This window comes from Triturus cristatus, chromosome 6 (genome assembly GCF_964204655.1).
Source record: "Triturus cristatus chromosome 6, aTriCri1.1, whole genome shotgun sequence".
NCBI classification, from domain to species: Eukaryota; Metazoa; Chordata; class Amphibia; order Caudata; family Salamandridae; genus Triturus; species Triturus cristatus.
The window spans coordinates 1,284,018,023-1,284,162,201 of NC_140589.1; positions in this window are offsets into that span (position 1 = coordinate 1,284,018,023).

A 144,179-nucleotide genomic window follows, 5' to 3' on the forward strand; every position below is an offset into this window, starting at 1 on the left:
TGAGCTTAGAGACTTGTGTAGGGCTAAAGGTTTATCAGCACCCTTCAATTCCTGGAAGGCAGTACTGATAAAAGCACTTATAACCTAGGCTGAGGCCCAGCTAGAGTTTCAGGCCTTTGATACAGAGAAAGCTCCAGAGATAGAAGGACGGGGGCGGAAGACGCCCGTGGACCTCAGTAATGAAGAAGAGCTAGTGGGGGTAGAGGATCCACCCAAGGAGAGCCAGGACTGACCCCTTAGGTAAAGAGAGCTTGAGGCACAACTGGCTTGTATACCCCTATAAGCAGAGCAGTTGGCCCCGGCCCAGAAGAAGTGGGTACAGGAGGAGAGGAGAACCACATGACGGGATAGAGAAGAAGATGGTGGCAGCAAATAAGAGACAGAAGTGCCCAGAGGTAGTGAGTTTGACCCAAGGCTATCTAAGGGGATTGTCCCTAAGTACCAGGAGGGGGGTGACATTGACAAATGTCTGACAGATTTTAAGAGGGCCCTCAAGATGAGGAGGGTGAGTCCCCAATACTGGGGTTCACTCTTGTGGTAATTGATTCCAGTAGCAGGGAGAGATAGGCTCTTTACCTTAAAGGGAGACAAGGCAGAATCATATCCCCATAGGAAGCAGAGCTTGATCAGAAGGTTTGGTCTAACACCAAATCAGTACAGGCTGAAGTTTAGGGACACCCAGAAAGTCAGTACCCAGTGCTGGATTGACGTTGTATACGTATCTGTCAAGGCACTAGGGGGCTGTATATAAGATAAAAAGTTAAATACCTATGAGGAACTATATAATTTGATAATGAAAGAGCACATATTGGCCAGTTGCCTCACAGAGAACTTATGCAAAAAGAACAATTGATGGACAGAATGCAGAACAATGTCATACATTCACCCCAGTACAAAGGTCTGGGCCTAAATACATTGTTTTTTTGCTCACCATGCCATTCCAGTTTGGACCCAGCCATATGCAAATCAGTCTTGACCCTGTGCCCAATGGGAACCGTCCAGCCCGAACTGCCAGGCCAGGTTCTCCCTGAACTGAAAACAAGCATCCTAGGACCAGTTTCGGACTTTTAGCCCTCATTAGCCAGGATAGCTTGACTCCAGTAGAGCACGGGACCCACGTCTGGGCATTCCCGTCCCACTCAGGGTGACATATGCAAAAAGAACAATTGATGGATAGAATGCAGAACAATGTCATACATTCACCCCAGTACAGAGCTCTGGGCCTAAATCCATCGTTGATTTGCTCACCATGCCATTCCAGTTTGGACCCAGCCTTATGCAAATCACTCTTGACCCTGTGCCCAATGCAAACAGTCCAGCGCGAACTGCCAGGCCAGGTTCTCCCTGAACTGAAAACAAGCATCCTAGGACCAGTTTCGGACTTTTAGCCCTCATTAGCCAGGATAGCTTGACTCCAGTAGAGCACGGGACCCACGTCTGGGCATTCCCGTCCCACTCAGGGTGACAAATGCAAAAAGAACAATTGATGGATAGAATGCAGAACAATGTCATACATTCACCCCAGTACAGAGCTCTGGGCCTAAATCCATCGTTGATTTGCTCACCATGCCATTCCAGTTTGGACCCAGCCTTATGCAAATCACTCTTGACCCTGTGCCCAATGCAAACAGTCCAGCCCGAACTGCCAGGCCAGGTCCTCCCTGGACTGGAAACAAGCATCCTAGGACCATTTTTGAGCTTTCAGTCCTCATCAGCCAGGATAGCTTGACTCCAGTAGCAAGGAGGGCACGGGACCCACGTCTGGGCATAGCCATCCCACTCAGGGTGACAAATGTAGAGAACCCACAGCAGTATCTAGTTGACTCTAAGCTTCCTACTCCGTAGGAACTGGGTGTGACAGCAGATGAGTGGATTTGCACCAGGGTGACCATGAAGAACCAGGGAGCTGATCAGTAGAAATGAGGACAGGTCCCCTCCCACGGGAAAGTCCTGGATAGCCAGAATAAAAAACAGAAAGAGTCTTCAAAAGGTCCCCAAACACTATCCCAAGAAGGGAGTTCCCTGAGCAATTCCACAAAGGGACAAGGTATCAGGAAACATTTTTTAACCCAGAAAGACAGGGGTTGTATTTTGACTGCTTGCAGCCAGGACACATAAGCGGAGATGCAGTCTGCACAAAGAAGCCCCTCACCAGTGAGTAGTCCAAGGGGATTGCCAGTGTAGGTTTGGAAGTCTGTCCAGAGGAGAGAAAAGGGTATGCAGAGGTGACCTTAGTTTCCATAGATGGGGTAGAAGTTGCAGCCCTGGCAGGCATACCTTCAAGCATGGAGGCCAGGGACCCCAAACAAGGTTCAACCAGGAGACGGGTGATGCCCGAGAAGTACAGAGTGTTCCTATTCACATTGGCTCATGACATCCCCTTAGTCAGACATTTGGCACCTGCGTCACCTGTCAACCAGTGGCAATGCAAGGGGCAAGCTAAAGTCTCTTCTAATACAACTGCCAGTGGTAGGGACTGCCCTTGAGAGGGTAAGGATTGACATTGTTGTTCTCCTAGACCCACCAACTACTTCTGGGAACAGATATATCTTGGTGGTAGTGAACCATGCCACTAGATACACAGAAGCAATACCCCTCAAGATGGTCACTGCTCTCAAAGTTGACCGAGCCCTATTTGGCACCTTCACAAGAAAGAGCTTTCCAAAGGTGGTGGTTTTATATAGAGAGACCCATTTTATGTCTGTCTACCTGAAGGCGATGTGGGATGAATGTGGTGTTACCTAAAAGTTCACCACCCCTTATCATCTCCAGACCAATGGTGTGGTGGAGAGATTCAATAAGACCCTGAAGGGCATGATCATGGGTTTATCTGACAAACTCAGGAGGAGGTGGGATGTTCTCCTCCAATGTCTGCTGTTTACTTACAGAGAGGTGCCACAGAAAGAAGTTGATTTTAGCCGTTTTGAGTTACTGTTTGGCCATCCTGTAAGAGTGCCATTGAGTTTGGCTACAGAAGCTTGGGAGAAGCCTCTCAAACAGCCCAAACAAGATGTGCTGGATTATGTGCTAGGCCTACGGCCCCACATGGCAGAGTACATGAAGGGAGCAAGCAGCAACTTGGAGGAAAGCTGAGAGCTTATTAAGCTCTGGTATGACCAGAAGGCTACTATGTCTGAGTACCTTCCAAGACAGTTGGTGTGGGTGTTGGAGCCTGTGGCTCCCATGGTCATCCAGGAAAAGTGGAATGGGTCCCACACCTACCCCATTCAGGAAAAAAGGGTGAGGAAACTTACTTGGTGGACCTTGGCACCCTCAGGAGTCCCCACAGGGTACTACATGTCAACAGATTGAAACCCCACCAAGATAGGGCAGACATGACCATGCTGATGGTCACAGATAAAGGAGTGGAGGGGAAAAGTGAGCTCTCTACCAGAACCTCCTCTTCACCAATACACAAGATAGGTCGGTGGAGCGAGTAGTACTCTCCCCAACATTGACAGACTAGCAGCAGAAGGACTGCAGACAAGAGTTTGAGCAGCTTGCCGGCCTGTTCTCCCTGACACCTGGACTCACCACTTTTTGTGGCCATGATATTGACAGTGGTTACAGCTACCTGTCAAAAACAAATTGTACAGGCTCTCGGACTAGAACAAAGGCTGAGGTAGGCAGGATGCTGGAGCTGGGGGCTATTGAGCTCTCTGACAGTCCATTGGTCAGTGCAGTTGTACTGGTGCCAAGCCCTAATCCTGAAGGGGAAAGGAAAGGAAGAATTGAGGTTTTGTGTGTACTACAGAGGTTTGAATGCAGTCACCAAGACTGATGCTCATCCCACAACTATACCTGGTGAGCTCATTGACAGGTTGGGGGCGGCACAGTACCTGAGTACATTTGATTTGACCTCTTGTTACTGGCAGAATACCCTAAATCTAGGATCAGTGGAGAGTTCAGCATTTACCAACCCAGAGAGCCACTTTCAGATGAGGGTGAAGCCCTTTGGCTTGAAGAATACTCCTACCACCTTCCAAAGATTGGTGAACAGTGTCCTGTCTTGGTTGGAAACTTTCAGTGCAGCTTATCTTTATAATATAGCTGTTGTCAGTTCTACTAGGGAAGAGCACCTGGTCCACCTGAGGTACGTGCTTCAGGGCCTGCTGTAGGCAGGCATGACTATCAAGGCAAGCAAACGCCAGATTAAACAAGGCTCAGTGGTGTACCTGAGCCACCTTGTAGGTGAAGGCCATGTACAATCTCTCCAGCCGATTCAGACCATCCTGGATTGGGAAGTTCCTAAAACACAGACACAGGTCAGGGCCTTTCGTGGCCTGACTGTGTACTACGCAAGGTTGTGAGGAACTATGGGCCCAGTGTGGCTCCCCTGACAGAACGTACCTCAAAGAAGCAGCATAAAAAACGAATTTGGACCCCCGAGTGTTAGAAGGCCTTTATCACTCTGATGAAGGCTATGTGTTCAGAACCAGTCCTACTGGCCTTTGACTACAATAAGGAGTTTGTGATACAGACAGATGCTTCAGAGCAAGCGATTGGGGCAGTACTGACACAGGTAAATGAAGAGTGCCAAGATCAACCAGTTGCCTTAATTTGTAGGCGATTACTTCCCATTGAACAAAGGTGGGGTGCCATTTAGAGGGAAGCTTTTGCTGTGGTCTGGTCCCCGAAGAAGCTGGGACCATAACTCTTTGGTGTTTACTTCCATGTTCATTCTGACCACAGACCTCTCAGATGGCTCATGCAGATGAGGGCGGAGAACCCAAAATTGTTGAGGTGGTCCATTTCCCTACAGGGGATGGACTTCAAAGTGGAACACAGACCTGGGGCTGTCCATGCCAAGCACATGGACTTTCCAGGTTGTTCCATTTAGATGATGAGGACTACCAGTGTGTAGGTTAGTTGCCCATCACCTTTTGTCTGGGAGTGACGCCCTGTAGGAAAGTCTCACGTTTGCCCTGATCACTGTCAGGCTCTTGACAGACTTTTTTTGCATGAGTGAAATGGGAACGCCGAAAATTAAAAACTTCCCTATAGATCAAGGGGATCCTATGTCAGCACCCTACCTGACCCAAGGGGATGAAGGGACACAACCTGGCGGATGTCAGACTATCACTTCTAAGGCTTCAGTTTTGTCTTTACTTCTGGCTTCTGTAAAATAAATAACAATGTTTTAGAATTTAGTGATCACAAATGGAGGCTGACTATTTGCAAATAAAACCATGGTCTAATTACCTACTGTCACTTCCTCCTTGTCAGGTATACTGATGTTCTCAAGTGTACACTTGCTGCATCTACAATGAAAGGAACTACAGTGAATGCCCTGATTATACAATATTCTCTCTCAGCTATGTGATTCATGTTCCCAGGCATCCAGGAAATTGAAACAGGCCCTGGGAGGCACGCCTCGAGATCAGGCGGCTGTTAAAGACCTACAGAGAGCCTACAAGGCTTCTCTAGCAAACTGTAAGTCTGCTTTGAAGGAGGAGGCCTGGATCGATTTAGTGGATGTCAGTACACTGAGCAACAGTTCAAAGTTCTGGGGTATTATCAACAGTCCCTTCCTGGCTGGAGACAATGGCAACCTACTGGATGCCCATATTACAGAGGACGATTGGATAAACAATTTTGAGGGTATCTTCCAGTCGGACAACCCGCTAACTGATAAGCAGGAAAGGGTGGAAGGTAAGGCGGAACTAGTTTTCATCGCACAAGAAGTAAGAGCCGGTATCCTGGGACTGTCTAAAAACAAGGCCCCAAGGCCAGATGGGATTCTGACAGATCTTTACCTTGCACATTTGGAAATCTGGGTGCCTGTACTCACAGCTGTCATCAACACATCAGTCAGGTCGGTCTCCCAGACTCTTGGGCCTTATCGACCACAGTCCCGGTGTTTAAAACGGGACAGCACTCTTTGCTACAGGCCCATCTCCCTTTTGGATCCTGTGGTGAAGGTAGTGGGTCGTATGGTACTGGATAGACTTGTATTCTGGGTAGATGAAAATAACTTTTTAGCTGAGATACAATATGGTTTTTGCCCAAGTCACTCCACGAGCATTCATGATTGCTTTTTATTGATGATATTTCGGTTTCATATTTTTCACTATCTCCTGGCACAACCACGTGGTCTCATAGAGGTCAACGCCTCATGCCCTGTGGCTGCGACGGTCAGTCTCCTCAGGACATGATGCATGTTTTGTAGTTCTTATGCGGCTCTCAGAAAGTTATTTATTATCCCTATCCTTAAAAAGACTTGTTTTAGGAGGGTGATACCAGCTTTTATTTTTTTTTACAACTCCTCTCTAACAATACTGTTTTGTACATGCTTAACTTTTTACGAGTTGCTGCTAGACTCAGGTCAAATTGCGACTAATCTTGGCATTGGGATTCATGAACCTTTGCCATGTAATTAGACTACCCTGGATGTACTGTATTGTGTATTAGTAATCTGGTGATGTTGTATCGATGTTTGTATAACTTTTATGGTTTTATTTGTAAAATCGAATAAAGATTTTGATGATGATGATGTGATTAATGTATTGATCTAATCTCTGTATCTCATACCTATTTGTATTCTTAAATGACTTCTTCCTTAAACTATTTTATAAGATGCTCTTTTTTTTCTCATATCATAATTCTTATGAAAAATATAAAGGGACTCTGAACAAAACAAGCAGAATCAAATCAATTAACCTTTTGTGGCATTTCAAACTGAAAGCTCAAACCCATTCTTTGAATACTTTCAATGTGCAGTTAAATTATAGTCAGATTCTTTGCACATTCACGTCCATGACATTTATAAAAAATGTGTTCGTTTCTCTCTTTTTTCAAATATATTTTGGATCATTGCACTGTGAAGAAACATTAAGCAATTTTCATTTAAAGTCCACCAGGAATTTATCAGATAGGTTTACTAAAAAAATATTACTAGCGCAGAATGCATGATACCCAATTGATGAGTCGTCAGCTTCTAAATAGTTTTCTTTTTTGTTCCTTCAAGTACAGCATCTGGCTTCTGGAGAATGTGGGAAAAAATCTGAAGTACGGCGGACCTGACGCACTACGTCAAACCCAACGCTTAAAACAAGAGGGACAGGAACACGGAGGATCTGAAGAAAACAGGATGCCCGGTTAGCCGAGACGTGGACACTAACACCACAGGGGCTCTTCTTTGGCCCTTATCAAGGAGGCCGACATACTATTACTAATTAACTTTACTGATTGAAGTGGATTGTATTCATAGACCAGGTTCCGGACCAGGTTGGGCCCTCGGAAACCACGTTCCCGATACAGTAATCATTTCTCAACCTTCCAATATTTTGCCCTGACGAAGTTAATTTCTTGAACGAAATGCGTTGGCTGATTGTTTTAATAATCGTATGGAGTGTTAAGAATAAAGATTGACGCAACGAAGATACTGATTAAGCTTCTTCATTGACGCAATATTGGCTCTGGAGTGCACCGCTCCATTGTTCTTCAGGATGTGGGAGCAACTGACATTGAGATGAAAGGGTGCTGAGAAGGATGCCAACAACAGTTATGGAAAACAGGTTCTCCGTATTGACCAGCAGTCGTTCGTGGTGCAGCGCGCAGTCTTAAAGGTTGCACACTCCACCCATTAAAGAGATAGCCCCACTGTGACTGAAGCACGCCTAACAATCACACCCATTTTTGTGATTGCTGGTGGTTATTGTTAGCAACAGAGGTCTCAAGTTGGCAGCAGTTTGCACCCTGTCCAAGTAGGGACCCTGTCTCTAGTGAGGGTAAGGGAGATTGCACAGCTAAGATAACCCCTGCTCACTCTCGTGGTAGCATGGCACGAGCAGTCAGGCTTATCTCAGAGGCAATAGGTAAAGTATTTATACAGACACACAAAGTAACACAGTGAAAATACCACAAACGTACACCACAGCAGTTTAGAAAAATAACCAATAGTTATCTGAAGACCAGAACAACAAAAATGCAACATACACAAGTAAAGATATCACTTTTCAAGGGAAAAATAAATGCTGTCCAAAGATATCTATGGATGAGTTTCTGTCAAGAAATCACAGATCTGTAGTGTGTTAAGGTTCAGTAAATTGTTTCTCATAGGAAATACCTGTGTAGTTACAAGTATGCTTTGTGGAGAAAACATTGGCTCTTTTGGAACTTCAATCGAGAGTTGCACAATGAAGATTGCAAAATTTCAAGCAAAGGAAATTCCATGATGGCTACCCCATTTCTAAGGAATTGCATATAGTGATCTAGTTTACATTGTGGCTCGAGATAGTGTTCTGTCATTGCGGGGGTGCGCCCTGTGTGCTGTGCACTTCAACGGAAATTTCTGACAGGACAGGAGAGTTTCGATAATGTGCAGACAAGCGTGAATTCAGTTGAGCTCTCTGTCCCATTTCAGCGCATGAGCAATGAATCGTCGAAGAAGAAAATCAACCATTGTCCGTCAGACTTCAGCTCATGAGCAGAGATTGGTCAAAAGAGAATATCTTTACTCATGCTCCTGCTATAGTGCATGAGCAGGGAATCAGTCTTAGTTCAAAGTAAAATATCGGTCAGCGGAGTTGATTTGTGTTCAGAAGTTTGTGAGTGAAGGTGAAGACCAGAGTAATTTCAAGATTGCGGTAAGAGTGACTCCTCTTGAAGAAGAACTAATCCAAGAGTGTATATCAGAAGGAGCCATAAGTGACATTTCTGTTTTCCTTTGATTCATCAAACAAAACTCTTTTTTCCTTTTGAATTACATCTAATTAAATAGTGATTTTTCACTAAAAGATAATTCTATTGCCTTCCAACTCTTCTCAATGTAGTTCCTCTGAAAACCTAGATAATAGAAGATATCAGAAAACTAATATTCGTCAGAATGCTTTCCGTTTTTCCTAATATATGTATATGCATATATGTATGTATATATATATATATATATATATATATATATATATATATATATATATATTACCTACTGGCGGTCGCCAGTAGGTAGTTATAGTTAGGACCCCTTTTCCATAGGAAATCCGCAACATTCTATTTTGAATAACTTTGGCGCCGGTCGATGAATCCTCGCGAATTTCTCAAAATAGGTGGGGCGCTACGCTCCGCTCCTACCCTGAAAGTCTCGGGGGGATTCGTCAAGCGGGGGCTGAGATAAAAGGGGGGTCCCAAAACGCGTTTTTCCCATGCATTTTTCCATAGGACCTTTAGAACGAGCTACAGCCCGAACGGCTGAACAGAATTACTAGAAATTTGGCAGAGAGGTAGTCCGTAGGTCAAGGAAGTGCCTTTTGTAGGTTTGGTGTAAATCTGTTCAGTAGATTCTGAGAAAATAGCCTTTAAATCAATATATATATCTGAGCCCGCTTACGGTACGCTTACCGTACGCTTACCGTACGCGTACGATGGCGTGCGCGAGCGCGATTCTGATTGGCTCTTAGATCTTAGTAAACATTAGAATCGGCCGAAACCAGGAAGCGGCGTCCGCCATTTTGTCTCTCGCACTGAGTGTTATTTATCAAACATGATGCCCAAAAACATGTTACGGGGCTGTTTTGACAACTCCCTCCCACATAGTCATGTTGAGGGAGTCCCCAAACATCCCCCAAGAGCAAAAACGGTTTTATTTTTTTTTCGGCAATTTCGCCGTGTACGCTTACCGTACGCTTACCGTAAGCGTACGGTAAAAAATAGAAATAAAAAAAACACTATCCACACTTACCCCACCCCCTGTGCTTTTGGTGGCCGTAGGCCACCAAATGTACAGGGCTTATTACATCAGTAAAAAAACTATATTTTGGCAACATGAAATTATAAAATCGAAATAAAAAAAACACTATCCACATTGACCCCACCCCCTGTGCTTTTGGTGGCCGAAGGCCACCAAATGTACAGGGCTTATTAAAGTTGATAAAAACCGTGCACGGAACGCACTGCGTTAAGTGGGCGCGCACGCCTCGAATGGCGTAAAGTAACTTAGCATTTAAAAAACCGTACAAATTCACTGAAAAAACCATAGGTTTCACACACGTTATAGTTAGGAATTAGCATTTAAAAAACCTTGCAAATTCACTGAAAAAACCATAGGTTTCACACATGTTATAGTTAGCGGAAATTTTACTGATAAAAAACCAATGAAATTGCCCCGTTATAGTTAGTGCTGGCAACTATAACTCACGCGACCGCAATCTTCTGCTGATGACATATGTGTCTTTATAAAAAAAAATATTTGTAATATATGTATAGCTAAAAATGTATGGAAGAAGACATGGGCAAATAAGTGTCTAAATACAGTATTAGCATCAGCAGAGGATTGCGGTCGCGTGAGTTATAGTTGCCAGCACTAACTATAACGGGGCAATTTCATTGGTTTTTTATCAGTAAAATGTCCGCTAACTATAACATGTGTGAAACCTATGGTTTTTTCAGTGAATATATATATATACACATATATATATATACATATATATATTCACTGAAAAAACCATAGGTTTCACACATGTTATAGTTAGCGGAAATTTTACTGATAAAAAACCAATGAAATTCCCCCATTATAGTTAGTGCAGGCAACTATAACTCACGCGACCGCAATCTTCTGCTGATGCTAATACTGTATTTAGACACTTATTTACCCATGTCTTCTTCCATACATTTTTAGCTATACATATATTACAAATATTTTTTTTTCATAAAGACACATATGTCATCAGCAGAAGATTGCGGTCGCGTGAGTTATAGTTGCCTGCACTAACTATAACGGGGGAATTTCATTGGTTTTTTATCAGTAAAATTTCCGCTAACTATAACATGTGTGAAACCTATGGTTTTTTCAGTGAATTTGCAAGGTTTTTTAAATGCTAATTCCTAACTATAACGTGTGTGAAACCTATGGTTTTTTCAGTGAATTTGTACGTTTTTTTAAATGCTAAGTTACTTTACGCCATTCGTGGCGTGCGCGCCCACTTAACGCAGTTCGTTCCGTGTGCGCACGGTGCGCTTCGCGCACCGTGCGCGCACAGTGAGCACGCGGTGCGCTTCGCGCACCGCGCGCCCACTTTACGCAGTTAGTGCCATGCACGCACGGTGGGCACGCGGTGCGCTACGCGCACTGCGTGCCCACGTTACGCTAGAAGGGCCATGTACGCACGATGCGCTTCGCGCACCGTGCGCACATGGAGGACATATGATGCACTTCGTTTTTAAAGGTAATATATTAATTTTTCGCAATAGTTATAAGCCATGCACAAATGGTGCCCTTCGGGCACCATTTGCACATGGGGTGGAGAGAGTGTGGATAATTTTTTTTTTTTATATATTTTTTTTTAATATTTTCGTTTTTCACTTATGTGATAAGCCAGGCACAATTGGTGACCTTCGGTCACCAATTGCACACGGGGTGGGTTTAGTGTGGATAATTTTTTTTTTTTTATATATTTTTACCGTACGCGTACGGTAAGCGTAATCGGCGAAATTAGCGAAAAAATTAAAATTCCGTTTTTGGCCTTGGGGGATCTTTGGGGACTCCCTCTACATGGCTATGTGTGTGGGAGCTGTCATAACAGCCCCTTTAAATGTTTTTGTGCTTTGTTTGTTAATCATCTCTCTCAGTGCGAGAGAGAAAATGGCGGCCGCCGCTTCCTGGTTTCGGCCGATTCGAATGTTTACTAAGATCTAAGAGCCAATCATAATCGCGCTCGCGCACGCCACCGTACGCGTACGGTAAGCGTACCGTAAGCGCACCGTAAGCTGGCTCAGATATATATATTGATTTAAAGGCTATTTTCTCGGAATCTACTGAACAGATTTACACCAAACCTACAAAAGGCACTTCCTTGACCTGAGGACTACCTCTCTGCCAAATTTCTAGTAATTCTGTTCAGCCGTTCGGGCTGTAGCCCTGTCTAAAGGTCCTATGGAAAAATGCATGGGAAAAATGCGTTTTGGGACCCCCCTTTTATCTCAGCCCCCGCCTGACGAATCCCCCCGAGACTTTCAGGGTAGGAGCGGAGCGTCGCGCCCCACCTATTTTGAAAAATTCGCGAGGATTCGTCGACCGGCGCCAAAGTTATTCAAAATAGAATGTTGCGGATTTCCTATGGAAACGTGGTCCTAACTATAACTACCTACTGGCGACCGCCAGTAGGTAATATATATATATATATATATATATATTCACTGAAAAAACCATAGGTTTCACACCCGTTATAGTTAGGAATTAGCATTTAAAAAACCTTGCAAATTCACTTAAAAAACCATAGGTTTCACACATGTTATAGTTAGCTGGGCATTTCCTTCGAAAAAAACCAATGAAATTCCCCCGTTGTAGTTAGTGCAGGCAACTATAACTCACGCGACCGCAATCCGCTGCTGATGACGTCAGATATTACATCACTGTATTTAGACACTTATTTACCCATGTCTTCTTCCATTAATTTTTAGCTATACATATATTACAATTTTTTTTTTCAGAAAGACACATATGTCATCAGTGATGTAATATCTGACGTCATCAGCAGCGGATTGCGGTCGCGTGAGTTATAGGTCCTTCTGGGACCCCCTGACCACGGCTAGTGGGTCAGGAAGTGTCCACGCTGCCCCCTTTTCACGTTCTCCACATTAGTTTTTCACCCCCTCAGAGTGCGAGAGACAAAATGGCGGCCGACACTTCCTGGTTTCGACCGATTCGAATGTTTACTAAGATCTACCAACCAATCAGAATTGCGCTCGCGTACGGCAAGGTGCGCGCACCCAGCGCGTACGCTGTGCGTGTATAGATATATATATTGATTTAAATGCTATTTTCTCAGAAAATACTGAACAGATTTACACCAAACCTGCAAAAGGCACTTCATGGACCTTATGGCTACCTCTCTTCCAAATTTCACGTAATTCTGTTCAGCCGTTCGGGCTGTAGCTGCGACTAAAGTCCCTATGGAAAAATCCATGGGGAAAACGCATTTTGGGACCCCCCCTTTTTCTCGGCCCCCGCTTGACGAATCACCCCGAGACTTTCAGAGTAGGAGCGGAGCGGAGCGCCCCATTAGTTTTGAAAATTTCGCGAAGATTTGTCAATCGGCACCAAAGTTATTCAAAATAGAATTTTGAGATTTCCTATGGAAACTCGGTCCTAACTATAACTATCTACTGGCGACCGCCAGTAGATAATATATATATATATATATATATATATATATATATATATATATATATATATATATATATATATTGCAACAAAGTATCGACGATTCTTCAATACCAGACGGAAAGCACTCATGGGAGCAGTTCTCTAAGTATAAATACTTTATTAGTGCAGACCCCCCGCTTACTGACAGACGCGTTTCACCTTGCGGCTTTCTCGACGAAAAAAAATATATATATAGCAACTTAACTTTAAAGACAGTGCACAAGTCTTGATCAATAAGATTTGAAGCATAATAAAAAAACTGAGACTTTAAAACCTTTAAAACAAAGAAAGAAATCAACTACTGTAATCTAAAAGATTACATTGAATGAAAGAGAAGTGTCCTCTTAATTTATTGTAGGTAAATAAATAGTGATTAGACATACATGTAGTATTTATCTAGTGATTTGGTTATAGTAGAATAATAGAAGGTAGAACATAGTAATTATGTTATAATTCTTGAAGATCAACCATAACTAGAAATCCACTAGAAGAGATTCCAGTAGTGAAGAATCATCTGCAGCTGAGGTTGTCTCTCTCTCTTTACACTTCCCCTTTCCCTTCTGTTAATGTAAGAGATCTACTTCCAAGCGCCCAGGAACTGGATTTGGCACCACCCAGCAAGTCAGGGCTTTTCAGTAGAAGAGTCCAAGGCACTGGTAGGTGAAGTCGGTAATGGCTCTGAGACTCTTTAAGAGGAAGCAAGCACTCACAAGCCCTTGCAGAACCTTGGAAAGCAGGACGTGGAAAGCAAGTCCAGTCTACTAACTACCAGGAGAGAAACATCAAGCAGCAGACTAGTGCACCAAACAGCAGGCAGAGTGTCTGTCCCACCTTCAGCATCCAGCTCTTCTTCCAGGCAGAATGTCCTCTTAGTCCAGAAGTGTTCCAAAATTATGTTTTCACAGCCCCAGTACTTATACCAGTTTCTGCCTTTCAAGTAGGCAAACTTTAAAGGAAAGTCGTTGTAGTGTACAAGACCCTGCCTTTCCCTGACCTGGCTCCAGACCTACTACATCAGCTTTGTGTGAGGACAGGCACAACCCTATCCAGGTGTCAGTGACAACTCCTCCCACTACTCTAGCTTTAGAAGATCTATCAGCCTGGTAATAGGCCATCAGAATATACAGGATACACCTCAGCTCCCTCTGTGTGACTGTCTAGACTTTTAGAAAGTGGACATTTTCTTGCTTTAGTGTTCTGTGCCTCTGCCTGCCCGTGGATCAAAGTCTGAGGGAGGTTGACAGTTGGGGTGTTAACTGTCATCCACCCTCAGTCGTGGATTCTACAGCAAGGCACAGGCGCAGATTGCTAAAGCAAGAAATTGTCCACTTAAAAAAGTATATGCAAAAGAATAGATCTAGCCATGTTACTTCAAACAAACAAATTACTTTCAAACTAAGGCCCAGTAGATTAATTGGCTAGGCCCTTGGATTTATTCATGATTCCGCAAAATCATTGTAGAATGTGCAGCAACATGTATTTATGTCTTAGAAGGGCCACTTTATATTTTCCTTATATACATGACCCTATAACACAGAACTTTGCTGAACCAATCAGTGCTCCAAATGAATAAAATATAGCATAATATCCTGTGACAAATTATACAAAAATCAATGAGTCAGAAATACAAACACAATTTGACAAATTCCATTCACATTAATGTACAAGACCTGAGAAAATGCTCATACAACTTGTCACCTAACTAGGAACAGAAGTAACCGAATAACTATTATTCTGATAACTTTGATCCTCTTGTTTGATAATGACTCTTGGGGATTGTAAAATGATTTACCTATAGTGGGATGATTATTCCGTACAAATGACCACTGTGAATATCAAATTCATGCAATGTAGACCCCAAGAATTTTTTGGCGATGTTTCTTTTGTATATACTATTAAATGAGGCCCAAAGTAGGTTGTCAATAAGGGCTCTAACCCCCTTCACGTCCACTTTCAAAAAGTGGAATTTAAAAAATGCATTTTAAAAACTTTGTGGCAGATTATCAAGGACGGCGTTAATAATTATCGCCGGTTTAGCGGCAGAAAACGGCCGCTAAAGCAGCAATAATGGGCTTGATAATATGCCGCAGAGAATTCCCATAGCAGCCCATGTTCTGGTGTGAACATGGGCTTCTATTGGAATTCTCCAGGGCATATTATCAAGACCATTATCGCCGCTTTAGCTGCAGTTTTCTGCCGCTAAACTGGTGATAATTTTAACGCCGTCCTTGATAATATGCCCCCAAATTCATTAAAAGATGTATTTTTAAATTGTGATTTCAGGGACCGCAAACTCCAACTCTCTATCTCTTCCTGATTGCAAGTTAGACTGGTAAGAATTTACAAAGCAGCTTCAATGAAGACCTATGGAGTAGATAGTCCCTGCATTAGCAGAAAACAAAATTAGCATTTTTTCACTATCAGGACATGTACAACACACCAGTACATGTCCTACCTTTTAAATGCACTGCCCCCTGACCATGGGGCTACCTTGGCCCTACCTTAGGGGTGCCTGACATGGAGTGAAAGGGTACTGAAGCTGCAGGTCTAAGACATGGTTGCATGGCTACTCATGTGGGTGGATTTTTGTTGAGTTGTGTCTTTTACTTATTTAATGTTTTGGTGGTATTAAATGCTTTACACCTAATTGTATCCTAAGTTAAGCCTGACTGTCCTCATTTGCTAAGCTACCAAGAGTTTGGCAGGGATTCATTTTTAAGACTTGACTGGACCTATTAGTGATTGTAGTATTATTACTAGCTGAAGGTGAATACTCCACTGACTAGTGACTACTAATCCACTTTCCTACAGGGACATTTTTGTATTGATGGTTAGCAAACAATTTAGCAACTCCTTCCTAAACTGGCCGGGCAAAAGGGGGTACAGCTCTAACGGTTTCTGTTCATTTGACAGCCATGAAGACCAAAGTCGTTTGTCGTAACACTTGTTTTACACTTTTACACTTGACTTTATCTGATAATACTGATTTGATGCTTGCCAGAGTCTATTATATTAATCTTTGATCAATGACTTACTGGTGGTTGACTATCTTGATCATTTTGATATGGCCGGTATTTTTAAAAATGTGTTGCCAGGTATCAATTTTGTTGGGGGGTGACTTTAATATCAATGTTTGTAAATTCAGCGGGCAGTTGATTTGTGGGTTACAGAATGTGAAAAGTGAAAAGATTCACTCATTTTAGGCATACTCCTCATGGGGAAACTTTAAATAGGCTCCTGGTTAAAAATCATATGATATTTGTATCTGATATGGGGCATCTTACTAGCTTGTGAGCTCCAACTTATAATTGAAATGGTAAATGTAGTGCCTTTGATTTCATTCTGATCTCAGAAGATTTTTCTGCTATTATTACCGATTGTTGAGTTATTGATAACTGTGTGAGTGACCATAATACCCTCTTCTTGGCCCTGGATCTTTAATTAAGATAGAATTGTGAATCCAATGAGTTAGGGGGTTTATCATATTCAGTTAATAAGGGTCTGAGAATTAAATGAAATAAAATGAATCCTGAGTACTTCATTCATGAGTTAATTAAGAATAATGATGATATTTTACATGTCTGTTTATCATGTGAAGCTGACCTAAGTTAAGGCATAAACGGATTTACCTCTTAATGCTCCCATGTGTCACAAATGTTGATGTCCAGGAATCCTCGAAGATTGTGCCATTGTGTAGATAACTTGGTTCTGCATGATCTGCTGTCCATAACCACCTTCAATAAGCTTGTAAAGCTATTCTTAGAGATGCAGAACAAGTTAAAACATGCTAGAAGGGCATATAGAAAAACCCTTGAGCTTAGGAAGGATCAGATCTGGCAGCAGGCTTCGGATGACCTGGAAGACGCTGGAAGCATAAATGATTCCACTGGGTTCTGAAAAGTGGTGAACTGACCTTTTTTTTATTTTACTAATTACTCTGCCCAAAGATAGATTGCTTAATTTCAGCCAATACCTGGTCAACTCTCTTCTCTTAAGTCTTTGATTCAGATAATGATTTTATGAATTTTAGTGATGATGGAAAGTCATATATCAATGATTTAGAAGCAGCTTTACCCCTGAGCCTTACAATAGATGTTAATTATGCAGCAATGGCAAATAAAAACATCCATCGGGTAAGGCTCCAGGTAGAGATTGAGTCACAATGGACCTTTATAAGGAAAATATAGCACTGTGAGGGCCAATCATTTCCAATGTTCTGTGAGTAGCGGCCATTGGTCGTATAATAGGACCCTAGAAGGAGGCAATAATAGTACCTATTTTCAAGGAAGAGGATATGATTCAACCAAGCTATCAGCACATCATCTTATTGTATTGCACCAATAAAATTGTGGCCAGAGTCCTCCTCTCTAGGTTAGAGGCATGGGGGGAACCAATAGTGTTTTATATCCAGTCCAATATGGCTTTTCTGCCAGCAGCTATACTGTTGAGCAATGTTTGAAGCTATCACACTTAGGGGCCGATTCCGATATCGGGTGGAAGGGCTCCGAACGATGGTCGGAGCCCTTCCGACCGAATCGGAACGTGTCGGCCGGATTCCTTTCTGACCGAGCCATTCCAATGGGCTCGGTCGGAAAGGAATCCAACTCGGATTTCCAGATGGCTGACGACAGGCTCAGAGAGCCCGTCTGCCATCCGGAAATCCCTCAGTACTCCCCGGCCACCTCTTTACGACCAAGAGAGTATGATGGCAGTTTTTCACTGCCTTTTTTTGTGCCGGTCTTTCCGGCACGAAAAGGCAGTCGAAACTGTCTTTGGGGGTCCCCAGTAGGGCCCCCAAGGGTGTGAGGCTGCCAAATGGCGGTCTGGGTGGCACCTATGGTGCCCCTCTGTGGATCCCTCCACCCGGTGGCAGGCACCTTGGGGTGCCGGCCACAGGGTGCAGGGATGAACTGCACCCCTGCTTTTCACAATGCAGCATGCATTCCGCTCGGAATGCATGCTCCCATTGTGAAGTATACGAGTGCGACCGAACCCTGTTCGGTCGCATCGTACTTGCAGGGCCGTAACCGACGACAGCAGGTCAGTCGGTTACAGCTCATGACCGATGTCGGATGGACCTGAGTCCGTCCGACATCGGAATCGGCCCCATAATAGGGAAGTATGTTAAAACCAGCAGAGGTGTGCTACACGTAGCAGTTATGGAACTCTCATGTGCTTTTGACAACATAAATCTTTCCAAGTCAATGACTATGATGGAGACCATTGGTTTAGAAATGGCACTCGTAACATTGCTCTGATGACTCCAATGCAATACATCAGTCAGGATACGCTGCTGCACCAATGGGGAGTGCACAATGTCAATTAGCTCCAACAGAACGCACCATCAGGGTTGTATTTTGACTGCATTTTTTTTTTTTTTTTTTTTTTTTTTTAAAATTTTTATTGAACAATAATTCGATTACAAGCACGGGCCTACAACCACCAGGGCCGGCCGCTAAGTACAGAATGAAATATACATTTATCAAAGCTGCAGTCGGTTCCCGGGGGTCGGCCCCGTAGTGAGTCCGGATAGTTCTAGAGGCACAGGAGACTTAGATCAAACAAACACAGAACACTAAAAGAAAAACAAAAGGCGAGGCAGAAAGACAAACGGCGCAGGTCAGGCTTCCTCCGGGGAACTCCAGGTCAGACCATTAAGCAGCACACGAAAGGAAGGAGTACCGGGAGGCTGGGGACGGGGGGGGGGGGCCAAGGGAACTGAACGTCCATATGTAGTCATTCCAAAAGGTGCCCGGAACCGTCAAGGGTCAGGGGGACATGGCGATATCAGTGTCCACCAGGGGGGGCGTACAGATACCCCCGCGATAAGCATTCCACTGCCCCCAGATTCTGCCCCATGCCCCCGGCTTACCACGGGCAACATACACAGTCTTCTCCCTGAACATACACCAGTCCATATTCTCCTTCCATACTGACACGGTGGGCGGCCGCTGGGCACCCCAAAGCTGCGCTATATCTCTCTTGGCAATCATGTTCCCCAGGGCCGCCCACCGAGTCTGAGCCGCGCTATAATCATTGGGCTCCCACACATTCAGGACACAGCGACGCACCTCCGGCAGCAGCACAACCCCAGTGACCTGTCCCATAACCGTATGTACCCGGCGCCAGTAGTCCGCCACCTCGCGGCACTCCCACAGGATATGGAGAAAGGTGGCACTGAGCCCACAACCCCGCTTACAGAGCCCATCGTCGGAATATCCCATCGAGACCAAGCGAGGACCCGTCACATACACCCGGTGAAGAATCTTAAGCTGTACCAACCGGAGACGGGCTGGAATGGCGACCTCTTTGGGGGACGACAGTGCAGACTGCCAGTCCTCGTCGTCCAATTCCACCCCATCCCCCGTCCAAGCCTCCCGAAGGCGCACCAAGAGGTCAGCCCGATGATTAATCAGTTTCTTATAAATTAAAGAAATAGTGCTGTCCGGGACATGTCCGTCAAGTATGCGGTCCTCGAGGGGCGAGGAAACCGGGATCGTGGTCCCCTCTCCAAAGACCGAGAGCAGGGCGTGTCGAACCTGGGCATAGCGGAAGAACTCCCTGTCCGTAAGCTCATATTCGGCCTGAAGAGCCGCGAAAGTCTTAACCGCGCCCTTATGCCACAGGTCTCCCACTTTGCTGATACCAATCGTGTCCCACTGGTCAAACCCCTTCGTAGTCCAGAGGCTCCCCAGGCGATCGGAGGCAAACAAAGGAGTAGCGCATGTCAGTCGCTCACCCCAGCCCGTGGCCGCAGTGGCGGCCCTCCAGGTCCGCACAGCAATCTTAGTAGGACCCGTAAGGGTCCGGCCAGCCGAGCGGGAGTACAGCGCCCTGTTATAGTCCCCGCCGGGAAGCAGGAACTTGTCCATCTCATACGCCGGGTTCAGGCCAGGCGCATACGTGGCATGGTTGATGGCCGAAAGCTGCGCGGCCCAATAATACCTGCGAATGTCGGGAAGCGCGATGCCCCCGTCATACCAGGGGAGAGTAAGCTTAGCAAGAGCGATACGCGCCCGCCCGTCCCACTCCAGTCTCCTCTGCAGGCTCTCTACCTCCCGAAAGTAGGCCACTGGGATGACGTCGAAGGAATTCTGGAGTGCATAGAGGAACCTGGGAAGGGACATCATTTTGAACAGCGCGGCCCGACCCAGCGGGGACAGGGGCAGCCTGCACCACCGGGCCGTATCCTCTCGCAATCGCCGAAGCGGACGCAGGAGATTCAGCTCATAGCGAGCCACCGGGTCCAGCGAAACGTATATCCCCAGGTACTTAAAGCCGCTCAGTGATACCTGGATCGGAAGCCGAGGCGGTAGGAGTGGAGGACCACCGGAGATCGGATAGACGCAGGATTTAGACCAGTTGATCGTGAGACCCGAATTATTCCCAAAGGAAGTCAGAACGTCAAAGAGGACGTTGAGCGACTGCCGCGGTGAGGTGAGATATAGGAGAATATCGTCCGCATACAGCGAAACCCGATCTTCAAAGCCCGGGGCCCACCGGATCCCTCGAAGCGAGGGCTCCCAGCGGAGCCAAGCCGCGAGTGGCTCCAGGGCGAGAGCGAAGAGCAAAGGGGACAACGGGCATCCCTGCCTCGTGCCCCTGCCGAGGGCAAAGGGCCGAGAGACCCGCCCGTTCACCACCACCTGAGCCATGGGTCCCGTGTACAGAAGCTTCACCCAGCCAATAAATCCTTCCCCAAAGCCAAATTTAGCCAAGACAGCCCAGAGGAATGGCCACTCGATGGTGTCAAAAGCCATCGTGGCATCCAAAGAAACCAGCACGGCCGGTTCGGAGAGAAGCTCCGCCCTGGCAAGGGCGCCATGAAGACGCCGCAAGTTAAGAGCGGTGTTACGATGCGGGATGAATCCGCATTGGTCCGGATGAATCAGATCGCACACGACGCTCAACAGACGATTGGCAAGGACTTTCGCCAGGATCTTAGGCTCCGCATTTAGCAGTGAAATAGGCCGGTAAGAAGTACAGCGATCCCGCGGCTTGTCCTCCTTGGGGATAACGACTATCGTGGCCAAACGCTGATCGGCCGGGAGGGAACCCGCCGCCAGAGACTCACGGAACATGCGACTGAGGAAGGGCGCAAGCTTGTCAGGGCGCAATTTATATAGCTCAATGGGCAGACCGTTGGGACCCATAGCCTTGCCCGAGCGAAGGGAGCGGATCGCGGTCGCTATTTCATCCACCGACAGGGGGGCGTCCAGCCGCTCACGGTCCTCAACGGACAGGCAGGGCAAGGCGATATCCCTCAGTAGAAGGCGAGAGTCGTCCTCATCCCTGTCAGTCACTGGGGAGTACACAGCCCGGAGGTGGTCAGCAAAACATTCCACAATCTCGTCAGGCTCCGTCACACACACACCATCCGCAGCACGCAACTCCGGGACCACACGATTCACTCTCTCCTTCCTGTCCAGCCACGCGATCAACTTTCCCGCCTTGTCCCCGGCATCGTACAGTCGACCCTGCTGCTCCCTATACATAGTTTTGGCCGCGTCAGTGACCAGGGACCTATATTCAAACTGTTTCAGGCTGAGGGCATGGAGCCCGTCCGGAGTAACATTCGCCTCCAAGGCCAACTCCAGCCCCAAGATGTCAGTCTCCAGCCTCACCACTGCCTCACTCTTGACCCTCTTAGCCACCACTATCTGGGAAAGGGCGTGTCCGCGGATCACGGTTTTAAAGGCTTCCCACAGGGACATTGCAGAAGACACCGACCCCTCGTTATCCAGGAAGTATTGGTCAATAGCCTTAACCAGGCTGTCACGAGTCGTAGGGTCTCGCAAGTACCATGGGTTAATGGGAGCGATCCGCCCTACAGACCGCGGCCCGGTGTCAAAAACAAGCCACAGCGGAGAATGGTCGGAGATACCCCGCGCCAGGTGCCTGACCTCTCGAATCCGACCAGTCTGCGCCGCGGGCATAAGGAAGTAGTCCAACCTAGAGAGACTCCCATGCGCCCCCGAGTGAAAGGTGAATTGACATTGGGTCGGATGCATTAATCTCCAACTATCCACCAGGCCGAAGGTCTCCAGCATCCCACCCAGCCATGCCTGGGCAGCGGGGAGGGTCCTTGGTGGGTGACGATCCAGTTCACCCGAAACCACAGAATTAAAGTCCCCGCCCATGAGCAGGAGGCTGTCCGGAAGGTCAAGCAGCATTCGACCCAAGTCAGTGAAGGTGGAGTTCTGGAGGCCCGGGGGGACGTAAACTGAAACCAGGGCAAGGGGCTGCCCCTCCCACCTCCCAATCAAACACACATAGCGCCCTCTGTCATCCGAGACTATCTTAGTGATCTCCACCGGAAGTGAGGTTCGCAGCAGAATGCCCACCCCCCTGGAACCAGTTGTGAAACCAGAATGGGCCACGAGGCGGTATCCCCCCCTGTTCATTGCATGACAAACATTGCCAACCAGATGCGTCTCCTGGAGAAACACCACATCAGGAGTCAAACGACGCAAATATTGCAGTACTACACCCCGCTTGATACGGTCCCCCAACCCATTGACGTTCCATGACATAAGCCTCAACCCGTCCCCCCCATCCCCCCCAATAGATCAAGGGTCCCCCAGCCTGCAGCACAGTTCCCAAGTGTGGACAAAAATCAGTACCTCGCCCTGTAAACAAAAAACACACAGCAAAACAAACCCTCCTCCCCCCCAACCCCACCCCAGGACCAACTCCCCCCACCCTGCACCCCTGCGGGCCAAAGAACCCCCCCAACTTGCAGTGTGCCTGTCGCCCCACTAACCCCATTCTACGAAAAGAACCCAGAGGAGGTAAGGGACCCGTCCCCGCCCGCCCCCCTCACTGGTCCTAGTAAAACACAATATGCAAATGAAATAAGACCCGACTGTACAGTGCAAAAAGGCAAAATCAAGGACCAAAAGTCATTCTAAAGGGGACCCATCACCTGCGGTGCCCGCAGAGGGTCCGGGACGGCCACCTCCGTCTGGCAGAGAGTCCAGCCAGTCACTTGCAGCCACAGGAGAGTCAAAAAAGGCTGTCCGATCCCCATGTTCCACTCGGAGTTTTGCAGGGTAGAGCATCGAATACTTTAGGCCCAGCTCACGGAGACGACGCTTCACCCCTTGGAATCCCATCCGTTGTTTCTGGACCAGTTGCGTGAAGTCCGGGTAAAAATTGATGGTCGAGTTCTCATGACGAACCGGGCCGTGGGTCCGTGAGGCCTGCAGAATAGCGTCGCGGTCCCTGTAATAGAACAGTTTGGCCACGATAGGCCTCGGGGGGGCCCCCGGCCGTGGCCGACCGCCCGGAACTCGATGGGCCCGCTCCACGGCAAAGAACTTACTTAGGCCAGCCGAGGACAACTGTTTCAGGATAAGTTCCTCGACCACAAGGTCAACCGGGCGGCCGTCAGAGGACTCCGGTACACCTATGACGCGGATGTTGTTGCGTCGGGCCCGTCCCTCGAAGTCCTCAAGCCGCCGGGCCATATGGTCGTTAACCACCCTGATGTCGCCAAGCGCGGCCCGCAGATCCGACACATCCGCACCGAGGGTGGAGGTCCGTGCGTCGAGAGCCTGGACCTTCTCGTTAGTTTTGGAGAGGTCGGCCCGGATCAGGGTGACATCGATCGCGACAGTGTCAATCTTACGGGCCAGGGCCTCATATTGCGTCGCGATGGTTTCCCTGATGCCATCAATGGCGCCCATAATGTCCTGCAAGGATAGTTCCGTAGTGGCGGTCGCGCCTCCTTCCGCAGTATCCGAGGGGAGGCCAGCAGCGCCAGAGGGCCCCCTGCCCTGGGTGTAGCGGTCCATGTTATTGCTCTGGACTGCCCCCCCGCGGAGGGAAGCCTTGGTCTTGCGGCCCTCGGGACCCCCTTTGCCCCCCATATGAACACGGTCACCCGAGGGGACCTCCAATCAAGAGGTGTAAGGCACCAGCAGGAAGACCACAAAATGTCGGTATAGGGGGTCCGAGGCAATAGGCGCTCTAGTGGCAGACAAAAGAAAACCTCATGCAGAGGCCCAGGAAGCACCTCTCCACCCCGAGCGCACCTCCCTGCCGGTCTCCTGAAGTGCAAAACCGAAACCGAAAGTGGTGGATCGGCAGCTGGCACCGCGCTGAAGCCGCTGTTGTTCAATTGCAGCCCGGTCCCTCGGGTCACCTTCACCCCGGTCACCTCCGTCGGGTGGGTCCCAAAAGTTCCGACGACGACAACTCAGGATTCCCAGGTCCGATTTGAGTTTTGAAAAGAGATATACGCTCAGCTGGTCTTTATCTCCCAGATTCCATAAGCCACGTCAGGATATTCTCAGGATAAATTCCGAGGAGCAGAGAGGGTCCGGGGAGCCCTGTGCTCACGCGACCATCTTGGATGCGCGCTAGGCTCCTCCTCTTGACTGCATTTTTGTTTCTCATTTATATTAATGGTTTATATAACCATTTGTCAATTAAAGGGAAAGGAATGCTGCAGATTGGGAGACATCCTGTCCCTAGTCTCTCATATGTGTATGCCGCAGTTCTGATTACTAGGACAGCTAACGGATGCAATTATTGTGAGAGGCATTTACTTCCTTTATGCATGATTTAGATTTAATTTCAATAATCTGGGGATACTCTTAGATTCTGGTTCTACTTGGGACCACCAACTCAAAATTCAATTCCAGCACCTTCCAGGTAGCCACAGAAACAGTTTTTCGTGTCTCCTTTAGGCTGAGTTGAAAATAAGTAAGTGAGTTAACTCATATATACAAGAGCAAATTCATCCCAGTGGGACTCCATGGTGCAGGTGCTTGGGGCTACACCAATGCAGAAACGCTCTAAAATAGAGAACAATTTTGTCTGTCAAATACTATCCACCCCACAAAGTGTTACTACATTTATTGGTCATGCTAAATTGGGGTTGGATTACTTAGAGGACACCATATGCATTGCTCCTTTGATGCAATGAATTGAGATCTGGCACACACCCGAAGCAGGTTTCTCTAGACTAGTCCTTAAAGATTGCCTAGGTCTAGAGAAGATGGGTGACATTCCAACACTGAATTATGTTCAGCCAATTAACCCTGAATCAATTACTGCCACTTGAAAGAGTGAGTGAAACTCAGGGGGGGAGGGGTAATATTTTCAAATAAATTTAACATTGCCATGCTGCGCCATTTCTATAATGCAGGAATGTGCCGTATTTACAAGAATGCAGCCCATCCCCAGTACATGCTCGCGATCATAATTTATTTCAAGTTGTTCATTACTTTGGATTTGGAGCCCTATCTTGCACTAATACATAGAAAACACAGAGCCCTGGAAATGTGTTATGGGGTTCCAAATTATATTACATCAGGAATGCCTTAGCAGTTAGCAAGTCTATGGTTTTTCAACTATAGAACCATTATGATATGTTTTTAGAATGTTTTAATTGCTTTCCTGTTATCGAATATTTATTGCTGTAATGAATTGTGGCAATGTATATTTTGAGATGTGAATAGTTTTTAGAAGAGTCCTGGAGAATTGAAAATCACTTTATTGATTTTACTATCAATACTCGCAAAAGTTGTACGCAATGTATGCATTGTTGTGTGTACTTTTATGGCTACTGTAGCCGAATACATTTAAAGATGCTGATGAATGCAGCCTGTATGTTCATTTAACAGTTTGCAGAGACCAGTATTTGTGTGGACAGTGGTTCTGGCGATGAACTCTGCTGAGAAAACGTAAACAGTAAGATCACGGGGCATATCAACAACAACCGGCGATAATTATCGCTCAGCGCTCTTAGCGTGAGGATAATTATCGCCGGCTAGCGTGAATTTTTATCGCTGAGATAGCATGCTATTAGCAACGCTTATCTCAATAGCGATAAAAATCTACACGCTAACAGGCTAACGTGAGATTATCGCTGGAAACCCAGCGATAATCACACGTTACCTTGTTGATAGGGACAGGCAAACTTAGCCATGATATCCTCCTTCCATAGGATATCATGGCTAAGTCTGAAAATTAGCAGACGTAAAAAAGCAGCGTTAACCGCGGTTAGCGCTGCTTTGTTTGTCTCTAACAGGGTTAGCGACATTCTTGATAATAGGAGAAATGTCGCTTAGCGACATTTCTCCTATTATTTTACTCTGGAACGCCCCCTTTGCATCTCATTAGAGATGCAAGGGGAAGCGTAGAGTAAAAGGGTGCTAACATGCAAATTTGCGTGTTAGCACCCTGTTGTTGATAGGGTGCTAGTTTTATCTCTGCTTTTTTGGCTTTTAAAGCCAAAAAAGCAGAGATAAAGCCCTTGTTGATATGCCCCTAACTACGTCACAAACACAGAATGATGCTCACCCTCTGTTTTTCTGGCTTTCTCCTTTCCAGGTCCTGTGAAAACGTCTCTGAGGTCCCATTTACCAATCCGTCTATGCTGTGAGACCGTCATTTGTGAGTCAGACCCTGCTTTTGGACCAGCGTGGGTCCTTGCTTCTTCAAGCTCCAATCATTTCAAGCGACATTAACCCACATTTTTATTTGTTCGCCTACGCCCTACACTCTCCCCATGGAACCAAGTAGGTGTTTCCTTCCACTCTGGAAATATCCGTTCCTGCAGCCCACGCAGACCATACCCTCTCACTGTGAGATGGAGCAAAGAAGCAGAGAAGAGATGGGACAGCTGTTAGCTGGTTATTGTCACTCGGCTGGGAGCAATGGCAAAATATTCAAAATCATTAAACACAAACATGTGCTATATCTAGCACTAATGTCTCTATTGCTTGCTGAGCAAATGCTGCACAAGAGAAGAATACTTTTTTCCTCATGGTTTTAATTCCTCTAAATATTTCAGTGCAAATTTCTATCTTTTGTGGCAATTTTTAAGTTTGGCCGTATGAAAGCCACCAGCATTTTATTAAAAATCTTTGTTGAGTTTTCTTAAACATTATAAATACAACAACATGCTCTGAAGATGTGAGGCCATGCATAATACAGGAGAACAATTGCCACATGCATGTGTTGGCTCTGTCCTGAGGTAGATTCTTAAGTTCCCACATGTGCTCTTCCCCTCGCTCGCCTTTCTTAGTTATGGATGGCTTTCCATCAATGTACAAGCATATATCATAACTTTTAATCAGTTTCCCTGTTTCGCCCTCCTCCCCCAGCTTTTTATATATTTTTATCAACAGCTTCGTAATTCATATATCTGTTTTTTTTTCTGCGGCTCTGAACTAGTGCTCATTTTCGTACCCTCTCTGCTACTGTTGGTGTTTCTGGGCTTCACCCTTTCTTGGCTATGTCCTTTTTAGCCTTGCTGAAACCTTGGTTCACCAATAATTTCTGATTCCTTTTCAAGTACGACTCCTCCCATATGCCCAGGAGTGCAGTTGGTGCTGCAGCTTTTTTTTTTTTTATATATATATATATATATATATTTTTATAGAGAGCCATCAAAAATTTACAAATTCATTCATATCACACAATATAAATGTCCGCTAATAATGCACTTCCCAATGAAAAATACGGCACACATACATAAAAAGGCAAAAACAAAAGTGCATAACCAGAATAAAATCCAGAATGACATTGGACTAAGAAAAACGTTAGAGACCAGATACAGTATCATTTCATCATTGAAAAGACAACGACTAAAGTGCCCATAGTGCATTAAAATGTGAATCCGAGTAGAACTGAAAGGTATAGCCGTAGATAAGGCTACTAGTAGTTCCGCATAAAATAAAACAAAAACAAATAAAAACAAAAACAACGCCAACTGCCTGTTTTAAAAGTAGCTAAAGTATCTATAGTGCAGTAAATACAGTAGAATACACAAAAATATGGACATATGTGAATTTGGATAGTATTTCGTCATATTAACACATATTAACTGCCTGTTAAAAATTAGCTTAAGTGTCTATAGTGCAATGAAGTGCAAAAAAATATACAACTATATCAACATATAAGACATCACATAAAATTTCAGCCTATTAGCAGTACCTTTAGAATTTGAAATCTATCTGAAATTTAGTTGAAATATGCCACCAAAACCTTTTAAAACTTCTTAATTCCCCCATGTCGCAGTGGAAACAAGCACTCACTATTTTTAACTTGCTTCATTTACTGAACCCACTCATATTTGGTTGTTACCAGACCTGATCGCCATCTTTGAAGCAGGAGCAATCTGGCAACCGCCATTGCAATATATAATAGTTTAACCAGTTTATCAGATATGTGTAGTGAGGGATCGTAGCCCAGGAATTTCAGCCAATTATTTGAATCTAATTTAATTAGGCATTCGGCCTCCAGATGATGGAAAACATCATTCCAGAACCCCTGAATTAAAGGGCACTGTGATATGATATGTGTCCAGTTGGTTGACAGGTGATTTGAGCAGCGAAAACACTGACTAGTTTGACTGGGATAAACCTTGGATAGAAAATATGGAGTTCTATATAGGAGCCATTTACTAAAGAATAGCGTCCGGTGCCAATTAGTCCCCCGTAGCATACTGAAATTAAGTTTATTTACTTCGGTTCACATACTTGCTGTAACATCCAATACTTCTTGTTTGTCCCATTTTATTATTGCTTTCTGAGTGAGATCCAGACCTCTGATAGGGGCTAAAAGTTTTTTCCACTCCCCGGGTTTCCTAACTGCGCTTTCTTCGAATAGTGCATTCGCCAGATTTTTACGTTCATTAATCTGTATCAGATCCAGATTACTAAGGAATTTAATAAGGATATTATAGGAGAAAAAGAAAATCATTCGGTATTAGATCATACATTACAGACATGCTTAGCCACCTATCAATCGTTATAAAATCTGATATTTTTCAAAAACCAGCCTTGGCCCATTTTTGGGTAATTTCAGTTGATTGTCTAATCCCAAATACTGAAGTGAGTTTGGAAAAGAGAAAGAAGAAAAGCAAATCCTAGAGCAGAAGGTTCAGAGGTGCTACAATACCGTATTTAGAAGCCCCTCGGCTCCAACCAATGAAACTTGACCAGGCTAAACGGGCTCTTAGTGAGACTTATTATTTAAAATGTGAAACCTCCAATTGTAATTATAGGCAAAAGGTATATGAAGAAAGTAATTATACTGGGAGGTTCCTCACATGGCAGGCTCAGAGCAGGCTGCAAGTAACCGGATCAGCATATTGAGATGTTCCTTAACTGGTACCCGAAGTGAAGATTCGGCTAATACAGGGGACATAATACGGGAACATTGCAGGCGTATTTATGGTCAAAAACAAACAATTTATAATGCATCCCTGGAAATGTTCCTTCGGGGACAGGAAATTCCGGAACTCTACGAGTCTGATAAAATTAATGATACACCCCTTCTCTAAAGTAGAACTGGGGGAATTTTTAAAAACATTTTCGATTGCCAATTCAATCTTGGAGGAAGGACTGATACCAGTTTAATTCCAAAAAGGGGATGTAGTTAGCTTTTTAAAAAATGGGGAAAGACTGTGATCGTCCAATTACACTTGTGAATTCTGATTAGAAGATTATTACTAAACTTTTAGCCAATAGATTTAATACAATAGCCGCGAACCAGATCCATTCTGATCAAAATGGTTTTAATAAAGGGAGACAGCTTGGGACTAACATGCAATATTTAGCAGAAGCACTGGATTACTTCGAGACCAAGAAAATACCAGCCCTGGTCTATCTGTTAGAAGCCAAGAAGGAGTTCGACCTTGCAGTCTGGGAGACTTTATTCTGTATCCTTTCTAGGTTCGGTATATCCCCCAGATCACGGGGTTGATTCAGAGAATGTATCACAATGCAGAGGCCAATATTATTGTCAACGACTCAGAGGTAGGAAAAATTAGTGTTAAACGTGGGACCAGACAAGATTGTCCACTGTCTCCCATTTTATTTGCTTTTTGTATTGAGCCTTTGGCCATTTCCATCCAAGATAATGTAGATATTCATCTCCCTCTACCTACTATGGGGAATCTAAAATTATATTCTGATGATATTATGCTCATTATCGATTGTGATGAGGGGGTTCATGCAAATGTTTTTGAGATCTTCGAGCAGTTTGAATCGTACAATGGGTATAAAATTAATAAAAAGAAAACAGAAATAATTTAGTGCGGATGCAAGCCCAATGTCTTACACACTGATATTGTGTCATGTATAAATTCTAAACCAAAAAAATACTTGGGGGTTAATTTTTCGTCACAAATTTCCGACTTGTACGATTTAAACTTTGCTCCCCTTCTGTTGAAAGTACAGGAATTATTACACTGTTGGAACTTGCTCCCGTTAACTATCATGGGGAGGGTCGCACTGATCAAGATGTCTGTTCTCCAGTTGTTTAACTTTTTTATTCTCATATGTTTTAACAGCACCTTTCTTTCGTGAATTAGAGTCCATTTTTACGTCTTTTCTCTGGGGAAAGAAAACCCCTCGAATTGCACTAAGCACTTTAGACGAGGAGTAGGAGAATGGAGGGTTAGCTCTCCCTAACCTCAGGGATTATTATTTTGCATACTTTGCACAATATATGTCTAGGTTTAAGTCGGAATTGCATACAGGAGTATTTGTAAACTAATTTATGAATTTAATCTGGAAGTAATTGTCTCTGATTCCTCAGATATTTGTGCAGTTGAGGGCCCCTTCCCGGCAGAGACAGGACGGGGCTAAAAATTGTGTCCAAATTGGGTGAGGCTCCCCTGATAGTCTTTCTGAGAGAGCTGTGTAGCGGCCATTTCCGATTTTTCTGTGGGTGTTACCAGATATTTCATTGAGGATGCGGTGGGTTTTGTCCGAGCTGCTACAAATTTTTTGACCCTCTCGACCAAGACTGGAGAATCGAGATGGGTTGCAGCAGTATTTTTAGAAAAATGTAGCATGTTGAGAGTTCCAAAGGTATCTATTGCCTCCCCTGCATGGGATTACAGGAGTTTCAGGGGAAAAAACAGTACAAAAAACCAGAAAAAAAGTAAAAGGAAACAAAAAATGTGGGAGGGCACATAGGACCCCCCCAGCAACCCTCTACCAGGTAGTGAAAAAGCCCTATGCATGAGCTGGCAGCAGAGCACATGCACTTACCCCCTGGCGAGAACCCTAGTGTTCCCTGATGGCACAGAGAAACATCGGAAAATGAAGAGGGATGGGCCTGCACACCTAAATTGAATATGTAAGCGATAATCAATGTTGTATACAGTAGTTATAGTGTTTTAGTGTGCTATCACGTTAAGGGAGTTTGAGCCCTAACCCCTTATCTAAAATGCAAATAAACTGGAGGTTCGGAAAAATCCAAGCCCACGCGATGCACAACAAAGGACCGTTGGTCTCAATCAAGAGTTTACAAACAGGTTATTGAAATTAAATGAACAACAATACTATTATAAACGATAAATTGACTTATATTTACTTCAAAGTCAGTCACTTGGTTCAAAATTAAAGCATTCAAAACACAATTCTTGTTTGTATTACATTGCAGAATTGTCAGGGTAAACAAAAAACCGTCTTGCAATTTCAAATACAATGAAAACAAAGTCCCAATCTTAAACAAGATCCCAATGTATTTCCGGTTGGAAAACCCTTCTTCAGGGGTTGGTTATCATCAAGTAAAGTTGACTTTGTGGGAATCCACCAAAAGGAACTACAACGAAAAAGGTCACGACTCAATGTCAAATGTAGAAAAGTACATTCATGGTTTTAGGATTTGCACTCAATGCGTGATGTGAACCTGTATTTATCCCCACTGTGTGCATGGCTCTGCGATGTACGCAATGAAAGTGAAAAAAGTAGGCAATCAGCGGACATGCAAGTTACTTATGAGAACATGCATCCCTGAAGAAAGACTAATAGCAGTGGAGCAGAAAGAAATAAAGCATACAAAAAGTGCACAGCGAATGTACCTGACAAGTGAAATGCAATGTGGCAGTTGCAAAACAAATGGTGAAAAGAGGAAGTACGATGTCGAGTGCAATCAGGGAAGTGGATTAAAGAGAATAGGGGGGCTCCGCGATTCAGAGAACATGCGCAAGTGAAAGTCAGACAAGCGGATCGCTTACCCAACTGTAAATGTGGTATTGACAAGCCGCAATATTTGTCTGAAAGATAATTGGGGGAAGAGACACGAGGTTTAAAAGTGTACTCAATACAATTGTGAAACCGAGCGTCCCGTGTGTCACAAGAGAAGCTTACCCGAACGCCAATGTGAGAGCTGGTTATCACGATGAAAAAGGAACGCTGAACGACAAACAAAGTCAGCCATCCATCTATCACATGGTGCGTCTTATTCAAAAATAGTGATAGTTCAATAATTCCTCACCTCTGTGGGAGAGTGTAGGCGTATATACAGTTGTCTCCAACTAAGTCCGTGATAGCGTTTGTCAGGGTAACGCATATTTAAACGAATAATAGACTCTAACTATCAGCCGGTGCTATCAAGGTCAATGCGTGCGCGCGTCTGACGTACATCCAATGGGAATGGACGCAAGTGAGAGGCGTAACGTGTAAAAAAGAAGAAAGAAATTCCGTGCTTGAAAAACTTTAATTCGCCCGATTTTACCAACAAAAGTGAACAGCCAAGTGCATTAACTGAATCTAACAGTGTAATGTGGAAATAACCAAAAACTTAAGAACGGTCAATTGATGTTGAATGAAAAGATGTATGTGAGAAAGAATAGCATGTGTTAATTGACCGGATCCAAAAATCTGGTATGTGGATTATACCAACCAGACAAATTTAATGTATGCTGGGAGAATGAGTGTGTACACTAATAAAGTACACACTAAGAGAGTAAACACGCTGTCTGTCAGCCCAAGCGGCATGTCGCTATTTGAAAATCTGCCAAGAAAGTAAACAATATGGGTCAAAACACAGGAGGAGTGCAAATCCTGTACAAATAGAAAGATGAAATAACAGAGTACAAAAACATCCATTAGATGCTATAAGAAACATGCCAATTCATAATGATCATTAAGGCCACCAGGGATAATTGTCCCTAAATATTTCATCCAAAAGGTCTCTTTCCGAGCTAGAGTTGTATGTAAATCTATACCAGATGTAACATTTACATTTTCTAGAATGGTGTACCTTAGTTGAGGTATGGTATGTGTGTCCTGAATCCAATGTGCTGCTAAGCAAGATTTTAAATTGGTGTTGCGTATTGTACTTTTGTGTTCAGTTATGCGTGTTTTAACTTCTCTAGACGTCTTGCCTATGTATACTAGCCCGCAAGGGCATTTTATGGCATAAATTACGTTTTCGGTGTTACAGTCAGAAGTATGTCTGAGTGTGATCTTTCTGCCAGTTTGTGGATGAGCAAAGGTGTTCCCGAGAATGACATTGCCACATTGGCCACAATTGTGGCATTTTCTCATTCCCTTGAAGCTAAGCTTGCTGGGGCTTGATTTGAACTTGAGGAGTTCTCTGAGGTTTTTTGACCTATTGTGTGTAAACAACGGGGGATCTTGAAACAGGTCTCTGAAATACACTTCTTGTGCGATGATCTCTCAGCGTTCTCTAATGATGTATTTTATACGTGATGATTGTGTTGAGTGTTTGAGTACAAATACTTCACGTTTGTCAGACGGTTTCTTGGATTGAAGTAAAAGATCCTAACGTTTCTTCTGGGTAACTGTCATAAAAGCTTGTGAACACCTTTGCTCATCCACAAACTGGCAGAAAGATCACACTCAGACATACTTTTGACTGTAACACCGAAAACGTTATTTATGCCATAAAATGCCCTTGCGGGCTTGTATACGTAGGCAGGACGTCTAGAAATATGAAAACACGCATAATTGAACACAAAAGTACAATACACAACACCAGTTTAAAATCTTGATTAGCAGCACATTGGATTCAGTTCACACATACCATACCTCAACTAAGGTACACCATTCTAGAAAAAGTAAATGTTACATCTGGTATAGATTTACATACAACTCTAGCTCGGAAAGAGACCTTTTGGATAAAGTTTTGACCCATACTGATTACTTTCTTGGCAGATTTTCAAATAGCGACATGCCGCTTGGGCTGACAGACAGCGTGTTTACTCTATTAGTGTGTACTTTATTAGTGTACACACTCATTCTCCCAGCATACATTAAATTTGTCTGGTTGGTATTATCCACATACCAGATTTTTGGATCCGGTCAATTAACACATGCTATTCTTTCTCACACACATCTTTTCATTCAACATCAATTGACTGTTCTTAAGTTTTTGGTTATTTCCACATTACACTGTCAGATTCAGTTCATGCACTTGGCTGTTCACTTTTGTTGGTAAAATCGGGCGAATTAAAGTTTTTCAAGCACGGAATTTCTTTCTTCTTTTTTATACGTTACGCCTCTCACTTGCGTCCATTCCCATTGGATGTACGTCAGACGCGTGCACGCATTGACGTTGATAGCACCGGCTGATAGTTAGAGTCTATTATCCGTTTAAATATGCGTTACCCTGACAAACGCTATCGCGGACTTAGTTGGAGACAACTGTATATACGCCTACACTCTCCCACAGAGGTGAGGAATTATTGAACTATCACTATTTTTGAATAAGACGCTCCATGTGATAGATGGATGGCTGACTTTGTTTGTCGTTTTCAGTGTTCCTTTTTCATCGTGATAACCAGCTCTCACATTGGAGTTCGGGTAAGCTTCTTTTGTGACACACGGGACGCTCGGTTTCACAATTGTATTGAGTACACTTTTAAACCTCGTGTCTCTTCCCCCAATTATCTTTCAGACAAATATTGCGGCTTGTCAATACCACATTTACAGTTGGGTAAGCGATCCGCTTGCCTGACTTTCACTTACGCATGTTCACTGAATCACGGAGCCCCCCTTTTCTCTTCAATCCACTCCCCTGATTGCACTCGACATCGTACTTCCTCTTTTCACCATTTGTTTTGCAACCGCCACATTGCATTTCACTTGTCAGGTACATTCGCTGTGCACTTTTTGTATGCTTTATTTCTTTCTGCTCCACTGCTATTAGTCCCTCTTCAGGGATGCATGTTCTCATATAGTAACTTGCATGTCCGCTGATTGCCTACTTTTTTCACTTTCGTTGCGTACGTCGCAGAGCCATGCACACAGTGGGGATAAATACAGGTTCACATCACGCATTGAGTGCAAATCCTAAAACCATGAATGTACTTTTCTACATTTGACATTGATTCTTGACCTTTTTCGTTGTAGTTCCTTTTGGTGGATTCCCACAAAGTCAACTTTCCTTGATGATAACCGACCCCTGAAGAAGGGTTTTCCAACCCGAAATGCATTGGGATCTTGTTTAAGATTGGGACTTTGTTTTCATTGTATTTGAAATTGCAAGACGGGTTTTTGTTTACCCTGACAATTCTGCAATGTAATACAAACAAGAATTGTGTTTTGAATGCTTTAATTTTGAACCAAGTGACTGACTTTGAAGTAAATATAAGTCAATTTATCGTTTATAATAGTATTGTTGTTCATTTAATTTCAATAACTTGTTTGTAAACTCTTGATTGAGACCAACGGTCCTTTGCTGTGCATCGCGTAGGCTTGGATTTTTCCGAACCTCCAGTTTATTTGCACAGAGAAACATCGCCCATAAGCAGTTGACCTGCTGAGATTCTTGGAGGTAGCGCAGCCAATCTCAAATTTTCTCAGTGTTTCCTCAGTGTTTCTCCAGTAACAGAACAAGATGAACAGCACAGCTGGCCAAAAACGAGGAGCTGGATCAGTATTTTAAGGCTCCCTGACAGCTTCCACGCAGCGAGCCCTTTTTCCTTCTGTCTGCTGTTCTGGAGGGCACGGCAAGACTTCCTCATGCTGCAGCTCCAGGTAGGACCCCCCACATAGCGAGCACCGCAGTCTCATGAAAAACTCGATAGTCCATTCCCAGCCACACACGCAGCGTCCAGAAGTGGAGGGGAGAGTGGCCTACGTCACGCTCAGCCGACAGCCCACATCCTGAAAGACCAGCCTATTGCTGCAGCGTTCAGTGATTGGCTGACTATGTATTCCAGTGTCCTGTTCCAAGACATGATCCTTTTCACCGTGTTGCTTGAAAGGGATTGAGAGCAGACACTGCCATCTCTGCTAAGCAGTGGCGCTATTCTGAAATCTCCCTCCACTGGTGCACTTTAAGCAGCCATGCACCAATGCACACACCCTTGCTCCATAGTTCAAGTGTGTCTGCATTGTCTAAAGCATAGGTTTTATATAGAATATATTGCTTCCAGTACAAAACCTCTAGTTTAAGGTTCTTTCCACTTTGTATGTTGTTGTAGAATGTGGCACATCTGAAAAGTCAGAAAAATTAAAACATTTCTATTTTTTGTGCCTGCTTCATTTCCACAGATCCCTGTCTATAATTCTTTGTAGATAGGGATGTATGTCAGAACCCATGGCTGGTTGCATGAGAATGCACCCTTGATGCAAAGTAATACAAGGCAAAGCATAGAAAAGAAATGCAAACCAGGCGCAAAGCATTTATAAATGTGGGCCTCGGTGTTTAGGAATGTGCTCTTTTCAGCGCATCCCTGCAAGACTGCATCATCAGTATTTTAAGCTTTACCATTAAGAAGGCAGCTTTTATAGACACATCCTTGCAAAACCTAGGAGCTTCCTTGCCCCACAAGCCACTTTCTAATGTTGCTATTTTGCACTCCCATTGTAAATACTTAATGCATTCTTTTAAATCTTTTTTCTAGTTATGAATATTCCATTGTGTCTTCATGTGCCCCTATATTTGTGGACAAGGCATTGTTTAACAGTTGTTTAAAAGTTATCGGTGATTGTATGTTTTTTTGTCTAGCAATATTAATGTACCTAAGTTTCTAAAGTGTATGTATTCAACTATAAGAGGTAGGAGTGTTTTGCTCAGGTCCAGCGTCACAGCCCTGAGACTCTTTCATAGGTGTTGAATATGTATTTAAGCCTAAAGACTGAGGTCTTTGGGTCAGCTATATACATGGGGGTATCATCTGCATTGAACAATACTCTTTTATGCCTATGTGAGTCCCAGACCCACTTTTTTAATTGAGCACCCTTTAAAATCTGGTGAGCAGTCTAAATATCGAGTTTTAAATGTCGACCTACAAGTATATCGAGTTGTAAATATCGTCGGTAAAGAATATCGAAGTCAAGAATATCGATGGACAGAATATCGACCCCAAGGTAAGTATTATCGAAGTTAATAATATCGAAGTCATTAATATAGATGTAAGTAATATCGTAATCAAAAATTTCGATGTCAAGAATATCGATATTTTATTAGTGTAATGGATTTTAATATGTATTTTATTTGTATGTGAAAGATTATTGTAATGTATTTTAATACATTTAAAAATAAATGTTTAGAGATTAATAATTATTTAAAATATAATTTAGCGTTTTAGTATCAGAGCGGGTTGTGGGTTTATAGGGGAATAGGGTGGGAAGTAATTTAATTATAATTAATTAATTAATATGTATTGTTTAATTGGTATTTATGATTAATTAATTGTTAATTAATTACTAATGGTTAATTAAATATATTAATTGATTAATTAATTGTTAATTATTTATTAATTGTAAATTAATTGTATTAATTGTTTAATTATATAAGTTATAATTAGTTTAATATTAATATTTCTTTATTGGTATTGTTAATTAATTAATTGTTAATTACTAATTAATTGGTAATTTAATTTTATTAAGTGATTAATTGATGCTTAAATTAATTATGTGAATTTTTATGTGTAGTGGGTTGTGGGTTTATAGGGGAATAGGGTGGGATGTAATTAAATTCAAAAAATTACTGATAATTTTTAATTATTTGTAATTAATAATAATTATTTGTTAATTAAATATTAATTGGTAATTAATTGTTATTAGTACGTTAAATATAGTAAATATAAATATTTATTATTTCATGTTCTTTGTTGTTATTGCTAATTAATGTATTGTTAAATAATAATTAATTTGTGAATAATTGTAATTTGGTAGTTAATATGTATAAATTTGTAAATAATAGGTATATTAATTATAAAGAATGTATTATTAATTGTAAATAATAGATAAACTGATATTTAAATGTATTGTGTATTTTGTATGTGTAGTGTGTTGTGTGTTAAAGGGGGAATAGAGTGGGATGTAATTTAAAGTTAATTATATAAATATTTATTTTAAATAATTGGTATTTAATAATACATATTTTGAAAATTAGTTATTAATATGCTATTTTTTTATAACTAATTATTTAATTGGTTATTATGTTTATAGAATCCCTATGCTATCCAGTGCTTTCCCAACTGTTTTACTATCTGGAGTTGGAATAGTAATTTTTAACCCTACGCTATCCAGCGCTTTCCCTAGTGTTTCACTTACTGGAGTGGGAATAGTAATTTGTACTCCTACGCTATCCAGCATTTTCACTACTGTTGCACTCTCTGGAGTGGGAATAGTAATTTTTACTCCTACGCTATCCAACGCTTTCCCTTCTGTTGGACTCACTGGAGTGGGAATAGTAATTTTTACCCTTACGCTATCCAACGCTTTCCCTACTATTGCACTCTCTGGAGTTGGAATAGTAATTTTTACCCCTACGCTATCCAACGCTTTCCCTACTGTTGCACTCTTTGGAGTTGGAATAGTAATTTTTACCCCTACGCTATCCAGCGCTTTCCCTACTGTTTCACTTACTGGAGTGGGAATAGTAATTTGTACCCCTATGCTATCCAACGCTTTCCCTACTGTTGCACTCTCTGGAGTTGGAATAGTAATTTTTACCCCTACGCTATCCAGCGCTTTTCCTACTGTTGCACTCTCTGGAGTTGGAATAGTAATTTTTACCCCTACGCTATCCAGCGCTTTCCCTACTGTTTCACTTACTGGAGTGGGAATAGTAATTTTTACCCCTACGCTATCCTGCGCTTTTCCTACTGTTTCACTTACTGGAGTGGGAATGCTAATTTGTACCCCTATGCTATCCAACGCTTTCCCTACTGTTGCACTCTCTGGAGTTGGAATAGTAATTTTTACCCCTACGCTATCCAGCGTTTTCACTACTGTTGCACTCTCTGGAGTGGGAATAGTAAATTCTACCCCTACACTATTCAACGCTTTCCCTACTGTTGGATTCACTGGAGTGGTAATAGTAATTTTTACTCCTACGCTATCCAACGTTTTCTCTACTATTGCACTCTCTGGAGTTGGAATAGTAATTCTTTTCCCTACGCTATCCAACACTTTCCCTACTGTTGCACTCTCTGGAGTGGGAATAGTAATTTTTACCCTTACGCTATCCAACGCTTTCCCTACTATTGCACTCTCTGGAGTTGGAATAGTAATTTTTACCCCTACGCTATCCAATGCTTTCCCTACTGTTGCACTCTTTGGAGTTGGAATAGTAATTTTTACCCCTACGCTATCCAGCGCTTTCCCTACTGTTTCACTTACTGGAGTGGGAATAGTAATTTGTACCCCTACTCTATCCAACGCTTTCCCTACTGTTGCACTCTCTGGAGTTGGAATAGTAATTTTTACCCCTACGCTATCCAGCGCTTTCCCTACTGTTGCACTCTTTGGAGTTGGAGTAGTAATTTTTACCCCTACGCTATCCAACGTTTTCCCTACTGTTGCACTCTCTGGAGTGGGAATAGTAATTTTTACCTTTACGCTATCCAACGCTTTCCCTACTATTGCATTCTCTGGAGTTGGAATAGTAATTTTAACCCTACGCTATCCAACGCTTTCCCTACTGTTGCACTCTTTGGAGTTGGAATAGTAATTTTTACCCCTACGCTATCCAGCGCTTTCCCTACTGTTTCACTTACTGGAGTGGGAATAGTAATTTGTACCCCTACGCTATCCAACGCTTTCCCAACTGTTGCACTCTCTGGAGTTGGAATAGTAATTTTTACCCCTACGCTATCCAGCGCTTTCCCTACTGTTGCACTCTTTGGAGTTGGTATAGTAATTTTTACCCCTACGCTATCCAACGTTTTCCCTAATGTTGCACTCTCTGGAGTGGGAATAGTAATTTTTACCTTTACGCTATCCAACGCTTTCCCTACTATTGCACTCTCTGGAGTTGGAATAGTAATTTTAACCCTACGCTATCCAACGCTTTCCCTACTGTTGCACTCTTTGGAGTTGGAATAGTAATTTTTACCCCTACGGTATCCAACATTTTCCTTATTGTTGTTTTTGTTGGAGTTGGACTAGTAGTTTTATTGTGTCTAATATTTCATATGTTTTGTATTTTTTTTGCTATTGTAATATATCATTAATAATAAAAATTAATCACATTAAAATATTGATTATTATTTGCTATATGTAATTATTAAATATTTATTAATGTTATTATTTTATGTGTATAGATGTATTGGTAATTTTTAAAAACATGTAATAATTTATACGTTACAGACATTATTAGTAAAATTAATTATTCAGTAAGTATATATATTATATATTATATGTACATGTTTAATTAAAGTTTTATTAAATTATATATATTAATAATACATTTTAAATATTATACAATATATTTAATTATATTTTTTTAATTTCTAAGTATAATTTGGTTTATTTTACATATATTTTTAAAGTAAAAGAAAAACGATATTTTTAATAACGATATTTTTGACATCGATATTTAATTTTCGATATTTTTGTACTTACCATGTTGTAGATAGGATGTCGATATTCTTGACATCGATATGTTTGTTGCGATATATTTGTAGGTCGATATTCTGTCTGTCGAAATTATGTCATACAACCTTAAAATCTATTGCACTAATGGTTCCATCACTAGGGCCAGTGGCTTAATGAAACTTGAGCGGCTCCCTGCAAAGTGCACAGATGGAGCCCTTCAACCTCAGTTCCCCACCTACCACTTTTGCTGAGGGGGCTGTCTGCAGCGCGGGTGCCCCCCGCACCACGGGTCTGTGAGTGCTTATGTTACACCACTGACTAGGGCAAATGAGATTGTGGACTGGGTGGAACACTGTTCAGTTCCTCACTCAATTTGGAACATTCTGCATTGTGGTCTGTTAACCCTCACTTTAGCTCTCGGTTCCACATACGATAACTTCATCCAAGAAAATGAAAGCATTTATAAAACAAAATGTAGTGATATTAGCATCAACCCTTTCACTGCAATGGTGTCTTCGCACTCCTGTGGCCGACGGCTTTCAAATGTATGTGTATGAGTTTGAACACATTTGGCGGGGAACACTTCCCTGAACATTTTTGCTTTGCTCACAGGGAAGCACATCATTGGTTGCCTTCCAAGTGCATTGTGTTCACAGTAAAAATGTAACTATTGTACAGATTAACTATTGTAACCACAATAAATGTGTGGGGGGGGGGTCCCAAAAGGCGTGTTTCCCATTTATTTATCAATATGAAAATTTGACAAAACTGCAGCCAAAATGGCTGAAGGAAATGTCACCAAATTTGGCAGAAAACAAGACCGTGCTTTTTCTTTGATTGGTGTAATTCCTTTCTGCAGTTTTCCACAAACTAAGGTTAGCAATATGGATATCGCTCACTATGATGAATCCTCTGAACTGACAGATCTAGAGATAAGATATGATTGGCTCCCACCACGTAAACAAAGATGTGACAGCAGCCATTTTAGGGCTCAGGTAATGAGTTTCCTGTCTTGAAAATACATTTTAAAAAGATATATGGTGGCACGGTAGGCATATCCTCTTCTCCTAGACCTGGTGGGAGGAGCCTATTGGCCAAAAATGTAATTAAAAAAAAGAACATTAGTGCAAATATGCAGTGGAATCTCAAAATCATGGTAACTAAACAAACAAAACCAAATAGTGGGTGGGCCAGGGCCGATGGTGGGGCATAGTGATCAATAAGGGGGAGGCATGCAGTCTCCTTCTTGGGCGATTTCCAGAACCAGGAGACCTCAGGGCTAAGTCAAAAATTGAGGGATGGCGGAATGCAGGCCCATCCGTGAGCCTTCTTGAGGATCTGAGGTTCCCATCACCAGGGCCATGCACTAAATTAGGGCCCGTCCAAACCGAGCCCCTAAGAGGCCCCAGGGACTTAATCCTCCGGGGCGATAAACTTAATAGGGTAGGGGGGCTAGTGGCCTCCCTCCCTAAGCATTTCCTTGGCCCTGGGACCCCATTTCCTGGGGCTCGTAAATTTAACAGGGGAGGGGGCATGTGTTCCCCCAACTAAAGCCTTTCCTGTGCCCCAGGGACGCCAAACCCGGGACACCAACTTTTGCCTTCCTGCGAGAGTGTGGGCAGGGGAGTCTCCTGTGCTTCCACGTGACTGGAGCAGACCGGACTCCACTAGGTGGAAGCACAACTTCCCCCAGTCAGTACTCTAGCGGGCAGGGAGACACAGAACTGCTTTCACCTGGCAGAAATCAGAAAGAGAAACTACTCCTGCAGAGTAGGAGCAATGCAAGCTTCAGCTGGACTCGGGATGGACGCTGAAGAGAATTGGCTGGCCACCGGGGGCCCAGGAGATGCCCCCATGGCCCTCAATGAAAATTAAAGAATTAAAGCTGTAAATGTCCTGGGTAGGCACAAGCACACCAAAAACAAATGTTAAATAAAAAAAATAAAAAAATGAGTGGCTTCTTAATTATTCAATGCTGTTCATGGAGTCCCCCCTAGTTCTTTCTAACTAATTTATTTGAGCCTGGGAGCAGGGGCACAACCAAGGATTTTCATTACTGTTGTGGGGGGCTTCAGAGAGTGAAGCCTCCAAGCAACTTAAAACAAATAGTAAATCTCCTGGGTCATTAAATCCATGACCCCAGAAGAGCTTACCATATTTTTCAAAGCACCTCTAGCTGGAGCTCAATGCTGTTCAGCTGGAGTGCATGGCACTCTTGTGGTTGTTTTTTTTATTTTATAGGTGCATTTTGTAGACTGAAATTTTTTCAAAGAAAGACTCAAAGACGTGTTGATATTTTTTAAATAAAAATTATTGACATTTTTCAATGCACTTAATTTCATTAAACATTGCATTGTGTGAATTAATGAATTATACATTTGCTTTCAATCATTTGTGATTATATGGCAAAGACAATGGTGCCAATTACGATCCGGCAAAAAAATTCCCCGTGCGACTCGTATCCGGTCTTTTTACCGTACGAATCGTACAAGTGCCGTACGAACTGGCAATCACGATTCGCATGGTAAAAAGTCCATACGAACCGCATCGGGAATGATTTCCCACACGTCCTCGGGTCGGAAAATGTGTCCGACACGTCCTCGGACGATTTACCGTACAAATGGGAAAGGTGAAGTCCGACCGAGGAATCACGATCCATCCCGTGCGTCCGATGTTACAACCGTATGGAAAAAACACCGTCCGCACCGAACTCCCATAGCAACCATGGAGACATGTGCCCACATACGCGCCCAACACTCCCCCCGCCCCCGTACGTCCGAGACGTACCCCCGTGTATGTACACCCCCACCCGTGTATGTACACCCGAGTACGTTCGAGTCGAACCCCCACCCCTGTACGTGTCGTACCACCGTCAATGTACACCCCAGTACGTTTGAGTCGAACCCCCACCCCTGTACGTGTCTGACCCCCATGTATGTACACCCCAGTACGTTCGAGTCGTACCCCCACCCCTGTACGTGTCGTACCACCGTGTATGTACACCCCAGTACGTTCGAGTCGAACCCCCACCCCTGTATGTGTCGTACCACCGTCAATGTACACCCCAGTATGTTCGAGTCGAACCCCCACCCCTGTACGTGTCGTACCACCGTCAATGTACACCCCAGTACGTTCGAGTCGAACCCCCACCCCTGTACGTGTTCGACCCCCATGTATGTACACCCCAGTACGTTTGAGTCGTACCCCCACCCCTGTACGTGTCGTACCACCGTCTATGTACACCCCAGTATGTTCAAGTCGAACCCCCACCCCTGTACGTGTCGTACCACCGTCAATGTACACCCCAGTACGTTCGAGTCAAACCCCCACCCCTGTATGTGTCGTACCACTGTCAATGTACACCCCAGTACGTTCGAGTCGAACCCCCACCCCTGTACGTGTCGTACCACCGTCAATGTACACCCCAGTACGGTCGAGTCGAACCCCCACCCCTGTACGTGTCGTACCACCGTCAATGTACACCCCAGTACGTTCGAGTCGAACCCCCACCCCTGTACGTGTCGTACCACCGTCTATGTACACCCCAGTACGTTCGAGTCGAACCCCCACCCCTGTACGTGTCGTACCACCGTCAATGTACACCCCAGTACGTTCGAGTCGAACCCCCACCCCTGTACGTGTCGTACCACCGTCAATGTACACCCCAGTACGTTCGAGTCGAACCCCCACCCATGTACGTGTCGTACCACCTTCTATGTACACCCCAGTACGTTCGAGTCGAACCCCCACCCCTGTACGTGTCGTACCACCATGCATGTACACCCCTGTACGTCCGAGTCGAACCCCCACCCCTGTACGTGTCGTACCACCGTCAATGTACACCCCAGTACGTTCGAGTCGAACCCCCACCCCTGTACGTGTCGTACCACCGTGCATGTACACCCCTGTACGTCCGAGTCGAACCCCCACCTCTGTACGTGTCGTACCACCATCAATGTACACCCCAGTACGTTCCCGTCGCACCCCCAACACAACCTCCTAAGTACGGAGCGCACCCCAGGCCCCAACATCACAACCGCATGTACGAGTCGTACCAAGCCACACACAAGGACAGCACCGTACAACCAAATGGCCCATGTACACACCGTACACACGCTCAAAACGCACGTACACAACCAGGACAAAACAAAACAACACAAGAATACACTATACGAATGGCACAAAGCCACTAAACATGGCCAACAAACACTACAAAAACACCTTCACTGACCTGCAACTGCCAAAAACAAACAGAGGCCCAAAACACCACCACTCCTTATAACACACCCACCCAAACTTCAAACACACCCACACCCACCAATGGACCAATAAAAAGGGCCCACACACACAAACCATGAGCCTTTGCAACAGACTCACTGCTGCCAGACACCACAGAACCATACTACAAGCTTCACCACACCTTACACTTGCACACCTTCACACAACCACCTTCACAAACACCCCCTCATCACATTCACACACACACACCTGCACAACCACACCCACACACCCACAACCATCCACACACCCACCCCACCATCCTCACCCACACCCCTCACCATGCCCACTAACAAGAATCCAAAGTTCAGTAACCGAGAGTTGGAGGTCCTTGTTGATGAAATCCTCAGAGTCGAGCCACGGCTCTTTGGAACATTGGTCAGACAGACCAGCATTGCAGCAAAAACAGCCATGTGGCAGACCATCGTCGATGCTGTGAATGCTGTTGCGGACACCAGAAGGACCAGGCAGGAATGCCAAGCCAGGTGGTACGATCTGCGGAGGAGGGTCCGAGCCAAGATGCTGGAGGAACACAACCAGGCCAACGCCACTGGAGGAGGGCCCTCCCGCAGACCCGTACACTACCAGCCCTGGGAGGAGAGGGTGATGGCCATACAGCCGGTGGAGGCAGTCGAAGGATTAGGAGGACTCCGAGACCCGGGTGAGTACACAAACAACGCACCTCACATGGGGGGAACGTCATCCACAACCAAACTCACAAACAGGCACGCAACCACCCCAAGCTATCGCATGACTCACCCACACTCCATGAACACGCACATGCCACTGCCGCCACCATGCCCCATGCACCCAGCTGGACAATGTCAAGTCACAGGCCACAGCAGACACCAACACATGACACAGTAACCCGGATGGCGGGAGGGTGGGCCCCAAAAATCACATCGTGCAAATCAGAAGCAGACAACAATGCCCACTGCCCATATGGCCCAGGTCACAGCCAGACAAACAGTGTGTCCCCACACAGGAAAGACTCGCCAGCAAATGGCGGACGCCTTGCATCAACACATGGGGGTGAATGCACTGTTTTGCACATGACAGCAGCTAATGAACAGCCAACACTGTGAAAGAGTGGCAGCACACACAACCACAGCAGCAGCGCACACACAGACACTACACCCAATGGGTGCCTGGAGATCAGAAACAAACTCACAGCAACAAGCCAAGGGCCATTCAAAGGACTGGAAAAAGTGTGTGTTTAGGAAGCTGGGCTGAGGTGACAGAGGGTGACACACAGAGGGAGGGAGAGGGGGACAGAGAGGGAGGGAGAGGGGGACAGAGAGGGAGGGAGAGGGGGACAGAGAGGGAGGGAGAGGGGGACAGAGAGGGAGGGAGACACAGGGACACGGACAGAGGGAGGAGGCTGACACACGGAGGGAGGGAGAGGGGGACAGAGAGGGAAGGAGACACAGGGACACGGACAGAGGGAGGAGGCAGACACACGGAGGGAGGGAGAGGGGGACAGAGAGGGAGGGAGAGGGAGGGAGACACAGGAACACGGACAGAGGGAGGAGGCAGACACACGGAGGGAGGGAGAGGGGGACAGAGAGGGAGGGAGAGGGGGACAGAGAGGGAGGGAGACACAGGAACACGGACAGAGGGAGGAGGCTGACACACAGAGGGAGGGAGAGGGGGACAGAGAGGGAGGGAGACACAGGGAAAGCAAATCAGCCGTGTGGTGTGTGGGAATGTCTGCTCGTCAGCAGGTAGACTGCGTGCATGTAGCCAAGGGTGGCCAGTGCCAGAACCCCCCCTCTTCCCCATGGCAAAACACAGGCCCATGTCACAACCTGTTCACGAGCACAACGACAGCTACCTGCATTATATAAGTGTGTGGATCCACTCCATGTGCACATGTACAGTGCTACACGGAAGGCGCCAATGCATGGCTCGCCACACCTGCCCACTCCACTGCTGACTGCAGTCACACTTGACGCAGCAAGTAAGACTGTGCCACACATATTTAAAGGGGCCAAAGTGGTGTCCAAGGGACACACCCATGCACACGTGCACTGTGAGTGGAATGCAAGACAGATCCTAATTCCAAGAGGAAAAGTGCCAACTTTGAAACTGATGAAACATGGATGTTGCATGGACCAAAATTAACATTGTCTCTCTCACACACAGGTCAACGGCGTGGTTCACCCCCCAACACTGGGGGGGAAGACTCACAGGACCCGGATCTGCGGGAGCCCGATCCCACCGGCAGCGACGACTCCCACCACTCTGTGGATGACCCCGACCGACCTGGCACCTCTGGTGTCCAACCACCTGCAGCACCTGCGTCAGGTACAACTGTGCCAACCACCACCCCCACTCCTGCCACATCCCAGGAGACACCCAGGATCCCTGCCCCACCACCACAATGCAGCCAGGCTGGCCAGGAGGGACACGGTGTCCCGGGCACCCAGGAGGAGGCAGGCGACAACGCCAATGCCACCCCTCAGGGGTCCCGGAGACCCGATGTTCCCACAAGGGCAGGCCAGGTGCAAGTGGGCAGGGGTGGTGGGAGTGGAGGACGGCGGAGGCGCGAGCCTGACCAGTTGGCTGGGGAACCGGTATTTGCCCATGTCCGTAACATCATGGACACATACCGGCAGGACACCACGGGCATGGCCCAGGTTGTGTCCATCCTCGAGGGGATCAAGACCCAGCAGGCCCAGCAACATGCCTGTCTACTGCAACACCAACGGAGGATGGAGGACAGACAGGCTGAGCAAGTGACGGTGTTCCAGGGGATTCACAATACACTCCGTCGGATGGCCGACAACATGGCCGACCCTCCCTGTGCCAGAAGGCGGAGAACATCACCACCCACAGGGAGGGAGCAGGAGGAGGAGGAGGAAACATCCGATGGAGCATCCCAGACGTCGTCACGGCCTGCTTCTGAGGGTCCCCGCAGGAGGGCGGGTCGTCCACGTAAAAGACCGTGAGGGTCGGCGCAACATCACCATCTCCCAGGACACCTGGCCTGGCACCTGGCCCACTGGAGCAACAGCATCACAGCATCAAGAGACATTCTCTGCCACATGGCCCTGCTGGTCACTGTCTGACCAATGTTGACAAAGACTGTGGCATGGACTCTGAGGATTTCAAATGGCAAGGACACCAACTCCCCTACTGAACTTTGGATTCCAAACTCCCGGACAGCCCCTCACTTTATCCCCCCCCCCCCCAAAATAATAATTCACACCATGAAGAGAAGATGCCTGCTGGTTGCATTATTACCTTACATGTGTGTTGTAAAGTCTAAACATGCCTGAGCTCTCTTTTGACTCCAACCATCCACACCCTGGGGCCTGAGTCTGGCACAGGACACACGGGTCACAGTGTATTAGTCAAGACAGACATGGAGCACCATACACACCCGTGATGGGCCCAACCAGCTGAGGGGGTGGCCGCACAACCGTGCTGACAGACACATTGAGTACAGCAACAGTCATGCGCAGAGGTCAGGGATCCTGTCCAGTGTCCTGGGGGGCACCCAGGTATGTGTAGACAGGTAGCAGAACCATGTCCTGCAAGCTTGAGTCCGGTGGATGCAGAGAATGGGGGCCTGGCCAACGTTGGATGCATGGGGATGGCACATGTCACAATACCCACACAGTCATGGACATCATGCCCAATACACAGTCTCAGCCCACACACACAGCTTGCATCTTGCTACTCGACACATCGACACATAGCCACTATCAGGGAGAACCATGCCAGACATGCTGGATGCACCGTGGCAACACACCAGCATTGACGGAGAAGAGGCACCTTGGAGGCATAGGGACACCTTTATTAGTCATGTTTTCGGGATTGCAGAGGCAACTTGAAGTACACATGAACACATCTTGTGGAGTAACATGTGGGTCCAACACTGGCACCCCCCTTCTGCAGCACAAATGCGTGTTAGCCATGGAACTGGCACACAATTGTCAGCTAACAGCTAAACACCCACAGCTGCTCACGGAGAGCCTGCCACACACCATTGATCTGCTGATGTGGAAGTCCCACACCATGTCAAGCCAATGCTAACCGCATGTGTCCGAGGGCAGTGTTACACACATTGATGCCATCATCACAATCCACTATCCCATCACTGATGACTGTCAACAAGTCTGACCATCTATTCAGGTGTACACAGCTGCATGTCGTGTCCCATGGTGATGCTACATGGCTGAAGAGGAACCAAACATCAACAGGGGCAGTGTGCATACATCGTGAACAACTGCCACACCCAATACACCCCTGATGCATCCCTTACCCTATGGAGACTTCCAAACGTGTCCGTGCCTGTAACGCTGAGTCAGCCCACGATGACGTGTCCATGAGGAATAGCAGTGCCACAACAATGCAAGCAGCAGACGGCATGCGCAAGTACCTGGGGAAGAGAGACACACAAGAAGTCAGCCACAAAAAGCACAGCCACTTGCATGTGCATTTACTCGACACATGTATGGATGACAACATGCTAGGTCACAATTATGACTGGGGAAATACAACCATCACTGCCACCATCATTCCAGTGACACACCCACACACACCTCTGACTCACGTGCCATACATGCAGGTGGAGACACACATCACAACACATGCCACACGGGGACCAATGCGTGCACACTCAGACACTGGTACTCACCACTAAGCAAAGAAGTCGCGTATGAGCCGAGTCCGGATGTCCTCTTGCGGCTCCACATCCTCCACATCACTAGCCCCATTGCCAAGCCCTTCGTCCTCCACGGGTGGATGGTCCTCGTCATGTTGATCCAGGATGAGTGGCACAGCTCTCTCAACTGCCATGTTGTGCAGCATGCAGCAGACCATGAAGATTTTGCAGACCTTCGCAGGGGCATATGGGAGCGCGCCGCCGGTCTTGTGTAGGCACCGAAATCGGCTCTTCAGCAGGCCAAACGTCCTCTCTATCACTCGCCTTGTCCGGCCATGGGCGGTGTTGTAGCGGAGCTGGGCCGGCGTGATGGGGTTGCGGAGAGGTGTGAGCAGCCATGGCATGTTGGGATAGCCAGCGTCCCCTACATGGGAAGCACATTGACATCGTTAGAAGTGGTGCAGCGGTCGTGCTGGTAGGCTATGCAAAATACAGGACAGACAGACTGTACCCACCAACAACACATGCTCTTTCGTTGCGCAGCTGCATCATCATTTCAGGCATCCTGCTACGCCTCATGATGTAGGCATTGTGTGCTGATCCTGGAAAACGAGCACAGACATGTGAAATCACCATGTTGGACTGACACACCACAAGGGCATTGATGGAGTGGTAGTGCTTCCGATTGCGGTACGCCACCTCCCGTGCGTGTGGTGGTACCAAAGCTACATGTGTCCCATCTATGGACCCAATGACATGGGGCATCCCTCCCAGGGCATAGAATCCACGCTTGACCGCAGTCAACTGTTCAGGGGTTGGGAACTTGATGAAGTCATCCAGGTGAATCAACATGGCCTCTAAGAAATCATGCAGCACACGGCAGAACATCCTCTGGGACATGCCACCAACATGAGCTATGGTATTTTGAAAGGTACCCGTGGCAAGAAAATGTAGGGCAGCCATTACCTTCAGCTGGGGTGTCAGTGCCTTAGGATACCTGTGCTGTGGTTGCAGGTGTGGTGCCAGTCTCGCCGTCAACTCCAGAATCAACGGTTGGGGGAAGCGGTAGAGCCGGATGCTGTCATTCTCCCGCATGTCAGCCAAGTCCGGAATTGCTCGGGCAAGAGGCAGCGCTCTGCAGTAATTTGGAAGTGACAAGGAAGAGTGAGTGCACTACGACAACAATTCATATGTACTGAGCACATGTTAATCTGTCAATACACATATGCTACATAGGGAGTCAGGTATGTGCTACATGCCCAGGACACGTATGGATGCAAGGTGACACCCCTACCAAGATCCAGCTACACACGGAGATTGAGAACCTCCCCATGCCATGCCATGGGAATAGCTGTGTCCCAGTGCAAGTGAACAGCCAGACGCAAGACAGGAGTGACATACGCCCACACATCAGCAGAAGTAGGATGCCGATTGCAGAGACTGGTAGCGGAACACTAGAGCCACAGGTCACATGACATTACACTAGGACAGCCCACACACCTTGCCATGAAGGTGCACATGTCATGACTCACCACACATTCATTGTGAGGATGCAGACATGTCCTTGTCACGGTACTCCGTGTCCCATGCATACATGTGCACCTCACATCCGCTACCACATGTGGCATGGTGTGCGGAACAGTGTGCAATGTCAATCTACACACAGACACATGTTGGTTGCTGCAACGGCTGCAGCTTTTGAGGGTGCTCCAACATCAACCTGATGGGAAGCCCCCACACATACATGACATAGTCACATTGTGCACCGTGGGTAGTGACAAGTCAGGTGTGGTAACCCCTGTACCGGGCATCAGGGGACACTTCCGTGTGTTGGTGTCCGTGCCATGCCAGTGACGCTCACCCCAAGTGTGCAGTACGACATGCACACATGTCAAAGGAGTCAAGGGCATGCCTGGCACACATTGCACCATCACACAGTACATCTGTAGACATCTCATCATACATCTGGTGCCTTCTCGACTCAGGAGTAATCTTCCACATCACAGGCCGTCACACCTGTGCCCCACACATGTAGTAATGCACAGACGATGCCTTGATGTCAATTAATGGACAAGTATGTCCATTCATGGACAAGTATGTCCATCCATGGACAAGTATGTCCATCCATGGACAAGTATGTCCGCCCTATTCCTTCCTGTGTGCCGCCTGTCACCACTGTAATGTGTGAAAACCGCTGTACTGCTGCGAAGAGGGCCTGTGTACGTTCCCATATCACTATGGGAGTGCTGCCGTATGTGTACCCATCGTGATGGCAAGCGTACAGGCATGTGTACGGCCCGTACCACTACGAGTACGCATACGCAAGAACACCCATAGTGGTAGGGCCGTACGCACGCCTGTACGCTCCCTATCACTATGGGTGGCCTCGCGTATGCGTACTCATAGTGGTACGGGCCGTACACACGCCTGTACGCTCCCTATCACTATGGGTGGCCTCGCGTATGCGTACTCGTAGTGGTACGGGCCGTACACACGCCTGTACGCTCCCTATCACTATGGGTGGCCTCGCGTATGCGTACTCGTATTGGTACGGGCCGTACACACGCCTGTACGCTCCCTATCACAACGTGTACGCATACACGAGGCCACCCATAGTGATAGTGAGCGTACAGGCGTGTGTACGGTGCCTATCACTCCCAGCAGTGCCCTGAGACAGGAGGGGTGGGTGCAGAGTCCTCCCAGCAGTGCCCTGAGACAGGAGGGGTGGGTGCAGAGTCCTCCCAGCAGTGCCCTGAGACAGGAGGGTTGGGGGCCTATCACTCCCAGCAGTGCCCTGAGACAGGAGGGGTGGGGGCCTATCACTCCCAGCAGTGCCCTGAGACAGGAGGGGTGGGGGCCTATCACTCCCAGCAGTGCCCTGAGACAGGAGGGGTGTGTGCAGAGTCCTCCCAGCAGTGCCCTGAGACAGGAGGGGTGGGGGCCTATCACTCCTAGCAGTGCCCTGAGACAGGAGGGGTGGGTGCAGAGTCCTCCCAGCAGTGCCCTGAGACAGGAGGGGTGGGTGCAGAGTCCTCCCAGCAGTGCCCTGAGACAGGAGGGTTGGGGGCCTATCACTCCCAGCAGTGCCCTGAGACAGGAGGGGTGGGGGCCTATCACTCCCAGCAGTGCCCGGAGACAGGAGGAGTGGGGGCCTATCACTCCCAGCAGTGCCCTGAGACAGGAGGGGTGTGTACAGAATCCTCCCAGCAGTGCCCTGAGACAGGAGGGGTGTGTGCAGAGTCCTCCCAGCAGTGCCCTGAGACAGGAGGGGTGGGTGCCTATCACTCCCAGCAGTGCTCTGAGACAGGAGGGGTGGGTGCAGAGTCCTCCCAGCAGTGCCCTGAGACAGGAGGGGTGGGTGCAGAGTCCTCCCAGCAGTGCCCTGAGACAGGAGGGGTGGGGGCCTATCACTCCCAGCAGTGCCCTGAGACAGGAGGGGTGGGGGCCTATCACTCCCAGCAGTGCCCTGAGACAGGAGGGGTGGGGGCCTATCACTCCCAGCAGTGCCCTGAGACAGGAGGGGTGTGTGCAGAGTCCTCCCAGCAGTGCCCTGAGACAGGAGGGGTGGGGGCCTATCACTCCCAGCAGTGCCCTGAGACAGGAGGGGTGGGTGCAGAGTCCTCCCAGCAGTGCCCTGAGACAGGAGGGGTGGGTGCAGAGTCCTCCCAGCAGTGCCCTGAGACAGGAGGGTTGGGGGCCTATCACTCCCAGCAGTGCCCTGAGACAGGAGGGGTGGGGGCCTATCACTCCCAGCAGTGCCCGGAGACAGGAGGGGTGGGGGCCTATCACTCCCAGCAGTGCCCTGAGACAGGAGGGGTGTGTACAGAATCCTCCCAGCAGTGCCCTGAGACAGGAGGGGTGGGGGCCTATCACTCCCAGCAGTGCCCTGAGACAGGAGGGGTGTGTGCAGAGTCCTCCCAGCAGTGCCCTGAGACCGGAGGGGTGGGGGCCTATCACTCCCAGCAGTGCCCTGAGACAGGAGGGGTTGGGGCCTATCACTCCCAGCAGTGCCCTGAGACAGGAGGGGTGGGTGTGATGCACAGTGTGAGTCTGGATCATTGATTGTGTAGTTGCCCTCAAACCACCTGTGTCCTTTCAATGGCACGTACTGCTTTTGGCCTTCCCCCACAGGATCTTGTCCCTATGACAAAGGTGCAATGCGTTGGATGCATACTATGCCTTGTTGTAAATAGCAAATGTGTTCTAATCTGTGTCCCCGTGACATGTGGAAGGTGTATTGATGTAGTGTCACTTGTTCATCCTCACAGGTAGACGCCTCTGCCAAGGAGCAGATATGGCTGGACGCCGTCAGCGCCGTGAGGAGTGCGGATGGTCGGAGGCGGCACCTGTCCCAGGTGAGGAAATGCTGGCAGGATATCCGGTGCTGGACGCGGAGGATCGCACGGCTCCTGCTGGGGGACTCACCTGAGAGCCACAAGAACCGCGGGCGCCGCCGTCTCTCCCACATCCAGAAACGTGTGCTGGCGGTGGTCTTTCCTGACTTGGACAGGCGTCTACAGGACATGCAGCAGCCGGAAGGGGGTAGGTACATGTGTGTGTTTGTTGTGTTTCACCAGCATTTGTAAGTGCACTGTTCCATGGATACACTTCCAGGGTTTATGGTGCTGTGCAGATCCTGTTACCCACAGTGTTGCAGGCCTCTCCTGCCTCCCTTCCCCACCTTGCAATGTGTTCCCTGGTCTCTGTGTAGTCACTCTATCACAAAGTTATGTGGCCTGACACCTTCTCCAAGTGTACAATGCCTGCAGCATCATGTGTGGGGGTGGTGTGTAACAGGTTTTGTGACCTTGCCTGTGCCCTGTCCAGTTCTGGACTTGTGGGTTCCATGTCAGTTGGCACTAATGCTGATTTCAGACATGGGAGTTAATCTCTTGAGTGCGAGGCCTTCCAGCAGGCATGTCCCATGTGGTGGCCTGTGACATGATGTGCATGAGTGTGCGTTACGCATAGTGCAGGGATGTTAGCGTGTGTTGCAGTCATTTCCATTCAGGAGCATGGAGTTGTGTGGCCACTACTGTCCCCAGGGGCATATTTTCCTAGGTATCATGTGTGTAATCCGAGAATGCCGACAATCTCTGTGTCTACAGCATAGGTTGTGCTCTGTGCCATTGTCCCCTGGCACCATGTTTCTTGACGTGAGATGTATTACAAGTGTCCACTGTCCAGCCTGACCTGATTTTCAAAGTGCATACTCACGGTGGCCATTGCCTGTGTGTCTTGTAGCAATCATCTGATGATGCCCATTTGTACATGATTCTTTGGACAGGCGCACCTTGGGTATTTGGTGTGCAATCTTGAATTATTGCATCCCACGTGTATTTCACCCAGACTAAGAGATGTAAGTGATTCCTGTGTCTCCACAGATTTGTCTCATGTAGGGGGTGGGTGGGGCGGCCATGGCCTACATGTCAAGACCCGTCATCTCCTTGCTCGGACTGGCCAGTGTGTGATGTTTGTCTGGACATACACTCAAGGTGCAGCGTGCCAGTCAGGGTGGGCATGTTCTCAGTATTACCCATGCTGCATGTGCCTCTAGTTCCTGGATTTGGTCCCTGCCATCCCATTTTCCTGCCACGCTGTGTGGTGCAGATGCAGTGCTGTATTGTCCCCAGGGCCTTGCTCCTCAGTCAGAATAGCATGTCATCTCATTTGCTATTGTGTCATGCTCTCCATAGTTTTTCCATGCCATGGTGGGTCACACAACTGTGTCTTGCAGGGCCTACGTATGTACCTTGTTTTGTAGTTGTAACTCATCCTTTGTTTCAGGCTATGCACTGTAACCTACGTAGATTGTACTCATGTGACATATGTATACAGGTGTATGATTACTTTCTGTCACTTCACCCTGCCCACAGCATCGTCGGGGGACACGGAGGGAGACATGGACACAGACGACGCGGAGGGACCGAGCACCAGTGCCAGCGGTGACATCGGGGCTGGCACTTCGAGTGGGACTGATGCGGAGGAGAGTGAACCCGGGGACCTGCCGACTGGCACAACAGAGTATGAAGCTGACGGGTCCGAGGATGATCTCTCCGAGTGGGCTGTAGCTGCACCACCATCTGACAGCAGCCCTACATCTGGCACCGCCCCCTCCATTGGCATCAGCCGCCTCCCACGTGCTCGTGTCCCTTCCCAACGTGCCCGGTCACCACATGTCTCCTTCCTGCCAGGCACCGCACCCCCTGCCCCTGTCTCCACTGCTGCCGCCAATGCTGAGTCTGTGGACATCCAGCGGCAGTTGCAGATTGGTCAGACTGCGATCCTTAATGTCCTCCATGGCCACAGCCAGGTCCTCAACAACATGGATGCTTACTTGGAGGGCATTCATTCATCGCAGGCTGACCAACGCAACTTGCTGAGGTCCATAGACTCCACACTGACTGCAGCAGTGGGTCTCCTGCAGTGCTACGTCCCACCCCCTACCCCTTCCACAATTCCCACTCCCATGCCTGTCCCACATACACCCAGACGTACGCATGCACCCACCACAACAGACACAGGCACCACACCAGCAGGGAAGGTCCGCCGCACACCTCCTGACACGCACACACAGGGTGCAGTAGGCACACCCACTGGGTCGGGGGGCAAACGTGTGACACGCAGCCAGAGTGGGAGTCCGCATTCCACCCAATCCACTCCCTCCAAATCCCCTCCCCTCAGCTCTCCTGGCCACATCTCCCCCAAAGACTCCTTCATGGCCGCTCTGTCCCTGAGCCCCACAGTGACACCACCCCGCAAGCGGTCAAGGAGGTCCCCGGTCAGGGTGCTTGAGTCCCCCCCCTGTCCACACCCTCCCCCAGTGGCGTTGCGACCCATCCCTCTGACCCCCCCCTCCTTGGGGCCTGTGGTTCCTTCGGGTGCAGGGGAGTCCCTGGAGGACCTTGCCGAGGTGTGCAGCGCGCTCCTAGAATCCACCTTTGGCCCTGCCCCACCCCCTGTGGTGGAGTCCTCCATCCCTGCACCCACGACGCCTACCCTTCACCCTCCTGTCCCTGCGGTGCCTGTTTCTTCCCCCCCACATGATGCCCTGACCCCTGTGGAAGACAACGGATTGTAACTGTGCAGGCAAGCTAGGGGACACGCATCCCACTGTGTCCCCCATCCAGCTGGGACTCCTGGACTGCCCTATGGCCTTTGTTAATATTGGACTTACGTCATACTAGTTTTTTGCTCATGCGGAATAAAGCTATTTATTTTTTGCCCTTGGAACACTCCTGCATTGCTGGCATTGCTGTTGGTGGGGCTGCTACATGGTTGTGGGTGTTGGTCATGTGTTGGGTGTGTGGGTAATGTAGTGGTGTGCTGCTCATAGGGGGGACCCTGGGATCTGTGTGCCATCACACGGTGTTAGCTACCTTTCTCCATTCATTTAAGCAGTTGCTGCATGTTGCAATTGTCCCAAGGTGTATTCCTTCCTCTGTGTACCCTGACTTCTTCCCTGCAGGGTGTCCCCTGACTTTAGCACAGAGCTGTGTGTCCATTAGCTGGGTGTGTGACGAAGTCCTTCACCTTTGCACATGCATGCTGAGCGATGTCTCCACTTGCATCATTCGTGGCATCCTTGGTAGTCATTGTACTTGTGTATGTGGCCTATTGACATGACTTCATGTGTACATGTTTTCTTTTCTGCGCCACGCATGCGTATACTCCCAGCCTCGCACACATGTGGTACATGTACTGCAGGGTCTTTGTGCACCTGACTGACATTTGTGGGCATGGTATCTGTGACTACTCCACCCTTTGCGTTCCATGGGCACTGCTGGGAGTGATGGGCACCCACCCCTCCTGTCTCAGGGCACTGCTGGGAGGACTCTGCACACACCCCTCCTGCGTCTGGGCACTGCTGGGAGGACTCTGCACCCACCCCTCCTGTCTCAGGGCACTGCTGGGAGTGATAGGCCCCCACCCCTCCTGTCTCAGGGCACTGCTGGGAGTGATAGGCACCCACCCCTCCTGTGTCTGGGCACTGCTGTGAGGACTCTGCACCCACCCCTCCTGTCTCAGGGCACTGCTGGGAGTGATAGGCACCCACCCCTCCTGTGTCTGGGCACTGCTGGGAGGACTCTGCATACACCCCTCCTATGTCTGGGCACTGCTGGGAGGACTCTGCACACACCCCTCCTGCGTCTGGGCACTGCTGGGAGGACTCTGCACCCACCTCTCCTGTCTCAGGGACTGCTGGGAGTGATAGGCACCCACCCCTCCTGTCTCAGGGCACTGCTGGGAGTGATAGGCACCCACCCCTCCTGTGTCTGGGCACTGCTGGGAGGACTCTGCACACACCCCTCCTATGTCTGGGCACTGCTGGGAGGACTCTGCACACACCCCTCCTGTGTCTGGGCACTGCTGGAAGGACTCTGCACACACCCCTCCTGTGTCTGGGCACTGCTGGGAGTGATAGGCACCCACCCCTCCTGTGTCTGGGCACTGCTGGGAGGACTCTGCACACACCCCTCCTGTGTCTGGGCACTGCTGGAAGGACTCTGCACACACCCCTCCTGTGTCTGGGCACTGCTGGAAGGACTCTGCACACACCCCTCCTGTGTCTGGGCACTGCTGGGAGTGATAGGCACCCACCCCTCCTGTGTCTGGGCACTGCTGGGAGGACTCTGCACACACCCCTCCTGTGTCTGGGCACTGCTGGAAGGACTCTGCACACACCCCTCCTGTGTCTGGGCACTGCTGGGAGTGATAGGCACCCACCCCTCCTGTGTCTGGGCACTGCTGGGAGGACTCTGCACACACCCCTCCTGCGTCTAGGCACTGCTGGGAGGACTCTGCACCCACCCCTCCTGTGTCAGGGCACTGCTGGGAGGACTCTGCACCCACCCCTCCTGTCTCAGGGCACTGCTGGGAGGACTCTGCACACACCCCTCCTGCGTCTGGGCACTGCTGGGAGGACTCTGCACCCACCCCTCCTGTCTCAGGGCACTGCTGGGAGTGATAGGCCCCCACCCCTCCTGTCTCAGGGCACTGCTGGGAGTGATAGGCACCCACCCCTCCGGTGTCTGGGCACTGCTGGGAGGACTCTGCACCCACCCCTCCTGTCTCAGGGCACTGCTGGGAGTGATAGGCCCCCACCCCTCCTGTCTCAGGGCACTGCTGGGAGTGATAGGCACCCACCCCTCCTGTCTCAGGGCACTGCTGGGAGGACTCTGCACCCACCCCTCCTGTCTCAGGGCACTGCTGGGAGTGATAGGCCCCCACCCCTCCTGTCTCAGGGCACTGCTGGGAGTGATAGGCACCCACCCCTCCTGTGTCTGGGCACTGCTGTGAGGACTCTGCACCCACCCCTCCTGTCTCAGGGCACTGCTGGGAGTGATAGGCACCCACCCCTCCTGTGTCTGGGCACTGCTGGGAGGTGTTGGACAGGCCACACGAAGGGCTTGCTCCCTCCCCGCACGACAGGGCCCGAGCTCCGGCCCACCAGGCATAATCCACGAAAAGCACCTGTACCCCGTCTCCCGACGGATCTTCTGCCCTCGGACCTCTACTCATCACGGGACCCAGCCCCACCGGCTCCCCCGGCCGGTTCAAGCCGCCATCTTGGGCCCTGCACCACGAGGCCGCATGGCCTCGCCCCGACCCTAACCCCGGGCCTGGCCGGCCCCGACATCCCGGCACCACCATCCACCCGGGAGGTGAGCGGACCACTTGGCAGGTCAATAGGAGGACGAAGTGTCAAGAGCTCTTCCCCCGCCAGGTGCCGATCGCCTCCAGCCCCCCCAGGCGCTGGCTCCACCCCCTGCTGGGTGTCTGGACACCTTCATCCCGGGCCCTCCGACCTCCAAGTGCGAGGGTCCGGACATCAAAGGGCGCCTGCCCTATAACTGGGGCAACTCCGGAGCAGGAAGGCAGTTGTATCCTGGAGTCGAGAGACACCGAGAGAACTCAGCCTTGACGGACTACTGGCGCTGCCGTAGCCCGCTCTTGTGAACCATCGTCCTGCCTGCTGGCGCTGCCGCGGCCTTCTACAACATCCATCCTCGTCGGGACCTGCTGGCGCTGCCGCGGCCCGTTGTAACGACCATCCTCACCGGGACCTGCTGGCGCTGCCGCGGACCGTACATCGACCATCTTTCCGGGACCTGCTGGCGCTGCCGCGGCCCGTACCAACTAAGCTCGAGGATTGTGAGCTAATCATCCTCTCATCCAACCTACCTGACTGGTAGACAGACTGTCCCGCTACCCCTTACCCTGCTTTGAGAGACTTGAATCGAGGGGACCCCGGAGTCCAGACCTCCTTGTACCATTCAACCGTACCTTAAGAAGTGCTTATAAAGAACACTGAACCTTATCCGTGTGTGGTATCTGTCTGTGGGGGGGAAGTTACTTGTCTGTACGATCGCTGGAGACGGCTCTCCCCGGAGACCTCTCCTCCTGACCCCGGCCGACCCTCCCGGTCCGTCTATCCTTTCTAACATTGGTGGCCAGCGGCGCGATCCGAATCAACGCGTAATCGTACAGAGAGTAGCTCACCCCACGACAACAACACGATGTCAGCCAAAGATAGCAACTCCACCGAGAAATTCCAAATGGATAAATTAGAAGAATACAACCACCGCGAACTGAGACAATTCTGCATAGAACTTGGCATTGCTACCACCGGCCTGAGTACCAAAGATGATCTAAAGCACGCCCTAGAGTCGTGGACAGAAACTGGGGTCGCCGGACCCTCCGACCAAAGCAGCATCACACCAGAGGGGAACGCCACGGCTTCCGAGGAGCGGGGAACGGGCCTCTCGCAGGAGGAGATCCGAGAAAGAGAAAGAACCAGATTGCACGAGTTGGAAATGGCACGACTCAAGATGGATGGGGAACTCAAGTTAGCTGAACAGAAACTCAACCTCGAGCACATGCGGCTCCGAGATGAACGAGAAGAGAAGCAGAGACAGAGAGAGCTGGAGGAAAAAAAAATAACGCTCGAGCACGAGCGCAAACTGGCGGAAATAGAACTTCGGAAACAGAATAAAGAACTGGGGGTGCCTGAGCGACCACGCACCCCGGGGCCGATTGAGAAAAAAGTCCACATCCCCAAGGATGTTGTCCGCGAGTATGTCCGAGAAGACGACATACAACAGTGGTTTAAAGCCTACGAGATCGCCATGACCTCCCACCGGATCGACCGGAGTGATTGGGGAGCCGGACTCTGGGGGAGGTTTATCAACGAGGGGCGCGATGCCCTACTGCAGCTCCCAGATCACCAAATGTCGTCCTACGACCACATGAAGGCTGCCCTCCTCACCCGCTACGGCCTCACACCCGAGATGTACCGCCAGAGGTTCAGAGATTGCACCCGGATCCCAGGTACAACTTGGGTAGAATACGTGAACTATTTCAGCCGTGCCTTCGAGGGGTGGATAAAGGGGAGCCAGGTCACCACCTACGAACAACTCTTTAACCTGATGGTATGGGAGCACCTGTCGAACAACTGCTTCGTCGAGCTCAGGCAGCACCTCCTCGACAGTAAGTTGACTGACCCCCGGCAGCTCGCCGCCGAAGCTGACCGATGGGAAAGCACCCGAGTGGGCCGGAGGGGGCCACACGAACAGAACAGAAACAACCAAGGCCAGCACCGTCCTCGGGGAGGAGGAGGGGGCCAGGGGCGAGGGAGAGACGCCTTGCCCGCAACACCCGTGGCCAGCACCCCGGCTCCGGCCGGTCGGGGCAACCCCCCGTGGCGTCCTGGGGTCCGAGCCAACGTCACGTGCCACCGATGCCAACGAGTCGGCCACTACGCCAATGACCCGAGCTGCCCGCAGAACCAAACACCCAAGCCCCGCCAGGTAGCTGCCGCCGCCCTGGGGGAAGAGCGATCATTGGAGGAACCAGAGGAGTATGAGCCGGCCCAGCAAGAGTGGGAACCGGCCGCCATGGTCCTGGCGTGCTTAGGGGGAAGAGACATGGTCCCGCGGGCTCCCCTACCCGCTAACACCAGGAAATACGGTCAGTGGGTGACCATTAATGGACAGCGAGCCGAGGCCTTGCGTGACACAGGCGCCAGTGTGACGGCCGTCCGCTGTCACCTGGTGAAGCCCGAGCAGATCCTGCCGAACATTCTCTGCCCCGTCCGCTCGGCAGACAACTCTGAAAGTATGTGTCAAATGGCCTGCGTTCCATTCGAATGGGGAGGGGTCTCCGGCCTGTTGAAGGTGACGGTCCGGGACGATGCCCCCGTGGACTGCCTCCTGGGGAATGACCTCGAGAGTTCCCCGTGGGCCACCGTTGAGAGAAGAGAGCACCTGGGGATGCTGGGCCTCCCGGACTGGGCCTGCATAACCACCCGGTCCATGGCCGCCCGTGCCGTCCCTCGATCAGAAGAACCAGAGTGGCCAGCACCTCCGCCCCCAGTCGCCCCAGTAGAAGACAACGACGAGGCCAGCCTCCCAGACCCGACGGCCGAAGGGGACGCGCAACCCCAGGACCTTCCTGACCTGGCTCAGTGGCGTCAAGAGGGGGGGCCCACCCAAGCACAGTTCCGCCAGGAACAAAAGACCTGTCCCTCCCTCGAGGGACTCCGCCAACAAGCCAGCGCCCAGAACGCAGGGGACTCCACCGGAACTCACTGGGTCTACTGGGATAACGACCTGCTATACAGCGAGCAAAGAATCGCCGAGCTGGGGGCCGGTCGAGTACTGGTGGTACCTCTCCGCTTCAGAGACTTTCTGCTCAACCTGGCCCACGATGTCCCCCTGGCTGGACACCTGGGCCAAGATAAAACGTACAGCCGCCTAGTGACCCACTTTTTCTGGCCGAAGATGAGGAACGACGTCCTGAACCACTGCCGATCTTGCCCCACATGCCAAGCCAGCGGGAAGAGTGGTCGGAAGCTGAAAGCCCCTCTGCAACCCTTCCCGGTGGTCACCACCCCGTTCGAGAGGGTGGGGATAGACATCGTGGGGCCTCTGGACCCCCGCACGGCACAAGGACACAGGTTCATCTTAGTACTGGTGGACCATGCCACCCGCTACCCCGAGGCGGTGCCCCTACGGACCGTGACAGCTCCGGTGGTTGGCCGGGCCCTAATGGGGATCTTCTCCCGGGTAGGCTTCCCCCGAGAAGTCGTCAGCGACCGAGGCACGAACTTTATATCCAAATACATGAAGTCCCTCTGGCAACAATGCGGGGTCACCTACAGATTCACGACCCCCTATCACCCCCAAGGGAACGGACTAGTGGAGCGTTTTAACCGCACCCTCAAGGGGATGATTGGGGGATTGGAAGAGCCCCTCCGTCGCCAGTGGGATGTACTACTCCCGTGCCTCCTCTTCGCCTACCGCGAAGTTCCCCAGAAGTCCCTCGGTTTTAGCCCTTTCGAACTCCTGTACGGGCACCCTGTGCGAGGGCCCCTCAGCCTAGTAAAAGAAGGTTGGGAGATGGCCCCCCTAAAGACCCCTCCAGACGTCTTCAAATACCTCCTGGCCCTACGCAACCAGACCCGGCGCTTCAGAGAGATGGCCAAGGCGAACCTCGAGGCCAGCCAGGAGGACATGAAGAAGTGGTATGATCACAATGCCTCCTCCGTTGAGTTCGAGCCTGGACAACAAGTATGGGTGATGTCCCCCACCGAACCATGTGCCTTGCAAGATAAGTGGACGGGGCCCTTCAAAGTGGTCGAGCGCAAAAGCCCCGTCACTTACCTCATCGACCTGGGGACCTCCCGGAACCCCCTTCGGGTCCTCCACACCAACCGACTCAAACCACACTTTGTGCGCTCAGAACTCAGCCTCCTGATGGCTACGGACAGTGGGGCAGAGGAAGACTCCGAACCCCTCCCGGATCTTCTGAAGACTCGGGAGAATGACGGCTCCGTGGACGGGGTCCGGCTCTCTGACGCCCTCACTTCGGAGCAACGCCAGGGCTGCCGGAACCTCCTGCTGCAGTTCGCTACCCTGTTCTCCCTCACCCCCGGGGTCACCCCTTGGTGTTTGCACGACGTGGACACCGGGGACAGTCCCCCTGTCCGACACCGGGCCTACCGCGTACCAGATCGGGTACGGGCCTGCATACAGGAGGAGGTGGCCAAGATGCTCACAATCGGGGTCATCGAGCCCTCGGACAGTCCCTGGGCCAGTCCGGTTGTATTGGTCCCCAAAGCCGCTGCCCCCGGCACCGCACCTGAACTGAGATTCTGCGTCGACTACCGGGGCTTGAACGCTGTCACCCGGACCGACGCTCATCCGATCCCCCGAGCAGACGAGCTGATCGACCGGCTGGGGGCCGCCCGCTACCTCAGTATCTTCGACCTAACAGCGGGCTACTGGCAGATCGGCCTCACACCCAGGGCTCAGGAACGGTCAGCCTTCTCTACCCCCGATGGCCACTACCAATTCAAGGTCATGCCCTTCGGCATGAAGAATGCCCCCGCCACGTTTCAACGCCTCGTGAACCAGGTCTTGGCGGGGCTCGAAGAGTTCAGCGCTGCCTACCTGGACGATATCGCTGTATACAGCCGCCACTGGCCCGACCACCTCCGTCACCTCCAAGAGGTCCTGCAGGCCCTCCAGCGGGCCGGCCTCACAATTAAGGCCGGCAAGTGACAAATTGGCCAAGGGTCTGTGACCTACCTTGGGCACCAAGTGGGAAGCGGGCTGGTGGCCCCGCTACAACTTAAGATTGCTGCCATCCAGTCCTGGCAGCCCCCCGTCACCCAGACCGAGGTCCGAGCCTTCTTGGGGCTCACCGGCTACTACCGGCGAAGGACTACGGCAGCATCGTGGGGCCCCTCACGGGTCTCACGTCCAAGAACCAACCGAAGCGGATTAACTGGACCCCCGATTGTCAAGCGGCCTTCGAGAAGCTGAAGGCCGCCCTGTGCACCGCCCCTGTGCTCCAGGCCCCCGATTACGGTCGGGAATTCGTGGTACAGACCGATGCCTCCGACCACGGCATCGGAGCCGTCCTTTCTCAGTTAAACCCCGAAGGTCATGACCAGCCGGTGGCCTTCATCAGTCGACGTCTCCTGGCCCGAGAACAGCGCTGGAGCACCATCGAGAGGGAGGCCTTCGCAGTGGTGTGGGCCCTCAAAAAGCTCCGGCCCTATCTCTTCGGTACCCACTTCCGGGTACAGACCGACCATCGACCCCTGCAGTGGCTGATGCAGATGCGGGGGGAGAACCCAAAACTCTTGCGCTGGTCCATTTCCCTGCAGGGAAGGGACTTCACTGTAGAGCACCGACCAGGCCAAGACCACGCCAACGCGGATGGCCTGTCCCGCTTTTTCCGCCTCGACGAAGAGAGTCCCCAAGGAGATGGGTGACTCTCCCCGCCTTCAGCTGGGGGGGACGCATGTTGGACAGGCCACACGAAGGGCTTGCTCCCTCCCCGCACGACAGGGCCCGAGCTCCGGCCCACCAGGCATAATCCACGAAAAGCACCTGTACCCCGTCTCCCGACGGATCTTCTGCCCTCGGACCTCTACTCATCACGGGGCCCAGCCCCACCGGCTCCCCCGGCCGGTTCAAGCCGCCATCTTGGGCCCTGCACCACGAGGCCGCATGGCCTCGCCCCGACCCTAACCCCGGGCCTGGCCGGCCCCGACATCCCGGCACCACCATCCACCCGGGAGGTGAGCGGACCACTTGGCAGGTCAATAGGAGGACGAAGTGTCAAGAGCTCTTCCCCCGCCAGGTGCCGATCGCCTCCAGCCCCCCCAGGCGCTGGCTCCACCCCCTGCTGGGTGTCTGGACACCTTCATCCCGGGCCCTCCGACCTCCAAGTGCGAGGGTCCGGACATCAAAGGGCGCCTGCCCTATAACTGGGGCAACTCCGGAGCAGGAAGGCAGTTGTATCCTGGAGTCGAGAGACACCGAGAGAACTCAGCCTTGACGGACTACTGGCGCTGCCGTAGCCCGCTCTTGTGAACCATCGTCCTGCCTGCTGGCGCTGCCGCGGCCTTGTACAACATCCATCCTCGTCGGGACCTGCTGGCGCTGCCGCGGCCCGTTGTAACGACCATCCTCACCGGGACCTGCTGGCGCTGCCGCGGACCGTACATCGACCATCTTTCCGGGACCTGCTGGCGCTGCCGCGGCCCGTACCAACTAAGCTCGAGGATTGTGAGCTAATCATCCTCTCATCCAACCTACCTGACTGGTAGACAGACTGTCCCGCTACCCCTTACCCTGCTTTGAGAGACTTGAATCGAGGGGACCCCGGAGTCCAGACCTCCTTGTACCATTCAACCGTACCTTAAGAAGTGCTTATAAAGAACACTGAACCTTATCCGTGTGTGGTATCTGTCTGTGGGGGGGAAGTTACTTGTCTGTACGATCGCTGGAGACGGCTCTCCCCGGAGACCTCTCCTCCTGACCCCGGCCGACCCTCCCGGTCCGTCTATCCTTTCTAACAGGAGGACTCTGCACACACCCCTCCTATGTCTGGGCACTGCTGGGTGGACTCTGCACACACCCCTCCTGCGTCTGGGCACTGCTGGGAGGACTCTGCACCCACCCCTCCTGTCTCAGGGCACTGCTGGGAGTGATAGGCACCCACCCCTCCTGTCTCAGGGCACTGCTGGGAGTGATAGGCACCCACCCCTCCTGTGTCTGGGCACTGCTGGGAGGACTCTGCACACACCCCTCCTATGTCTGGGCACTGCTGGGAGGACTCTGCACACACCCCTCCTGTGTCTGGGCACTGCTGGAAGGACTCTGCACACACCCCTCCTGTGTCTGGGCACTGCTGGGAGTGATAGGCACCCACCCCTCCTGTGTCTGGGCACTGCTGGGAGGACTCTGCACACACCCCTCCTGTGTCTGGGCACTGCTGGGAGTGATAGGCACCCACCCCTCCTGTGTCTGGGCACTGCTGGGAGGACTCTGCACACACCCCTCCTGCATCTGGGCACTGCTGGGAGGACTCTGCACCCACCCCTCCTGTGTCTGGGCACTGCTGGGAGGACTCTGCACCCACCCCTCCTGTCTCAGGGCACTGCTGGGAGGACTCTGCACACACCCCTCCTGCGTCTGGGCACTGCTGGGAGGACTCTGCACCCACCCCTCCTGTCTCAGGGCACTGCTGGGAGTGATAGGCACCCACCCCTCCTGTGTCTGGGCACTGCTGGGAGGACTCTGCACCCACCCCTCCTGTCTCAGGGCACTGCTGGGAGTGATAGGCCCCCACCCCTCCTGTCTCAGGGCACTGCTGGGAGTGATAGGCACCCACCCCTCCTGTCTCAGGGCACTGCTGGGAGGACTCTGCACCCACCCCTCCTGTCTCAGGGCACTGCTGGGAGTGATAGGCCCCCACCCCTCCTGTCTCAGGGCACTGCTGGGAGTGATAGGCACCCAACCCTCCTGTGTCTGGGCACTGCTGTGAGGACTCTGCACCCACCCTCCTGTCTCAGGGCACTGCTGGGAGTGATAGGCACCCACCCCTCCTGTGTTTGGGCACTGCTGGGAGGACTCTGCACACACCCCTCCTATGTCTGGGCACTGCTGGGAGGACTCTGCACACACCCCTCCTGTCCCAGGGCACTGCTGGGAGGACTCTGCACACACCCCTCCTGCGTCTGGGCACTGCTGGGAGGACTCTGCACCCACCCCTCCTGTCTCAGGGCACTGCTGGGAGTGATAGGCCCTCACCCCTCCTGTCTCAGGGCACTGCTGGGAGTGATAGGCACCCACCCCTCCTGTGTCTGGGCACTGCTGGGAGGACTCTGCACCCACCCCTCCTGTCTCAGGGTACTGCTGGGAGTGATAGGCCCCCACCCCTCCTGTCTCAGGGCACTGCTGGGAGTGATAGGCACCCACCCCTCCTGTCTCAGGGCACTGCTGGGAGGACTCTGCACCCACCCCTCCTGTCTCAGGGCACTGCTGGGAGTGATAGGCCCCCACCCCTCCTGTCTCAGGGCACTGCTGGGAGTGATAGGCACCCAACCCTCCTGTGTCTGGGCACTGCTGTGAGGACTCTGCACCCACCCCTCCTGTCTCAGGGCACTGCTGGGAGTGATAGGCACCCACCCCTCCTGTGTTTGGGCACTACTGGGAGGACTCTGCACACACCCCTCCTATGTCTGGGCACTGCTGGGAGGACTCTGCACACACCCCTCCTGCGTCTGGGCACTGCTGGGAGGACTCTGCACCCACCTCTCCTGTCTCAGGGCACTGCTGGGAGTGATAGGCACCCACCCCTCCTGTCTCAGGGCACTGCTGGGAGTGATAGGCACCCACCCCTCCTGTGTCTGGGCACTGCTGGGAGGACTCTGCACACACCCCTCCTATGTCTGGGCACTGCTGGGAGGACTCTGCACACACCCCTCCTGTGTCTGGGCACTGCTGGAAGGACTCTGCACACACCCCTCCTGTGTCTGGGCACTGCTGGGAGTGATAGGCACCCACCCCTCCTGTGTCTGGGCACTGCTGGGAGGACTCTGCACACACCCCTCCTGTGTCTGGGCACTGCTGGAAGGACTCTGCACACACCCCTCCTGTGTCTGGGCACTGCTGGGAGTGATAGGCACCCACCCCTCCAGTGTCTGGGCACTGCTGGGAGGACTCTGCACACACCCCTCCTGCGTCTGGGCACTGCTGGGAGGACTCTGCACCCACCCCTCCTGTGTCTGGGCACTGCTGGGAGGACTCTGCACCCACCCCTCCTGTCTCAGGGCACTGCTGGGAGGACTCTGCACACACCCCTCCTGCGTCTGGGCACTGCTGGGAGGACTCTGCACCCACCCCTCCTGTCTCAGGGCACTGCTGGAAGTGATAGGCCCCCACCTGTTGGACAGGCCTCACAGACGGCTTGCTCCCTCCCCGCTCGACGGGGCCCGAACCCCGGCCCACCTGGCATATCCCCGCAACAAGCACCTGTACCCCGTCTCCCGACGGACCCTCTGCCCTCGGACCCCTACTCATCACGGGGTCCGGCCCCACCGGCTTCCCGGCCGGGTCAAGCCGCCATCTTGGGCCCTGCACCACGTGGCCGCATGGCCTCCCCTCGACCCTAACCCCGGGCCTGGCCGGCCCCGACATCCCGGCACCACCATCCACCCAGGAGGTGAGCGGACCACTTGGCAGGTCAATGGGAGAACGAAGTGTCAAGGGCTCTCCCCCGCCAGGTGCCGATCGCTCCCAGCTCCCCCAGGCACTGGCTCCACCCCCTGCTGGGTGTCTGGACACCTTCATCCCGGACCCTCCGACCTCCAAGTGCGAGGGTCCGGACATCAAAGGGCACCAGCCCTATAACTGAGGCAGCTCCGGAGCAGGAAGGCAGTTGTATCCTGGAGTCGAGAGACACCGAGTGAACTCAACCCTGACGGTCTACTGGCGCTGCCGTAGCCCGCTCTTGTGAACCATCGTCCTGCCTGCTGGCGCTGCCGCGGCCTTCTGCAACCTTCACCTTCCTGGGACCTGCTGGCGCTGCCGCGGCCCGTTGTAACGACCATCCTCACCGGGACCTGCTGGCGCTGCCGCGGTCTTCTGCAACAGTCATCCTCCGGGGACCTGCTGGCGCTGCCGCGGCCCGTTGTAACGACCATCCTCACCGGGACCTGCTGGCGCTGCCGCGGACCGTATATCTTCCGGGGACCTGCTGGCGCTGCCGCGGCCCGTTGTATCGACCATCCACACCGGGACCTGCTGGCGCTGCCGCGGCCCATACCACCTAACCACCAAGCTCGAGGATTGTGAGCTCATCATCACCTCATCCGAACTACCTGATTGGTAAATAGACTGTCCCGCTACCCCCTTCCCTACCTTGTGAGACTCTAATCGAGGGGACCCCTGAGTCCAGACCTCCTTGTACCATTTAACCGTACCTTAAATAAGTGCTTATAAAGAACACTGAACCTTATCCGTGTGTGGTATCTGTCTGTGGGGGGAAGTTACTTGTCTGTACGATCGCTGGAGACGGCTCTCCCCGGAGACCTCTCCTCCTGACCCCGGCCGACCCTCCCGGTCCATCTACCTTTTCTAACATTGGTGGCCAGCGGCGCGATCCGAATCAACGCGTAATCGTACAGATAGTAGCTCACCCCACGACAAAGCACGATGTCGACCAAAGATAGCAGCTCCACCGAGAAGTTCCAAATGGAGAAATTAGAAGAATACAACCACCGCGAACTGAGACAATTTTGCATAGAACTTGGCATTGCTACCACCGGCCTGAGTACCAAGGATGATCTAAAGCGCGCTCTTGAGTCATGGACAGAAACTGGGGTCACAGGACCCTCCGACCAAAACAGCGTCACACCAGACCAAAACAGCATCACACCAGAGGGGAACGCCACGGCTCCCGAGGAGCGGGGAACGGGCCTCTCACAGGAGGAGATACGAGAAAGAGACAGAGTCAGATTACACGAATTAGAGATGGCACGACTCAAGATGGATGGGGAACTTAAGTTAGCTGAACAGAAAATCAACCTCGAGCATATGCGGCTTCGAGAGGAACGAGAAGAAAAGCAGAGACAAAGAGAGCTGGAAGAGAAAAAAATAACGCTCGAGCACGAGCGCCGACTGGCGGAAATAGAACTGCGCAAACAGAATAAGGAACTGGGGGTGCCTGAGCGACCACACACCCCGGGGCCTATTGAGAAAAAAGTTCACATCCCCAAGGATGTGGTCCGCGAGTATGCCCGAGAAGACGACATACAACAATGGTTTAAAGCCTATGAGATCGCAATGACCTCCCACCGGATCGACCGGAGTGATTGGGGAGCTGGACTTTGGGGGAGATTCATCAACGAGGGTCGCGATGCCCTGCTGCAGCTCCCCGATCACCAAATGTCGTCCTACGACCACATGAAGGCTGCCCTCCTCACCCGCTACGGCCTCACGCCCGAGATGTACCGCCAGAGGTTCAGAGATTGCACCCGGATCCCAGGTACAACTTGGGTAGAATACGTGAACTATTTCAGCCGGGCCTTCGAGGGTTGGATCAAGGGAAATCAGGTCACCACCTACGAACAACTCTTCAACCTTATGGTATGGGAGCACCTATCAAACAACTGTTTCGTCGAGCTCAGGCAGCACCTACTCGACAGTAAGCTGACTGACCCCCGGCAGCTCGCCGCCGAAGCCGACCGGTGGGAAAGCACCCGAGTGGGCCGGAAAGGGCCACACGACCAGAACAGAAGCAACCAAGGCCAGCACCGTCCTCGGGGAGGAGGAGGGGGCCAGGGGCGAGGGAGAGACGCCTTACCGGCAACACCCGTGGCCAGCACCCCACCTCCGGCCGGCCGGGGCAACCCCCCGTTGCGGCCTGGGTACCGAGCCAACGTCACGTGCCACCGGTGCCAGCGACTAGGCCACTACGCCAACGATCCGAACTGCCCGCTAAACCAACCACCCAAGCCCCGCCAGGTAGCTGCCGCTGCCCTGGGGGAAGAGCAATCATCAGAGGGACCCGAGGAGTATGAGCCGGACCAGCAAGGGTGGGAACCGGCCGCCATGGTCCTGGCATGCTTAGGGGGAAGGGACATGGTTCCGCGGGCTCCCCTACCCGCCAACACCAGAAAATATGGTCAGTGGGTGACCATTAATGGACAGAGAGCCGAGGCCTTGCGTGACACCGGCGCCAGCGTGACGGCCGTCCGCTGTCACCTGGTGAAGCCCGAGCAGATCCTGCCGAACATTCTCTGCCCCGTCCGCTCGGCAGATAACTCTGAGAGCATGTGTAAGATGGCCTGCGTCCCGTTTGAATGGGGAGGGGTCTCCGGCCTACTGAAGGTGACGGTCCGGGACGATGCCCCCGTGGACTGCCTCCTGGGGAATGACCTCGAGAGTTCCCCGTGGGCCACCGTCGAGAGAAGAGAGCACTTGGGGATGCTGGGCCTCCCGGACTGGGCCTGCATAACCACCCGATCCATGGCCGCCTGTGCCGCCCCCCGATCAGAAGAAACCGAATGGCCAGCACCTCCGCCCCCGGTTGCCCCCGCAGAGGACAACGGCGAGTCCGACCTCCCGGACCCGACTACCGAGGAAGACGCGCAACACCAGGACCTTCCGGATCTGGCTCAGTGGCGGCAAGAAGGGGGGCCCACCCAAGAACAGTTCCGCCAGGAACAAAAGACCTGTCCCTCCCTCGAGCGACTCCGCCAACAAGCCAGCACCCAAACCGCCGGGGACACCACAGGAACCCACTGGGTCTACTGGGATAACGACCTGCTCTACAGCGAGCAAAGAATCGCCGAGCTGGGGGCCGGTCGAGTTCTGGTGGTACCGCTCCGCTTCCGAGACTTTCTGCTCGACCTAGCCCACGATGTCCCCCTGGCTGGACACCTGGGCCAGGACAAAACGTACAGTCGCCTGGTGACCCACTTTTTTTGGCCGAAAATGAGGAATGACGTCCTGAACCACTGCCGATCGTGCCCCACATGCCAAGCCAGCGGGAAGAGTGGCCGGAAGCTGAAGGCCCCTCTACAACCCTTCCCGGTGGTCACCACCCCGTTCGAGAGGGTGGGGATAGACATTGTGGGGCCTCTGGACCCCCGCACGGCACAAGGACACAGGTTCATCTTGGTACTAGTGGACCATGCCACCCGCTACCCCGAGGCGGTGCCTCTACGGACAGTGACCGCTCCAGTGGTTGGCCGGGCCCTGATGGGGATCTTCTCCCGGGTAGGCTTCCCCCGAGAAGTCGTCAGCGACCGAGGCACGAATTTCATATCAAAGTACATGAAGTCCCTCTGGCAACAATGCGGGGTCACCTACAGATTCACGACCCCCTATCACCCCCAAGGGAACGGACTAGTGGAGCGTTTTAACCGCACTCTCAAAGGGATGATTGGGGGATTGGAAGAACCTCTCCGTCGCCAGTGGGATGTACTGCTCCCGTGCCTCCTCTTCGCCTACCGGGAAGTGCCCCAGAAGTCCCTGGGTTTTAGCCCCTTTGAACTCCTATACGGACACCCTGTGCGAGGGCCCCTCAGCCTAGTCAAGGAAGGTTGGGAGATGGCCCCCCTAACGACCCCTCCAGACGTCTTCAAATACATCCTGGCCTTACGAAACCAGACCCGGCGCTTCAGGGAGAGGGCCAAGGCGAACCTCGAGGCCAGCCAGGAGGACATGAAGAGGTGGTATGATCACAATGCCTCCTCCGTTGAATTCGAGCCTGGGCAGCAAGTATGGGTGATGTCCCCCACCGAACCATGTGCCCTGCAAGATAAGTGGACGGGGCCCTTCAAAGTGGTCGAGCGCAAAAGCCCCGTCACTTACCTCATCGACATGGGGTCCTCCCGGAACCCCCTTCGGGTCCTCCACACCAACCGGCTCAAACCGCACTTTGTGCGCTCCGAACTAAGCCTCTTGATGGCTACAGACAGTGGCACAGAAGAAGACTCCGAGCCCCTCCCGGACCTCCTGAAGACTCAGGAGAAGGACGGCTCCGTGGACGGGGTCCGGCTCTCGGACGCCCTCACTTCAGAGCAACGCCAGGACTGCCGGAACCTCCTGCTGCAGTTCGCTGCCCTGTTCTCCCTCACCCCCGGGGTCACCCCCTGGTGTTTGCACGACGTAGACACCGGGGACAGTCCCCCTGTCCGGCACCGGGCCTACCGCGTACCAGATCAGGTACGGGCCTGCATACAGGAGGAAGTGGCCAAGATGCTCACGATCGGGGTCATCGAGCCCTCGGACAGTCCCTGGGCCAGTCCGGTCGTATTAGTTCCCAAGGCCGCTGCCCCCGGCTCCGCCCCTGAACTGAGATTCTGCGTCGACTACCGGGGCTTGAACGCTGTCACCCGGACCGACGCTCATCCCATCCCCCGAGCAGACGAGCTGATCGACCGGCTGGGGGCCGCCCGCTACCTTAGTATCTTCGACCTAACGGCGGGCTACTGGCAGATCGGCCTCACACCCAGGGCTCAGGAACGGTCAGCCTTCTCTACCCCCGATGGCCACTATCAATTTAAGGTCATGCCCTTTGGCATGAAGAATGCCCCCGCCACGTTCCAACGCCTTGTGAACCAGGTCTTGGCAGGGCTTGAAGAATTCAGCGCTGCCTACCTGGACGATATCGCTGTATACAGCCGCCACTGGTCCGACCACCTCCGTCACCTCCAAGAGGTCCTGCAAGCCCTCCAGCGGGCCGGCCTCACCATTAAGGCCGGCAAGTGCCAGCTTGGCCAAGGGTCTGTGACCTACCTTGGGCACCAAGTGGGGAGCGGGCTGGTGGCCCCACTACAACTTAAGATTGCTGCCATCCAGTCCTGGCAGCCCCCCGTCACCCAGACCGAGGTCCGAGCCTTCTTGGGGCTCACCGGCTACTACCGGCGGTTCGTGAAGGACTACGGCAGCATCGTGGGGCCCCTCACGGGTCTCACATCCAAGAACCAGCCGAAGCGGGTCAACTGGACTCCTGATTGTCAAGCGGCCTTCGAGGAGCTGAAGGCCGCCCTGTGCACCGCCCCGGTGCTCCAGGCCCCCGATTACAGTCGGGAATTTGTGGTGCAGACCGACGCCTCCGACCACGGCATCGGGGCCGTCCTCTCTCAGCTGAACCCCGAAGGTCATGACCAGCCGGTGGCCTTCATCAGCCGACGTCTCCTGGCACGAGAACAGCGTTGGAGCACCATCGAGAGGGAGGCATTTGCAGTAGTGTGGGCCCTCAAAAAGCTCCGACCCTATCTCTTCGGTACCCACTTCCGGGTACAAACCGACCATCGACCCCTGCAATGGCTGATGCAGATGCGGGGGGAGAACCCAAAACTCTTGCGCTGGTCCATTTCCCTGCAGGGAATGGACTTCACCGTGGAGCACCGACCAGGCCAAGACCACGCCAACGCAGATGGCCTGTCCCGCTTTTTCCGCCTCGACGAAGAGAGTCCCCAAGGAGATGGGTGACTCTCCCCGCCTTCTGCTGGGGGGGACGCATGTTGGACAGGCCTCACAGACGGCTTGCTCCCTCCCCGCTCGACGGGGCCCGAACCCCGGCCCACCTGGCATATCCCCGCAACAAGCACCTGTACCCCGTCTCCCGACGGACCCTCTGCCCTCGGACCCCTACTCATCACGGGGTCCGGCCCCACCGGCTTCCCGGCCGGGTCAAGCCGCCATCTTGGGCCCTGCACCACGTGGCCGCATGGCCTCCCCTCGACCCTAACCCCGGGCCTGGCCGGCCCCGACATCCCGGCACCACCATCCACCCAGGAGGTGAGCGGACCACTTGGCAGGTCAATGGGAGAACGAAGTGTCAAGGGCTCTCCCCCGCCAGGTGCCGATCGCTCCCAGCTCCCCCAGGCACTGGCTCCACCCCCTGCTGGGTGTCTGGACACCTTCATCCCGGACCCTCCGACCTCCAAGTGCGAGGGTCCGGACATCAAAGGGCACCAGCCCTATAACTGAGGCAGCTCCGGAGCAGGAAGGCAGTTGTATCCTGGAGTCGAGAGACACCGAGTGAACTCAACCCTGACGGTCTACTGGCGCTGCCGTAGCCCGCTCTTGTGAACCATCGTCCTGCCTGCTGGCGCTGCCGCGGCCTTCTGCAACCTTCACCTTCCTGGGACCTGCTGGCGCTGCCGCGGCCCGTTGTAACGACCATCCTCACCGGGACCTGCTGGCGCTGCCGCGGTCTTCTGCAACAGTCATCCTCCGGGGACCTGCTGGCGCTGCCGCGGCCCGTTGTAACGACCATCCTCACCGGGACCTGCTGGCGCTGCCGCGGACCGTATATCTTCCGGGGACCTGCTGGCGCTGCCGCGGCCCGTTGTATCGACCATCCACACCGGGACCTGCTGGCGCTGCCGCGGCCCATACCACCTAACCACCAAGCTCGAGGATTGTGAGCTCATCATCACCTCATCCGAACTACCTGATTGGTAAATAGACTGTCCCGCTACCCCCTTCCCTACCTTGTGAGACTCTAATCGAGGGGACCCCTGAGTCCAGACCTCCTTGTACCATTTAACCGTACCTTAAATAAGTGCTTATAAAGAACACTGAACCTTATCCGTGTGTGGTATCTGTCTGTGGGGGGGAAGTTACTTGTCTGTACGATCGCTGGAGACGGCTCTCCCCGGAGACCTCTCCTCCTGACCCCGGCCGACCCTCCCGGTCCATCTACCTTTTCTAACACCACCCCTCTTGTCTCAGGGCACTGCTGGGAGTGATAGGCACCCACCCCTCCTGTGTCTGGGCACTGCTGGGAGGACTCTGCACCCACCCCTCCTGTCTCAGGGCACTGCTGGGAGTGATAGGCCCCCACCCCTCCTGTCTCAGGGCACTGCTGGGAGTGATAGGCACCCACCCCTCCTGTCTCAGGGCACTGCTGGGAGGACTCTGCACCCACCCCTCCTGTCTCAGGGCACTGCTGGGAGTGATAGGCCCCCACCCCTCCTGTCTCAGGGCACTGCTGGGAGTGATAGGCACCCACCCCTCCTGTGTCTGGGCACTGCTGTGAGGACTCTGCACCCACCCCTCCTGTCTCAGGGCACTGCTGGGAGTGATAGGCACCCACCCCTCCTGTGTCTGGGCACTGCTGGGAGGACTCTGCACACACCCCTCCTATGTCTGGGCACTGCTGGGTGGACTCTGCACCCACCCCTCCTGTCTCAGGGCACTGCTGGGAGTGATAGGCACCCACCCCTCCTGTCTCAGGGCACTGCTGGGAGTGATAGGCACCCACCCCTCCTGTGTCTGGGCACTGCTGGGAGGACTCTGCACACACCCCTCCTATGTCTGGGCACTGCTGGGAGGACTCTGCACACACCCCTCCTGTGTCTGGGCACTGCTGGAAGGACTCTGCACACACCCCTCCTGTGTCTGGGCACTGCTGGGAGTGATAGGCACCCACCCCTCCTGTGTCTGGGCACTGCTGGGAGGACTCTGCACACACCCCTCCTGTGTCTGGGCACTGCTGGAAGGACTCTGCACACACCCCTCCTGTGTCTGGGCACTGCTGGGAGTGATAGGCACCCACCCCTCCTGTGTCTGGGCACTGCTGGGAGGACTCTGCACACACCCCTCCTGCGTCTGGGCACTGCTGGGAGGACTCTGCACCCACCCCTCCTGTGTCTGGGCACTGCTGGGAGGACTCTGCACCCACCCCTCCTGTCTCAGGGCAATGCTGGGAGGACTCTGCACACACCCCTCCTGCGTCTGGGCACTGCTGGGAGGACTCTGCACCCACCCCTCCTGTCTCAGGGCACTGCTGGGAGTGATAGGCCCCCACCCCTCCTGTCTCAGGGCACTGCTGGGAGTGATAGGCACCCACCCCTCCTGTGTCTGGGCACTGCTGGGAGGACTCTGCACCCACCCCTCCTGTCTCAGGGCACTGCTGGGAGTGATAGGCCCCCACCCCTCCTGTCTCAGGGCACTGCTGGGAGTGATCGGCACCCACCCCTCCTGTCTCAGGGCACTGCTGGGAGGACTCTGCACCCACCCCTCCTGTCTCAGGGCACTGCTGGGAGTGATAGGCCCCCACCACTCCTGTCTCAGGGCACTGCTGGGAGTGATAGGCACCCAACCCTCCTGTGTCTGGGCACTGCTGTGAGGACTCTGCACCCACCCCTCCTGTCTCAGGGCACTGCTGGGAGTGATAGGCACCCACCCCTCCTGTGTTTGGGCACTGCTGGGAGGACTCTGCACCCACCCCTCCTGTCTCAGGGCACTGCTGGGAGTGATAGGCACCCACCCCTCCTGTCTCAGGGCACTGCTGGGAGTGATAGGCACCCACCCCTCCTGTGTCTGGGCACTGATGAGAGGACTCTGCACACACCCCTCCTATGTCTGGGCACTGCTGGGAGGACTCTGCACACACCCCTCCTGTGTCTGGGCACTGCTGGAAGGACTCTGCACACACCCCTCCTGTGTCTGGGCACTGCTGGGAGTGATAGGCACCCACCCCTCCCGTGTCTGGGCACTGCTGGGAGGACTCTGCACACGCCCCTCCTGTGTCTGGGCACTGCTGGAAGGACTCTGCACACACCCCTCCTGTGTCTGGGCACTGCTGGGAGTGATAGGCACCCACCCCTCCTGTGTCTGGGCACTGCTGGGAGGACTCTGCACCCACCCCTCCTGTCTCAGGGTACTGCTGGGAGTGATAGGCCCCCACCCCTCCTGTCTCAGGGCACTGCTGGGAGTGATAGGCACCCACCCCTCCTGTCTCAGGGCACTGCTGGGAGGACTCTGCACCCACCCCTCCTGTCTCAGGGCACTGCTGGGAGTGATAGGCCCCCACCCCTCCTGTCTCAGGGCACTGCTGGGAGTGATAGGCACCCAACCCTCCTGTGTCTGGGCACTGCTGTGAGGACTCTGCACCCACCCCTCCTGTCTCAGGGCACTGCTGGGAGTGATAGGCACCCACCCCTCCTGTGTTTGGGCACTGCTGGGAGGACTCTGCACACACCCCTCCTATGTCTGGGCACTGCTGGGAGGACTCTGCACACACCCCTCCTGCATCTGGGTACTGCTGGGAGGACTCTGCACCCACCTCTCCTGTCTCAGGGCACTGCTGGGAGTGATAGGCACCCACCCCTCCTGTCTCAGGGCACTGCTGGGAGTGATAGGCACCCACCCCTCCTGTGTCTGGGCACTGCTGGGAGGACTCTGCACACACCCCTCCTATGTCTGGGCACTGCTGGGAGGACTCTGCACACACCCCTCCTGTGTCTGGGCACTGCTGGAAGGACTCTGCACACACCCCTCCTGTGTCTGGGCACTGCTGGGAGTGATAGGCACCCACCCCTCCTGTGTCTGGGCACTGCTGGGAGGACTCTGCACACACCCCTCCTGTGTCTGGGCACTGCTGGAAGGACTCTGCACACACCCCTCCTGTGTCTGGGCACTGCTGGGAGTGATAGGCACCCACCCCTCCTGTGTCTGGGCACTGCTGGGAGGACTCTGCACACATCCCTCCTGCGTCTGGGCACTGCTGGGAGGACTCTGCACCCACCCCTCCTGTGTCTGGGCACTGCTGGGAGGACTCTGCACCCACCCCTCCTGTCTCAGGGCACTGCTGGGAGGACTCTGCACACACCCCTCCTGCGTCTGGGCACTGCTGGGAGGACTCTGCACCCACCCCTCCTGTCTCAGGGCACTGCTGAGAGTGATAGGCCCCCACCCCTCTTGTCTCAGGGCACTGCTGGGAGTGATAGGCACCCACCCCTCCTGTGTCTGGGCACTGCTGGGAGGACTCTGCACCCACCCCTCCTGTCTCAGGGCACTGCTGGGAGTGATAGGCCCCCACCCCTCCTGTCTCAGGGCACTGCTGGGAGTGATAGGCACCCACCCCTCCTGTCTCAGGGCACTGCTGGAAGGACTCTGCACCCACCCCTCCTGTCTCAGGGCACTGCTGGGAGTGATAGGCCCCCACCCCTCCTGTCGCAGGGCACTGCTGGGAGTGATAGGCACCCAACCCTCCTGTGTCTGGGCACTGCTGTGAGGACTCTGCACCCACCCCTCCTGTCTCAGGGCACTGCTGGGAGTGATAGGCACCCACCCCTCCTGTGTTTGGGCACTGCTGGGAGGACTCTGCACACACCCCTCCTATGTCTGGGCACTGCTGGGAGGACTCTGCACACACCCCTCCTGCGTCTGGGCACTGCTGGGAGGACTCTGCACCCACCCCTCCTGTCTCAGGGCACTGCTGGGAGTGATAGGCACCCACCCCTCCTGTCTCAGGGCACTGCTGGGAGTGATAGGCACCCACCCCTCCTGTGTCTGGGCACTGCTGAGAGGACTCTGCACACACCCCTCCTATGTCTGGGCACTGCTGGGAGGACTCTGCACACACCCCTCCTGTGTCTGGGCACTGCTGGAAGGACTCTGCACACACCCCTCCTGTGTCTGGGCACTGCTGGGAGTGATAGGCACCCACCCCTCCTGTGTCTGGGCACTGCTGGGAGGACTCTGCACACACCCCTCCTGCGTCTGGGCACTGCTGGGAGGACTCTGCACCCACCCCTCCTGTGTCTGGGCACTGCTGGGAGGACTCTGCACCCACCCCTCCTGTCTCAGGGCACTGCTGGGAGGACTCTGCACACACCCCTCCTGCGTCTGTGCACTGCTGGGAGGACTCTGCACCCACCCCTCCTGTCTCAGGGCACTGCTGGGAGTGATAGGCCCCTACCCCTCCTGTCTCAGGGCACTGCTGGGAGTGATAGGCACCCACCCCTCCTGTGTCTGGGCACTTCTGGGAGGACTCTGCACCCACCCCTCCTGTCTCAGGGCACTGCTGGGAGTGATAGGCCCCCACCCCTCCTGTCTCAGGGCACTGCTGGGAGTGATAGGCACCCACCCCTCCTGTCTCAGGGCACTGCTGGGAGGACTCTGCACCCACCCCTCCTGTCTCAGGGCACTGCTGGGAGTGATAGGCCCCCACCCCTCCTGTCTCAGGGCACTGCTGGGAGTGATAGGCACCCAACCCTCCTGTGTCTGGGCACTGCTGTGAGGACTCTGCACCCACCCCTTCTGTCTCAGGGCACTGCTGGGAGTGATAGGCACCCACCCCTCCTGTGTTTGGGCACTGCTGGGAGGACTCTGCACACACCCCTCCTATGTCTGGGCACTGCTGGGAGGACTCTGCACACACCCCTCCTGCGTCTGGGCACTGCTGGGAGGACTCTGCACCCACCCCTCCTGTCTCAGGGCACTGCTGGGAGTGATAGGCACCCACCCCTCCTGTCTCAGGGCACTGCTGGGAGTGATAGGCACCCACCCCTCCTGTGTCTGGGCACTGCTGAGAGGACTCTGCACACACCCCTCCTATGTCTGGGCACTGCTGGGAGGACTCTGCACACACCCCTCCTGTGTCTGGGCACTGCTGGAAGGACTCTGCACACACCCCTCCTGTGTCTGGGCACTGCTGGGAGTGATAGGCACCCACCCCTCCTGTGTCTGGGCACTGCTGGGAGGACTCTGCACACGCCCCTCCTGTGTCTGGGCACTGCTGGAAGGACTCTGCACACACCCCTCCTGTGTCTGGACACTGCTGGGAGTGATAGGCACCCACCCCTCCTGTGTCTGGGCACTGCTGGGAGGACTCTGCACACACCCCTCCTGCGTCTGGGCACTGCTGGGAGGACTCTGCACCCACCCCTCCTGTGTCTGGGCACTGCTGGGAGGACTTTGCACCCACCCCTCCTGTCTCAGGGCACTGCTGGGAGGACTCTGCACACACCCCTCCTGCGTCTGGGCACTGCTGGGAGGACTCTGCACCCACCCCTCCTGTCTCATGGCACTGCTGGGAGTGATAGGCCCCCACCCCTCCTGTCTCAGGGCACTGCTGGGAGTGATAGGCACCCACCCCTCCTGTGTCTGGGCACTGCTGGGAGGACTCTGCACCCACCCCTCCTGTCTCAGGGCACTGCTGGGAGGACTCTGCACACACCCCTCCTGCGTCTGGGCACTGCTGGGAGGACTCTGCACCCACCCCTCCTGTCTCAGGGCACTGCTGGGAGTGATAGGCACCCACCCCTCCTGTCTCAGGGCACTGCTGGGAGTGATAGGCACCCACCCCTCCTGTGTCTGAGCACTGCTGGGTGGACTCTGCACCCACCCCTCCTGTCTCAGGGCACTGCTGGGAGGACTCTGCACACACCCCTCCTGTCTCAGGGCACTGCTGGGAGGACTCTGCACCCACCTCTCACAATATGTACGCTCATGACATACACGGATGTGGGTACGCTCCATGCATTCGAGGTGGGAGTACGTGTCGTACTTACACTGTTGGGGTGGGGCTACGCTCCATGCATTCTAGGTGAGGGTACGTGTCTTACTTACACTGTTGGGGTGGGGGTACGCTCCATACGTACGCGGGTGGGGGTACGGGTCGTACTTACACTGTTGGGGTGGGGGTACGCTCCACACGTACGCGGGTGGGGGTACAAGTCGTACTTACATTGTTGGGGTGGGGGTACGCTCCATACGTACGCGGATGGGGGTACGAGTCGTACTTACATTGTTGGGGTGGGGGTACGCTCCATACGTACGCGGGTGTGGGTACGGGTCGTACTTACGCTGTTGAGGTGGGGGTACGCTCCATACGTACGCGGGTGTGGGTATTGGTCGTACTTACACTGTTGGGGTGGGGGTACGCTCCATACGTACGCGGGTGTGGGTACGGGTCGTACTTACGCTGTTGGGGTGGGGGTACGCTCCATACGTACGCGGGTGTGGGTACGGGTCGTACTTACTCTGTTGGGGTGGGGGTACGCTCCATACGTACGCGGGTGTGGGTATGGGTCGTACTTACACTGTTGGGGTGGGGGTAGGCTCCATACGTACGCGGGTGTGGGTACGGGTCATACTTACACTGTTGGGGTGGGGGTACGCTCCATGCATACGGGGTGGGGGTAAGGTCCGTACATATCCGTCCCCACGCTATGTGATGCTTGTGCGGGCCGTACCCAGGCCTTTGCCACATGGGTACGAGCCGTCCCACCATTGTTGGGGTGACGTGGGTGTGGGCATGGTACGACTCGTACCCACGCTCTTCAGGCGTGGGTACGGGATGTACCGGTCTGGTTGTGTTGCCGGTTCGTGTCGTGACGGACTTCCGTTGTGGCGGTCGCTGGCTTAGCTGGACACGCCCCCACCCCCTCGTAGTGACCAGGGCATGGTAGTCAGGTATGTCCTGGGCATGTGTGCTGTGTGACTTTGGTGGGGGGTTTGTGGCCTGCCCTGGTCCTGCCACCCCCACCCCACCCCACTTTCCCCCCTCCCTTAGTTGTTCTGACCTTCTGCGGCGTCTGCGTCGGAACCTGTAGAGGAGGTCGACTGCTATGAGGGCCGGGATGACACGTAGGTTCGGGTCCATGTCTGTCCGTCGCGTACGGGTCCTCCTTGTTCGCGTCGTCCTGTCTGTCCGTCGCGTACTGGTCCTCCTTGATCGCTGTTGGACAGGCCACATGAAGGGCTTGCTCCCTCCCCGCATGACAAGGCCCAAGCCCCGGACTCCCAGGTGTTACCCACAAGGGCAACCCGCACCCCGTCTCCCAACGGAACTCCTGCCCCCGGACAGCCATGTATCATGGGGCCGAACCACTACCGGCTCCCCCGGCCGGATCAGCCGCCTTCTTGGACACTGCGCCACGAGGCCGCATGGCCTCAGCTCGACCCTAACCCTGGGCCTGGCCCGGCCCCGACATCCCGCCACCACCATCCACCCAGGAGGTGAACGGACCACTTGGCAGGTCAATGGGAGAAAGAAGTGTCGATGGCTCTCCCCCGCCAGGTGCCGATCGCCCTCCAGCTCCCCCAGGCGCTGGCTCCACCCCCTGCTGGGTGTCTGGACTCCCTCATCCCGGACCCCCCGACCTTCAAGTGCGAGGTTCCGGACATCAAAGGGCGCCAGACCTATAACTAGGGCAGCTCCAGAGCAGGAAGGCAGTTGTATCCTGGAGTCGAGAGACACCGAGAAGAACTCAGCCTTGACGGACTACTGGCGCTGCCGTAGCTCTGCCTTGTGAAACATCGTCCTGCCTGCTGGCGCTGCTGCGGCCTTCTGCATCATCCATCCTCGTCGGGACCTGCTGGCGCTGCCGCGGACCGTTGTAACGACCACCTTCATCGGGACCTGCTGGCGCTGCCGCGGACCGTGTAACGACCACCTTCATCGGGACCTGCTGGCGCTGCCGCCGACTGTGTAACGACCACCTTCACCGGGACCTGCTGGCGCTGCCGCGGCCCGTCCAAGCTAGAACACCGAGCTCGAGGATTGTGAGCTATCCACCATACCACCTCAGCTACCAGATTGGTAACCAGACTGTCCCGCTACCCCCTTTTCCCAAACCAAGAGACTAGAATCGAGGGGACCCCTGAGTCCAGACCTCCTTGTACCATCTCATCGTACCTTAAGAAATTACCTATAAAGAACGTTAAATCCTATCCTTGTGTGGTGTATATCTGTGGGGGGGAAGTTACTCATCTGTACGATCGCTGGAGACGGCTCTCCCCGGAGACCTCTCCCCTTGTCCTCGACCGACCCTCCCGGTCCGTCTAACATTGGTGGCAGCGGTGGGATCCGAATCAACGCGTAATCGTACAGAGAGTAGCTCACCCCACGACAAAACCACGATGTCAACCAAAGAGAGCGGATCCACCGAGAAATTCCAGATGGATAAATTGGAAGAGTATAGCCATCGTGAACTGAAACAATTCTGCATGGAACTAGGCATTGCTATCGCGTCATCCTGTCTGTCCGTCGCGTACTGGTACTCCTTGTTCGCGTCGTCCTGTCGCGTACTGGTCCTCCTTGTTCGCGTCGTCCTGTCTGTCCGTCGCGTACTGGTGGTCCTTGTTCGCGTCGTCCTGATTTCCCGGCAGTTTTTGGCAGCCGGAAAATATTCACCGTGCGGGATGACGTCGGTGCGAATCGTAATTCCTGGTTCGTGAATGGCAGGCTGCGAGCGTCCCACCGTCAGGTCGGCGCTTTCCCGGATCGCATTTGTAGGTTTATTTTGTTCGGTCGGGGTTTTTTACGATTCATACGGAAATGGTGTTCCCGTGCGAATCGTAATTCCATGTTTGTACATTTTGACGACCGGGTACGCGTCTGACGGAGAATATGCTCCGTCCGACGGTTCGTACCCGGTTTTTGCCGGATCGTAATCGGCACCAATGTGTCTGCTTTAAATATGTTGATATGCTGACTCCTTTATAAAGCCAATAGGCCCACTTATCATATTTAGATGCGGGTGCAAATTATAATTACATTAGGACATGATTTCTATTTCTTGAGATTACTATAGCTGATAAATTTCATTGTTTTTTAGTTTAAACCTCAGGTTTTAACTGATATTTCACCTAATTTTAATGCCCAATCACCCTTTGCTTTTTTCAGTGAATTTGTAAGGTTTTTCAAATGTAAAATACATTTTTATTACAACTCCTAACTATAACATCACTTTAGCTATTTTCCATTCAGTTTTTTCGATGTAAAGTAAGATGTTCAAGGTTGTGTATGAGAAGGGGTTGTGGCCAGGCCCTACACCAAATCACTGTAGATGCGAAAAGTGCTAAAGCAACAAATGATGGACAGATCTATTGACTGGGAGTATATGTTTGATTTAGTCAGCATTGTATCCATAAATAATTGCCGTAGCACTTTCGCAACAAGTGGGGTGTGTATGCCCAGACATGGGTCCCTTGCTTGCTGTGCCACTGGATTAAAGCTAACCTGGCTTCTGATGGGTGTTTTCATGAAACCGGTCCCAGGATGCTTGTTTCCAGTCCAGGGAGGATCTGGCTTGGCAGTACAGGCTGGACTTTTCCCATTAGGACCAGGGTCAGGACTGTTTTGCATATGTCTGGGTCCAAACTGGGGTCTCGTAATGAGTGAAAGAATGATGGATTAAACACAGATCTTTGTGACTTGGTGTGAATGTTTGCATTGTCAGCATTCCGTCCATCATTTTTTCCATTTGCTTTTGTCGCCCTAAGTAGGAAAGGTATGCCCAGACGTGGGTCCTGTGCTCACTGCACCACTGGATTCAAGCTAGCCTGTCTGTTGTCCCAAAACCGGTCCCAGGATGCTTGTTTTTGGTCCTGTGAGCACCTGGCTTGGCAGTTTGGGCTGGACTGTTGGCATGAGTAGCAGGGTCATGACTGATTTGCATATATCTGGGTCTAAACTGGGATGGCATAGTAAGCAAAAGCAAGATGGATTTAACCCACATCTCTTGATTGGGGTGAATGTGTGATTTACTCAGCATTCCGTCCATCATTTGTTGCTGTAGCATTTTTCTCCCCAAGTGGGATGGGTATTCCCAGGTGTGGGTCACTTTCTCACTGTGTCACTGGATCCAAGCTAGCCTGGCTGATGAGGGGTGAAACCCCAAAACTGCCCAAGGAGGATTGTTTCCGGTCCAGGGAGAACCTGGCATGGCAGTTTGGGCTGGACTGTTCCCATGCGGAGCAGGGTCAAGATTGATTTGCATATGGCTGTGTCCAAACCAGGGTCTCGTAATGAGCAAAAAAACGATGGATTAAACACAGATATTTGTAACTTGGTGTGAATGTTTTCATTGTTCAGCATTCCGTCCATCATTTGTTCCATTTGATTTTGTCACCCTAAGTGGGAAGGGTATGCTCAGATGTGGGTCCCGTGCTCACTCTGCCAATGAATTGAAAATAGCCTGGCTCGTGAGGGGTGATGTCCCGAAACCAGTCCGAAGATGCTTCTTTCTGGTCCAGTGAGCATCTGAGTGGGATGGGTATGCCCAGACGTGGGTCCCTTTCTCAATGGCCACTGGATTCAAGCTAGCCTGGCTGATGAGGGGTGAAACCCTGAAACCCGTCTGAGGATGCTTGTTTCCCGTCCAGTGAGGACCTGGCTTGGCAGTTCAGGATGAACTGTTCCCATGAGGAGCAGGGTCAAGACTGATTTGCATATGGCTGGATCCAAACTGGGGTGACATAGTAAGCAGAAGAATGGTGGGTTTAACCCAGACCTCTTGACTGGGGTGAATGTTTGATTTACTCATCATTCCATCCATCATTTGTTGCTGGAATATTTAAATAAAATAATAATTAGAGGACACAGGGTAGAGGGACCCTGACACACTAGCCCTTTGGGGGCATTCTGAGATGGACCCCTGGGGTCAAAGTGCAAAGAAATTCCTTTTTTTATGAGGTGAACTCGTGATACTTTTGAGGGAGTTCAGAGGGAGTCTCAAGGGAGTACTTTGGGAGTACTGAGGGTACTGAGGCAAAAATGACAAATGAAGCATTTTGATTTGCTGGTCCTTCGCATGTTAGTTACCTTAGGTAACTATAACTGGTGAATTCTAGTGGTATTTTTAGCTGACATTTCCACGTAACTGTACCATCACTTTAAATCTTAGGTTTTTCAGTGAGAAAGAAATAAATTAAAAAAAAAAATATATATATATATATATATATAGATATAGATATAGATATATATATATATATTGTGATCCAATCCTGATGGCGGCGAACAGACAGGCACTGACTCCGTGATATGATGGCAAAGAAATTTTAATCCAAACACAATCTAGACGCGTTTCGACGGCGTACCGCCTTGGTCACTACGTTAGGTTCAATCTAAATTACAAAGTTATATGCACCGTTATAAGCACCTATTTCCACACAGTTGTCACAGCAACCACTGAACTGATGATAGACATAGAGAATTCCTATGTCCATTCATACATGACAGTGCATATTACTTCTGTTTAAGGCCCAATTATGAAGCAAATTATATACGATTGTTGTTAATGTAATTTCACATTATAAGCACAACAATGCATGAATAAATAGTGATATATAAGCGGTAAGGGAATTTCAAGAATTAAAAAACTCAAACATGACATCATACCGATGGCCATGTATGGACATAGAAGATTTGGCTTGGTCCGGGTTTCCCGTAATGAGTGCAAATGTGAAGGGAGAGTTTCTGCGGGAGTATGCTTACAGGTGCGTATATCGATGATAATCATAGTAACGCTATTCGTGGTCGCCCTGGCATGAGCGCCGATTAACGGGACTGGGTGTGTGCGAAAACCTCATAAGCTGACTGGGAAGTCCCTATGTGCTGTGATCGCTAGTGGCTTGCTACTCCCTGCCTGTGTCTCTGTATATTCACTGCGCGTGTGTTCGGGGGGCATGTGACAAAACATAAGATATGTGTGGCAGCATTAAATTATGCACGGTAGCCAAGTTACCCTACTATGGTGCCCCTGTGGGCTGAGTATGTTGAGCTGCTTCACTCTTGCAGGCGCTAAGTACAATGCGTTAAGTAGGATTTCACTAACAAGTGGACTGCGGGAGTATGCATACAGGTGCGTTTATCGATAATACACATAATAATTGTTAGAAGGCGACCTCAGGGGAGCCCGGAGGGGGCCCTGACTGTCCTGAGACCCACCCTCAAGGTATCGTAGCCGGGCACTGGTGGGAGATTCCGCAGGGGAGGAATCTCGTACTTAGGATCATACACTTGGCACCACACGACAAAGAGACACCACACCAAGGGTTCTTAGGATTCAAGCTTTATCAAATCGAAATGGTAGGATCTTTATGATCAGCAAGGCAGATATTTACAAGCAGAGCGTGGGCTCACAGAGTCTTGGCGGGGGTAGGAGGTAGCGGGACAGTCTTTGGGGGGATCGGATCAAATGCAGGAGCGTACCCGGCGCACAGCTCACAATCCTCGAGCTGGGGGATACGCTTGTCGTCGTGGGGTCCGGCAGGACCAAAGAGAGTCAGGGGGAGCCGCGAGTCACTCAGCAGGCTCAAGCACAAGTTCGGAGGTCTTACGATCTTCAGGGAGCCGCGAGTCACTCAGCAAGGCTCAAGCACAAGTTCGGAGGTCTTACGATCTTCAGGGAGCCGCGAGTCACTCAGCAGGACTCAAGCACAAGTTCGGAGGTCTTACGATCTTCAGGGAGCCGCGAGTCACTCAGCAGGGCTCAAGCACAAGTTCGGAGGTCTTACGATCTTCAGGGAGCCGCGAGTCACTCAGCAGGGCTCAAGCACAGGTTCGGCGGTCTTACGTTCTTCGTGGAGCCGCGAGTCACTCAGCAGGGCTCAGATGTTCCAAGGCGAATCTGCCGGGCAGTCCCAGAGCACCCCTTGTTATAGGTCGACCCCTCTTTGATGTCCGGAGTCTGTGCAGGCAGGGGTCTTGTCACCTGGGGGTCGCTGGTCGAGGTTTCCTGCTATTGTCTATTGATCCTTTCAGGGCCGGGTCGGGAGGAGTCCCAGACACCCAGCAGGCGTGGAGTCAGCCCTCAGGGAGGCCGGCGGGCCGATCGAAACCCATCGTCCCAGGGGAGTTCAGAGGTGCGATAGAAACTGCTCCTCCCTCGCTCATCCCCTGGAAGCGTGATGTCCTCCAGCCGGAGTGGCGCCTCTAGGTCCGGGTTGTGCTGGGGCCGGGCGGCCATCTTGGTGCACGAAGTGGACACGCGTGCCCGGGGTGGCCGAAAGGAGAGAGGCCGTGGACGGGGAGGCCCGGGCTGCGTGTGTGTGTTCTGGTGGGAAGGATCGGCTGGGCCGTGTGCTTGGGGTCCCTGGTACCAGGTTAGGTAGTGCGAGGACAGGAAGAGCCATGCTACGAGGCCGGGTCTAACACGCGTCCCCCCCAGCTGAAAGCCGGAGAGAACTACCCATCACCTTGGGGGGTTCTCTTCGCTGAGGCGGAAGAACCGGGAGAGGCCGTCCGCGTTGGCGTGGTCCGTACCAGGGCGGTGTTCTACGGTGAAATCCATCCCCTGGAGGGAGATTGACCACCGCAGTAGCTTGGGGTTTTCTCCTCGCATCTGCATGAGCCATCGCAAGGGCCGATGGTCGGTTTGTACTTTGAAATGGGTGCCAAACAGGTAAGGGCACAGCTTTTTGAGGGCCCAGACTACGGCAAATGCTTCGCGCTCAATGGTGCTCCACCTCTGTTCTCTGGGCAACAGCCGCCGGCTGAGGAAGGCGATGGGCTGGTCTATGCCTTGGTCATTCACCTGGGACAGGACGGCTCCAATGCCATGCTCGGAGGCATCGGTCTGGACTACGAACTCCTTGGAGTAGTCGGGAGCCTGGAGGACGGGGGCCGTGCACATGGCCTTCTTTAGGGCATCGAACGCTTCCTGGCAGGCAGTCGTCCACTGCACCCTCTTGGGCTGTTTTTTTTATGTGAGTTCGGTGAGGGGGCCAACCAGGCTGCCATACCCCCGGATGAATCTTCGGTAGTAGCCAGTGAGGCCCAGGAAGGCTCGGACCTCTGTTTGGGTGGTGGGTGGTTCCCAGGCGAGGATGGCATCGATCTTGGGCTGTAGAGGGGCGACCTGACCGCTCCCGACCTGGTGCCCCAGGTAGACTACTGATCCTTGCCCAATCTGGCACTTGCTGGCTTTTACTGTGAGGCCTGCCTGGCGCAGGGCGGTTAGCACTCTCCGGAGGTGCTGGAGGTGCTCACTCCATCCGGAACTGAAAACAGCGATGTCGTCTAGATAGGCCGCACTGAACTGTTCCATCCCGGCCAGGACCCTATTCACCAGTCGCTGGAAGGTGGCCGGGGCATTTTTCATTCCGAAGGGCATTACGCGGAAGCGATAATGCCCATCTGGGGTGGAGAAGGCGGACCGCTCCTTGGCTTCCTCTGTGAGCGCAATCTGCCAGTATCCGCAGGTGAGGTCGAATGTGCTGAGGAACCGGGCCACCCCGAGTCGGTCAATGAGCTCGTCTGCTCGGGATATGGGGTGGGCATCGGCCCGGGTGACGTCATTGAGCCCCCGGTAGTCCACGCAGAATCGGAGCTCGGGGGCGACACCGGGGGCCGCTGCCTTCGGAACTAGGACCACGGGACTGGCCCAGGGACTATCGGATGGCTCGATCACCCCCAGGGTCAACATCTTCGAGACTTCAGCTTGAATGCAGGACCGGACTCGGTCAGGGACTCGGTAGGCTCGGTGTCTTACTGGCGGGCTGTCCCCGGTGTCCACGTCATGGACACACCAGTCGGTGACTCGGGGGATCAGGGAGAAGAGGTCGGAGAATTGTCCTAGGAGCTGGCGACAGTCCGCTTGTTGCTGGTCAGTGAGGGATGGGGAGAGGTTCACTCCCTCTACAGAGCCATCCTTCTCCTTGACACACAGGAGGTCCGGGAGGGGATCGGACTCATCTTCGGCCCCATCATCGGTGGCCAGCAGGAGGCTCAGTTCTGTCCGTACGAAGTGAGGCTTGAGGCGGTTCACGTGTAGGACCCGCAGGGGATCCCGGGGCGACTGGACGTCCACCAAGTACGTGACTGGACTCTTCCGCTCAATCACTTTGAAGGGCTCGGTCCACTTGTCCTGGAGGGCGCCAGGCTTCACGGGGGCCATGACCCATACCTGCTGGCCCGGCTGGAACTCGACCAGAGTGGCATTCTGGTCGTACCAGCGCTTCATCTCTTCTTGGCTTGCCTCCAGGTTAGCCTCGGCCAGCTTTCGGAACTTCCTGGTCTGGTTCCGGAGGGCCAGAACGTATTGGAACACATCTCGTGGGGGGGTCTGGGGTGCTGCCTCCCACCCTTCCTTAACCAAACTGAGGGGACCTCGGACGGGGTGCCCATATAGAGATACTCCTTAGGGAGTCGATTCTAGCGCGGTACAAACACGCAAATAAATAAATAAATACAATAAATAGTAATTCAAACGGGCTGAACCCCAAGGACTTCTGTGGGACTTCCCGGTAAGCGAACAGGAGGCAGGGGAGCAGGACGTCCCACTTACGCCGGAGGGGTTCTTCTAGGCCGTTGATCATCCCCTTCAGAGTCCGGTTAAACCTTTCTACTAGGCCGTTCCCTTGGGGATGGTACGGGGTGGTGAACTCATAGGACACCCCACATTGTTGCCACAGGGACGTCATGTATTTCGAGATAAAATTAGTGCCGCGATCGCTCACGACCTCGCGGGGAAAACCCACCCGGGAAAAGATCCCCATCAGGGCTCGGCCCACCACGGGAGCCGTGAAGGTGCGTAGGGGGATAGCCTCAGGGTATCGGGTGGCGTGATCCACTAGGACCAGAATGAAACGGTGACCTTGGGAGGTGGGGGGATCCAGGGGCCCCACGATGTCGATTCCGACTCTTTCGAATGGGGTACTGATGACCGGGAAGGGTTGGAGGGGAGCCTTGCGTTTCCCCCCACTCTTCCCACTAGCCTGGCACGTGGGACAGGACTTGCAGTGGGCTTCTACAGCTACTCTCATCCTAGGCCAGTAAAAGTGAGTCACGAGGCGGCTGTAGGTTTTGTCTTGACCCAGGTGGCCGGCGAGGGGGACGTCGTGGGCCAAGCCCAGGAGGAAGTCTCGGAAGCGTAGGGGTACCACCAGCACCCGGCCGGATCCGAGCTCCACCGACTTCTGCTCACTGTACAAGAGGTTATTCTCCCAATAAACTCGGTGTGTTCCGGTCTGGTCGCCTGCGGCTTGGCCCTCGTCCTGGTGCTGTAGTCCGACCAGGGAAGGACAGGTGGCTTGCTCCCGGCAGAACTCCTCCCGGGTGGGCCCGCCCTCGTGGCGCCACGGGGCCAACTCGGCCAGATCACTTAACTCGGGGACCGGGGTGGTGTCGGACGGTGAGGGTTCGTCGCTGGCGACTGACCCTCCCGATGGGGGGACGGGAGGACCCTCGGCGGGGACTGCTCTGACTCCCTCGGTCGGGGGGTCCTCGACTTCCCCCAGGGGGGTGAGTCGGGCGGACATAGATCGGGTGGTGGCGCACACCCACTCGGGGAGTCCCATCATCTCTAGGTGGGCCTTGCGCTCGACGTACTTCCAGGGAGAACTCTCCAGGTCGTTCCCTAAGAGGCAGTCGACCGGCTGGGAGGTTCTTACGGCAACTCTCAGTTTACCTATCACCCCTCCCCACTCAAACGGCACCAGGGCTACCTGACACATACTCTCTCTATTATCTGCGGAAATTACGGGGCAAAAGACGTTGGGTAGGATCTGCTCCTCGGGGACTAAGTGCCTGAGGACACAGGTGATGCTGGCCCCGGTGTCTCGCAGGGCTTCTATCTGGTGGCCATTGATTTTGACGAGCTGCCCGTACTTCTTCGTGTTGGAGGGCAGGAGGCTACCAGGGACCATCTCTCTGTCTCCCAGGGACACTAGGGCCATAGCTGCGGGTTCCCACTCCCCGGTGTCCTCAACCTCCTCCCCCAGGGCTACGTTGGCTATCTGTCTAGCAGGGTTTGCAGCAGGGGGGACCTGGGGGGCCATGGGGCACTCCGGGTCATTGGCGTAGTGCCCGGGCCTTTGACAACGGAAACAAGTGATGGTTACCCGGTGCCCCCGTCTCCCGGGGGGTCCGGAGACTGGTGGGGGGGGCGCCGGGAAAGGTGGAGGTTGGGCCTTCGGGGGACTCGACTGGGACTCTCTCTGCCCTCCCTGGTTCCCTCCCCCTCTCTGGCGGGGTGGTCCCTGACTGGCTCGGGGGTATTCTCCTACACTGCTCCGGGGGACCCGGGTGTTGGTCCAGCGATCTGCTTCCACAGCCAGCTTCCGGGGATCGGTGAGTTTGCTGTCGAGCAGATGCTGGCGTAGTTCCACAAAGCAGTTCGCCGCCAGGTGTTCCCACAACATGAGGTCGGTGAGTTCCTCGAGGGTGGTGACCTTGCTGCCCTTGATCCACCCATCGAAGGCCCGACTGAAAAAGTTTACATACTCCACCCAGGTGGTGCCCGGGATCTTCCTGCAGTCCCGGAATCGCTGACGGTACATCTCTGGGGTGAGGCCGTACCTAGTGAGGAGAGCCTCTTTCATGTGGCTGTAGGAGGTCGGCAGGGAGAGGGGTAGGTCGAGCAGGGTGTCCCTTCCTTCGCTCAGAAACCGTCCCCACAGCCCTGCCCCCCAGTCCTTCTGCGGGACCCGATGAGAGGTCATGGCGACCTCGTAGGCCCTGAACCATTGTTGAATGTCATCATTTTTATAATATTCTTTGACTACGTCCTTGGGGATGTGGACCTTCTGTTCCGCCGGGGAGGTCGCCTCTCGGTTCCCCGGGGGCCTCCCTTCCTCGTTTCTGGCTTTGAGCTCGATCTCCTTCAAGCTGCGTTCGTGCTCTAGTTGAAGCTTCCTTCCTTCGTGCTCCCGTTGGAGCTTCTTCTCCTCCAATTCGCCTTGTACGCGCATTTGTTCTACTGCTAGCTTTTTTTCTGCTAATTTCAATTCGCCTTCGATTTTGAGTTTGGCTAACTCGAGTTCGTGATTGCGACTTCTCTCTCTGTCTGCGAGCTCTTCCGGGGAAAGGCCCCCGTCTGGCACGAAGCCTCGTACCTGATTGCTGCTGCTTTCGCCTTGGGTGGGTTCTGCTTCGTCGTGTCGCTCCCCCATGCCTTCTGGGCGGGAGGCCCCGGCATCCACCCAAGCTTTCAGTGCTTTCTTCAAATCTTCTTTGGTGTTGAGACCGGTGGTAGCGATTTTAAGTTCTTTGCAGAATTGCTTCAGTTCTTTGTGCGTGTATTCTTCTAGTTGTTCCACCTGGAACACCCTGTTGGTGTTGGTTTCTGCGGGGCTCATGGAGCTTCCTTCTGCCATCTTTGTCGGTAGTGTGTCAGTCGTTCACGGTACGATCTCTAGGTTATGGGCCCGAATCCCGTCGCTTGCCACCAATGTTAGAAGGCGACCTCAGGGGAGCCCGGAGGGGGCCCTGACTGTCCTGAGACCCACCCTCAAGGTATCGTAGCCGGGCACTGGCGGGAGATTCCGCAGGGGAGGAATCTCGTACTTAGGATCGTACACTTGGCACCACACGACAAAGAGACACCACACCGAGGGTTCTTAGGATTCAAGCTTTATCAAATCGAAGTGGTAGGATCTTTATGATCAGCAAGGCAGATATTTACAAGCAGAGCGTGGGCTCACAGAGTCTTGGCGGGGGTAGGAGGTAGCGGGACAGTCTTTGGGGGGATCGGATCAAATGCAGGAGCGTACCCGGCGCACAGCTCACAATCCTCGAGCTGGGGGATACGCTTGTCGTCGTGGGGTCCGGCAGGACCAAAGAGAGTCAGGGGGAGCCGCGAGTCACTCAGCAGGCTCAAGCACAAGTTCGGAGGTCTTACAATCTTCAGGGAGCCGCGAGTCACTCAGCAAGGCTGAAAGGAGAGAGGCCGTGGACGGGGAGGCCCGGGCTGCGTGTGTGTGTTCTGGTGGGAAGGATCGGCTGGGCCGTGTGCTTGGGGTCCCTGGTACCAGGTTAGGTAGTGTGAGGACAGGAAGAGCCATGCTACGAGGCCGGGTCTAACAATAATGCTATTCGTTGTTGACCCGGCATATGCGCCGACTATTGGGACTGGATGTATGCGAAGGCCTCATATGCTGACTGTAAAGCCCCTGCGGGCTGTGATCGCTAGCGGCTTGCTACTCCCTGCTCGCGTCTATGTATATGCGCTGCGCGTGTGTTGGGCGGGCATGTTTGAAATCATACGAAATGTGCGGCAGCAATAAGTGTGCACGGTATTCATAAAACCCTACTATGGTGCCCCTGTGGGCTGAGTTGGTGAAACAGTATCACTCTCCTCTGAATGTGAATCTTAATACCCAATCATATTACTCGGGAATGCGGGTGCTAATTAATGCTTAAAGTATGATGTCACTAACAAGTGGACTAAATAGTGAGTGGAAAAAGGTGAAGAAAAGATAAACAAACGTAAATTAAAAAGTGATTGTGACCTGACGTTACAGAGTCTGGGTCTGGAGCGGGACAGACAGCTAAGGGCAAGTTATAAGTGTACATTTAGGGCTTCATCCACATTAATTCTATGAGGAATCTTGGAATTGTAGAGAATGATGTAACGTGATTCAAGCCTTCTGAGGGCAAGCTCTCTGTTACCTCCCCTGGGGTTTTTGGAGATGGTATCCACCACTTAGAAGGATAGATTTTGCGCCTTACCACTGTGGGATGTGTTGATGTGTCTGGCGACAGGATAGGTAGGGTCATTATTCAATGATGGCCCTGAGGTGTTGCAAAATACGGACGTGTACTGAGTGTATGGTACTCCCCACGTACACTTTGCCACATGTGCAGTTCAAAACATAAGCCGCAAAATCGGATTTGCATGTGTAACTACCTCTGATCACATAAGGGGACTGTCTGAAGGGCATTTGGACCTCTCTAGTGTTCACGCCAAGCTTGCACGCCTTGCATTTGGCACATTTATAAAATCCCTTAGGAGTTTTAAGCCATGTGCCACCCTTATTCATGCTTGGCGCATTGCTGACCATCTCCTGTTGCATCGATTTAGCTCTCCGAAAGGTGATTTGGGGAGTTTTGCTACAGAAGGTGCCTATGACTGGGTCATTGCGTACTGCATTCCAATGCCTATGTATTATTCTGCGCACATTGGCATGGTATACGTTAAAGCCTGTTATTAGTCTGGGTGTGTCCATTTTCCTAGGTTCATTTCCTTTGTGAGTTATTTTTGTCTCCTTGAACAGAAGATCCCTTCTGGTTACATTAGCTGTTTTATTTTTAGCTTTGGTGAGTGTTTCAGGACTGTAGCCTCTGCGTTCTAGCCTATCGCAGAGTTCGCTGGCGGATTGCTCTAGGCCACTAGGGGTGCTGCAGTTACGCTTCATGCGTAAGCATTCTGCGTAGGGTATGCTTTCTTTCAAAGTGGTGGGGTGGAAACTGTGCGCGTATAGTATAGCGTTTCCCGCTGTGGGTTTCCTAAACGTTTTAGATTGTAGTTTTCCATTTTCTACATGGATCTCTAGGTCAAGAAAGTGTATACTCCTATCACTGGTGTTGCATGTGAACGTTAGATTAAGAGAGCTGTTGTTAATTTCCAGAGAGAAAATGTTGGCACTTTCTGCTGAAACTTTCCACAGAATAAAAATGTCATCTATGTACCTGACATATAATGCCACTTTTTCTGTAAATACATCACGTTGGGTTGTTTTGAGTACTTGCTCCTCCCACCAGCCCATATGCAAATTAGCATAGCTGGGGGCGAAGCAAGTACCCATAGCAGTACCCTGCAGCTGTTTGTAGGTTAGTTTATCAAATGTGAACACATTATTATCTAGACACATTTCTGCCATTTGTATAATCATCATAGAGTGTTGAAAAAGGTGCATAGATCTTTTGCCAAGATAGTAGTTCAGGGCATTGAGTCCATCCTTATGTCTGATGCTGGTATAGAGCGTGTTCACGTCTAATGTCATTAGTAAGTAATCACTATCCCAATTCACATTGTAGATTTTCGTTAAAAAATCCCCTGTATCCTTTATGTATGCTGGTAAGTTGCAAACAATGGGCTGAAGGAAGTGGTCTATGAATCTAGACGTATTCTCAAACAATCCTCCTATTGCTGCAATTATCGGTCTTCCTGGAGGTTCCACTCTGTCCTTGTTGATCTTGGGGATTAAGTATAATAGTGTTATTATTAGATAGTCAGTTTTAAGGTACTCAAATTTGTGCTTAGTGAGTAATCCCATGCTTTTCCAGTCGTATAAGGCTTTGTGGAATTTTCTTTGATTCCCACAATGCTGTTGGGACTCACTCGACTGTAGCATTCTTTGTTTTGCAGTTGGTTATGCGTTTCTTTGTTATATTGCTCCAATGGCTAGAGGACAACATTACCGCCCTTGTCTGACCAGCGGACCACTATGTCCTGTCTTTCCTTGATTTTATCAATGAGTTTATTGTATTTGGTCATCTTATTGCGATTAGTACTCAAGAATTCTTTGCTGCTTTTGTGTGCTAACTCTTTCAGATCTTTTATGACGTTTTCTGCAAAGATGTCCAGCCCATCTTTAGGCATCGTGGGTGTAAATACGGATCTGGGTTTAAAGGGCGTTCGTATAGTACTAAAAATGTCTAGGCCAGTAGTTAAGGAAAATTCAGTGGTTGTTTCCTGATTTTCTGTTTTCTCCATATTGACTAGATCTTGCAGTAGGGCCATGTCCCCCACTGTGATAGAGTTGTTGGTATTCTCAATGTCACCAGGGTCTGTATTGCGCTTGGCTGTCTGGAAAAAATGTTTTTGTAATTTAAGTTTTCTTACAAATTGAAAAAGGTCCACTCTTGTTTGCGCATAATCAAAGTTGTTTTTAGCACAGAAAGTGAGGCCTAGCGAGAGAATTCTTTGTTCATCTGATGTGAGCTCCATATTGGTGAGGTTGATGACTGTGTTGCTAAAGTCCATATTTGTATTCATCGCTGTTTGTTTCTTCTGTATGGCCGTGTGTTCCTGCTTCGTGTGTCTCATTCCCCCGCATCTGTCTTTTCTTCTCCTGTTTTTTGATTTTTTGAGGAGTTGTTGTTTTCCGGTCTCGGCGGCCGCAGCCCTAGGCTCATTAGCCATTCCAGCCGTAGAAAACCAAATTCTTGCACCAACGTGGGGGTTTTCCGTTTGTCTGTGCCACCTGTTTCCACATCTGACTCAATTTCTGAGCTCAAATCCGACCCGCTGGGCTCCGTTGATCTCATTAGTGTTTCCGAAGTTGCCGAGAGTTGCTGGCGGCGTATATTTTCAAACATTTTTGAGAACGTGTAAATTTCGCCTCTCATATAATCATTCCGGTCTCTCTGGAATTTGACTGCTTTTCGCATGTTAGTTACCTCAGTTAACTATAACTGGTGAATTCTAGTGGTATTTTTAGCTGACATTTCCACGTAACTGTATCATCACTTTAAATCTTAGGTTTTTCAGTAAGAAAGAAATAAAATAAAATAACCAGGGTTTAGATGTTGCAAAAAGTGTAAAGCGTGCCGTAAGAGTATGGATTGCTGTACATTGCCTATTCCCAAGACAAACAGGGAGTTTACGACTCGTAAGCCTCTGACTTGCAATTCTATGTACTGTGTATATGTGCTGATCTGCCCTTGTAATAAGTGGTATGTGGGCAGTACAATACATCGTGCAAAGAAGCGAGTACCGGAGCATGTTCGGGCTATTAGAAATAACAACAGACAGTACCCAGTAGCTCGTCATTTTTATGATAAACATTTCCAAAATGAACACCTTTTGAGAATGGTGGTGATTGACGCAGTTGTTATGGGTGTCAGAGGGGGAAATCGTGAATTATCCTTATGCAAATTGGAATCCAAGTATATTATTGAGTTTGATTGTATGAGCCCAAATGGTTTGAATTCAAGCGAAGAATTAGCTGTCCACTTGATAGATTGAAATGTGTACTAAAAAGAATATGTGGTGTTCTAACTTTCTGTGATTTAATCATTTTAATTTCTTTGATTCTTCAGGAATTAAATGGCATCTGGTTGATCTTGGCGCTATAATGAATTGGATAGTTTGATCTTATTTTTCAGTTAAGTGTTTTAGTCATATGGGACAATGGCCTTGAGTAGTAGCATGATTTTTGACGTTTGCCCACTGGGGCGAGACGCAAAATAGTAATGAGTCACATCGATATAACAAATGTGGGGTGATTATGCCCACGAGGGTATTATTATTTGAATCATGTGTTATGTCGTATTGTTATGACAGTTACGAGTTTTACGTTGGGCTAATTTTCTTTCATCGTAATGATATAATTGTCAATTTGATTGACATACATTGATTGTCATCAAGCTTAAATTTTGCTGCATTTATTTCCACATTATCGATCGTTACTCAAATATAAAAATCGTATAAACGGGCAATACTGTTTTATAAATTGTAAATGTCATTTCATGCAATATGATTTAGAAGTCCAATTATTTTTGTACTCATATGATTTTATGAAAACCTCAATGTAATCTGTATACACTATCAATGGATCAAGTACTTCCAAAATGGATGCCAATTCGCAACAAAAATGCCTCACTGTGTGGTGGTAATCCTATGTTTATGTTAGTCATTGGGTATAAACTAGACACTGTTTTGCTGTAACTTTGAAACGTGATCAAGGCGCAAGCTGAAACGCGTTGTTTTCTGCTATTAAATGGTTCATTAGCACACGTGGAGTGTCCGAGTACGCCTGTTGGAAGAGCAGAACGGAGTGAATATATATATATATATATATATATATATATATATATATATATATATATATACACTGAAAAAACCATAGGTTTCACACATGTTATAGTTAGCGGAAATTTTACTGATAAAAAACCAATGAAATTGCCCCGTTATAGTTAGTGCTGGCAACTATAACTCACGCGACCGCAATCCTCTGCTGATGCTAATACTGTATTTAGACACCTATTTGCCCATGTCTTCTTCCATACATTTTTAGCTATACATATATTACAAATATTTTTTTTTATAAAGACACATATGTCATCAGCAGAAGATTGCGGTCGCGTGAGTTATAGTTGCCAGCACTAACTATAACGGGGCAATTTCATTGGTTTTTTATCAGTAAAATTTCCGCTAACTATAACATGTGTGAAACCTATGGTTTTTTCAGTGAATTTGCAAGGTTTTTTAAATGCTAATTCCTAACTATAACGTGTGTGAAACCTATGGTTTTTTCAGTGAATTTGTACGGTTTTTTAAATGCTAAGTTACTTTACGCCATTCGAGGCGTGCGCGCCCACTTAACGCAGTGCGTTCCGTGCACGGTTTTTATCAACTTTAATAAGCCCTGTACATTTGGTGGCCTTCGGCCACCAAAAGCACAGGGGGTGGGGTCAATGTGGATAGTGTTTTTTTTATTTCGATTTTATAATTTCATGTTGCCAAAATATAGTTTTTTTACTGATGTAATAAGCCCTGTACATTTGGTAGCCTACGGCCACCAAAAGCACAGGGGGTGGGTTAAGTGTGGATAGTGTTTTTTTTATTTCTATTTTTTACCGTACGCTTACGGTAAGCGTACGGTAAGCGTACTCGGCGAAATTGCCGAAAAAAAAATAAAACCGTTTTTGCTCTTGGGGGATGTTTGGGGACTCCCTCAACATGACTATGTGGGAGGGAGTTGTCAAAACAGCCCCGTAACATGTTTTTGGGCATCATGTTTGATAAATAACACTCAGTGCGAGAGACAAAATGGCGGACGCCGCTTCCTGGTTTCGGCCGATTCGAATGTTTACTAAGATCTAAGAGCCAATCAGAATCACGCTCGCGCACGCCACCGTACGCGTACGGTAAGCGTACGGTAAGCGTACCGTAAGCGGGCTCAGATATATATATTGATTTAAAGGCTATTTTCTCAGAATCTACTGAACAGATTTACACCAAACCTACAAAAGGCACTTCCTTGACATAGGGACTACCTCTCTGCCAAATTTCTAGTAATTCTGTTCAGCCGTTCGGGCTGTAGCTCTGTCTAAAGGTCCTATGGAAAAATGCATGGGAAAAACGCGTTTTGGGACCCCCCTTTTATCTCAGCCCCCGCTTGACGAATCCCCCCGAGACTTTCAGGGTAGGAGCGGAGCGTAGCGCCCCACCTATTTTGAGAAATTCGCGAGGATTCATCGACCGGCGCCAAAGTTATTCAAAATAGAATGTTGCTTATTTCCTATGGAAAAGGGGTCCTAACTATAACTACCTACTGGCGACCGCCAGTAGGTAATATATATATATATATATATATATATATATATATATATATATATATATTTATACATATATAGAAAATTAGAGTTAAAAGTACATAAATATCTATGGCCGGGAAGGATCCGCGGACCCTACCCGCACCATAAGCGCACCCTCCCCGAACCGAGCGCGCACCCTCCCGATCGCATGCTGAATGCTAATTGGCTGTTGAGTGTCTGTCTACATTCGAAACCAGGAACTGTTGGCGGACATTTTCTGCCTCGGGAGAAGTGAGGCTGAAGAAGCAAGGGGAATAAGTGTGTAAAACATATAAAGGGGGCAGAGTGGAAATACTCTGACCCTGTAGAGGTGCTTAGGGGGTCCCAGAAGCACCCCCTTGGGCCCCCTTTTAATAACAAAAATAAACGGCAAAATGCGCGCGCGGTGCGCGCATCCTATCACGTTGGATGCATGGATTCTCTCGCGTTGGGTTCGCGGATCCAAGGGGTAAAAAAATGAAATTGTTGGGAGATAAAGATTAAGGTTAAGTGTTTTGTTCTTGAGTGGCTCTAAAAAGAGCCGTTGTGTTCATTGAGAGTTTTTGGTACTTATAAGTAAGTACCTATACAGAATCTAAAGTTGTTGAGGAAGACTCTGTTTTCTTCATCAGTAAAGTGTACTCCAGCTCTCCTATACATCTCTTGCATATGAAAGCGCAGATAGTTATTGTAAATGGACCCCATTCTGTAGTCTCAGAGAAAAGCAGAAACAGATTTATTCACATGTTTCCTAGCTTTCTCAATCTGTGGACAAAAATGATCGGACCAGTTCCATTTCTTCCTTTGGCATATGTTAGAATACACAAAGGCAGTTTTAGGGAAAAGTGAAATCAGTTCTGCAAAGTTGTCCTTCAGAAGCATTTCCAGACCTACTCCAGTCAAAGTGCCTAGGTCATTGCCACCACAGTGCACTATTATGAGGTCAGGGTGTTGGATTGGCATGAAGGATTTCACCAATGGCATCAATTGGTGCCACTTTAACCCTCTCTGTCCAATGCATTTAATGTCTACATTTGGCAAACCTAGGTCTTTGTGAATGCCTTTGTTTTCTGCATACCTTTGGCTCCAGAAAATGTAGCTGTGTCCCACAATCCACACTCTAAGCATCTTTTAAGGAGGTCTGGATGCACTCAGATGCTCTCTGTAAATGAAATGGCAGTTTGGAAAGGAAGATGTTTCTAAAATGGTGGCTAAGATGCAATTTTGAAAAAAGACAACAAATCATTGGTTGTTTGACAACCTTCTACACTGAAAGGTAGGGTGTATATTTCTGTTTTTTAAACGCATGATTCTTATTGGTTAACAGAAACTGATTGTAAGGAACATTATATATGATAAGCTGATATGTTGAAAAGTCAAGCACACTTGCTGTCTTGATTAGCAACATTGTGTGTGCTGAACTTGTGACCTGTGTGCTCAGTACAGTGTTCCATGACCTGTTTCTATGGTAACGGGCAGAAGGCAGATTGTGGGAAGGGTTGAAGTTTATGTCATTTGGAAAGGGTTGAAATGTTTAACCAATAGAAATGTGTGTTTGCTTTTGAATTTATGTGGGAAGGAATGTGATTTGATGTTTACATGTATATGTGTGGAAAATGAGAGGGAAACTTTGCCATTCTTTGGTTTTGCTGACAGGTGCACAGTGCAGAGATTCTGTATAAGAAAATCTGGTGTGTGACTGATATCTGGTGTGTTGCTGATATACTTCTTAATCTATAAAACAACTTGAAAGGTGAGTTATTTAATTGTGAGGGGATGTATGTAGAGTATTTTGATTTTAATCAGACTAATGTATTTCTCCTGCTAAAGTGTAGGGAGTACTTTTTTTCTCTACAATCTTATTGACAGTGTGTGTGCATGTAGAAACCATTCTGTGATAAGCATTTGGGTTTTTCATGTGTTTGTAGACAGATAACTGTGCAGTTTTTATATTTTGGTAGAATTAGAAACCAGTCATTGTTTGTGAATTTGTGAAATGAGTTATGTTTCTGCACTAAAATGTAGTACTCCTTGTTGATGAAGAAATGTGTTTTGGTATAGTGCAAGGGATAGTGTTGTTTGTCTAGAATCACACAGTGAGTCTGTGTGCATTTGGGAACCACTGTGAGAGAAGCATTTGGTAACATCGCATATTTGCTGACAGATAACTCTTTTAAAACCTGTCATGTTGTCAAGTTTTAGTAGCATTAGAAGCCAGTCTTTGCTTATGCGTTGATTAAATGAGTCAGGCTTTGACACAAAAGTGCAGTCTTGAAATATGTACATTGTGTGCAGTTCCCTTACCACTTCCATAGTAGTGAATACGTTTTGGTAAACTCCTAGGGATACTGGTTGTTGTCTAGAATCACACTGTGAGTCTGTGTGCATTTGGGAACCACTGTGAGAGAAGCATTTGGTAACATCGTGTATTTGATGACAGATAACTGTTTTAAAACCTGTCATGTTGTCAAGTTTTAGTAGCATTAGAAGCCAGTCTTTGCTTATGCTTTAATTAAATGAGTCAGGCTTTGACACAAAAGTGCAGTCCTGAAATATGTAGATTGTGTGCAGTTCCCTTACCACTTCTGCTGTAGTGAATGAGTTTTGGTATACTCCTATGGATAGTGGTGCTTGTCTAGAATCACACTGTGAGTCTGTGTGCATTTTGGAACCACTGTGAGAGAAGCATTTGGTAACATTGTGTATTTTCTGACAGATAACTCTTTTAAAACGTGTCATGTTGTCAAGTTTTAGTAGCATTAGAGTCCAGTCTTTGCTTATGCATTGATTAAATGAGTCAGGCTTTGACACAAAAGTGCAGTCTTGAAATATGTACATTGTGTGCAGTTCCCTTACCACTTCCATAGTAGTGAATGAGTTTTGGTAAACTCCTAGGGATAGTGTTGTTTGTCTAGAATCACACTGTGAGTCTGTGTGCATTTGGGAACCACTGTGAGAGAAGCGTTTGCTAACATTGTGTATTTGCTGACAGATAACTATTTTAAAACCTGTCATGTTGTCAAGTTTTAATAGCATTAGAAGACAGTCTTTGCTTATCCTTTGATTAAATGAGTTAGGCTTTGATACAAAAGTGCAGCCCTGAAATATGTACATTGTGTGCAGTTCCCTTACCACTTCCACAGTAGTGAATGAGTTTTGGTAAGCTGCTAGGGATAGTGTTGTTTGTCTAGAATCACACTGTGAGTCTGTGTGCATTTGGGAACCCCTGTGAGAGAAGCGTTTGGTAACATCGTGTATTTGCTGACAGATAACTGTTTTAAAACATGTCATGTTGTCAAGTTTTAGTAGCATTAGAAGCCAGTGTTTGCTTATGCATTGATAAAATGAATCATGCTTTGACACTAAAGTGCAGTACTTAAATATGTAGAATGTGTGTAGCCTCCTTATCCCTTGCACAGTAGTGAATGAGTTTTGGTAAGCTGCTAGGGATAGTGTTGTTTGTCTAGAATCACACTGTAAGTCTGTGTGCATTTGGGAACCAGTGTGAGAGAAGCGTTTGGTAACATTGTATATTTGCTGACAGATAACTGTTTTAAAACATGTTATGTTGTCAAGTTTAATAGCATAAGAAGACAGTTTTTGCTTATGCTTTGATTAAATGAGTCAGGCATTGACACAATAGTGCAGTCCTGAAATATGTAGATTGTGTGCAGTTCCCTTATCACTTCCACAGTAGTGAATGATTTTTGGTAAACTCCTAGGTATAGTGGTTGTTGTCTAGAATCACACCGTGAGTCTGTGTGCATTTGGGAACCACTGTGAGAGAAACATTTGGTAACATCGTGTATTTTCTGACAGATAACTCTTTTAAAACCTGTCATGTTGTCAAGTTTTAGTAGCATTAGAAGCTAGTCTTTGCTTATGCATTGATTAAATGAGTCATGCTTTGACACTAATGTGCTGTACTTAAATATGTAGATTGTGTGCAGTACCCTTACCTCTTCTAGACTAGTGAATGAGTTTTGGTAAACTGCTAGGGATAGTGTTGCTTGTCTAAAATCACACTGTGAGTCTGTGTACATTTGGGTAAGGATTGTGATAGAAGCATTTGGTAACATGGTGTATTTGGTGACAGATAATTGTTTTAAACTCGGTCATGTTGTCAAGTTTTAGTAGCTTTAGAAGCTAGTCTTTGCTTATGCATTGATAAAATGAGTCAAGGTTTGACACTAAAGTGCAGTACCATGTACTATTCTCTTCACTGTGCCAGAACTGAAAATGTAAAAGTTTTACCCAGGCACTGTCCTAGCAGTAGTCTGATGATTTAGTTAGTTTCCAAGTACTCATGTTGTGAACCATACTTTACCACATAGACTGCTTCAAATGTCTATGCAGTATGCATGCAGTCTTCTAACATACTATACACTTGTATTTCAAATCTTAAATTCCCTAGTCAGTATCCATACAGTCCAGCAAACACCCTGTCACTCCCTTTGCACTCCTCTAGTGACCCATTCAGTACCAAGTACTAATCCATTCCCTGCGCCAAAAGCCTACCACTTATAAATTCACCCAGGCACTCTCCTTGCTGAACTCTAATCATTCAGTCAGAACCCAGGTACTCATGCAGTGAGCCAGGCCTTATCACATAGACTGCTTCAAACCCCTAGCCACTATGCATGCAGTCTTCTAACCACCTAGACACTTGTCTTTCACACCTTCAATTCCCTAGTCAGTATCCATACAGTCCAGCAAGCATCCTGTCACTCCTTTTGTACTCCTCTAGTGACCCATTCAGCGCCATGTACTAATCCATTCACTGTGCCAAAACCCAAACACTTATAAATTCACCAAGACACTCTCTTTGCAGTACTCTAATCATTCAGTCAGTGCCTAAGTATTCATGCACTGAGCCAGGCCTTAGCACATGGACTGCTTCAAAGCCCTATCCACTATGCATGCAGTCTTCTAGCCACATAGACACTTGTCTTTTACACCTTCAATTCCCTAGTCAGTATCCATACAGTCCAGCAAACATCCTGTCACTCCCTTTGCACTCCTCTAGTGACCCATTCAGTACCAAGTACTAATCCATTTCCTGCGCCAAAAGCCGACCACTTATAAATTCACCCAGGCACTCTCCTTGCTGTACTCTAATCATTCAGTCAGTACCCAAGTATTCATGCAGTGAGCCAGGCCTTATGACATAGATTGCTTCAAACCCCTATTCACTATGCATGCAGGCCTCTAACCACCTACACAGTTGTCTTTCACACCTTCAATTCCCCAGTCAGTATTCATACACTTCTAGCAAACACCCTGTTACTCACCCAGTGTGTCTCCTTATAGTACTGTAATCATTCAGTCAGGTAGGCTTTAGGGCATGAACTGCTTCAAAGTAGTATGGACTATGCATGTAGTGTTTTAACGATCGTCACACTTGTGGTTTAGGGCTATAGTTTCTTAGTCAGTTTTTATATAAAATGTGTTTGTACAGTAATGGAATAGTATAAATTTGAAAGTTATTAATATACATTTATTTGTGATTCTTTTTTATAGATTCAGAACAGGAGTGTTTCTCATCTGTTTGCACTCTTCTCGTGCAAGATTGTTTGGATGAAGGGTCCTTCGGTGTTTCATCATACTTGCCGTGCCGTACGAGTATTTCTTGTTAGGATCCCCTTGCAACAGAACTCTTTTGCAAATCTTGCACATGACCAAGGTGGCATTGATCTTTGTTTGCCCCTCGGGAAAAGGAAAAAATTTCCACACCACTGAAGGAAAACGTTGTGGGAGTGGCGCGTCCTCCAAAAATTCATCCTTAGATTCGGTGAATATTTTAAAGCGACAACATTTACAGTTTTTGTTAGTTAAACTTATAACATTTTGTTAGCTGTAAGCATTTTATATATCTGTAATTTGTATCTTGTGGTATTTTGTTGAGAATAGCATATTGTTGGTTTTTTAACCATCTTTCTGATTGTTTTTTTTTTGCCCGCTGTTAAGTGATGAGTACGATTGAAATCACTATTTTTAGTGAAATTCAATATATTCTGAGAACAGCAAAAAAGGCAAACAAATTACTTTGTGGAAATTATGCTGTGTTGTAAAAAATGTATTATCACATGTTATATTTTTTTTTCCTTTTCTTTCACAGATCTAAATTGTAAAATAAGCAATTTATATGAGTTTAGACTGCAATGAAAATCTGAAAAAATGTATATCATTTTTTATTCCTATTACTGTGAAGGTAAGTTTAACTAAGTCTCAATATGCAGAATGAGGAGGTCTGCAAGAAGCTACAAAGTTGAAACACGTTTCTAGAAACACTCTGTTTATACCTATGTAGTTTTGAAATCTGACCATAATCAGATATCATGTGACCTGCAAAAAAAGAGATTTGAGGGGTTCATAATATTTCCCATTGTAGCTATTGAAGGACCGCAATCATTTCAATCATTCTTCTTTGAACATCTTTGCAGACAAAACTCTGTGGTTACCTTCTATCATTCGCAAGGAATTTTAAAACCGGAAATATGTCACTTTTTGTAACATAGTTATTGCGCAAGACACTCTTTTATATTTACAAAGAGAGGAAAAGGCACTCTGTGTACTTTTTCTACTCCATGTAAATGCAACCTCATCATACACACCAGTTTGCGTTGAAAGGGTGTTCTATAGGTGTTGTTGTGCATGATTGCACTGAATACTCATAGAACAAGATATATCTCTTGATTTATCAGAAATCATAAATCTCGATATGTATGTGAATGCTGCACCATTCTAAAATTGGTGTAGGAAAGCACAACAAGGAGAATTGTTTTCATTTCTCCACATTTTTATATCTTCAATGCATGCTAAAATGTTCAGCATACATTGAAGGAGAAAAATGAATTTTCTCATTATTTTTGTGCAGCAAGGTGTGTCTTCCTGCAGAAAAACAAACAGCACATGACACAGATATCCTTGCACTATGGTGCAAGGGTGCCTGTGTCACAACATGGCTGCAGTTTAAGCAGCCGTGCAGAGAGAAGCATAGATTTGCAACATATTTATGTACATATGTTGCACCCCTGTGCTTCGGAAGTACTACAGCACACTGTAGTTAAAGAGGTTACTGTGTGATGCTGCAGCACTTCCTCATAGTTCTGCACTTATACATTCACCATATGCTACTACTGCATTCATTCACTCAATTACATACTACACATACATTCATCTAAACTTTCACACACTAACAAAGAAATGTAGCTCTTTTTTTAAACCAGGAAAGTTAGTTCTTATTCTTTTATATATTTTTTTGGGTTTTCTGAACAATTTTTACATTTTTTTGTTTTTTCTGCAAAAAAAAAACAAAATACAAAACAGGAGGAACCAAACAATGAACTTCAGGGAACAATAAAAAAAAAAAAAAAAAAACTAGCAAATGTGACTTTCTTGCCGGCGGCAGATCAGATCGATCGACTGCTCACCATAGCACAAAGTCGAATTGCACTTAGTGCAGAGCGCTTTTAAAAATTGAAATTGAGGACGGATGTCCAAGTTTTGGGCTGATGGATGCACTCTTGAAGTGCTCGGCTGCGATGAGGTGGAAGGCGCAGGAGCAGGAGTGTTTCTCATCCGTCGGCACTCTTCTCGTGCAAGATTGTTCGGATGAAGGGTCCTCAGGTGCTTCATCATACTTGCCGTGCCGCACGAGTATTTCTTGTTAGGATCCCCTCGCGACAGCACTCTTTTGCAAATCTTGCACGTAACCAAGGTGGCATTGGTCTTATTCTGCCCCTCGGGAAAAGTAAAAAATTTCCACACCACTGAAGAAAAATGTTCTTTGCGTGGTGTCTGCTCCAAAAATTCATCCTCAGATGTATGAGGAAATGCAGGTGATGCCTGCTACCCTGAAGCCATTTTTAGTTGAAAAAAGTTAGAGCTAAGTGTAAACTTAGTCTAAAAAATCTTCTTCTCTGCAAAGAGATGGTCCTCCAAAGAAGGTCAAAGAAGAATGATTGACATGGGTGGGGTCTTTCAATAGTTAGAACAGGAAGTGTAATGAACCAATCAAATATCTTTTTTGCAGGTCACATGGGATCCGCGCACCCTGCGCTTACGCATCACGCACCCAGCGCGCATCCGCGAAACTGAAAGAAAAAAAATTATAGGATTAGATGTAAAAATATATTAGTTTTAAGACTAGTTTAGAGTTTGTCTTCAATTAACATTCACATGAAATACATATATATGTTTTTTTAAATGTTAAATATTTCGCGGGATCCGCGCACCTACCACATCATAGACGCAGATGACGCATCGCGGAAGCGCGTAAACATCGCGTTACGTGCATCGAACGTGTCGCGTATAGGCTGGGAGTCGCGTATCGGTCGCATTGGAATCGCGCACTAAACACGTACCCGACGCATACCATGCATGGATGCTATCGCGTAGGGATCGAGAACGGTGCGCATAGGGTGCGCGGATTCAAAAACATTGAAAAAAATATATAAAATAAAGTTTTGAACATAAAGTTAAAAAAATATTTTGAAAAATATAAAAAATATATGCTTGAAAAACCCAATAAATTCAAATAACATTTTTTAATTTTTAAAAGAATTAATTGAAAAAATAAGTTTAAAAAATGGTGATAAAAAAGTATTTAAAAAAAAACATAATTAATGAAATTGACACACTGAATTTGAAAAATATACAAATCCAATCAAAATCATTAAACATGATATCTAAGTTATAGATAGGAATTAGCATTTAAAAAACCTTTGAAATTCACTGAAAAAAACATAGGTTTCATGCACGTTATAGTTAGGAATTGGCATTTAAAAAACCTTTGAAATTCACTGAAAAAACCAAAGGTTTCAGGGGCGTTATAGTTAGGAAGTGGAATTTAAAAAACCTTAGAAATTCACTGAAAAAACCATAGGTTTCAGGGGTGTTATAGTTAGCTGGACATTTCCCTCGTACAAAACCCTAGAAATTCCACTGTTATAGTTAGTTCAGCTAACTATAGCTTGCGCCCCCGCAATGCACTGCTGAAGACGTCACATATTACATCACTCATGACATGGTCAGTGACATCACTGATGACATCTCAAATGACATCACTGATGACATCACTGATGACGCCTTCCAGTGACTGTGTGTTTCTGTAAAGTTTAAATATATTTTATATATTTATAGTGAAAGGCCTGTGGAAGAATGAGTGGGTGTACAAGTGTGATTTTCTAGGTGCGTAACTGACTCTATAAGTGAGTCATTAAATGTATCTTACTGCGGACTAGTGACTAAACTGTGTGAATGTCTGTATGTGTCTGTGTTTAGGTGTATAAGTGGCTGCATGGTTTTGTGAATAGCTATATGAGTGTCTATATGGGTTATTGATTGGTTGTCTGAGTATCTGTATGGGTGCCTGAGTGTTTGTGTGGATAGGGTGTGTGTGACTCTATGCATAGATGTGTGAGTGGGTGCTTCTATGGGTGCATGGTTTTAAGAGTGCATCTGTGATCAACGGTATGGTTGGGTGAGTGTATGTATGGGTGTGTTAGGGATTGAATGTATATCTCAGTGGTACATGTGTGACTAACTACATATGTGAAAGGCAGTATATATGCATGTAAGAGTATATAAGTGGGTATATGTGAGAGTGTGTGATTGTGAGAGTGGCTGTATGGATGAGTGTGTGCTTGTATCAATGATTGTATAAGAGCGTAAGAATGTGGTACTATTTTTATGAGTAAGTGAATTTGAGTGTGTTTAACTGTATAGGTGAGTAAATTGGACTGTGTTTAATTACTTGCACGACTGACTAGGTGTGTCAATACCTCAATGGATGATTGGCGGTCTGTGAGTGTCTATATAGGTGTATAAATGCATATGATAGTCTTGTACAGAGTGACTGTAAGTATGAGTGAATGTACAGGTGAGTGAGTGGAGGTGTATGTAGACCTAAGAGTTAATGAGTGGGTATGTAGCTATTGGTATTGGAGTATAACTCGCGCGACCGCCACTCTATCACAAGGATGATGTCATCAGTGATGTCATGAGTGATGCCACTGACCATGTCATGAGTGATGTAATATGTGACGTCATGAGCAGTGGATTGCGGGCGCGCGAGTTATAGTTATCTGAACTAACTATAACGGGGGAATTTCATTGGTTTTTTACGAGTGAAATGTCCACCTAATTATAACCTGTGTGAAACCTATGGTTTTTTAAGTGAATTTGCAAGGTTTTTTAAATGCTAATTCCTAACTATAACGTGTGTGAAACCTATGGTTTTTTAAGTGAATATATATATATATATATTATATCCTTCGTGTGGAATGGCAGTGAAGAACAAGCCATTCATTTCATTGATAGATTGAACATCAACAACAATAACATTGTACTAACTAGCCACATTAGCAATATCTGTGCAGAATAACTTGACATCAGACTTGACATTAAAGATAATTCTATACAGACAACTCTTTGCAGAAAAGCAACTGCAGGAAACAGTGTTTTGCATGCCCTCAGCAGCCACCCAGATACACTCAAATGGAGCATTCCATTTGGGGAGCTGTTGAGGGCTAAAAGAAACTGTAGTACTGCAGCTGCCTACGAAATTACCAGCAAAGAGATGTTGACACGTTTTAAAGCTAGGGGATATCCTAACTGGGTGTTACGAAGAGCCAAAGAAAGAGCAGATCTGATACCTAGAGTCTCAACTATAACTGACAAACCAGAGGATACCTCTAATGAGAGTGATGACAATACCAGAATGATTATGACTTTCAATACAGATTCCAACAATATTCACAAAATATTTGCAAAAAACTGGGACATCCTTAAATGTGATAATATCATTGGAGAAATCATTCCCAATAGACCTAGTATCACGTACCGCAGGGGTAGAAGCATTAGAGACATGGTTGTACAGAGTGATGTCACCATATACCCCGCCAGACAACAACATGGTTTGAAGGGATTTTTTCCTTGTGGGCATTGTAAAGCCTGTAAGAACAGTACCTTTCGAAACAAAATCAGCTACAATGGTGTGACCAAAGAGATCCAAGAATTCCTGACTTGTAGCACCACCTTCGTGATCTATGTAATAGAATGCCCCTGTAAGTTATGGTACATAGGCAGCACCACTCTTCTTGCCAAAAAACATGTTCTTGAACATTATCGAACCATAGCACACAATGATGACAAATATCCTGTAGCTCGTCACTTTAGAGAGAAACATTACTCTAATCCTGCACTTTTGAAGTTTTTCATTCTTGAACAAATTATCAAAAATCCTAGAGGAGGCAACAGGGTACTCAAATTAAGACAGCGGGAGTCAAAGTCTATAGTTGATTTTCAAACAAAGGACCCAGGGGGCCTCAACCAAGATGAGGAACTGGCAGTTCATTTGAAGGAATGTTAATTCAACTTTTTGCTGATGCCAATTGTGTTGTTATTATTGTAAATAATTTTTGGTCTTTAAACTCCATGAGATAGTCGTTCTCCTCTGTTTCATTATGTACTGTTTGTGTATATATGAGTTATTGCGATAACTTTTTAGGTAATTTTAGTATTATTGTTTTTTACAGGAAGTAAGGAAGGTGCCCAGACACTGGCACTCACTTCACATGGGTTACCTACCCTTCCTTTCCTTTCCTTCTTCACTCACTGATTACCTTGACTGATGGATTTTGTTTATATTGTGGCTGGACAGTGAGAGACTGCGACATAGTCAGGTCACCATTTCAACTTCAGTTTAATAACTCTTTTAATTTGATGCAGGACTGACTCCACCTGTATCCTGTTGCAAAAGTACGTGCACTATGCAGAAATGTGAACCAGGCTTAGTAAATACTAGCCATTAATCTATGGGAGGCTACATGTCATTTAGACATATTATCGATGGCATTTTAGGTGTTGTTTGTTCATTGTTAGGCCATTTGGACATATATTGTAGTACATAGAAACGCTTATTTGGCGTCCCATATGCGAATCATTGATTTGTTTCTATTTACATTATTATGTATCTTAAGCGCTATATCACGAGTATCGATGTTTTGCTTGATAATCACCTATATTGTATTTGTACTAGGAGGTATTTTGAACAACACAACACTCCTAGATGTCCGCTTGACAAGTGGTACACTAGGCTCTGTTTGTATATTATTAATACTACATCGGAGTGTTTACGTATCTGGCTATGCTCCTGTATTTTGATTAACTGAATTCAAATACGATGGTCTGTCTTAGTACATGCTAATTATTAATGTGCGGCGGGACTTATGTTCTATTTACAACTACATATTTTACCCAATGTTTTGATATTGTATTTGTGGCAGTTTTTCTATGAGGTACTATGTCGAATAATTTGACACTCCAAGATGTCCGCTGCTTTTTCCAATGAAATCATTTTACTTTACGGCATGTCCCTTGTCTATGTTTCCCAAGTAACTTTATCAGTCATGTCTTTGTACACAATCATTCACGTGAACAAGGCTTTCGAGCTGAAACGCGTAGTGGATTAAACACCCTTGACGACAAGTTTCTTTTGTGGTCTGTTTTTCTGAGAGCGTACGCTATATTGACACAGCGTTCTTTGGATATATATTATATATATATATATATTTTACCTACTGGCGATCGCCAATAGGTAGTTATAGTTAGGACCTCGTTTCTATTCAAAAAGGGTTTTTTCTTTTGCCAATATCTTCTCAAAGTTTTCAAAACTAATTGAGCGCGCTGGTAAGCTCCTGTCTTGAAAGTTTTAGGGTGATTTGTGATGCAGGGGCTGAGAAAAAAGGGGGTCCCAAAACGTGTTTTCCCCATGTTAATTTCCATTGAAATTTTGAAACAGGTTACAGTCCGAACTTCTGAACGGAATTACAAATTTGGCGAAAAGATAAAAATATCAATATCTGAGCACCGAGGAGGGTTCGCGAACCCTCCCGGGCACGAGCTTCACTCTGAGTCACAAGAAAAGTGATAAAAAAGTTGAAAAACAAGAAAAGGGGCAGGGTAGAAACACCCTGACTCCCTAGGCCTGCCAGAGGGTCCCACAGGGCCCCCGGGCCCAAATAAGCATTAGTAAAAAAAAGAAATTGGCAGAATTCATGCTGGGTACGTGAATCCTGCAGAAAATTGTTAAAAAATTAAGTGGGGGTTTCCACGCTTTATTTTAATGAGGCCCCTGGGTGGGCCAGGTCCCGGGGGCAATGCCAAAATGAAATAGCAGGGGCCTGTGGGGCCCCCGCAGCCCCGGGGACCACTACCTCCCCAGGGCTTTTTTAATTGTATGCAGGGGGCATGCAACCTCCCGGAGCTCTGTTTAAAAAAATAAAGAGTTGTGGGGGCAAGAGCCCCCCCACACGCCCCGGGGACCACCACCTCCCCGGGTCTTTGAAAATGAATGGTGGGGGGCTGGCACGGGCCCCCTCTAGTAGCCCTTGATGGCCCTAGGGACCGTCACCCCCCAGGGCCGGCTCCTGCAATGTCCCGGAGTGCCCACCCCCGGGACATTGCTGTTTGCTATGGCAGGGCGGGAGAACGGCTCCCGCCCTGTCCTAGCAAACTCTGGTTTGGTTTCTGGAAGCGAGCTTCCAAAAACCAAAGCAGGATTGCTTTTGGGTAAGAGGAGCTGCATGTCAGCAGCTCCCCTTGCTCAAAAGCAATACTGGCTCCCGCAGGAGGCGGGGAGCTGGCGGGACCGTGGGGCTACCCCCATGGTCCCCACGGAGAGGCCAGGCCCCGGGGGATTGGGTCCCCGGGGACAGAAGTGGCCCGGGAGGGGGGCCATGCAGCCTCCTCCTTTTATAAAAAAATGAATGGCTAGGCCCCGGGGGATGGGGTTCCCGGGGCCTAAATTGGCCTGGGGAGGGGGGGCCATGTGGCAATAAAAAAAAAAAAAAGAGGCAATGCCCCAGGGGATGGGGTCAATGGGGCAGATAAAAGCCTCAGGAGGGGTGCCACATGAACCCCTCCATTAAAAAAAGAAAAAAAGGGTTTCTGGCCATGCCCGGGGAATGGGGTCCCCAGGGCTGAAATTGGCCTCGGGAGGGGGGCCGCACAGCCCCCTTCCCATTTTTTATAAAAAGGGGTCAGGCCCTGGGGGTTGGTGTCCCCAGGGCCACAAAAATGCCAGAAGAAGGGGGGGCCACACAGCCCACTTCTAAAAAAAATATTTAAAAAACAGCCGCATCTCGCCAGTAGGCCATGCCCCCTTTCTCCACCACTCTGCAAATGCGCCCCCTGGCTCATTGTAAGTTGGGAAATTAATTTCCCTTGGATACTGAGGGTCCCTGGGGGCCAACTTGCCCACCAGGTACCTCCAGTAATCTCCAAAGAGCTGGATTGCAGAGAGGTGGTCCGAGGCCACGCCTCTGTTTTACACCATTCTGCAAGCACAGCTTGTGGCGCACTGCTGCTCGGAGGATGAAGTCCTCTTGTGTCCAGTCGACCTCAGGACACAAGTGGACTTCATGCTCTGAGCAGCACTGTGCCAGAAGCCGCATTTGCAGAGTGATGTAACAAGGGGTGTGGCCTCGGACCACTCTGCAATCCAACTGTGTGGCGCTTACTGGAGGTACCTGGTGGGCTAGTTGGCCCCCAGGGACCCTCAGTATTCAAGGGGACTTAATCCCCTAACTAAAGTAGAGAAGAAAAGGGGTGTGGGCTTTGTCTACCTCTCACCAATCCCACTGTGTGGGGTTTACTGGAGGTAAGAGGTAGGCTAGTTGGCCCATAAAGGACCCCCAGCAGTGAAGGGGACTTCAATTCCCATCCAAGAGCTTTGCCAGGGAGCGCATTTGTAGAGTGGTGGGAAAAGGGGGCGTGGCCTGCTTTTCGAACTTAGCAATGCTGCTGTGTGGGACTTACTGGAGGTAATAGGAGGGGTAGTTGGCCCCCAAGTATGTCCTTGGGGCCAACTACCCATCTTGTTACCTCCAGTAAGTCCCGCACAGTGGGATTGCTAAGACGTCTTCGGAGGCCATGCCCCCCTTTCTCCACCATTCTGCAAACGCGCCTCCTGGCAGACTACGGGATGGGATGAAGTCCAATTTCCTCCAGAGGGACTTTTGGGGCAAAGAAGCCATACTGGTACCTCCTGTAAGCCCTACGCACCGGAATTGCTGAGCGCTGGTCGGAGGACCAACACCCTTTCTCCACCACTCTGCAAACGCGACTACTTGTTAAAGAAGTGTTTGCAATGTAATAGGTTTCGCATTTGCGAGAATTAGAGCTATTGGCATTGTCAATGCAAAAGGTTTTTACTAATGTTTTTTGGAGTGGAGTGGAGTGGATGTACGTTGTTTGTAGTGGAATTATGTGATATGCTGTGCAGTGAAATTATGTGGATAGAAAGTATGTGGTATTTAGTGTATAGGAATTATGTAGAGTAGGATTATGTGTTATGGAGAGTAATTATGTGGTATGGTAGTCTGTATTGTGGAGTGGTAACCTCAGGTTTAGTCTTCCTCATTTCCATAGAAGCTCAACTATGAACTCAGTGAGACAAAAAAAGATGGAATCACTGAGGAACACTTGTGGACCTAGTCAGAGGTTTGAGCAGAGCCACTGGAATTATGTGACTGTTTGTCTGCACCGACGTTTGCACAATTATACATTTTCTGCATTAGCCACATAATTCATCATCTGGACCCTAATCTGCAGATTTGAACACAAAAGGCCTTGTTTCTAGCTGAAACGGGTCAAACGTTACCAAAAGGCAGCGACAAGTGTTACATTGTTGTGGAAGGCCCATTGCAAACCTAGAATGGTCACCTGTTACTTATTGCTAAATGTGGGTGTTAAATTGGTACTAATGGTGTGCAAGCCACTCTTGCTTCCCTGTGTGCCTCTCTTGCCTTTTTTTGCATTTCTGTTGCTTCTTTCTGCACGTTTCTTTGTTTTCTGCACTTCTCTTGACCTCATTTTGCAAATCTCTTGTACTTTCTGCACCACTCTTCCCTCTTTCTGCAAGTCTGTTGCCTCTTTCTGCACCTCATTTGCTTCTGTCTGCACCTCTGTTGTCTCTTTCTGCACTTGTCTTGCCTCTTTCTGCACCTATGTTGCTTCTTTCTGCATGTCTCTTGCCTCTTTCTGCACCCCTGTTGCTTCATTCTGCACTTTCCATGCTTCTTTCTGCACCTGTCTTGCTTCTTTCTGCACCCCTGTTGTCTCTTTATGTACTTCACTTGCCTCTTTCTGCACTTCACTTGCTTTTTTCTGCACCTCTCTTGCCTCTTTAGGCACCTCTGTTGCTTCTTTCTGCACGTCTCTTGCCTCCTTCTGCACCTCTTAGAGGTAGTTTTGTACTAGGGCCATAAAGGGGAGATCATGCCAATCATATGGGTACCCCAACCCATGGTGTACCCTAGTGTATGTAGGTGTTTTCACTGTATTCTAAGTGTCTTTCAGCGTAGCACTGGCTCTGGGCCTGGGTAGTCAGAGTCAGTTACCACCAGTACCCATCAGAAAAAGGTTGGGGGCACTGGATGACTTTGCAACAAGGCCTCTTTCTGCTCCTCTGTTGGTTCTTTCTGCACACCTCTTGCTTCTTTCTGCACCTTTCTTCCTCTTTCTGGAATTCTGTTGCCTCTTTCTGCATTTCTCTTGCTTCTTTCTGCACCTTTCTTCCTCTTTCTGCACATATCCTACCTCTGTAGGTATAGTTAGAAAGTAGCATTTATAAAACCTTTGAAATTCACTGAAAAAAACAGAGGTTTCTGGGATGTTATAGTTAGAAGTTAGCATTAAAAAAACCTTAGAAATCCACTGAAAAAACCACAGGTTTCAGGGATGTTATAGTTAGTTGGACATTTCACTTATATAAAACCAGAGAAATTCAGCCGTTATAATTAGTTCAGCTAACTATAACTTGCGCTCCCGCAATGCACTACTGATGATGTCACATATTACATCATTCATGACATGGTCAGTGACATCACTGATGACATCACTGATGACATCTCGAATGACATCACTGATGACATCATCCACGTGATAATCTGATGCACCTCCTCATACCCTAATATAACCTTTGATACAACCACTCTAAAATACAGACTACCATTTTCGAAACCATAGACACACCAATACCAGTTAGTACATAGCCACTTACTAACTCCTATGTCTACACACATATCCACTCATTCACCCATACAGTCACTCATACATGTAGTCAACCATCAATACGGCACTATCATATGCACTCACATATCTATACAGACACTCACACACCGGCATTCATCCATAGAGTTACTCACGCACCTAGTCAGTCATGCAAATAATCAATCACACTCCCATTTAATCACCTATACAGTTATTCACACACCACCTCACTTATTCAAACATATACTAACACATACTTACACTCTTATACAATAACTAATACAAGCACACACTCATCCATACAGGCACTCTCACAATCACTCACTCTCACATATAGTCATTTATATACTCCAACACTCACATATACTGCCTTTCACATATGCAGTTACTCACACATGTACCACTGAGACATCCAATCCAATCCAAACACACTTTTATATTAAGTCATAAAAGCACATACAAAATACAAAAATGATTTAATACAACAGCAGCTAAAATGTAATAAAAGCCTGAATGGAAAGAAAAATAGATCACCTTGTAAATAATATGTACAACGTTTAAAACCCGTTAAAAACTCATATAATAAAAACGTATTTTAAAAAGAATACAGGTTACAAATTACAGAGTATAATTAATTAGGATAGACACTTAATTAATCTTAATGTCTACTACAATGGCTAGATTGGATACATTTAAACACTGCCTTTTTTATGTTATTTTTTTAACCTTGTACTGGACAGAAGAACCTTGATCTTATTGCCCACGACCACCCCAAGTATTTTGCCATCGCAATGACAATCGGTGTTGCTGTGTCAGTTCTTAGAATTCTTTCTGCTTCGCTTGACCTTCTTGTTCCTAAAAGTTTACAGATTGGTGTCAACCAGACACGACGTGGAACATCGTATCCAACACAGACAAACAATAGGTGGGCCAATGATTCTTTATTAGACTGACATACCGGGCTCAAATCGTCACTGGGTTTAGCCCATCTAGTAGTAAATATTCTTAATTGCAGTGTACCTACCCTAAACTGGAAATATAGTTTCCGGTCATGCGGTTTAGTGATTAAATCCCAATATGATTCCAATCTAGGGATCAATTTGCTTTCCAGGAAAAATCCAGTTAGAGAGGACAACTCACTATTTCTCAGTATATCATACTGTACCATTTCCCAATACTTATCTTTCAAGATCTTTTTTGAGGGAAAATTGAATTTATTGGGTCCTTCCTCAGTGAATTCATGCCAATACTTGATAGAGTATCTCTGACCTCCCATAGCCATTTTATTCGGTGAGAAGTGTCTGCCCTTATTATATCTTGGAAACCAGCCGCATATACTGCAAGTCTGGATTAGTCCAGAGTCTCTGCCAGTACAAAAGGGGATGCAATTTAGCTATATCAGCGATTGGTTTCCTCCCAAGGTCATACAAAAACGGATACGTTGGGGTGCTCTGTGGTAAACTGGTGATTTTCCTCAAGAACCTTTTCTGATAGTGTAAGCTTAGATAAGTTCTCACACCCCCAAAGTTCTGAACTTATATAGGGCTGAACTAATAACTTTCATATTGTAAATCTCAAGTACCGGGCTAATTGGCTTTGAGAATGAGGTATTATATTCCGTGTGCAACACCCCTGACAATTGCCGGTGTTTTAGGCATGCCAAGTCAATCTGGTGATTCCATTTAAAATCTTCCTGGATGTTAACACCTAAGTATGTAAACTCCTTAAATTGCTCTAGCAGACGAACGTTCATTTGGATACCCCCTTAAAAGCCCTATGCGGGATAAAGACCATTAGCTTAATTTTCGACACATTAACCTCCAAGCCTTGCTTCAAGCAGAACTCCTCAAAGATTGTTAGAGCTCTCTGGAGACCACTTGGAGTCTTGGAAATGATCAATGTGTTGTCTGCTAACATAAGTATGTGAATTTTTTCGCCTGCTAGTATCGGGGCATCCGTAGGGATGAATCTCATAAAATTCACTATTCCATTGATGTATAAAGAAAATAATGTTGGTGCCATCACACATCCTTGGCGCAGACCTCTTTCTACAGGGAAAGAATCAGTGACTTCGCCCTGCGTGCCCCATCGGATTTTAGCATTATTGTCCTCGAGCAATCTAATGGTAAGTGTCAGTAATTCGGGTGGCATCCCCATTTCTTGTAATGTCCCCCATAGTTTGGCTCGTGGTACAAGGTCAAACGCTGACTTAAGGTCAACAAAAGCCGCATACAAGCAGCCTTTGCCCAAAGTCACCATTTTCCAATAAAGCAAGATGAACCGAAACACCTGATCAATGGTGCTAGTGAAAGCCCGGTACCCTGCTTGCAGTGAGGATAAGATACTAAACTCATCTATCCATTCTTGGACTTTATTGAGCACTAGTCTCCCCATTACCTTTTGCAAAGAGTCTATTAAGCTGATAGGCCTATAGTTCCCAGGGCATGATTTGTCCCCTTTCTTAAAAAACGGTATAATTTCATCTCCTTTCCAGGAGTCAGGGACTGGTGCACCCTGGGCAATGGCATTAGTCAGCAATAGAATGTACCGGCACCATCGTTCCTTATCATAGAGGAATACATCCACAGGGATACTGTCTGGGCCATGTGCCTTTCCGGCCAATATAGATTTAAGTGCCACTTCTACCACAACCGTACTAAAGGCCACGTCCTGATAAAGCAATCAAGAGATATCACCCTCTTCATCATCTACACTTGAGGCATATTGGGGTTTAAAGAGGTTAACCCAATCCATCTGTGATATATGATTTTGAGGCAGTCGGGCCTTCCCTCCTCTGTCCCATTTGTATACATTCCAAACAGTTTGGAATTTCTCATAGCGCATGCCTCCTTAAGTTCCTGCCATCTTTTAGCGTCTCATATTTTCTTTGCCTTTATCTGGGTGTCCCTAGATAGACCTAGCTGCTCGAACTGCTAGTGAGTCACCTGCTTTGACAGCTACCCCTAGAGCTACACGTGCTTTCGTACAATCTTTGCTAAACCAGTGCCCTGCTTTCTGGTTTATGACCTTTTTAGATCTGCCCTGCTTGAAAAAATGAGTACGCAGGTGAATAAAGAATTTATTGTGGATGCAAGCTGGTTGCTCTGGGGCCAATGAATTTGCTGCACTGTCCTCAAGCTCGCTTATGGCGCAATCCATATTCTTTTCAATGCTGTCTAGCAGATCGGGCATCTCAATTATTTTCACCCATTTAAGGCGTCTCATATTGTTAGTTTGAATAACATCACATGTGGGATATTCGTTTCCTAATTGGGTAGGTGCGTTATGCCTTATTATTTCCAGAGTCACTCACAAGGGGTTATGATCACTTTCTAGCCTATCTCTAACCATCATATCTCTAAGGGGTGCCATAGTGTCAGACTAATCAATACATAATCAATCCTACTAGCACTATGCCCTTTGTTGAAAGTGTTAGTCCCCGATCTATCTGAAGGTGTACGACCATTTACTGCCCGCAATCCCTTCTCCATGCAAATGGAGGTAATTTGGTCAGCCACATCAGTCTACCTTTTTATAGGGTCAAGCTCCAGATTTGGAATGCCGCCCCACTTAGTATCTTCCTCTTCTGTTAGATGACCCTTCTCATTTATAAGGGGCTCAAATGTCGAGTTAAAATCACTCGTGACTATGATATTTGGAACATCCAGGTGTGAGCCAAGAAGGTCATCGAGAGCCGCCAAAACCCCCAAATTCTTCCCTCTAGTACCCCTCACGTAGACATTATAAATGTCTACGTTCCAATGTGTGCCCATGGCCAATCTAACTGCCTGAATATCGTGACTCTGGGTTGGAAGCACCTGTATAGTTAACCCTAGATCCTGCTGCACCCAAATTGTCAAGCCCCCTGATGGCCTCTTTTTTACACCTTTAATGGCCGGAATAAAGAAATTTAAGTAGTCTACACAGAAGAGAGGAACCTCTGCCTAGGTTTCTTGAAAAAGACAGATGTCGTATTCCTCTATAAAAGCGTTCCACTCGGGAGAACCCATCTTTGTGCTCAGTCCTGCAATGTTCCAGGACAACAAAGAATCCTTAATAGGGATTAAACATGGTGACAGTAGCCCGCTAGGTGTAGTAGGAGGATGGCTATTCACCCCCAACACACCATACATCTTGATGGATGAGACAGGAGTAGACTTTAGGGATTGAGTTAGCCCTTCAATAGAGTTCTTGAGGCTCGAGGAGCTACCGATAGGGATGGGACTGACTAATATGTGTTCTTGTTGCTTTGGGGACGATACTTTCATCAGTCAATCATTATTTTCAAGGGTAGAACCTTCCTGCATGCTAGATAACCTTTGACTTGGTATGTGGGCACTCCTACTACTCAGCGGGAACGTCTAAACTGGATAGATGAGTGTCCTGGTGGAGCAGTGCTAAACTCCAATGCAAAGAGATTTTCTGCTAAATCTGCCCTGCTCATAGTAAGCTTGATACAGTCTTTGTGGTGAACTGGTGAGGTAAGCCTACGAGCTGTTACTATATCTTCCATTTTCACTGATCGACATCCCCTAATATGCCGTATCCAATGAATAACTTTGGGGCATATCAGCAACAGCCAGTGATAATTATCGCTAAGCGCACTTAGCGCTAGGATAATTATCGCCGGCTAGCGTGGATTTTTATCGCTGAGATAGCGTGCTATTAGCAACGCTTACCTCAAATGCGATAAAAATCCTAGTGCTAACTCAAACGTGTGATTATCGCTGGAAACCCAGCGATAATCCCACGAAGTTTGGCGATAGCTTGCTGATAGGGCCTCACATACTTAGCCACAATATCCACCTTCCATAGGATATAATGGCTAAGTCAGTTTCAAAGCAGGCGTAAGGAAAGTAGCGATAACAGAGGTTATCGCTACTTTTCCTGTCGCTATGCTGCTTTGCGTGAGGCTTGATAATAGGAGAAATGTCACTTAGCGACATTTCTCCCGTTATTCTGGGGAGGAACGCCCACTTTGCATCTCATTAAAGATGCAAAGACGGGCGTTAAGGGAAATGGAGATAAGGCAAGGTTTCACGCAATAGCGTGACCTTGCAGATAAGGCGATAAAATTATCGCAGCTTTTCGTCCGAAAACGGACGCAAAAGCGGCGATAATTTTTTAACGCCTGCTTGCTGATATGCCCCTCAATTTGTTAGGGAATCAGCGTTCTCTATACCTTTACTTGCATCGAGCTTGGGTACATTTACCATAAAGATTTTATGGGCACTAGCTGAGTTAAATGGATGATGTTCTCGATGCCCAGGCTGAGAACCAAACTGTGGATGTTTGGGCATGAGAAAGGGTATTTCTATTGAACGATGTTTGGCCCTTCATTAATGCTGCCTTGTAGGAGTTGTTAGTGTTACATGCTATGGGGTGTGGTAAGTGCTTAGGCATCAATGGTGGTGTCTTTATTTTATATGTCCTAGCCTTTCCAGAAGGAGGAAGTAACCTGCTGGGAGTGGCATTAATGTATATGATAGAAGTAACAGATGCAGCCAATGAAGTTACAGGAATGGCAGGAATGGCACCCTGCGAACGGACTAAGTGGCTATTTTCCTTTACCTTTGCACTCCCTCTTTGTGATGGATCAGATGTTAATAACGTAACCATCGAGGTTAGATCCTATATCAAACTTCTCATCGACCCCAGTTCTTGCCTTAACATGGTGACTTGTAGTAACATATCATAATATTCCGTGTTGGTACCCAGCACTACATCCTTACTATGCTCAAATGAAGTCTGTGTTGTTTGTGCAATCTGGGGCCTTTCGCCCCCTTCTTTATCATCATTAGCTCGATCTATCAAGGGCAGGAATCTGTTAGTACAAATAACTGTAGGGACTATATTTTCAGTATTAGACTTGAACTTAGTCGGACTAGTGATTGGGTGGGATGCTCCCATAGTCTCACATTCCCCATCATCATTGTTAGTGGCCGGTCTTTTGTTATAAGTTTTGCGAAACATTGCAGGGATAGCAAGACTCTATGGTTGAGTTAGACTGGGGGGGTTGTAGAACAGATTGGTTGTGTAGTAGGCGAAGACTCTAGAATACCCTCACACTCGCTAATTAGGGTATCAATACAATCTAGTACACAGTTACGACCTGTGTGTTTGTGAAGCTTCCTGGCCTTTTTTCCCCTATTACTCCGACTTGATCCATTCCCTTCAACCTTACCCCCTTCCCTGCTACCTTCCGTTATCTTTCTTTTGCCCATATTCCTAGGTTAAACAGCCAGGCCCCTAATGACTGTTAGACCTTCCAACGTGTATGCTAGGATCTCGCTTTGCCTCAAAGTATGGGTTAACTTACGGGCACTATACAGAATACAACAATGACAGGGGAGTAATGAAGCGTTATGGTCAATAAGTCCACCAAATCCAAAAGGCTGTAAACAGTACCTTAGGGTTTATTCCAATAGTCTCTGAAAGGTCCCAGCAACAGATCCACTGCCAGGCCACAAACAAAAGAGGGGTGGCCCTGCCCTGCCTCTTCCTGTCAATGATGGGCAAGGACGGGCCCGGCCTTGGCCCGGGCTTTGTCCAGGCGTGGCCTGCGCACGTCCCGCACTGTGGGATCTGGTCAGCGCTAATGAGGGCACAGCTGAGTCCTCCCTCTCAGCTGACTGGAAGCAGGAAACACACGTTGCACTCTGGGACTTGGAGTCCCACCAGAGTGTATGTCCAGGTGGTAGTGCTTACGATGGGGGAAAGGAAGCGCCCCTAGAATGACAGGGGTCAGGAGGCTCAAGATGGATCACAGCCCCCTCAGTAGACCAGCAGAAACGCCAAAGCTGCCTCACAGATAGTTCGAGCGTCCTGCGCCGCGGGATCTGGTCAGTGCTAATGAGGGCACAGCTGACTCCTCCCTCTCAGCTGACTGGAAGTGGGAGTTACACGTTGCACTCTGGGACTTGGAGTACCACCAGAGTGTATGTCCATTTTAAAAATCACATTTTTGAAATGTAAACTTAATGGATACCCAAAATGTCACCACAATAGTGTCAATCTAATTGGTACCCAGATTTTTAAACCTAATGCAATGTCGCTTTTTTAAATTAATTTTAAAAAAAAGCAATATTTATTTGATATAATGGGCAAAAACAAACAAGCCTGGGTATGAGAAACTATCAGTCTGTCTTCAGTATTTTTTACTTTGTAGTTCACATATGACACGTAATGTGGTGTGTTTAAAATGGTTGAAAAATGTATTGCTTTGTTGGTGAGCAAGCCTGCTGTGCAGGCGAACTGCGTCCGACAACAACAGCCGACAAATACAATTTTGGTTGGTGGAAGACATGGCGTTGTCGTCCTTGTTTCGCAAGGGATTTAAGATATATATACATACATGTACATATACATATATATATATATATATATATATATATATATCTATATGTATATATATATATCTATATATATATATATATATATATATATATATATATATATATATATATATATATATATATATATATATATATATATATATATTATCTACTGGCGGTCGCCAGTAGATAGTTATAGTTACAACCTAGTTTCCATAGGAAATCTCAAAATTCTATTTTGAATAACTTTGGCGCCGGTTGACGAATCCTCGCGAAATTTTCAAAACTAATGGGGCGCTCGTTCAGCTCCTACCCTGAAAGTCTCGGGGTGATTCGTCAAGCGGGGGCTGAGAAAAAAGGGGGGTCCCAAAACGCGTTTTCCCCATGCATTTTTCCATAGGACCTTTAGACACAGCTACAGCCAGAACGGCTGAACAGAATTACTTGAAATTTGGCAAAGAGGTAGTCCTCAGGTCAGGCATGTGCCTTTTGCATATATGGTGTAAATCCGTTCAGTAGTTCCTGAGAAAATCAAAAGTAAAATCATATACATATCTGGGCGGAGCCTAACCACACATCTCATTGTGAGATCTGATTGGCTGTTAGCACTTCATCCAAGAAGTGTTGGCAGCCATCTTGGGATCAATATACATGATAGCACCTCATTAAAAAGCATTGCAGTTAATAGAAGGTTTTAAGACCTTAGTTACATTATAAATCATTTGTTGATGGTACCATACTCATTTTAGGAATTGTAGTATGTTCTAAGGTGATTTTACCATGTGAAAAAGCCTTCTACTGGGATATCATGAATCATGTTTGAGAGAAAACTATTTTCACATGCTTTTCCCACAGAGGTTTGGAAGGTGATCTATAAGCTAAACTGAGAGCATATTTTCTGTAAATTCACATTATCTTTCTCAGTCATGTGAGAATGAAGTCTGACATTCTCAGTAAAACATGTACATCCAACAAGGGCAGAGACTGTCAGTTGATTCCTTTGTGTTCTACTGCAGCTTCCCAGAGTGTTCCAAAGAACAACTAGAGCGCTAACAGTCTTACTTATGACAAAGGTATGGCACACCTGAAGCCATCTTGATTGGAATAAAGTGGCAACATTTAAAACATTTAATTTAAAAAGGAACAAAATGAGAGGGTTCATTTTGCCATAGAATGTATGATTAGTGCTGCAGAAAGAAAAATTAGGGCACATTTTGAGTGACTTCACAAATCCTCTTCTATTTCATTAAAGAATTCTGACATGCAGACTGAAACATGCACTTTCAATACCAGCAGCAGACTTCCCTGGTGAGCAGTAGCTTTACTACAGTGATCTAATGAGCAACTAGAGTGCTAACATTCTGAATTTATGGCAAATGTGTGACACATCTGAATGCCTTCTTCATTGAATCAAAGTAAAAAACTGACAGTATGCCTACTGAGGAGACTGCAGTAAATGAGGAAATTAGGAAACTTCATAACAAGTCTCCCAAGATGGCCACCAGAGACAAAAGAGCCCAAATGTAGCACAAATATCACCGAGATGTAGCCCAAGTATAGCCCAATGACAGAAATCCCAGAGTGTTTTAAAGAACAACTAGAGAGCTAACAGTCTTACTTATGACAAAAGTATGGCACACCTGCAGCCATCTTGATTGGAATAAAGTGGTAACATTTAAAACATTTAATTTGCAAAGGAACAAAATGAGGGGGTTCATTTTGCCATAGAAATTATGACTAGTGCTGCAGAAAGAAAACTTAGGGCACATTTTGACTTCTCAAATCCTCTTCTATTTCATTAAAAAGTTCTGACATGCAGACTGAAACATGCACTTTGAATACCAGCAGCAGACTTCCCTGGTGAGCAGTAGCTTTACTACAGTGATCTAATGAGGAACTAGAGTGCTACCATTCAGAATTTATGGCAAATGTGTCACATCTGAATGCCTTCTTGATGGAACCAAAGTAAACAAGCATTGAAAATGCAATAGGTCTCGCCCTCGTTTAAGTCAAAGCAATTATGTTTGTAATTAGGTGGCTTTTTAGCTTTGCTTTTATTAGTATTTTTCAAAATTTCATGTAAATAAGATGCATATCTGTATATATATGCATGCATTTATATTTGTATTTATATAGATATGCAGATTATATATATGTTTATATATGTATGTATATACATATATATACACATACATATATATAAATGCATATATGTGCATATGTGTGCGTGTAGAGAGAGGTAGAGAGAGGAAGAGAGGTAGAGATGTAGAGGTAGAGATGTAGAGGTAGAGAGGTAGAGGTAGAGAGGTAGAGAGGTAGAGAGGTAGAGGTAGAGAGGTAGAGAGTAGTAGAGAGAGAGGTAGAGAAAGGTAGAGAGGTAGAGAGTAGAGGATGAGTAGTAGAGAGTAGAGAGAGAGTAGTAGAGAGAGTAGTAGAGAGAGTAGCGGAGAGTGAGTAGGAGAGAGTAGTAGTGAGTAGTAGCGAGTGAGTAGTAGAGTAGTAGCGAGTGAGAAGTAGAGAGTAGTAGAGAGTAGTAGAGAGTGAGTAGTAGAGAGTAGTGGAGAAGTAGAGAGTGAGTAGTAGAGAGTAGTGGAGAAGTAGAGAGTGAGTAGTAGAGAATGAGTAGTAGAGTGAGTAGTAGAGAGTAGTAGAGAGTGATTAGTAGAGAGTAGTGGAGAAGTAGAGCGTGAGTAGTAGAGAGTAGTGGAGAAGTAGAGAGTGAGTAGTAGAGAGTAGTAGAGAGTGAGTAGTAGAGTGAGTAGTAGGGAGTAGTAGGGAGTAGTAGAGAGTGAGTAGTAGAGTGAGTAGTAGAGAGTGAGTAGTAGAGAGTAGTAGAAAGTGAGTAGCAGAGAGAGTAGTAGAGAGTAGTAGAGAGTAGTAGAGTGAGTAGTAGAGAGTGAGTAGTAGTGAGAGAGAGTAGTAGAGAGTGAGTGGTAGAGAGTAGTAGAGTGAGTAGTAGAGTGAGTAGTAGAGTGAGTAGTAGAGTGAGTAGTTGAGAGTGAGTAGTAGAGAGTAGTAGAGAGTAGTAGAGAGTGAGTAGTAGAGAGTGAGTAGTAGAGAGTGAGTAGTAGAGAGAGTAGTAGAGAGAGTAGTAGAGAGGGAGTAGTAGAGAGAGAGAGTAGTAGAGAGAGAGTAGTAGAGAGTAGTAGAGAGTGAGTAGTAGAGTAGTAGAGAGTGAGTGGTAGAGAGTAGTAGAGAGTAGTAGAGAGTGAGTAGTAGAGAGTGAGTAAAAGAGAGTAGTAGAGTAGTAGAGAGTAGTAGAAAGTGAGTAGTAGAGAGTGAGTAGTAGAAAATAGTAGTAAGTGAGTAGTAGAGATTGAGTAGTTTAATTTAAAAGGAACACAGTGAGGAGGTTCATTTTGCCATAGAAATTATGATTAGTGAGGAAAAAAGAAAAATTAAGGCACATTTTGAGTGACTTATCAAATCCTCTTCTATTTCATTAAAAAATTCTGACATGCAGACTGAAACATGCACTTTCAATACCAGCAGCAGACTTCCCTGGTAAGCAGTAGCTTTACTACAGTGATCTAATGAGCAACTAGAGTGCTACCATTCAGAATTTATGGAAAATGTGGGACACATCTGAATGCCTTCTTGATGGAATCAAAGTAAACAAGCATTGAGAATGCAATAGGTCTCGCACTCGTTTCAGTTAAAGCAATTCTGTTTGTAATTAGGTGGCTTTTTAGCTTTGCTTGTATTAGAGTTTTTCAAACTTTCATGTGCATACCATGCATATGTCTGCATATATGTATATGTTTGCATGAATTTATATTTATATAGATATGCAGATTATATTTATATGTTTATATATTCACTGAAAAAACCATAGGTTTCACACACGTTATAGTTACGAATTAGCATTTAAAAAACCTTGCAAATTCACTTAAAAAACCATAGGTTTCACACATGTTATAGTTAGCTGGACATTTCACTCGTAAAAAACCAATAAAATTCCCCCGTTATAGTTAGTGCAGGCAACTATAACTCACGCGACCGCAATCCTCTGCTGATGACGTCAGATATTACATCACTGTATTTAGACACTTATTTACCCATGTCTTCTTCCATTAATCTTTAGCTATACATATATTACAAATATTTATTTTTCATAAAGACACATATGTCATCAGTGATGTAATATCTGACGTCATCAGCAGAAGATTGCGGTCGCGTGAGTTATAGTTGCCTGCACTAACTATAACGGGGGAATATCATTGGTTTTTTACGAGTGAAATGTCCAGCTAACTATAACATGTGTGAAACCTATGGTTTTTTAAGTGAATATATATATATATATATATATATATATATATATATGGAGCCACAAGTACCGGTAAAGGGACCCTTCTGTCACTGGCGGTCCGAGTCAGGAAACCGGGATTCCTAATATTTGAAGACCATCATTTTCGTATTCACGAAAATAAACTCGGACTCCGATGCTGCAAGCAAATATTTAATTTCAAAGTGCAAGAACGACGCGTTTCACCAATACGGCTTGTTCACGCTCGAAAATGTTAAACAACCGCCATGTTTAAATACAAAATCATTGAATGACGGGTTTACACATGGTGTCAGAAAGAATGTGAATTGGGCGGCCATCATGTAACGGTGTATAATACATTGTAAATCCATTACTATTGACACAAGTATTTCCAAAATACAGATATGCGCAAATTAACATCAATAAAACCTCATTGTGTCTAATACAAACATAATATAGGTCAAATAAATGTAAATATGTAAAAATCGCGCAATAAAAGTTCGTTGCATAATAGATATTGTAAATCTACAATGGGATTGATGTGTCTCACAGCACCATATAATACCGGTTGGGGTATGCCTTTATGATGTACGACCCCAAAACACATCGATAATAACACTTAGCGTGAATGAACAATATCATACACGGTCCATGCGCCCAAGTGGGCGGAACCCAAACGGAGTCAGCCAATCACGGCAGAAGGAGGGTAGCTAAATGTACCCGATTGGGTCGTACACCAAGCAGACACTGCTACTCAAATAATAAATGGCAATACTAAGACTTAATTTCCGTGAATATACATTGCAATATTAATTAGCATCCAATCGCCCAAGTGGGCGTTACTGAGAGACATCTTGTACAACAAGAAGTTCAAGCCACCAATACAGTCTTTGTCCCAGTAGATATATGATGCTATGTATTTCTCACTGTCTCAATACAATGTGATAAACATTATTATACCCCAAATGAGGTTTAGGCTAAAGAGTAGTCCCCCAAGAATACAAAGTCATAAAAATCCCGATTGCACCTAAAAATTATAACATAGTGTAAATCCAAATTGCAATGAGTCTGACCACCTTCCTCACAGTTCCTGACACACCGTCTGAAAAAGATAGATATGAATATAAAATTTAAAATGAGTCTACAACAGCTTGAGATAAACTTTCATTGATGCTTATTCATGCAGATGAACAGATAATTCTTCGCTCATATTTAATCCCTTAGGAGCAAGACTTTCGAAATCCACAATATAACGGGATTCCAATTTCCTCAACAATAGTTCTCGATTGCCACCTCTCAAGCCTAGATCCACAGAATCAATCACAACCATGCGTAACCTGGTCTCATCTTGGAAATGTTCATCAAAGAAATGTCTGGCAATAGGGTATGCTCTGTTGTTGTTACGTATTGCCCGTAAGTGCTCTAACACACGTTTCTTGGCTGCATGTTTGGTACTGCCGATGTACCATTTTGCACATGGGCAGATCAACACATACACACAATGGTTGGAATTACATGTGAGTTTCTTTTTTATTACAAATTCTCTTTTAGAGTTTGGTATCTGTAACTTGGCACAATCGGTGCTATTTTTGCACGCTTTACATTTCTGACAGCATTTGAAACCCCCTTCTCTGTTCTTGGGGTCAATTTCATTGCTAGTGATATAACTGCAACTCAATTCATCTGCCAGGCAACGACTTTTTCTGAAAGTGATCTGTGGATTGCTACTCAGATCTTGTTTAAGATGTTCATCTGTAAGTAGCACATGCCAATGCTACCCTCCTTCTGCCGTGATTGGCTGACTCCGTTTGGGTTCCGCCCACTTGGGCGCATGGACCGTGTATGATATTGTTCATTCACGCTAAGTGTTATTATCGATGTGTTTTGGGGTCGTACATCATAAAGGCATACCCCAACCGGTATTATATGGTGCTGTGAGACACATCAATCCCATTGTAGATTTACAATATCTATTATGCAACGAACTTTTATTGCGCGATTTTTACATATTTACATTTATTTGACCTATATTATGTTTGTATTAGACACAATGAGGTTTTATTGATGTTAATTTGCGCATATCTGTATTTTGGAAATACTTGTGTCAATAGTAATGGATTTACAATGTATTATACACCGTTACATGATGGCCGCCCAATTCACATTCTTTCTGACACCATGTGTAAACCCGTCATTCAATGATTTTGTATTTAAACATGGCGGTTGTTTAACATTTTCGAGCGTGAACAAGCCGTATTGGTGAAACGCGTCGTTCTTGCACTTTGAAATTAAATATTTGCTTGCAGCATCGGAGTCCGAGTTTATTTTCGTGAATACGAAAGTGATGGTCTTCATATATATATATATATATATATATATATATTCACTTAAAAAACCATAGGTTTCACACACGTTATAGTTAGGAATTAGCATTTAAAAAACCTTGCAAATTCACTTAAAAAACCATAGGTTTCACACATGTTATAGTTAGCTGGACATTTCCCTCGTAAAAAAACAATGAAATTCCCCCGTTATAGTTAGTGCAGGCAACTATAACTCACGCGACCGCAATCCTCTGCTGATGACGTCAGATATTACATCACTAATTACATATGTGTCTTTCTGAAAAATAAATATTTGTAATATATGTATAGCTAAAGATTAAAGGAAGAAGACATGGGTAAATTGGTGTCTAAATACAGTGATGTAATGTCTGACGTCCTCAGCAGAGGATTGCGGTCGCGTGAGTTATAGTTGCCTGCACTAACTATAACGGGGGAATTTCATTGGTTTTTTACGAGGGAAATGTCCAGCTAACTATAACATGTGTGAAACCTATGGTTTTTTAAGTGAGATATATATATATTATACACAAGTACATCTGAGATTCATAAATATACAAAGATTCCAAAATATGTCACAAAATAGTTTTCTTCTTCATTCAATTCATGAAGCTTTATTTTCATTTCTTTAAAAGTCACAGTTCACATCGTTCTCTTACAAGAGCCTTTTTTTTTTCAATTCATGAAGCTTTATTTTCATTTCTTTAGAAGTCACAGTTCACATCGTTATCTTACAAGAGCCAACACGTGTTTCGCGCCACCTGCGATTCTTCAAGGCTGTCACATAAACAAAATAATACACTTAAAATACATATATATATAAGTAGATCTGACATGCTAACATAGAACCAACATATACTTAACATAATTTGAATACTATGTATTCCACCACATCTCAATTATTTGTGAGAGTAATTTAAGTTAAGAGGAGAAAAAGATGGTAAAACAGAAGAGCAAGTACAGAGATAATTTCTAAATACAATAAAAAATCAAGAAAAGGTAAAAGCAAAATGAGAAAGGAAAAGGAGGGGCTAGCATATAGATACACCAAGCTAATATAGAATTGCTGTTAGCAGTGCAATTTGTACAAAATTAGAGCAGGTGCAGAATTTACCTCATCTTCAACATATTGTCCCATTAATAGCAAGAGTAACGGTAGTGTCTTCCCCGCTAGTCAAAGTATTCTACATTTGTTCGAAGTAATTCCTAAAATTAAACTTTGCTCAATTATTATTTCAAAATTAATGCCCAGATAAACTAAATTTTATTTTTACCAGCAATTCTTACAGTAATAAACTCTCACCTTTTAAAGAGTACATTCTAATTCAACGATCTTGTTAGTGAAAACTTGTCAGTCAGTATATTTCTTAATGATCCATGATACTATCTGAAATCATATAATAAATAACAATCTATTTGTTACCTCTGACTCACTATTAAAAGAAGGACATTTTTCTTCTATTTTAATGTTATTTTTGATGATCTGTGCTGATGGTAATGTTGTATCTAGGCTGTATATATTCCTAAAAGGGCTCTAGTTATTACATACGGATTGTCTGTATTCCTTTCGAACGGTTGTTAGTTTTTTAAAAAAATATCGAGAGCATCGCTGATAGGTATAGGAGATTCAACGGTAACCTGATCTAAAGAAAATGGTGAAGATAGAATTCCAAGGCTAGTAATTTAATCTAAAACCACTTTTACTAAGACCAAAGTTTATCCCGCTATCAATATTAAGTTCTACTCAAGCGGAAACAATTTTTACCTAATATCGGATCTAAATTGCAGTGTCTACACCATATTCTTACCGCTAATAGGAAAGACGTCCCGTATTCACCGGTTCCGATTTGCTTTCGCGAGTTTAGTAACGGTTGATTCTTACCGCTATATATACTCTTGTCCTAATTAGACATTTCAAAAAACGGCGGGAAAAAGTCTAAGCGTTCGCTTCGAATTCTACATGCTGGATTTTCTTATTTTTCTTTAACTATGTTATAAAAGAGATGTTATCCTAATCTGTGCGTTATCTATTTAAATTATTTTATTTCTGCAAAATCCCATAGTGGGATGCACGTTCACATATTCTTATTCAGATGAAAGAGATTTGTATAATAAACAAAAGAATTTTCTCTTTATTGTTATTTACCATCCTTACCCTGTGGGGGTTCGAACCCCTGACAAGATTATCATAGAAACGTTCTGTTTTAACACGTTGAGCCATATCTTCTCATATGCAGCGCTAATGAAAATAACTCTAATAATGTGGAAAAAATAGAAAGGAATATCGCTTATGAGTCAAATAGTGATTCAGTTAGTATTAGTTTGTCTTTCTCTCTACATAAGACTAGACACCCACATATGTTCTACAAATAAGTAGTCTTATTTCACACGATAGGTCATATGTTCTCATATGTAGGGCTAATAGGAAAACTTGAGATATTGTGTTGGGAGAATCTCCAACATTTACTTTTTTCATGAAATCAGCTATTTCAAGTAAATAGTGGGTATTATACATACTTCATTAGGAAAAAGTAAAATTATGGGATATATATTATAAATTCTTTGACCATGAGCGTTCCGTGGAGAAGCGGACCCCAATCCATATATCGTTGATAGGGAAGGGTTTTCCATAAGTAGCCAATAAGCCTGTATCTTTTGAGTCGTAATATTCATTAGATAATGCACAGTCAAGGATAAAATTAGATATAAAGCCCACAACAAATGTGAGCATTTGTGAAATTAATAAATTGCTCTATTTGAAAAGAAAGTTGTTGAGCTTACAAAATTTCATGTTTATCCCACTGATGTACTGGAGGTTGGGGAACTATGGAGTATTCCATGATATATTACAATTTGAATTTAAAGTACAGAAGATCAATCTTGACAGAGTCTAAACTGCACACTAACGGTCATGAAACAAGAAGTTCAAATTTATTTTAATAAAGTATATATCTCTCGATCTACATTGAGTCCAAACTGAACAGCCTGAAGTTTATTTATCCAGTACGTTTCTCTACATCTTAGTTTTGCTTCCAAGTCACCCCCTCTTCTGTCAGTAGTGACTTGTTCGATGCCCATAAATTGAATATCACCTACTTCATTGCGTTTGTGATGTTCTTTAAAGTGGACGGCCATGGGATATTTGGGATCACAATTTTTTATCGCTCTGAGATGTTCCATCCATCTAATTTTTAACTTTCTCATAGATGAACCAACATAAATCTTTTTGCATACACATGTCATTATATATATGCAGTGACTCGTATTGCAATTTATGAAAGTTTTAATTGTGACAATATTCTCATTAGAATGATCACTGAACTTGGTTGTTTTATTAATGACATGTTTACAACAGATTCATTGACTGCATCTGTATGATCCTGGGGTTAGTGAGTCTTTACTCGATATCTTATTGTCGCTATCACTATATAAAATAGGGTATGTCATAGTGTCACTAGGACTCAAAATATTCCTTAGTGTAGGTGCTTTCTTATATACCATATTGGGTTTATTACCCAAAAGATCGGAGATATCTTTATCGACAGTTAACACATCCCAATATTTACAAAGAGATTTAAAAACCCTATTGTTACCATCACTATAGGTCGTAATATATCTGATGGCTTCCTTTTGAGCCTTATCTGGTTTTGGTCTGTCATATAGTAATGTATCTCTTTTCACTTGTAGTGCTCTATTTCTAGCTTGATCAACAACCTTTTTTTCATATCCTCTTTCAAGGAACCTTTTTGTTATGTCTTGACTGATAGTTTGATATTCATTATCATCACTACAATTCCTCTTAGCTCTTAAAAATTCCCCATATGGGATATTATCGATCTGTCTTTTGAGATGACCTGACCTTGCGTGCAGAATAGAATTAGTTGAAGTTGGTTTCTGATAGAGTCTTGACTCTAAATGTCCTTGGTGAACATACATTTCAACGTCTAGAAAGACAATTCTCTCAGTACTATATCCTAAAGTAACCTTTATATTGTATTCATTGGTGTTCAAATAACTATGAAACAGTTTTAGTTTGTCTTCACTTCCCTGCCAGATCATAAAGATGTCGTCTATAAATCTGCCCCAATAAATAATATTGTCTTCAAAGGTTTCGCATGATTTCCAAGCATGTTTGCTTTCATAATAACCCATGAATAGATTGGCATATGACGGTGCGAATTTCGCACCCATCGCAGACCCAGTTTTTTGATGGTAGAGGGCATCTCTATAGTAAAAAAAGTTATTGGACAGCACCAAATTCAATAATTCCAAGATCATATTGGAGTGTTGTAAGTAGCTGGCAGATTTAGTGTATAGAAAGGATTTGACAGCTTCAATTCCTTTCTCATGTTTGATGCATGTATATAAACTGGTGACATCCATAGTCACTAAAAACATTCCATTCTCCCAATTTATATTACCAATCTGACGTAAAAAGTCTTTAGTATCCTTAAAATAGGAAACAAGTGTTTTGACAAAAGGCATTAAAAACATATCAATATATTCAGATATATGTTCTGTCATACTATCTATGCCCGATATTATGGGTCGTCCTGGTGGTATTCTTCCTCCTTTATGTATTTTGGGTAAAAAATAGATAATGGGTATCTTAGCTTTATCCACCCACAGATAGTTAAATTCATCCCTATCCAAAAGATTTTTGTCAATATAAGTTTTGAGGGTCTTTTCAATCATCTGCTTTGCATGTGTGATTTGTGCTAATTTAGCTTTATCATAGCTTTGACAGTCTCCAAGTTGTTTCATCGCCTCTTTATGATAATCACTATGGTTTAAAATCACAACATTCCCCCCTTTGTCTGCTTGACGAATAATAATACTTTTGTCATTACACGGATTTTGTAGTGCTTTAAATTCGTCTTTATTCAGATTGTGTTTGCCTTTGTTAGGAATTTTTTTGTCAAAATCCTTCATAACAAGATTGGTAAAAATATCAATAACATTATCTCCTTTCATAGGAGGTACAAACTTAGACTTAGGTTTGAGGTTACTAGAAATACTGTGATCTGTTGTTATATTCAAATCCAATGCAATGTCTTCTATATCACAATTTGTCTCATCATCCAAATTAACTAAACAACCAATATCACTCAATTCTTTAATAGACATTTCACTGATAGTGTTTTCTATGCAAACAGTTTGTTTTGAAACATCCTTATTTTGAAAAAAAAAATTTATTTCAAGGTTCTGGCAAATCTATTTACATCTACTTTCGCTTGTAAATCATCCCATTGATGCGTAGGTGCAAAACTAAAGCCTGTATTGAGAACACTGATTTCATTGTCTGTAAGAGTTTTGTGTGATAAATTCACTATCAGGTTAACTACTTTCTCATCACTGTTTCTCTCTGTATTTGAGACCTGGTCCTTACTCCATCTCTGTTTCTGTTGTCTACGGAAGGTCCTGTTCCTCCCTCCTTTGCTCACTCTACTTCTCTCCTCTCCAGTTCTCGATCCCTCCCTCCAATTTGAAATTGCACTTTCCGAATTCTTTTGAGTTCCCTTTAAAAAGATGAGGATCTAACTCCAGCTCCTGCTTCCTCTCTATTTGATTTGTCCAAGTCAGATTCACTGCTGCTCAGGCCTGTACTAGAGGTATCACCTAGTGTGGTAATCCTAGAGGTTTCCTTAGTTATATTTCTGTTATTCCGCTCATCATTCCGAATAGACCCATCAAATTTTCTGGCATAAGTATATACCCTCCCATATTTGTAGTCTCTCTCATCTCTGGCCAATTTAATTCTCTTTTTTTCTTTCAGTTCAACCTGGTATGTATCCATTATTTTATCTAAAATGTCATAGTTTTTTGCTGTATTATCTGGACAGTTAAGATTATCAATTTCTTTTCTGATATTCTCTATATCAACTAATAATTTCTTTCTCTCATCATCTGCAAATTCAATCAACATAATCATAAGGTCCTTTGATGTTGTTTTTAGTCTCTCTTCCCATTTCTCTGCTTTCTGTTCATCCAAATCTTCTACCGCTGGGAAGATGTGAATCCTAAGGCCCCTCGGAGTCCTATCGGTATCTAAATATTTTCTCAAAGTCATGGCATCCCACCATTTAGCAGACTCTTTTTTCTGAAGTCTTTCTAATTTTACAAAGAGGTCTTTGAGACTCTTCTTGCTAGTATCTTTAGCAGCCCCATTTCCTGTCCCTAATACTAGAGAGAATAAATCTTTTGCTAAGCATTCCGGTTTATCAAAGTGTTTTGCCATGCTTGTATTAGTTTTCAGAATAGAAACAATATTACAAAATGCACCTTGCACCTGTTTATAACAATTGAGAAAAAGATTGGGTTACAGGTAAAATTGCCCGGCGCCTGACAGTCTCAGACACTGGTCCCCACCAGTGTAGTTTCAGAATATTATACACAAGTACATCTGAGATTCATAAATATACAAAGATTCCAAAATATGTCACAAAATAGTCTTCTTCTTCATTCAATTCATGAAGCTTTATTTTCATTTCTTTAGAAGTCACAGTTCACATCGTTATCTTACAAGAGCCTTTTTTTTTTTTTTTGTTCAATTCATGAAGCTTTATTTTCATTTCTTTAGAAGTCACAGTTCACATCGTTATCTTACAAGAGCCAACACATGTTTCGCGCCACCTGCGCTTCTTCAAGGCTGTCACATAAATAAATTAATACACTTAAAATACAGATATATAGAAGTAGATCTGACATGCTAACATAGAACCAACATATACTTAACATAATTTGAATACTATGTATTCCACCACATCTCAATTATTTATGAGAGTAATTTAAGTTAAGAGGAGAAAAAGATGGTAAAACAGAAGAGCAAGTACAGAGATAATTTCTAAATACAATAAAAATCAAGAAAAGGTAAATTAAAATTTGCTCAATTATTATTTCAAAATTAATGCCCAGATAAACAAAATTTTATTTTTACCAGCAATTCTTACAGTAATAAACTCTCACCTTTTAAAGAGTACATTCTAATTCAACGATCTTGTTAGTGAAAACTTGTCAGATCATCAAAAATAACATTAAAATAGAAGAAAAATGTCCTTCTTTTAATAGTGAGTCAGAGGGAACAAATAGATTGTTATTTAATATAAGATTGCAGATCGTATCATGGATCTTTAAGAAATATACTGACTGACAAGTTTTCACTAACAAGATCGTTGAATTAGAATGTGCTCTTTAAAAGGTGAGAGTTTATTACTGTAAGAATTGCTGGTAAAAATAAAATTTAGTTTATCTGGGCATTAATTTTGAAATAATAATTGAGCAAATTTTAATTTTAGGAATTACTTCGAACAAATGTAGAATACTTTGACTAGCGGGGAAGACACTACCGTTACTCTTGCTATTAATGGGACAATATGTTGAAGATGAGGTAAATTCTGCACCTGCTCTAATTTTGTACAAATTGCACTGCTAACAGCAATTCTATATTAGGTTGGTGTATCTATATGCTAGCCCCTCCTTTTCCTTTCTCATTTTGCTTTTAACTTTTCTTGATTTTTTATTGTATTTAGAAATTATCTCTGTACTTGCTCTTCTGTTTTACCATCTTTTTCTCCTCTTAACTTAAATTACTCTCATAAATAATTGAGATGTGGTGGAATACATAGTATTCAAATTATGTTAAGTATATGTTGGTTCTATGTTAGCATGTCAGATCTACTTATATATATCTGTATTTTAAGTGTATTATTTTGTTTATGTGACAGCCTTGAAGAAGCGCAGGTGGCGCGAAACATGTGTTGGCTCTTGTAAGATAACGATGTGAACTGTGACTTCTAAAGAAATGAAAATAAAGCTTCATGAATTGAAAAAAAAAAAAAAGGCTCTTGTAAGATAACGATGTGAACTGTGACTTCTAAAGAAATGAAAATAAAGCTTCATGAATTGAATGAAGAAGAAGACTATTTTGTGACATATTTTGGAATCTTTGTATATTTATGAATCTCAGATGTACTTGTGTATAATATTCTGAAACTACACTGGTGGGGACCAGTGTCTGAGACTATCAGGCGCCGGGCAATTTTACCTGTAACCCAATCTGTTTCTCAATATATATATATATATATCTCCCTCGTAAAAAACCAATGAAATTCCCCCGTTATAGTTAGTGCAGGCAACTATAACTCACGCGACCGCAATCCTCTGCTGATGACGTCAGATATTACATCACTGATTACATATGTGTCTTTCTGAAAAATATTTGTAATATATGTGTAGCTAAAGATTAATGGAAGAAGACATGGGTAAATAGGTGTCTAAATACAGTGATGTAATATCTGACGTCATCAGCAGAGGATTGCGGTCGGGTGAGTTATAGTTGCCTGCACTAACTATAACGGGGGAATTTCATTGGTTATTTACGAGGGAAATGTCCAGCTAACTATAACATGTGTGAAACCTATGGTTTTTTAAGTGAATTTGCAAGGTTTTTTAAATGCTAATTCCTAACTATAACGTGTGTGAAACCTATGGTTTTTTAAGTGAATTTGTACAGTTTTTTAAATGCTAAGTTATGTATTTATTAATATATTTTTTTCAGGTTTTTCACCGTGCGCGCGCTGTGGGCACACGGTGCGCTTCGCGCACCGAGCGCCCACGATGCGTTGTGCGTGCCGTGCGCGCCCGGTGCGTGCACCCTGCGCTTTTTCGTCGAAAAAATAAATGTTTTTTTCACCCTTGGGGGTCCTTCAGTGACCCCCTGACAAAGGCTAGGGGGTCAGGAACTGTCCACCCTGCCCCCTTTTCACGTTCTCCACCTTTGTTTTTCACTGCCTCAGTCTGCGAGAGACAAAATGGCGGCCGACACTTCCTGATTTTGACCGATTAGAATGTTTACTGACATCTAACAACCAATCAGAATTGCGCTCGCGCACGTCACCGTGCGCGCCTATAGATATATATGTACATTTAACTGAAATTTTCTCAGGAACTACTGAACAGATTGACTCCAGATATTAAAAAGGCACATCCCTAACCTGAGGACTACCTCTCTGCCAAATTTCAAGTAATTCTGTTCAGCCGTTCGGGCTGTACCTTGGACTAAAGGTCCCTATGGAAAAATACATGGGGAAAACGCATTTTGGGACCCCCCTTTTTTCTCGGCCCCCGCTTGACTAATCACCCGAGACTTTCAGGGTAGGAGCGGAGCGCCCCACCTATTTTGAAAAATTCCCGTGGATTCGTCAACCGGCGCCAAAGTTATTCAAAATAGAATTTTCAGATTTCCTATGGAAACACGGTCCTAACTATAACTATCTACTGGCGACCGCCAGTAGATAATATGGGGCAGATTTACAAGAAAGTGACGCATCTGTACAGATGCGTCACTTTCCCTGCGCCACCCTTAGAAACCCTTGCGCCACCATAGATGCGCCGTATTTACAATACGGCGCACTATGGCGCAAGTATTGACAGATGCGTCAGAAATTCTGACGCATCTGTTGGCGGAAAAGTCACGCATTGCTGGAGTTGTGTCGCAAGCACGACGCAACTCCAGCAATGCGTTTTGAGGCCTATTCCCACTACACTGCATCACTACTTACACCTGCTTGAAGCAGGCGTAAGGTTTTGACGCAGTGGCATCCTGAAAGCGGCGCAGTGAAATCTTGTAGATTTCACTGAGTCACTTTTACGAGGCCTTCCTGCGTGGGAACGCCCACCCTGCATACATTATACCTGACGCAGGTATAATGTGACGCAGGGCTTTACAACGTGACGCATCTCCCTAGATGCGTCACGTTGTAAATAGGCCGCATTGTTTGCGCCGGTGTTGCGTCAAAAAAGTGACGCAACTGCAGCGCAAAAGTCACGCAAGGGGCTTGTAAATCTGCCCCTATATATATATATATATATTCTCTTCACCATTCTCTGCAACTTCCCTTTCCCAGGAAAAGACGAAAACAAACCCAATTCTTGTGCTTGAATTTGTTAGTTGTTTATTGCTCAATCACCACAATTGCCCTGACGCGTTTTGGCCTGACACGGCCTTGATCACATGATCATATACATATATATATTCACTGGAAAAAACAAAAGTCACAGAGTCGTTATAGTTAGGTTCAGGTTCCACTCGTACAAATCCAGTAACATTCTGCAGTTATACTTAGCTGAGCTAACTATACCTTGCACCCGTGAAATGCACTGCTTATGACCTCTCATATTACATCACTCATGACATGGTCAGTAACATCACTGATGGCATCTCAAATGACGTCACTGATGACATCCTCCAGTGACTGTGAGTGGTGTTTAAACGTTTATCAATGTTAAATATATATACAAAGGTGTATTGGTAAATCAGTGGGTATATGAGTGCCTGTATGGATGATTCAGTGGCTGCGTGACTGACTGTATAGGTGAGTGATTAGGCGTCTCAGTAAAAGTAAGGGTGAGTGTCTGGTTCTGTGAATGTCTGTATCAGTCAGTCAGTTGGTGTCAAATTTTCTGTATGGGTGTGTGAGTGGGTATGTGAGTGGCTGCATGGGTGAGTGATTGGTTTACTGAGTACCTGTATGGGTGTCTGATTGTGTGAGTAGGTGAGGGGATGCGTGACTGCTTGTATGGATGAGTAAGTGGAAGGGGTCTGTGGCTGTATGGGTTAGTGATTGCATGTGTGAGGGGCTATATGGGTGAGTGAGTGTGTGTGTGGCTGTATAGGTGAGTGAGTGGATGTGTCAGTGGTATATGGTTGAGTAACTGGGTAAGTGAAAGGCATTATAGCTGAGTGATGTGGTATACAGGTGACTGTATGGGTGAGTGAGTGAATGGGAGAGTGGATGTATGATTGAGTGTATGCTTGTGCCAGTAACCGAATAGGTGAGTATCTATATGAGTACATAAGTGGGTGTGTGTGTAATTGTATGGGTGAGTAAGTGGCTGTGGGATTAAATGCATGGGTAAGTGAGTAGGTGTGTGAGTAGCTCTGTGGGTGACTGACTCAGTGTGTGAGTGGCTGTATGGTTGTATGAGTGGATATGTCAGTGGCTTTATTAGTGAGTAAGTGGGTATATAAGTGGCTGTATAGGTGAGTGAGTGGATGTCTGTGCAGATATATGAATCTGTGAGTGGGTGTGCAAGTACTGGCAAATGGATTTGTGAATGGTTTTGTAGGAGTGGGTGTATGAAAGGTTCTATGGGATGTGAGTGAGTGTGACATCACTGATGTCATGAGTGATGTCATCAGTGATACCATTTGAGATGTCAACACCGTTGACATCATTGATGTCACTGACCATATCATGAGTGATGGAATATGTGAGGTGATAAGCAGTGACTTGCGGGAAGTGAGTTATAGTTAGCTGCTGGATTTCTTTGGTTTTTTATGAGTGAAAACCGAGCCTAACTATAACGTCCCTGCAACCTTTGGTTTTTTCAGTGAATTTCTAAGGTTTTTGAAATGCTAATTCCTAACTCTAACGTCCCTGTCACCTATGTTTTTTTTCAGAGAATTTATATGTTTTTTAAGAAGAAGTCGTGTTTGCAGAGTTGTGGAGAAAGGGGGCTAGGTCTCTGACGAGCTCTCGGGAATCCCACTGTGTAGGAATTATAGGTGGTACTAGGAGGGCTTCTTGGCCCCAAAGGTCCCTCAGAAGTAAAGTGGACTTCATTCCCCAACCAGTAGTGTACCAGGAGGAGTCTTTGCAGAATGGTAGAGAAAGGGGGCATGGCCTCCAAGGACTTCTTAGCAATCCTACTGTGCGGGACTTTCTGGAGGTAATAGGAGGGGTAGTTGGCCCCCAAAGACGTCCTTGGGGGCCAACTACCCCTCCTGTTACCTCCAGTAAGTTCCACCCAGTAAGATTGCTAAAAGGTCTTCAGAGGTCACGCTTCTTTCTCCACCCCTTTGCAAACGCACCTCCTGGCGCACTACTGGTTGGAGAGGAAGTCCACTTTAGTCCTGAGGCCCTCAGGAGTAAAGTGGAATACATTCCCCAACCAGTAGTGTGCCAGGTGGCACGTTTGCAGAGTGGTGGAGAAAGGGAGCGTGGCCTCTGGCAAATTGTGGGGCTTTTTGAGGGGGTTAGGGAAGGGAGCTTCCTAACTCCTCATCCCTGGTCCAATTTTGGCCCCTGGGTACCCCATCCCTGGGGTGAGGCCTGGACTGTGGGTTCAATGGTCCCACCTAGGGCATTGCTTTTGTACTGAGGGAGCTGCTAAATATGTAGCTCCCTCTGTCCAAAAGCAATTCTGCTCTGCTTCGAGTAAGCAAGAGCATTTTACATGCTCTCGCTTACTCAAAGCAGAGCAGCGTTTGCTACTGCTTGGCGGAAGCGGTGCTCCTGTCAAGCCATAGCAAACTGCAATGTCCCAAGGGTGGGCACCCCAGGACATTGCTGGAGCTGGCCTGGGGGTGGCAATCCCCAGAGACATCTAGGGCCCTCCTTCATTGCAGAACACAGCCCTGCGTGGTGGTGGTCTCCAGGGCTATGTGCAGACCCCTTCATATTAAGGTTGAATTTTGCTCCCTGCATTCAATAATAATTTGCCCTGTGGAGGTGGCAGTCGCTAGGGCACGGGGGTTGCCTAGGGCAATCCCCATATCATTTTCAAAATGCGCTGGAGAGGTAGTGGTCCCCGGGGCTTTAATGCTCCAAGGGGGAGGGCCTTGTGATCCCCCTCCTAAGTATTATACAAATGTCCCTGGGACCTGGCCCACCCAGGAGCTGATTACAAAGGAAGCTCAGGAGCCCCCACTTATTTCAGCAGGAGTCGTA